This window comes from Lycium barbarum, chromosome 11, assembly GCF_019175385.1.
Source record: "Lycium barbarum isolate Lr01 chromosome 11, ASM1917538v2, whole genome shotgun sequence".
Taxonomy (NCBI): Eukaryota; Viridiplantae; Streptophyta; class Magnoliopsida; order Solanales; family Solanaceae; genus Lycium; species Lycium barbarum.
In genome coordinates, this window is record NC_083347.1 from 2,295,056 (window position 1) to 2,409,789 (window position 114,734).

The window sequence follows — 114,734 nt, forward strand, 5'->3', positions numbered from 1 at the left end:
TGTCTGATGTACACACTTGTTGTGTGAATGTTATTTTTGATTGCCTAAGATTTCAGCATGATATCTCAATCAATTATACGGTCCAGATATAGCGAAACGACTAGCGAGAATCCATACGCCTGCCCTAATTGACTTGGGATTAAGGCGTCGTGTTATTTGTTTTTGTTGCATCTTTATCAACCAGACGTCAGCCAAACATGCATTGCCAGAATATAATTTGTACAATTTCTTCAGATGTTAAATATTCCCTCCAGCAAGCTGAGAAATGTCAACAACAGAATAATTGAGCCTGTTGTTTGATAGTACTAGGAGGTCCTAGTGCTCTTGCCACAAATTGTGGCTAGAATTGGCTGTTTTGAGCATAGGAGCAAAGCATAGGTTTTCTAGTGTTCAGAATAACTAGGTACAGAATGAGTACTATCTTCTTGTATGTATACTAGTTATAAAACCCAGATGAAATTAAGGTTAAAAACAAATTTCACGATATTTCTTGACAAAATCAAATGTTATTGTTTAAAAAATAAATTAAGTATAATTAAGATGTTACATAATTTTTCAAAACATCTTTGGTTGTATATTGGACTGATTTTTGAATTGATTTTTTGAAGATGAGTCTCAAATTTGAGAAAAGATGAGTATCAAGTTGATCATTTTTTCACTTAAAATTCTTTTAACTCATTAAATACAACTTCAACTATTAAATACACTTTTTCAACTATTTTTGGAATACCACATTTTCATTCTTATCCTGATGAATTTCAAGAGCAATTTTAGTTTTACTCTATTTGTTTCGTGAGCTTCTGGCTTTTTTGGTCTCAACTCTTAAGTGCCTGGTCAATCCTGGCTAGTTGTGTCTTTGATTGAGTCCAAGTTCTCATCTTCTATCATTCTTTTTGTTCCCCCCCCCCCCCCCCCCCCCCTTAAAATATGGATTTGAATCGCTACCTGTCTGAGTAATTGCTTTGTTAGAACTGACTTTTGGAATTCTCGGAAATATTGCTCCTTTTCATTAAAGCTCTAGATAAAGAATTATTAGTTCTCTAATTACATCAATAGTCAAACTTTTAAATAAGATAATTGGATTTAATTGGATTTAAGTAATTAAGTGGTAAGTAAATGGAGAGTTGGACATGAAATAGTAAATTTCTGTGGAGCCCAATGTCATGATGGTATCAAAGGCGCAACGATTGAATAAGGGGTTTGTAGAAGAATTCCTCTCTGTCCGCTCAATTCTTCGATGGTACTGAAGCAACACATCATCACTATCATTTAGATTTTTATGCCCTCTTATTGTCAAATTACGCGTGAATGAAAGTTGGAGGGAGGCCCACGTGATAAGAAAGGATAAACTATCGAGGCAGACAGGCAGTATCTTTTTTTCCATAAGGGAAAAGGTACACACAATGTAACGTTTAGTACAACAGACGTAAAGCATAAAAATTTTGTAATACCAGAAATACCCCCTGACGGGCAGGCATGTTGACCCTGAGGAGCCTGCTAACTCCCTCTTATAGTATAGTCAGTAAAAATATTTTAACTGTTTTGCATTTTTATCCACTGTTCGAGTCGAATGCTATGAGTTCAATTGAATCTATTGAGTCCTCTGGTTGAGAGAGCGGCTTTTTAGTGTTAAGTTCCACATAGTAGCAGGGCGGATCTTGGTTGCGGGTTGAGGTGAACTCAGTAACGTTTGCCCAGACTCTGTATTTTTATATTAAGAAATTGCTAAAAAAATGTCTATAAATAAAATTCATAAGTGTATCTGAATGATCCATGTTCAACTGAGTGTCTAACTTTTTCCCTTTTTGTCATCTTCTTCCAAACCATTATAATTTGGCTCAATTTGTTGTAACAGAGTGTCATACACATACCATACCTAATAATGCCCATCTTGACAAAATTGCTAAAATGACTGATTTTGGTTCAAGTCTTGATTAGTTTTGCCTAATATTCTTATCTTTAGGTCTACGGCTACTTAAACCGATGATTCTTGTGCCATTTTTTACTCAACCAATTAGGTCAATTGTCTTATTGTGTAAGGAGGAAAACTAATGTTATGAATGAATGAATATCCACAAACTTTTCGAAGTTTGTCTTCTTTTTGTTGCTCTTAAGTTGCTAAATTCAGTAAGAAGAAAAAGACATTTCTAAAGGTCATAGTCTAGGCCACAATTATTAATCAGGTGAAGTCTTTCAATCTCATGAATGTCTTTTTCAATAGAAATCCTCAGGTCCTTTCTGGATCTTGCCCACCTTAATCAATGTGATACTCTTATTACTTATTGTAGACATGAAACTATGGATTCAAAAGGGGGATTTTCATGTAAGTTAATTTATAATAATTCAAAATTATTGCATAGATCAAGAACATCATAAAAGGTTGTTAAGCCTTTCTGTCAATTAATATGAAAGGAGAAGTGATATAGGTCCCACGTGAAATTCAATAAATAAGATGCATGGGGCAAGTGCACAAATAGTCGATTTTAGGACCCCAATTTTGTAAGTTTAGCTGCTTTAGAAACAACTTCCGACCTACGGGATTGATGTTGAAATAATCCAAGTCTGAAGGTTGACATATTGCTTGTGCAAGCAAACTTCAATTTTGCAGTCTTAAACTTTGAACTCGTATGTTTGAAATTTGGACTACCAAGCCTAACTTTTAGCGAGTAGATACTTGTTTTGGTTCTTTCGGGATCACACTGATATATTGTTGCTTGTGTTTATTTTGGTTGTGATGGTAAGCTAAAGCCCGTTGTTAGGTATTCTAATCAATAGTAAAAGAAGCAGGAGGAGGAGGAGCAGACATGAGTTTACCTTAATTCTATCAATACTAATAACTACAAGTTAAATATTTTGAAAAATGTGGAAATAGGTAAATTAAAATGGTATGGTGCAAACTGACCATTCCTCAAGTTTTTACAAGATGCACGTATCATGTCAACTTACTATATTTTTGCAGTCGGTTTAGCAAGACCGAAATAATTTCCAACATTTCACTCATTATGAGATTGACCAAACTTAGTTGAAAGAGGTCCCTTTTGGATAATAGCAAAAAGAACCCTTCCATCATAGCAAATCCACACATGTAGAATTGGGGTATTCTGGAAAATGAAAGGTAACAAGTCTAAAAAAACTAGAGCCACAAATATGCAAAGATCTAAACAAGTAACAATAAAAATCTCAGGCCACGTGTACAGCTAAAAAATCTTGAAGATGACAATACTAGTCACTTCCAATCAAAAGAATAATTAAATTTCTTTCATCCATTAGTGTCTCTTGTTGTAATAAAGCTGAAACAGGGTTCTTTTCCAAGGGCTTTACGTACACATCTCTGTCTTTTGATAAATGGATTTAGGAAACGACATCAGCCAGATTTTTATTTTGTTGTCCTTTAATATGTAATGGTTCATCTCTTTTTTTTTTTTTTTTTTGGCTTACATAGATGATAGAATCCACATGCAAACGAATGGCCAGCTCAAGTAATTTGTTAACTTAAAATGTGCATAGACAATGTTTAAATAGTGAATAGAGCTAACGATTTTTTTGATATAGGCGCAACTGTTCCCTAGTTTATAATGTTTGCATCGGCACCGAGCCGAAATTTTCATCGATTGAAAATATATAAAAAAATATACACGTAAAAGATAAGAATATTCAATATTTATTATAAATACATAAAACTATTTTTTATTTTTATACATACAATGTAGTTTTCTGACGGCACACCACTATCCATAAAAGGGGAGAGTAAACTTTCCCTTCTAGAATATTTGATAAATATGTTTTGTTTTTGTAAATTATTCTTTCTATACCTATGATAACCGTTAGGATTTAAGTTATATACAATAAATTTTAGTTTAAAATGTGATAATAGGTTAATTATTAGGAGTACTTTTTATGCTATCAATCAGTAATATTTATATCGTCATACATAGAGTAGAGCTTAAGCTCTTACTATTATATAAAGTTATTAATCTCGCAACATTGCATGTGGATTCTTAGTTAACACTTTACTACTTTATTAATAATAATAATAATAATAATAATAATAATAATAATAATAATAATAATAATAATAATAATAATAATAATATATTCCCATACTGAAATCTGTGATTGTAGAGTGTAGACACTTCAAGAATCAAAGCCTTCTCAATAAGGCAAATAATCTTTACGAATTGCTAATATCTCCTACTTTATTTCTTTCTTTGTATTTCATTTTTGTCAGTTATTGTGTATCGAGAAGAATAAATTAGGCCAAGAGTGTTGCTGTAGAAACTTTCCAAGTGTCAAAGGTTGAATTAAAAAACGAAAATCTTAAAATAAAACTTATTCTAGTCCATCAAAAACTCTCACTAGTCCCATTATTGATGATGATCTTCATATTAAAATTCTAGATTTGACCTAACTTTATTTAGGGCCTGTTTGGAAAGCCACACAGGTAATTGGAATTGGATGTAATTGGGTGTAATTACACAGTTTGGTCTGTTTGTTTGATCAGGTAATTACACAGTTAGGTGGGAATTGAGTGTAATTACACTCTCCAATTCTCAAGGGGGGCTGAGAATTGGGTGTAATTACACCCTGTAATTACAGTGTTACTTTTTAGTTCATTTCTTTTTTATTTTATTTTATTTCTTTTCTTTTTTATTTTATTTTAATTTCATTGCTTTTCTAATTTATTTTTTTATTTCTATTAATTAATTTATTTTTTATTTTTACTTTTTAATTATTTTTATTTTTAAAATATATTTTTATTTTTATATTATTTATATTTCATTTCCTTTCTTCTCATTTTCAACCTTTACTTCTTGTGGTTCCATGTAATTGCTCGTATTTTTTTTTATTCATTTAGCATAACAGTATTATTATTCTAATTTTTGAAACTACATCTCTTAATATTAGAAAGAATGAGTCATTAACAAACTTGACATATAATGAGTGACGTTATTCAAGTATAATTTTGTTGTGAATGTGGTTATAGACTTATATTTTACCTTTCTTTTGAATTATAGGAGTATTTACTTATGTTACGTTGGAACGTACTTACGTAATGTTGGAATTTGACATAAGAGTATTATGTTAAAAAAAATTCTTTTAGATTTTGAATTTAGGTTATATTTTTTACTCTAATTTATTTGTTTTAATACTATTGACTTGTTATTTCACATTGCTTGTTGTTTATTTTTCACTTGTAATTGATAGAATTTTTGTTAAACATTTGAATACTATTGTGGCATTATATTTATAAATATTCTTTTTTTTTTCTCAAACATCAAATCCCATGATTTTCTCACAAAAAAAGTATTTATAATCAATTAAAATAAAAATATTATTAATTTGAAAATATATATCAACTATTTTTTACAATATTAGTTACAAATATATGATTATTAATTAACATATTTTCAAGAAATAATGTGTTATTAAATAGTTAATTTAATATCATTATAAAGGCACATATTTTTTAACTATTAATTTTAATTTTTTTATAGTGAAGTTTTATTTTAAAATTAAACTAACTGTGTAATTACACTTGTGCAACCAAACAGCACGCTTGTAATTACACTGTAATTACATTATGACAAACAAACAGGTCATTGTAATTACAATACTGTGTAATTACTAGGCTGTGTAATTACTAGGGTAGTAATTACACCAATTCCAATTACCAGGTGGCTTTCCAAACAGACCCTTAAGTTAAATAGTTATTAATTTTAGGAGAACTAATCTCATATTAATTACTTGTAAATCATATCTTCCAAGCTAATCATTAAACATGTTTTTTCTTCCTTTTGTTGAGTAGGTCCCTTCGACATGTGGGGCCCACCAGAGTTGAATAGTAAATACGCGTGGTACTGTTCACGCGTATAAAACGCGGTTTAATGTTTGCTACTGTTCACGCGGTTTACTTTGCACGCGGTTTACTGTTTACGCGGTGTTGCTGTGCACGTGGTTTACTGTGCACGCGGTGTTACTGTTCACGCGTTTTTTCTGAAGCTTATAAATAGAGTTCTAAGCTTCATTTGGAAAACATCGCCAAAATAACTTAAGAACTCAAGTAGAGAAGAGTTAGAGAGAGATTCATTTGTGAGGTTGAGTGTTGTAAACACTTGTAATATTTCTTCTTTAATAAGATCTGCAACAGCTGGTATCAGAGCAACAGGTTGTGTTGTGATTTAGAAACGATGGGAGGCAAAGATGGTACGACGCACGGTATCGTTAAATTCGATGGTACAGATTTTGCGTTCTGAAGAATGCAAATTGAAGATTATTTATATGGCAGAAAGCTTCATGAACCTCTGAGTCCGAAACCAGAGGAGATGAAACAAGCAGATTGGGATCTCCTCGACAGACAAGTTCTGGGAGTCATTCGGCTGACGCTGTTGAAGAACGTTGCTCACAACGTGGCAAAGGAGAAGACCACCGCAGATATGATGAAGGTATTGTCTGACCTATATGAGAAACCTTCGGCAAATAATAAGGTATTTCTCATGAAGAAACTATTTCATCTAAAGATGATGGAAAATGCTCATGTTGCTGCACACATAAATGAATTCAATACCATTGTAAATCAACTGTCATCGGTAAAAATAGATTTCGATGATGAAGTACAAGCTCTAATTTTGTTGGCATCCCTACCAAATAGCTGGGAGCCAATGAGAGCAGCAGTTAGTAATTCTGTCGGCAGTGACAAACTAAAGTTCAACGATGTTAAGGATCGTATCCTTGCTGAGGAGGTGCGCAGGACAAATTCTGGAGAGGCATCGACGAGTTCTGCTTTTAATGTTGAAAACAGAAGCAGAAATTATGATAGAAACTACAACCGAAATAGGGGCGGATCGAAGTCAAGGAATGGCAGGGGTCAATCCAGACCAGGACGAACACTTGAGTGTTGGAACTGTGGAAAACCAGGTCACCTCAAGAAGAACTGCAGGGCGCCAAAGAAGGAGGACAACAAGGGGGCTGGAATCAACGCTGCTACGGAAGACATTGGCGATGCGTTGTTTCTATCGATTGACAACCCGATAGACTCTTGGGTGCTTGACTCAGGAGCGTCCTTTCATACCACCCCACATTATGATATAATGACAAACTACGTGGCTGGGAATCTCGGCAAAGTTTATTTAGCCAATGGAGAGCCGCTAGACGTTGTTGGCACGGGAGACATTAATTTGAAGATGTCCAATGGATCCTCCTGGAAGAAAAAAGTTAGACATGTTCCAAAGCTGATGCGAAACCTGATCTCAGTAGGTCAGCTTGATGATGAGGGATATGATCTCAACTTTGGTAATGGGTCTTGGAAGGTGGCGAAAGGTGCTATGGTAGTTGGCCGAGGAAAGAAGATTGGCACTCTCTACATGACGACTAGTTGTCGTGATACTGTTGCTATGGTTGACAACACAAAGAAGACAGATTTGTGACATTGTCGGCTGGGGCATATCAGCCAGAAGGGGATGAAGCTGTTGGTGACAAATGGCTTAATTCCGGAGCTGAAGACGGTGGACCTTCATACGTGTGAGAGCTGCATTCTCGGAAAACAAAAGCGAGTAAGCTTCTCAAATGCAGGCAGGGAGTTGAAGGTCGAGAAGCTGGAATTGGTGCACACAGACGTGTGGGGACCTACCACTGTCCCCTCTCTTGGAGGATCACACTACTACGTGACCTTCATTGATGATTCAACCAGGAAGGTATGGGTTTACTTTATGAAAAATAAATCCGATGTGTTTAGTGTATTCAAAAGATGGAAAGTCATGGTCGAGAATGAAACAAACCTCAAGTTGAAGTGTTTGAGGTCCGACAACGGCGGAGAATACACCGATGGTGATTTCAAACGGTACTGTGTCGATAATGGAATCAAGATGATAAAGACTATTCCTGGAACGCTGCAACAAAATGGAATAGCCGAAAGAATGAACCGAACGTTGAACGAGCGTGCTCAGAGTATGAGAATACACTCTGGACTGCCCAAGACATTCTGGGCAGATGCAGTCAATACCACGGCCTTCTTAATTAATCGAGGACCGTCAGTTCCCTTGGATTTCAGAATTCCAGAAGAAGTCTGGAGTGGCAAGAAGGAAAATCTTTCATTTCTGAAAGTGTTCGGCTGCTTATCATATGTTCATAATGATGATACGGCTAGAAGCAAGCTTGATCCAAAATCAAAGAAGTGTTACTTTATTGGCTATGGTGACACCGAGCTTGGTTACCGATTTTGGGATGAACAAAATCGGAAGATCATCCGAAGCAGGAATGTTATCTTCAACGAAGAGGTACTGTACAAAGACAAGTTGCAAAAAAATTTAGAATGTCAGGACAAGGAATCGGAAATAGTCGATTTGAGGGACTTCCCGACACCTGAACGGCAGCCAGGTACAGTCGAGGCAGAGGAACAAACAATCCGAGAAGGTACTGATGAAAGTGTTGATTCTGAAACAAATAAACAGACGCCAATCACAGAACTGCGTTGATCATCCAGATCAGGAAGCCGATTCACAGGTACTCTCCATCCCTCAACTACATTCTACTCACTGATAGAGGGGAGCCGGAATGTTATGAAGAAGCAATGCAAGTCGATGAATCGACTAAGTGGGAGCTGGAAATGAAAGATGAGATGGATTCACTATCGGCAAATCATACATGGGAGTTAGCTGAGTTGCCAAAGGATAAGAGGGCATTGCAAAACAAATGGGTTTATCGGATAAAGGAAGAACCCAATGGAAGCAAGTGTTATAAAGCAAGGCTGGTTGCAAAGGGATTTCAACATAAAGAAGGCATCGACTATGTCACGACCCAACCCCGTAGGCCGTGACTAGTGCCCGATCTGGGCACCCGAACCCATCTATCAAATATTATCTCAAATTCTATCAACCCATCCTAGTATATGGCGGAAGCCGACAAGGCTTTATTTCAAATTTAGGTAATTTCCAGAAAAATTTCGGCAGAGTTTCCTTTATTTTACGGACTATCCAATATACCCTGCACCCAGAAAATACCAACAAAAGCCACACAGGGCTAACCAAGCAATATATAAACATATGCGGACCGGCCGCCTCGGCGTATAGGATCGCCCAAACAACATATGCGGACCGGCCGCCTCGGCGTATGGGATCGCCCAAACGACATGTACATACATCCATACAGAAAGACCCTAACCCACAAACATGTCCACAGACCTCTAAACAGACCGACAGAATCATATGACGGGACAGGGCCCCCGCCGTACCCATGAACGAATATATACAAATGCACTAATAAAAATATATATACCAAAAGTATAAGCTCCGGAAAGAGAGGAGCACTCCGAATAGCAGAAAGGGTGTCCTAAACAGGTGGATCACCAGGCTGTGCGTCTGTACCTGCGGGCATGAAACGCAGCCCCCGGAGAAGGGGGTCAGTACGAAATATGTACTGAGTATGCAAAACAGAAGGTACAGAAATAAATCTGAATAATAATCGAATCAGATATATAGAAAATAATACATATCAAAATGTTTATTTCCAAAGTATAAATTATGCATAGGGCACTGGAAAATGTGGTCGCCCGCCTGTCGATGGCGCCACAACACAGCATAACACCAGAAAGTTTCAAATCTCCGAATCCCCGTCACACATCACAACACAGCATAACGCCAAACACAGCATAACGCCAAACATAAGTGGAACCCGGCCCTCGAGCGAGGAGCACGGTGAACCATAAACACAGCATAACACCGGAATGTATCAAAATGCGCACGACAACAGAACCGGCCCGGGAACCGGCGAACGATATCATAGTAGGCACGAGCGGAGTAGTGAGGAATCATATGCATAAAATCATTATTATAAATCCGAAGGATAAGTAAAATAGTCATATTCGAAATCGGAGTAATAATTATCACTTTTTGATTCAAAGTTGTCGAATTTACATAAAGGGCGTCGTGGGACCCACGGACGAGTATAGACCCGAACTGAGCCCGCCTATGAAAAACATACCCATTATACATCAAGCAAACTCCTATAAAAATTATTGGAGCGATCCGAGCCTCTATGCGAAAAATATGGCATTCAGAGATTACAAAATTTCTTAAAGTGAACATTTTCTATGCGAATTTCGGAAAGCGATTACTTCAAATACATCATGGTTCATATTTCATAAAAACATACATAAGAGTGTCAAAGAATATATATATGGATCATAACATGCTCGGATCTCGAATTTGGAATTCCCTTAAAGCTCTAATCTAGCCTATGTGAAACTAAGGCATGCCAAAAGAAGGAAGGTTGCTTTACATACCTCTTACGCACTTCCAAAATAGCCAATCTAAAGTAAATTTCCAATCTACGCCTCGGGCTCCCCAAGGTCTACAAATACGCCAACGAATACCAAACATTAGTTAAGGACACTTGAGCCATTCTTTCCAACTAATCATTAAATTCTACAGAAAATTCGGCAGCACTTCCCCTATAAATAGGCCATCCCGAGAATTTATCTCGCTCAAAATCAACAACCACAATAACCAACCTAGCAACATCAATAATCAATTCGAAAGGCAAAACAACATTAATAGCTCTCTTTTACATCTTTCAACAACTTTCCAAATATTCGTTTCAACGGCTTACTTTCAAGCCACAATATCGTTCGTACATTCGATTATTAACCCAAATCCATACTAACAACATTAGAGGACTTCTAAACCATTCACATAATTTTTTTCCAACAATCCAAAAATTTTCCCAAAGCTGGCCGAAACCAGTCCCCTAAACTGTGAGCAGCCCTCTCGTTGCTTTCCTTATTTTTAAGTCATGTTTTGTATCACAATCCACAATATAACGATATGATTTTCATAAAATATACAATTTACGTCAAACGCACAACTAGCCTCAAAACAGCCCCCTACACGGCTTCAACACAACTACGACAACTTCATGATTTTTTTTTATCCATTTATCCACACCACAACACATTCAATTTACTCCCAATACATGTACAAGAAGATTAAGCATGATTCCATCTAAACCTATCACTCACGGCTCACTTCAACTTCAACAACAACAATCCAATACCGACATGCAAAAAAAATTATATACATTCAATTCATCATCTATACATGTTCATAATGTATCCAAACTCATTATAAATGTAAAAGAAATAACCAATTCTTACCTTGAATACTTGGCTCCAATTTGTGTCTTAAATTCTTATACTTATTCTTGCTTCTCCACCTCCCTCTCCTTGTCTTCTCCTTAGAATTTTATTAAATCACAAAACTGATTTTTTTTTTTTCTCCACTCTAGCCGTGACCTCCTTCTCTTTCAACTCTTCTTTTTCTTGGTTTGTTTAGTTCTTGAAAGCTGATTTTTCAACAAGTGGAGTTGGAAAGTGTCATTTGCACTATGCCTTATTTTATATATTATTCCCCATATTGCTACACGTATTCCCTCTTTTGAGGACTCACTTTTGCACCTTGTTTCTTTAATTTTCAGATTTGATTCCCCCCTTTTTTTTTCTTTTTTTTTTTATTCGGGTGGGGCCCACATGGCCCCTTAGGCTTAATTAATTAATGAAGTGATTAAATTTTAATCCCACTTAATAATCTAATCATAGTTAATTTACCCCTAATCTCCAATAATATCTTTATACCAATAAAATTTATAAACAATTTATGTTTTAATTAAAATTAAAAAAAATTAAAGATTTCTATTTCGTGTCCGAAAATAATTCCGCCTTTAACTTGATTCGACTTGCTTGCGAATAATTTGACGTATAAATATACGGGGTATAACATTCTCCCCCCCTTTAGAACATTCGTCCTCGAATGTTACATTAGTCTTATAGGGTCTCACAACATTCCGGGTTAGTTTCCTTTTGAGTAGCATATATCAATTTCTTACCAATCAATGTAACGAATTTAGAAATTCAAATCACCTGTAAACACACCTGGTGGCGCCTCCTGGTCCTGTCGGCTGGCCAACGCATATATGCGGTTCGAAGGACTGCTAGAACCTGAAGCACCGCCACGGCCTCGACCGCGACCCGCCTGTACCGGCATACCTCGTCCCGCAGGGCGCATGGCTGAGGGAGTAGAAGATGAACCCGCGGCTGATCCCGTCGGCTGAACTGTACTACCAGAACCACTTGCCATTGGACAATCACGCATCATATGGCCCTGACGGCCGCAAGAAAAACAGGCTCCCGTAGCTCGGTAGCACTCTCCTGGATGAGATCTCCCACAATACGAACACCGAGGCATAGGTGGCCTCGCCTGGCTGGAACCTCGGCTCACCTGTGAACCTGGAACCCTGGAGCTCTGGCCTGCTCCTAAGTATCTGGCACTATCAAATCCCTCTCCGGTAGACTGCGGGGGCGCACTCTGCCCTGGCTGAGAAGACTGTCTAACATACTGTTGAGGTTGCCCGCCTTGAGGCTCCCCAGCGGACCTGGCCCTCTTGGGCGGCCTCCTGTCTCGATCTCTACCAGCATAATCGGCTCTATGTCGGTCCTCCATACCCAGAGCATAAGCCTGTAGTCGGGCAATATCCATGTCTGTCTGCAATGCCACCGCCATACAGCCATCAATCAAGTAGCGGTCTAACCCCATCACGTATCTGTGCATCCGATCGGCCATATCTGCTACTATGGCAGGTGCGTACCGGGCCAGAGAATCAAACTCCATATTATACTCACGAACACTCCGACCCCTCTGCTGCAGATGTAAAAATCGGTCAACCCGCGCCCGCCGTAACTCTGGGGGCAAAAAGTGGCGGGTAAAAGCAGCCACGAACTCGTCCCAAGTAGCTGGGGAAGCACCCTCACCCCTAGATAGCTCCCAGGACTCATACCAGTGAGCAGCGACATCCCGTAGTCTATGCGAAGCCAACTCAACAGACTCAGTCTCTGAAGCCCTGACCAAATCTAGTGAGCGCCGCATCCCCCGAATAAAGTCATGGGGGTCCTCATCGGGCTTAGACCCGTAAAACTCTGGAGGGCCACATAATAGAAACTCTCGAACCCTCAGGCTGTCACGCCTATCGTCATCATCATCATCTCTCCGCCCGCGTCTGCGAGCCTGTCCCGCTACCAGAGTGGTCAATAACTGCACAGCCTCTCTCAGTGTCCTGTCCTCCGCCCCTGGCTGAGGAGCTGGAGGCGCGGGAGCTGAAGCCCCTGGAGCTAATGGAGAAGCTGCTCCAGACTCCTCTGACGATGAAGACGTAGCAGAGTCGGCTGGCCGGGACGTAATATCACGCATCATCTGAGCAAGGGTCCGAGTACCCTTCTGAGCCCGGCTGGTCTCTCCTACTACGCCCTTTTTCTTCTGGGCGGCCGTCGCCTTTTTCGGAGGCATCACTGAAAGAAAAACAACAACAGATCAAAACAGAATCATCCTAATACCACAGTTCTATCGCACGATCTAAGATCAGAAGAAAAGACAACATCCTAAATGTCCTGTAGCCTCCTGTTTATAGATGTGGTGCACAACACACCGATAAACAAGACTCTACTAGACACGATCTGTGGACACTCCGAGGACAAACCGCTCTGATACCACTTCTGTCACGACCCAACCCCGTAGGCCGTGACTAGTGCCCGATCTGGGCACCCGAACCCATCTATCAAATATTATCTCAAATTCTATCAACCCATCCTAGTATATGGCGGAAGCCGACAAGGCTTTATTTCAAATTTAGGTAATTTCCAGAAAAATTTCGGCAGAGTTTCCTTTATTTTACGGACTATCCAATATACCCTGCACCCAGAAAATACCAACAAAAGCCACACAGGGCTAACCAAGCAATATATAAACATATGCGGACCGGCCGCCTCGGCGTATAGGATCGCCCAAACAACATATGCGGACCGGCCGCCTCGGCGTATGGGATCGCCCAAACGACATGTACATACATCCATACAGAAAGACCCTAACCCACAAACATGTCCACAGACCTCTAAACAGACCGACAGAATCATATGACGGGACAGGGCCCCCGCCGTACCCATGAACGAATATATACAAATGCACTAATAAAAATATATATACCAAAAGTATAAGCTCCGGAAAGAGAGGAGCACTCCGAATAGCAGAAAGGGTGTCCTAAACAGGTGGATCACCAGGCTGTGCGTCTGTACCTGCGGGCATGAAACGCAGCCCCCGGAGAAGGGGGTCAGTACGAAATATGTACTGAGTATGCAAAACAGAAGGTACAGAAATAAATCTGAATAATAATCGAATCAGATATATAGAAAATAATACATATCAAAATGTTTATTTCCAAAGTATAAATTATGCATAGGGCACTGGAAAATGTGGTCGCCCGCCTGTCGATGGCGCCACAACACAGCATAACACCAGAAAGTTTCAAATCTCCGAATCCCCGTCACACATCACAACACAGCATAACGCCAAACACAGCATAACGCCAAACATAAGTGGAACCCGGCCCTCGAGCGAGGAGCACGGTGAACCATAAACACAGCATAACACCGGAATGTATCAAAATGCGCACGACAACAGAACCGGCCCGGGAACCGGCGAACGATATCATAGTAGGCACGAGCGGAGTAGTGAGGAATCATATGCATAAAATCATTATTATAAATCCGAAGGATAAGTAAAATAGTCATATTCGAAATCGGAGTAATAATTATCACTTTTTGATTCAAAGTTGTCGAATTTACATAAAGGGCGTCGTGGGACCCACGGACGAGTATAGACCCGAACTGAGCCCGCCTATGAAAAACATACCCATTATACATCAAGCAAACTCCTATAAAAATTATTGGAGCGATCCGAGCCTCTATGCGAAAAATATGGCATTCAGAGATTACAAAATTTCTTAAAGTGAACATTTTCTATGCGAATTTCGGAAAGCGATTACTTCAAATACATCATGGTTCATATTTCATAAAAACATACATAAGAGTGTCAAAGAATATATATATGGATCATAACATGCTCGGATCTCGAATTTGGAATTCCCTTAAAGCTCTAATCTAGCCTATGTGAAACTAAGGCATGCCAAAAGAAGGAAGGTTGCTTTACATACCTCTTACGCACTTCCAAAATAGCCAATCTAAAGTAAATTTCCAATCTACGCCTCGGGCTCCCCAAGGTCTACAAATACGCCAACGAATACCAAACATTAGTTAAGGACACTTGAGCCATTCTTTCCAACTAATCATTAAATTCTACAGAAAATTCGGCAGCACTTCCCCTATAAATAGGCCATCCCGAGAATTTATCTCGCTCAAAATCAACAACCACAATAACCAACCTAGCAACATCAATAATCAATTCGAAAGGCAAAACAACATTAATAGCTCTCTTTTACATCTTTCAACAACTTTCCAAATATTCGTTTCAACGGCTTACTTTCAAGCCACAATATCGTTCGTACATTCGATTATTAACCCAAATCCATACTAACAACATTAGAGGACTTCTAAACCATTCACATAATTTTTTTCCAACAATCCAAAAATTTTCCCAAAGCTGGCCGAAACCAGTCCCCTAAACTGTGAGCAGCCCTCTCGTTGCTTTCCTTATTTTTAAGTCATGTTTTGTATCACAATCCACAATATAACGATATGATTTTCATAAAATATACAATTTACGTCAAACGCACAACTAGCCTCAAAACAGCCCCCTACACGGCTTCAACACAACTACGACAACTTCATGATTTTTTTTTATCCATTTATCCACACCACAACACATTCAATTTACTCCCAATACATGTACAAGAAGATTAAGCATGATTCCATCTAAACCTATCACTCACGGCTCACTTCAACTTCAACAACAACAATCCAATACCGACATGCAAAAAAAATTATATACATTCAATTCATCATCTATACATGTTCATAATGTATCCAAACTCATTATAAATGTAAAAGAAATAACCAATTCTTACCTTGAATACTTGGCTCCAATTTGTGTCTTAAATTCTTATACTTATTCTTGCTTCTCCACCTCCCTCTCCTTGTCTTCTCCTTAGAATTTTATTAAATCACAAAACTGATTTTTTTTTTTTCTCCACTCTAGCCGTGACCTCCTTCTCTTTCAACTCTTCTTTTTCTTGGTTTGTTTAGTTCTTGAAAGCTGATTTTTCAACAAGTGGAGTTGGAAAGTGTCATTTGCACTATGCCTTATTTTATATATTATTCCCCATATTGCTACACGTATTCCCTCTTTTGAGGACTCACTTTTGCACCTTGTTTCTTTAATTTTCAGATTTGATTCCCCCCTTTTTTTTTCTTTTTTTTTTTATTCGGGTGGGGCCCACATGGCCCCTTAGGCTTAATTAATTAATGAAGTGATTAAATTTTAATCCCACTTAATAATCTAATCATAGTTAATTTACCCCTAATCTCCAATAATATCTTTATACCAATAAAATTTATAAACAATTTATGTTTTAATTAAAATTAAAAAAAATTAAAGATTTCTATTTCGTGTCCGAAAATAATTCCGCCTTTAACTTGATTCGACTTGCTTGCGAATAATTTGACGTATAAATATACGGGGTATAACAGACTATACAGAGATCTTCTCTCCCGTAGTCAAGATGGTGACTATCAGAACTGTTCTTGGACTGGTAGCAAAGGAAAATCTATATGTGCAACAGATGGACGTGAAAACTGCATTTCTTCACGGTGATCTAGACGAGGAAATCTACATGCGACAGCCGGAGGGATTCAAAGTCAACGGAAAGGAGAATCTGGTGTGCAAACTTCAAAAGATTTTGTACGGACTAAAACAGGCTCCAAGACAGTGGTATTTAAAGTTTGACAGCTTTATGAAGAAAGCTGATTTTTTAAGGTGTGAGGCAGATCACTGTTGTTACTTCAAGAAATTTGAAGACTCGTACATGATACTGCTACTCTATGTCGACGACATGCTAATCGTAGGAGCAAACCTACAGGAGATTGATCGGTTGAAAAAAGGGTTATCGGAAGAGTTTGCAATGAAGGATTTGGGAGCTGCAAAGCAAATCCTTGGGATGAGAATCGACCGAAGCAAGGAGGGCATCAAACTCTCACAAGAAGAATATGTGAGGAAAGTTATCAAAAGGTTTAACATGCATGATGCCAAGCCAGTCAGCACTCCCTTGGCTGGACACTTTCGGTTGTCAAAAGATCAGTCGTCGACAACCGAGGATGAGACGAAGCAGATGGACAAGATACATTATGCATCTGCAATCGGTAGTCTTATGTATGCAATGATATATACAAGTCCAGACATTGCACATGCAGTGGGAGTTGTCAGCCGATTTATGAGCAATCCGGGAAAGCAACACTTGGAGGTTGTGAAGTGGATATTCAGATATCTGAAAGGCAGCTCGAGTTCAGCTCTGTATTTCCGAAAATCAGAAACAGGATTGCAAGGGTATGTTGATGCTGACAACGGTGGTGATGTTGATAGCAGAAAGAGCACATCCGGATATGTTTACACCTTCGGAGGTACTGCAATATCTTGGGTTTCCAAGTTGCAAAAGATAGTAGCTCTCTCTAGTTGTGAGGCTGAGTACGTTGCTGTGACGGAGGCCACAAAGGAAATGATGTGACTACAATCTTTTCTACGGGAATTGAATCAGGACCACGAGGGAAGTGTGCTATATTGTGATAGCCAAAGTGCCATTCATTTGGCAAAGAACCCGGTCTACCATGCTCGAACGAAGCACATACAACTCCGGTACCATTTCATTAGATCAGTTTTGGAAGATGGAGCGTTAGTGCTTGAGAAGATCGCAGGGAGTCAGAATCCAGCAGACATGCTGACAAAGGCAGTGACGATAGACAAACTGAAGCTATGTTCAGCTTCAGTTGGCCTGCACGAAGTATGAAACTAGGAAAGAGCTGCTGCATCGATCAAAGTGTGAAGACAAATTAAAATTAGCCTTCAAGTGGGAGAATTGTTGAGTAGGTCCCTCTGACATGTGGGGCCTACCAGAGTTGAATAGTAAATACACGTGGTACTGTTCACCCGTATAAAACGTGATTTATTGTTTGCTACTGTTCACGCGGTTTACTGTTCACGCGTTTTTTCTGAAGCTTATAAATAGAGTTCTAAGCTTCATTTGGAAAACATCGCCAAAATAACTCAAGAACTCAAGTAGAGAAGAGTTAGAGAGAGATTCATTTGTGAGGTTGAGTGTTGTAAACACTTGTAATATTTCTTCTTTAATAAGATCTGCAGCAGCAACGTGGACGTAGCTCTCACATTGAGGGTGAACCACTATAAATCTGTGTGTGCTATTTATTCTTCGCTTACATCACGGCGTAAGTAGGTTCTGTCTAAGGAGGTTGGTATTTAAGTGGTCCAGCTGTGACCCTCTAATCTTTCCTGGGAACCTGCTTACAAAGGTCGAATTTAGGATTAAAATCCTAACACCTTTAGACTACAAATTTTGTTTGTTTATTTCGTTCTTTTATTATGTCCAGAGGGTTTTAAAATTTTGAATTTATACATTCAGAATTTTAGTGGTGGAACCAGGATATATTAAGGGGTGTCAAGAAAATATAGATATATTGCTACCCAGGTTCGAACACACAACCTTAGGCAAGTTTTACAACCCCTTAATCACTGCGCTAAACCATCAGCCTGTGTCAATAGGTGTCAACACTAGTATACATACTTATAAAATCAAAATTTCACCAATATAAACAATGTAATTTTCTGGCGAATGAGTGTCGCTTGACACCCCTCGAGCAAGGGTAGATCCACCCTGGGTCCATATAGGAATCAAGTGTGAGCAGGTTAAATTTGCTCTCAATGATAAATTAATCATTGCACATTGTTTAATATGTTATGTGACAACATAATTAATCAAGTTTAATATCTGTGTGCTGTCAGTGTATAAATTTTATAAACCATCAAGCTGAGTGCACGTTCATTAATAGGTTTTTTTTCTATAGCAATAACAACAATAACATAATACCCATTATAATCCCACCATTGGGGGATCTGGGGAGGGTAGAGTGTATGCAAACCTTATCCCTACCTTTTGACGGGTAGGGAGGTTGTTTCCTATAGTACCCCGGCTCGAAGAGAGATGAAAAATCATCAGTAATAATAAACAGTAATAACTCAAGATAATATGACATCGTAGTAAAGACGAAGGTTTTTTTCTATAGCACGTTTGATATAGTAACTGAAAAATAAAAAACAAACCTGCTACAGCTGGTTCAATTGACCTGATAATATAACAATAGTTTATAATATAACAATAGTTTACACTGTGAGTGTACAACAACAACAACATACCCAGTGAAATCCCACAATGTGGGGTTCGGAGAGGGTAAAGTGTATGCAAACCTTATCCATATACACTGTGAGTGTATATAATTTAAATTTAATTCGTTATATTGAGCCTGTTTGGATGAGCTTATGCCTATGAGCTACAAACAGCTTATAAGCTAAAAAAAATAAATTGGGGTAGTCTAAATTATTATTTTTTGACTTATAGCTGCTTTAGATAAGCTAAGTCAAATGGGCCCAATTATTTTTTTAAGCTTATTTTAAGCACAAAATGACTTTATGTTGGCCAGTCAAACACTCAAAAAAGCTGAAAACAACTTATTATATGCTAATCCAAACGGGCTCATTATGTCTCAGCAGTCGGTACATTAATGACTAGGCTTTGAATTAATTGTGAATGTTGCTAACTGCGACAACTTTAATCTCATTACTTACTTACGTATGGTTCAATTAAAATAAAATGTCATCAATTTTCATGTACAGGGATGCAACGTGGAACAAACAAGAATTCCATTAGACATAAACTACTTTTTCCGTTCCATATTATTTGGCCACATTAAAAAAAATATATGTCCAAAATACTTGTTCATTTATAAAACCAAAATACAATTAATTAATTTTTTCCTATTTTATTCTTAAAATTAATTATTTTTTAAAGTAACCAATATTGATTAGAGTGCAATTTCTTTGAGAGAGATAAGAGTAATATAGTAAGATAAGAATAATATAGTAAAATACACTTTCATTTATGATTTTTTAAAGAATGTGTAAAGGAGAAAGTGATCAACTAATATGGGACACAGAGATAAAGTGTTCACACATTAACACTGAATTGATTACAACCTACTCCTCTACCTTATCATATCTAGGACCGAGCTAGTGGATCTAGAAGCTTAGATACGAATTCAGCCGATTTCAATAGTTTGATCAGTTTAAACTTTATATTTATATTAAGAAATTCACACTAAATATGTATAGAAATTAAACTCAAAACTTAGTAATTACTAATACCTAATGTTACTATTATACAATTTAAAACTCATAAACGGCAAATTCTAACTCAGCTCTGTGTCGGATGTGTAGCAAAACAAAGAAAAAAAAACTACTCAAAGGAAAAGAAATAACTCAACATGTACATTAAAACCGATATACATTACATAATTAAGGTGAATATTTTGATTAATTACTTCACTAGGACTAATTGTTGCCTAGCTTCAATCCTAATTTCTTCCTTCATTTTTCTTATGAATTCTTCAAATTTCTTGTTCAATTCCTCAGCACTCAACTTATTCAATGGCTCACCACTTTCTTCCGCTTCTTCTTCTTCTTCTTCTTCTTCTTCTTCTTCTTCCAATAGAAAATCATTTTCAGGTTCCATGTCATCATTTTCTTCACAATTATCTGCCTCTACTATATCGTAGGTTCTTGAACATTTTTCGCTTCCAACACCACCTTCTTCCTTTTCTTTGTCCAAAATTCGACCTTTTGACGTCGACTCATCTTGCTTATATTTCACAAGTGCCAAGTTTGAATTTTCAACGTTTAAAGACGGTCGATGACACTCACTGACTTTAATGCTCACTAATTCCACCTCTTCATGTCGTGCATGTACTTCTTCATTTGATGTTTCTAAATACGAGGTTTGAGCACCAATACATAGAGGTTCGGTTTCTTGAAATTCGTTCAAGAATCCATTTTTCGCTTCGTCTTCTTCTGCTTTTTCTTCTTCTTCTTCCTCTTCCTCCTCCTCACTAGAAGTACTCTTAATGAGGAGCACAAAGAATATTCCATTGCATATTAGAAATACATAGTTTTTGTGCATATCATGGCTTAGAAGTTGGCAAGGAAATACATAAAATGAGAAGTTTAATGAATATTGGATAAAGAAGGATGAGGAGTAGGAAAATAGGAATGAAAATAAAGAAATTGAAACAAGTAGTTGAATGAATTTCTTCATGGGCTGAGATGCCATAAATTTGGCCAAGTTTTGGTACTTCATTTCATTCGTATAGCTCTTTGTAACAAGAAGTTTCATTTTTATCTTTTTCTTGGCTTTTGTTTTGAAAGAGGCTGGAGGATAGGAGGTGGAGGACAAGATTATGTGCTTAGGAACTTGTTAGAAGTTGGTGCCCTTTTATAGGCATTTTGAAGATATCTGGTAATGCACTCGCTAGGTTATTGACAAATTTTGGGATAATATCTCATATATAATCATATATCTCGTTATTTCTTTATTGTATTATAGTCGCAAATTTTTTTTTTGAATTGCTTAATGTTGTGTACCAGAAAAATAATTAATGATGTCGGAAAATGCTGAATTTAGTCACAAAACACATGCAAATTGTCACGCATATATTGCAATGTTATATATAGCCACGTTAGCATCTCACATTAGATAATATTTACATGACACCACACTTAGAATTATGTTAAAAGAAAAATTCTATTTCTCGTTCCAATATAATATTCAATGTCTTTTGCCACGTGTCACATCATGGGATTTTGCAAGTTGGAAGACGAGCTTTTTTTTATTTTTTTTATTTCGAGTGTTACCACATGAATATTATGGTAGGTAATGAGTTTCTTAATTTAATGTAATCTATTTGTGTTTGAGATTAGATTTAGTATTTTCTCGATTTTCTTCTTCTGCCTATATAGATAAAATTGAATTTTTTTCTGTTACAAAACTAAATTTATGATTTTAGTGCAATACACTTAAAGTGATAGCGTGACCATCCAAGAAATTAAGCACAAAAAAAATAGTTCAAATTATATACTATATTATTTGTGTAAGAATTTTCTTAGACCATTAAATACTCGTTGTAGTAGGAAATATGTCTTACTTTTAAAATTATAAATTTATGTTTTAAGAAAATTAATTTGTAAATTATCATTTGAATGATTTAATAGTATAAAAAAAATAGTACTAATTTTCTCTAACGATATATCCATGTGCACTCGAGGGGTGGGGTAGTGTATTTGTGAATTTGTGGTGAACTAGGATTGCCATGTGGGGGAGTAGCTTCTTGATGTCATTAGCTTATAATTGAAATGAAAATTATTGAAATCTTTTGCTGTCCCACTTGACCAAAATGTGTTTGTATTGATGGACAGATTTACAATTTTTTGCCTCTATGATTGAATTGAGCTTCCGTACGTGTCAACTCAATCAAATGGAAGTGGAATTGAACAGTAAAATAAAATGATCCCTAATGTTTGGGATATTTTTAAAGTAATCCATTAAAAATACATGTGAATATTTTTTGTCATTTAAGTTTATCAAAAGTGAGCACTTTAGTTTTGATGGAATATTTTAACAAACTCTACATATTAGATTTGGGGGAATACGTAAATAAAAAGGATTTAACTTGAAACACAGAAAAAATTTCATCAAATCCAAAAAACTACAACACAATAACTGCACTAGACACCAAAATATAACAGAATAAGTTTATCAAAAGTGAGCACTTTTAATTTTTGTGGAATAGTACAACACAATTAACTGCACTAGACATCAAAATATAACAGAAGTTGCACCTCAAAAAGTTACACCACGCTCTAGAAATTAGATCAAAATAGTAAAAGTTGTAGAAACTGCATCTCCAAATGTGACTTCTAGACTTCTAATCAAATCTAACCGACAAAGTTTGTTTAATAGTGGAAATCAAAAGTACTTACTTTAGCAAACTTAAAAAGACAAAAGTTGTTCAAGAGTATATTCAATGGACTACTTTAAACTTACTCCAAAATATAGGGACCTTTTTTCTTATTTTCTCAAATTGAATACACCAAGCTATAACTTATCAACAAAATATAAAACACTTGTCGACCATGTTAATTACGAGGATAATTATTAATCATATAGTCTTTATTTGTTAATTGAGATATACATGAACTAGATTGCGCCATTGTTGTGTCACTACTTTTTCCAATGACGTTGGATTAATATATTGGGGTTGATAGATTTTCTCAAGTTTCTTTAGGTTTTCTTTAATAAGTTATTAGTAGGTATATAACTAGTATTCGTAACTTGAGTTAATTGGTTTGTTGAATAAAATTGACTTTAACTTTCTTAGCATGCAAAGTACGAAATTTCGACACAACATGACGTAATTTAAGAGTTTAAGTTAATCTTTTAGAAACATGAGAAAAAATTATCACCCCAACCATACTTTTTTTTCACAATAACTTATGACTATTATTGAGATTTATCTGTAATCCAACAATCCTTATGTATAATCTAATTATACCGAAAAAATTTACCTCGTTAATATATACTCCCTCCGTTTTAATTTATATGAACTCATTTGACTGGGCACGATATTTAAGAAAGAGGGAAGACTTTTGAAACTTATGGTTCAAAATAAGCCTTGAAAATTTGTGTGGTTGTAAATCATTCATAAAGTGAATTTGTTTCCAAATTAGGAAAGAGATCATTAATTTTGACACGGACTAAAAAGAAAATAGGTTCAAACAAATTGAAACAGAGGGAGTAAGATTTAAACTCTTAAAATTAATATAACTTTTGATGTAAGAAATACGTGTTACACTTTCTCCTTCTCCTATATAAGAAGAGAGGGTGGTACAGCTGAAGCAGACACCTGTTACGGAAGGTAGTTTCGAAAATTCACATTTATATGCTTTAAATGCATTGTACTTGATAGTTTTAAAGCTATTGTACTTTGACATCATATTGCTCGACTTTGTAATATCACCGCCTTAGTATGTGGTTTATCCATTCGCTTAATTAGCTTCTCCGTGTTTTCACTTTTCCTTTGTATTTCCTCCGCTTTTCTAGCTTGATTTTCCTATAGCTTTTTGTCAAATCTCAAATTTAGATATCTTTTCCTGCTCTATTTGGATTTGTGGAATCTCAATTGAACTAACAAAGGGTTAATTACTGTGTCACCTGCTTTGACTTCTCTAGTTGTGTTTCGCTTCAGCCAAGGTAATTGCATCGCTAATTCTTTCAAAAAATCTATGCTGGCAGATCTGTTAGTATGATTTTTGTCGACGCTTCCAAAACATTTGAAGACCAAATTCAATTCAAAGAGATTGGGTATTAAAATTTTCAAATGGTCGATGAGTTTGTTGAATTATTAAAGTGGGGTTTGTTAAGAACAAGAAATCTATGTATTGTACTATAGCTTCCTGATAAAATGCTTCAGTGGTTAAGCTCTTTTCCAAAGCATCAAAAACAAAATATTATTCACTCACTTATTTAAAGTGCAAATCACACGCATATTAATTGAGCAAAATTGATGTATATTAATAAATAAATTTGAAAACATTTGATCGGTAAATAAATTTGAAAACATTTGATAGGTAAAAGGTTGCTCGTGAAATAAGGACGTGTCAAAGGAATTTCGTTATAAGTTGAGGGACAATATGTATGAGCCCAAAGAAAACTAAAAATGTACAAACTACATCTAATTATAAGATCATGCATTTCATTTTTTTTTTCCAGACACAATTACGAAAAACATATGTTCGATTATATCCTCAATAGTCACAATCCGTTTTAATCTATAGGATTTTCTTGAGGAGAATTCTTGAAGGAACGATTAAATATATGTGGTTAGAAATTAAACTTGATGGGATGGCACTGGGATATGGCCCAATTAATTTCAATTTTCAAGTCATGACACATCAAGATGTGATTATATGGCTCCATTTGTTGACCCAATTTAATTCCACTGAACACTAGTATTTGTTACCGTCCACTCGTATTAGATCGGGAATTTTAAAATTAACTCTAACTATGTATAGAGAAAATAAAATATCTACTTGCAGTTAAGCTTATGAAAAAAAAAATATATAGTTTCACCCTCTTAAGACTATTTTTGAAAATAGTAAATTTTTGCTAGAACCAAAAAGGCTTCTAATTATACATATAGATTGGCATTTCATAATACAGTCTAGTGGTCAATAAAATGGATTGAAAATCATGAGTTTTAAGGTTCAAATTCTAGTGGAGGCAAGAACATTAAGCAATTTCTTTCATCGGTCCAAACCTTAATGAAGGTGAATGTTGAGCCCAACTCGATCACCCAATCAGTAGCAGAGTTAGGATTTCACCTAGGGGGTTCAAATATATAAAGAAATAACATCTACTATATACACGTAAAAATATAATTTTAACCTTATATATACAGTGTAATTTTTCACCGAGGGAGGTTCGGATGAACCCCGCAGGCTACCTTGTTAACAGATGAGATTCTTGATCGATTAATCGAATATCAAAAAGTTTTTAAAACCATTCAGAATAGTTGAGGTTTTGATCCAACAACTTGGACGCAGTGGCGGACCCAGGATTTTGAGTTCGGGGGTGCTGGACCCAGAAATTTTGAGTTCGGGGGTGCTCTATTAACTATTTATATCTGTTTTCTTTATATTTTCTATACAACTATACACTCCGTGACTGAATTTAATGGATGCCGGAGCACCCAAAAATTGTACATGGGTCCGCCACTGCTTGGACGGCATGTTCCCGTGAAGTCTTGTTAAAGGTGTAAACTATACAGCTGCTGCTGGTACAAGTCGCAAAAGAAATTAGAACAAAGACAAGAATAAAGCACACGAACTTTGTCTTCATTTTAATTAGTACTTCAACACTACAGAATAACAATAGCAGAGAATTAATTAATTAGTCTTTCCAAAAATAGAACAATTTTTTTGGGACGGACATTACAACATCAACAATAACAACAACAATAACCACACTGTTTCAATCTCAAACACATTGGATTCGACTATATATATAAGTAAAAACAGAGTATATATGACAACTAGGACAAAATTAAAGTTAATCCAGCAGTACAATTATTTATAACAACAACAATAACTATTCTGTCTCAATTTCAAACACGTTAGACTCGGACTATAATAAGAAAAGAAGAAAAAGAGCTTACATGACAATTAGGACAAACTTAAAGCTGATCTGGCCACAACAAGTGAGAACATCAGTAACAACAACAACAACAATAATTACTAAGTCTCAATATTAAGCACGTTAGGATTCGACATTTCAACTATTAATATTCGGAAAAAACACACTGAGCATAGATGACAATTATTAGGACAAAATTAAAGTTGATCAGGCCATAAAAATGCACCCATAGCAAATCTCCTCTTGTCATCAATAGTCCCCTGAAAATTAAGTCCATATTCTCTGAGAAGTGCATCAATCTTCCATTCCTCCATCTTGATGTAATCACCTTTTGTGTATCTAGGATAATGAAGTGGCATTTGAAACCCAAAATTTTGGTTTTTATTTGAAACAGAAATGCTTTGACTAGTTTGATTTTTGTTGGCTTCAGCTGAGTTTCCAAGAGAAATTGTGTGTGCAATATTAACAACCCAATTTAAAGCCATAGTTAGAAACACAAAATTAATATGTTCTAAGTTTGAAGATGGAGAGTAAGATGAGAGTTTTAATTTGTTTTGAGGTGTTGAAAGGTGAATTTTGTGGACATTTATATATAGGGAGGACTGAGGAGAGATAAGCAGAAATTCAGGGGCTTATTAAAAAAAATCCAGGAAAGAAACAAGTCGATTGCTTGGTGAACAAGCCTTCCGCAATAATGATATTTTTCAGCATAACCAACCATATTGAATCTGTTACTCAATGATTAATCAGATTTAATTTACATACGGTTCAATAAAAGGAAAAGTACTCTTTCACGAAATGTTTTGTTATTTTAGGGGCTAGATTCTGCTCGGTTGATTAATTTGGATTTGTGTCGATTAAGTAAAAGAAAAAGCATTTCATACTCGAAATTTTTATTTTGGGGCTCGAAGTGATTATAAAAAAAAGTACTTTTGGCAAAAAATAATTTGTATTTAGCCGATTAATTTAAAAATATTTTTGAGTAGCAATTTGTGTTTGGCTAAGCTTTTAAAAAGGTGTTTTTAAGTATATTTTCTCAAAAGTGCTTTTGGGCAAAAAAAAAATTAACTTTTGCAAAATTGTTTTTGCTACTCCCTAAAAACACTTATTTTCTTTTAAAAGTTTGGCCAAACAACTCTTCTTTTTACTTTTTTTTTTTTTTAAATAAGCACTTTTAGAGAAAAATAAACTTAGCCAAACAAACTATAATTGAAATTTGTGTCCCATAGGGTCAAGTGAAAGAAGAACCATTGTGTATCAAGGCTTTTTTAATTCTTAGAGTTCGAACCCGTCCGCATAAGATCTAGTAAAAGAAGCAGCAATCTGTATGACATATAACCTCTTATTAAAGTAAGAAATTATGTATCTCACCACATTCTTTAGTGATTTGCAATAATAAATTTAAGAAAGAAAAAATGAAAATAGTACTTAATGGTAACTAATTACTCTCTCCGTCTCATATTAGTTGACCACTTTCTCCTTTACATATTCTTTAAGAAATCATAAATGAAAGTATATTTTTACTATACTACTCTTATCTCTCTCCAATAAATTGCACTCTAATCAATATTTGTTACTTTGAAAAACAATTAATGTTAAGGATAAAATAAATTAATTGTATCTTAAGTTTGTAAATAAACAAGTATTTTGAGACATATATTTTTAATAATGTGGTCAATTAATATGAAACGGAGAGAGTAATTTGCGTGGCGTGTCTAAAATCAACCATACCCATAAATGCATGGGGCGGAGTAGTTAGTGGTCGCTTTTTCGTTCAATTAGCATGAGTTCATACGTCAATGCTAAAAAGGAAAAAAAAAAGAAAAAAAATGAATAATCAAACTACTACGTAAAAAGAACTGGTTGCTCCTTTCTACATTACTTGTTCAATATACTAAAAGAAATTGTTATTATTTATCTATTTCAATAAATCAATAAAAAGAATTATATATTTTTTTAATTTTGACATTTATTATTGAGTAACCTTTTTCAAATTTATTGGAGTATAATATAATTAAATTTACAAAATATAAAATACGAATTGGACTAATTGACGTACTTCTGAAAATATCTAGCAAGTCATGAGCTGGCTTCAGTTGGTACCTTCAGCGTGAGTGCAGTAAATGAACAGCAATAGTAAAACATGACAAGTGTTCTATAAAGTCCTGAGATTGATTTTGAAATTCGAACCAATGGTGATAAAAGGTTCTAGAAAGTCTATAATTCAATGTTCTTTCCATTTCCCAATTGGAGACTTCTAGACACTGTCACGACCCCCTCTTCAAGTTTTATTGATGTCCTCAAATTATCTCATTTAATGTTGACATACTATGACTTCATATGGTGATTTTAAATCGGTGTTTACTTATATAATTTATAGAAAAATTTAAATTCAATTTTATATCATGATATTGGATGATTTTAGATTTCAAATCATGATTTCAAAAATTTTAAATGTAAAATTTGACTCATGAGTTTATGTTTTGTAAAAAAATACATAAGTTTATATTTGTAAAAAAATACTCATAAGTTAGTAACTATATTCACCAATCATGTTTACTAACTATTTATATCAAATATTAAACGGAAAAGGGCCAAATATATCCATGTACTATCGGAAAAGGGTTAAATATACCCCTCACTATACTTTAGGTCCAAATATACCCCTCCACAGTTGAAGTTGACCAAGATGGAGTTAAATTCCACGTGACATTAATATTTTAATGAAATAAATGTCATGTGGCATGTCACCTCACTAACCAACCCAATTTTACCCCTGCCCTCCCTATCTTCTTCCACCACCACCACCTCCTCCTCTACTACCACCCTCCTTATGCCCACCGCCATTTTCACAAACTCAAACTTAAGGCTGGTGCACTGATTTCCCAGTAGCATAAATTTAGTACTTGAATATCAAATTCCTTTTTTTTTGTGTGTGTATGTGTGTGTAGAAATTGGCTATTTACGGAAGAATGATGAAATCTTCTAGCATATGTGTAAACGCACCTGTTTATGGTGGTGCAGTGAGCGGTACTATCCACACGAGATTTCTGACTCTCCTTTTTTTTTCCCCTTCTTATCAATTCAACATAACCGTTTACAATTTTAATAGAAAAAAATTATCTAACAAATTTTTCATTTCCAGATCTCTTAGGTTTAATTTTTACATAAAATAAAAAAAATCAAAATCAATGGACCATTTCGTTATTTACCTCCTTCGTCTACTATTACTAATGAACTGGTGTGGTGGTTTCTTTAATGAGTTGTAACTATTGCTTATTGTGAATTGGTCTCCCGTTAAGTTTAGGGACATAAAAAGAAATTGAATTGTTATTGGGTGAACCACTTGACTTTCTTATGATGGAATGGTTCAGTAAACGATGATACATATTCTTCTGCTATTAACAACATTTGCACTGAATAATAATTTTGGGTCGACAGAGTTAGGTTAGATGTAAAATAGATCAAATTTAATATGGAGGTATGTCGATTATGAAGGTAGAGATACCATTTTATTAACGGCTGAGGCATGTTTTATTTTATCATCATGGCAGTCCATGTTAACATAAATTTAGTACTTGAATATCAAATTTCTCAGTGCACCGGCTTTAAGTTTGAGTTTGTGAAAATGGTGGTGGGCATAAGGAGGGTGGTAGTAGAGAAGGAGGTGGTGGTGGAAGAAGATAGGGAGAGGAGGGGTAAAATTGAATTGGTTAGTGAGGTGGCATGTCACATGACATTTATTTCATTAAAATATTAATGCCATGTGAGATTTGACTCCATCTTGGTCAACTTTAACTATGGAGGGGTATATTTGAACCCAACGTATAATGACAGGGGTATATTTGGACCAAAAGTATAACGAGGAGTATATTTAATCATTTTCCGATAGTACAGGGGTATATTTGGCCCTTTTACGAATATTCAAAGATTTGTAAGTTGATGCTATATTTATAACAAATTTACTCTTACCAACCATGTGGGAGGATTATATTAAAAAGTAGTTACACTACAACTCATGTTCAATTTTTTAAATTATTGAATAAAAATTTGATCAATTGATGTTAGATTTTTTTTTAAAAGACCTTCTTGTAGTGTATTAATTTTGTTATGAATTATGATTTGCTCATTTGATAAGACTGTATAACAATTGGGAAAGTTTTGATGGTTTTCGTAACTTGTGGGTTTTTTATCTCTATGAGAAAAACACAACTAAAGAAATCCAAATTGCATGTCCAAACAAAACTTCAACTTCAAATCATCACGATTTCAAATTATGTCCAAACGGCTTCTAGCAAAATGAAGGCCAAGTAGATCGACAGGCTAATAAATTTGTCATTTATTTTATTTAAATATCGGAATTATGACTTGTTTTAATTGAACATTTGATACATGGTAAAATATTTGTATTAGACACTTTCGACTCTAATTTTAAAAAAACTTATGTGTGTGTTCTCAAACCCCATTATGTAGAATATGAGTTCGTAACATAAAATATGTCACATCTTTTAATTATACACATCAATCTCAATTGAACAGACATGTGAGTCTACAACTTATTAAGGCTAATCCGTCTAATAAAAGAGGTAATATATTTTAAGTGGTTAATCTACATAATTGATGTTTGAGAACATATGTATAAGTTTTCTCGAAATTTGAGTCAGAAGTGTGTAATAGAAATATTTTATCATGTGTTTAGATACTCAATTAGATCATGTCGTAGTTTGAATGTCTAAAAGAAATAAATATACCAGGAAGGTTCACAGGTCGTCAATGTATTCCACCAACTTTGTTAAAGCCTATGTTTTTTGGGTTAAATTGTCGGATATTTAAAGTTTATGGAAAAGATGATTAATTTGAATTGATGTTAAGTAAATTTAATATTAGGTTCAAGTAGGGTGTTTTTGTGAGAAGTGTGAGTTCGCATGTACTCACTTTTCCCTCCTACATCATATATACTCATCAAAAATAACGTTTAGCAATACTCCTCAACAACCTGAAGTATACAATTTACTCTAAAATTTTTATAGAAGAATAATGTGGTATTCCCTTATATTCTTAGGGGTCGTTTGGTGCATGGTATAAGCTGGGTTATCTCAGCACTATTTTTTTATACCATGCTTGGTAGAAGTTATAAATTTATCCTGGGATAAATTTATACCTTGTACCAAACAAAATATAAAATGCATCCCATGGTATAGGCTGGGATATAACTTCTTATACCACTTATCCTAAGACTATTTTATACCATTTAGAAGATGGTATAAAATAGTCTCAAGATATGAGATAAATTAGTCTCGAGATTATATTCCCGAGATAATTTTGGCCATGTACTAAACGACCACTTATAGCTTAGAGTCACCCCATGATAACCAACTATGTATGTATGTCAATTATAACCAACCATTTAATGACCTAAGAAACTCTATTCTTTTTAGATTGAATTACACTGGGCAAGGTTTTAAGCTATTCATTTATATTTCACGACAACATAAAGCTTAAACTCATTACCAAGAGTTGAGAGATTTCATTTTGATCAATCATTAATTTCACGAGCTTTTAATCATACGCAATATCTTTTCAACCATTGTCATGAGGCCATGAGCGGCAATATCAAGTCAAAGAAAATTCTTACACCATATTCTTTAAAAGGATATCCTATTGACAATTTATGATAGTTATATAACCATTTGTAATTATCCAATTAGTCGGTGCAACAATCATATCACTATATGCATTATATATTTATGTGATTTAGTTAATGAGATCGTCTCATCTTTATCCTATAACTATACAGACAATCACATAAATATTAATCTAGCTGAATCATTAATGTCCTAACTAATGCTGCTATGATTAAGAATAATTTCTAATTAAGTTATAAGGGACGTGACCATCATAATCATGATCTCCATCGTGATGACTAATCCCAAAACTTAATCAAAATCATCTTATTATATAATCAAACAATTGAAAACTAGTATGATAAAAGAATTTCAGATGACATGTATTTATCAAATAATATTCACAAATTTGTGCACAAATAATCATATGGAAACTGAATCCATGGTATGCCAAATACTCTCTCCCTCCACGTTACTTGTTCATGTTTGGCTTGAAGCAATAAATAAAATAATAATTTAACTATATTACACCTTATTATTACAAGTCATCTCAATTATTGAAAAGCCAATAAGAAATACTTAGCGCTTAATGATAAGGGCAAAATGGATACAAAATAATAAATTATCTCTTAACTCTTCAAACCGAGCAAGTAAAAGTGGATATTTATTTTCAGTACTATGGACAAGTAAAATTGAACGAGAGAGAGATAGAGAGAGTATATCCTATTCCCTTCGGTCTAAAATAAATAAATTTTTGAGACTTTATAGAAAGGGGACGATAGGGGCAGGAGAAGCTATTCATTTGGGCCAGCGTCTTTCTTTTTGTAGGTTGATGGACGATGATGTTCCAGTGTTTTCCTTTTATGAAATCTCACCCTTTCCTGTTGGTCCATGATAAATGAATTGTCTTAAATTCCAAAAATAAATCCAATATTTCCTTTCAGAATTACCCTTGACTTTTCAACTATTTTATACACTTTCTAGGAGTATAGTAAAGTATTAAATAAAGAGAGTATATTTCGAGGCATAAATTAGACTAATTGTAAAAAAGTAATATTGTCAAATGAGCCTTTAATTGTTGTAATGAGCAGGGACTTAGTAGCTCAGTTGGTTGGCTATATGAAATTTCACCTTATTGATGAGGGTTCAATCCCCACATTGTAATCCCCTCCCCTATTTTTTCTTCCCCTTCCCCCATGTAATAAAAATCATTTAAAAAAAAATAAAAAATTGCTGTAATGAATTAACTTTGTTACGAACTTGTCACGCTACAAAAATTCATTTAGGCTTAATACCTAGATGGACCCTTAAACTTGGCATGTTTTGTAAGATAGACATATAAACTTATAAGGTGACCAGATAGACACTTAAACTTACTCAAAGTGTATTTTTCAAGTTTTTCAGTTGTTTTGAAAACAAAAATTATATTTTTCAAACACTCACAATTTTCATGGCCAAACAAGCCCTAAATATATCACAAAATATTTTTTTTTAAAATGCAAAAATAAGGCAAACGCATATACATGAGACTATAAATGTGCACTTAAACCAATAAATACTCGCTAATCGCAATTTTGCAGCTTTCAATTAACTCGGATTTTTTTTTACACTTGAATAATTAAAAAACAATAACTTTAACCAATAAAAATCCTTAAAAAAAGAAATTTCAAATTAAGAAATTTCTAAGTTCAGTATTTCAAGTGTAAAAGAAATTTCAAATTAAGAAAACTGTAAAGCCGAGAAGAAAATCCTTAAAAAAAAGAAATTTCTTAATTTGAAATTTCTTTTTTTAAGGATTTTTATTGGTTAAAGTTATTGTTTTTTAATTATTCAAGTGTAAAAAAAAACCGAGTTACTTGAAAGCTGCAAAATTGCGATTAGCGAGTATTTATTGGTTTAAGTGCACATTTATAGTCTCATGTATATGCGTTTGCCTTATTTTTACATTTTAAAAAATATATTTTGTGATATATTTAGGGCTTGTTTGGCCATGAAAATTGTGAGTGTTTGAAAAATATAGTTTTTGTTTTCAAAACAACTGAAAAACTTGAAAAATACACTTTGAGTAAGTTTAAGTGTCTATCTGGTCACCTTATAAGTTTATATGCTTATCTTATAAAATATGCCAAGTTTAAGGGTCCATCTGGATATTAAGCCATTCATTTATTTTGAGAGGAGGTAACAATTAGTACAAAGTACGCATCGATTATTAATTAGTACAAGGGCAGAGGTTTTAAAGCATTTAGCAGCGGTTTGTTCAACTAAAAGAACAGCAGTAAAAAAAACATCGAAAGTACATCCAAACCCCTTGCTTCACTTTTGTCTCTGATATTTCCTTCTTCTTCCTCCTATATGCATAAACCCTAAATCCCTCACATAATAATAATGTACTCTATTATAGCCCGATCACGATTTCGAATTCCTTCGTCAGTTTCGAGAACTAATCGAAATCGATTATCATCGACCGCCGCTCTCCTCCAAGACCAGCCACCACCTCCTCCACAACCGTCGGCCACCGAGAACAAGTCATGGAATATTCTAAAGTACAGTCTTGTTGCTGCCCTCACTGGTGGTGTTGCCACTGCCGGTTACGCTACTTACGGTACTCTTGTCATTTAATAATTGTCTTCCATTTCAGTATTATTATTGATAGAGCATATCATTGTAGTACTCAATTTTGGATGTGGGATTTGGACTTCATTATGCACCTCTCAAGATAAGATATTATCTGAGAGCTTGTTTGGATTGGCTTATTTTAGGTGCTTTAAAGCTGAAATAGCTTTTAAACACTTTTGTAGGGTTTGGGTCAAGATAAAAAAGTGCTTTTGCCAAAAGCCATAACCTATGGCTTTTGCTTATAAACCATAAGTTATAAGACCATCCAAACAGGCTATAAGATTAGCAAAGTAGCTATGATCTATCCTTGTGTTACCTGATCAGAAAATGTCGAAGGATATTTGTGTATGAAAACACTGCTAACCGGATAGTATACTCGGGTCTATTACACTTTTGATACTGCCATTTAAACCTGTCTTACATTTCAGTTGTATTACTTGGATTGATTGATGAAGGAAAAATGTTCTATTTAGAACATCATAAATCTTTGAATGCTGTCTACAATCTCCATTATATGAAAATAGCTAGCAGCACCACTATTTATAATAGTACGAAACCTACTTTTTTTTTTTCCTTCTTTTGATGTCAAGGGAGCCCGCAGCTGCTACCCTTTGGGTGTGCACAGGGTAAACCCGGTTTCTGTGCAGTAGCTCGCAAACCACACAAATAACCCGCACTAGGCAAGCCTTGTGCGACGAGATCGACCCAGAAGGAAAATCCCCTGCTTTTTGTAGAAAGGGGGTTTCGAACCTGAGACCTCCATTATGGAAGCCCCCATGCTCAACCAACTGAGCCACCCTTGATTTTGCCATTTAAAATTGTCTTCCATTTCAGTATTATTATTACTTTGCATTGATAGAGGATTTTGTGGCTATCATTTGTACTAAACTTAAACGTGGGATTGATAGGATTTGAAGAACAAAGGAAAGGAATTTGCAAAAAGAAGTTAGCCAGCTAGGAAGAAAGTAAAAATTAGGGAATTTCAAGCCTTCTCAACAGTTCATATACTCAGTCTGCTTACCAAAAGCATGACTAGTAAGATTGAACCCCAAGTGCTGAATAGAGAAATACAAATAGGCAAATCCAATACACATCAGGAAGGTGTACACGCATTAAGCAATAATTATTTGGATAAAATAATTAGTACATTGTTAGTTAATATGTCCAATGGCGGGCTTAGGTACTGGTGCTCATAATGGACTTGATATGGAATAGTTTCTGTGAAAAATGCAAAGAGGTCAAGGACTGGTGGGTTTTTCTTTATCATTAATATTCTGTTGGTATTATGTGCATATCATTTCATGAAAACTGACATATCCTTGATCTACAGCATATTCGTTGGATGAAGTTGAGGAGAAGACCAAGGCTTTGCGTGCATCTGCAAACTATACTGCTGGTGATAATGCGGCTGGTTTTGATGTTAGTCTGGATTACTCTAATTTATTTTCACTGCACAAGTTTGTGTTATCCTGAGCTTTTTAAACTAATGTCAAAGTAATTGTTTATTTGGCACAAGGAGTAATGCACAATTACATCTAAAAGGAAAGAAAATAAAGAAGATTATATGCATATAAGCAACATTTAGCTCGAGTCAGTGGTGGATAGATTATGCACATCTTAGCTGCAACCATCTACTTAAATCATTTGTTTGGTTTGTGCTTACTTTATTTTACCTTGTCGGTAAATGTGTACTCTTCAAAAGTTGAAAAGGAATATGAGTGAGATGATAGGATATATTAATGCCGCCATCATAACCATGTACTGCTCAAACAATGCACAGATATTGGCAGGAATTGGTTGAAACTTTTATAGGGCTCATGAACGCACTCCTTCCGCCAATTTGATTCGAGGGAGAGATAAACTAGTTGCCCTTTTGTAATTAAAATCTCATGTGCATGAGTCAGAATCTCATTTTCTAAGAGCAAATGCGTCAACCAACTTTATAATTGTTTGTTTGTCTATAGAGTAATCTGCACAGACTCAATGGATTGGAGAAGTTTTATTCTGTTACCGGTTCTTGTTGAAGAAATTTCATGATATTCAGTTGCCTATTCTTTTTGCAGAAATTTCAAGCTTTGCTATACTCCTCTGCAATGACAGGTTGGTTTTAATTTCGAGTTCTCTCCATCTAATCCAAGGACATGAACTTATGCTTGTTGCGCGCTCTCAGTTGTGTGCAATATATAGATATAATACACATTGTTGTCTTCAAACTTTTTATTTTCTATTTGTTGCATGATATCTTTGGCAACTAGTCAAGGAGGTGTCCATAAACTTGTGTTCCCTTTAGTCATGAATTATGCCGTTGTTGGCGCATCAAAAGCTTCTGCTGCACTAACCCGCAAGGGTGGCTCAGTTGGTTGAGCATGGGGCTTTCATAATGAAGGTCTCAAGTTCGAAACCCCCTGCCTACAATAGCAGGGGATTTGCCTTCTGGGTCAAGCTCGTCGCACAGGGCTTGTCTTGTGCGGGTTACCTCTCATGTGTGGTTTGCGAGCTATTGCATAGGAGCTGGGTTTACCCTGTGCGCACCCGAAGGGTAGCGGCTGCGGGTTCCAATTTCATTAAAAAAAAAAAAAGCCTCTGCTGCGCTGCGGGGGATGGGGATTGTCTGTCTTGTACTAGCTTGTCATGGAATGTGAATGATATGTGGGACTGTCGCAATGCCTAATGTTCGGGCATATAACATGATCCACGGGTTTCACACGGTTTACTACACGTCTCATTGATATGATTTATGAGTTTAACTATGTCCATTCTGGAACTACTGATTAAAAGTAGGAAATAAAAAAATTGTGTTCAATGCTTGGTTTTTTCCTGGGTTTTGGTGTTAATGGAAGCAAGTATAAGGAAGGATGAAAATACTCATTCTAGGACGTAATAATATATTTTTAATTATGTTGATCATATTTCTTGGTAAATGATTTATTGTAATGGTGTAATTATATTTTCTTAATTATTTTGATAACATTTATTTGAAAATGATTTCCTATAATGGTATAATTATATTTTATTATTTTTGTTGATAATGATCTTTTGTAGTGCATTCTTTGGTAGTTTTCTTGGGTTAATCTTACTCCTGTTCTCTATTTTTATTTTGATATGTTGATTCTCTTCTTCTGAAAATTCCAGTGCCTGCCAAGTTAGTTGAGCTTTACATAGATCTCAGGCGCATGACTGAAGAACAAGTTCGAGTTGAGTAATTATGCACCTTTTTATTTTTATTGTTGTTGTTGTGTAGCTTTTATAAGCCTTGTTCTTCTTGCATATCAGCTACATCCAATTACATCTAAGATCTTTTTGACTGCTGTAGGGTTTTAGTGAACCAACATCAGACAAGCTCCTGCCAGATTTGCATCCATTGGAGCAGCATGTCTTTACGCTCGTTCTTGATGTGAGTGAGACATTGGTCTACTCTGACTGGAAGGTAAAATTTCTAGTAGTGAACTAGCTGGATTTTTCATTTTAATCGCGTGGTTTGAACTTGCTGTAATTGCTTTTTTCGGATCATGTTGAGTATGGAGGATAAGTCGTACCGTTAGATTCTTCCTACTGGTAGAGCTTTTCCCTCCTCAAAGTATTCAGATTGTTCTATCATTTCATTTTTCTGTCACTAATGTGAATTTTTCTGTCCCCTAAAAGCGTGAGAGAGGCTGGAGAACATTTAAAAGACCCGGGGTTGAGGATTTTCTGGAACACTTGGCTCAATTTTTTGAGATCATTGTATACTCTGACCAACAGAATATGGTATTTTTCTCTTCCTTCGTAGCTTCTTCTAGACTTTGTACCAGTTATGTATTTTAAACTTCTGCCTGTGGCTTTTGCAGTATGTTGATCCCATTATTGATAGGTTGGACCCAAAGCAGTGTATTCGGTATAGGCTATCAAGGGGTGCAACTAAATATGTGGGTGGCAAGCATTACAGAGTAGGTGATTTTGCTCATTCTCTAAATTTGGCATTCACCATCGTGTTCTTTATGTATCTTAGATTCATTTAGTTGGTCAATGTCCTTTGTAACTAAAATTCTCTTTTCTTCTCTGTGTCTGCATGGCCGGAATTAACCAAGAAAAAATCCCATTGCAGACGTTGAATCATAGTTGGAAGAATGGAACTTGTTAATCATGTAGAATACTCTTACAGTCTTACTCCCATATATGTGTTATTCTTCAATCTTTGTAGCAGAAAGTTCCCTCGAATAGGAGCAGACTTGCTGTTTAGGCTGTACCATATTCATTATGACACATTTAGATTCCAAAGTGTGCTATTCATAGCTGATAGCTTTCTCTGGAGTTCAGTAAGAGCCTACCCTTTTATTGAGTTATTGAACTTTTGCTTAGAGGCTTGAGCATCCAGCTTAGTTGTCAATATATAGAGCTACTTCCTTGATGCATGAATGATGCCTTCCTCCCAGAAACTTGTTCTAGTCTTACTATTAGTTTCTGAACAAGTTCTTATGATTTATCATCCTTCGTGATGTGCATCTTTTGGATTAATAGAAATGTTAGACCACATACTTTCTTTTTGCTCAATCTCCAAGATATGCTTCAGCTTCTATGCAAAAATTCTATCAACCTTACCTTTCTTTTTCTCCTTTTTTTCATTTGTTTTTATATTACTTGATGTTCAACTCCTTGCAAATGGTGATAATCAGGATTTCCATTTATGTTTCCTGTCTTTCTATGGTGGGATCCCTCGATTCTTTTCACCTTTCATCTGTTTTATGTTTGACCCCCCTTGTCCTTATTTTCTAACTCCTAACAGACGGTAATGGTTAAGATGTCCATGTTATCTGTGTCTGTTTCTTTTGCAGGACCTCTCCATGCTGAATAGGGATCCATCAAGGATTATATATATTAGTGGTAATGCATTAGAGAGTAGCCTTCAGAAAGAGAATTGCATAGAAATAAAACCATGGAAGGGAGATGTTGAAGATACCTCACTTTTGGATCTTATCCCATTTCTTGAATGTAAGTGTGTCAATAACAAATGAAATACAGAATCAGGTGCTCACCATGTAACTCTCACTTTTAATGACTCCATAACTTGTGCATGCAGACGTTGGGAAGCATAGACCAGGTGATATCCGAACTGTATTAGCTTCATACCAAGGACGTGATATTCCGAAGGAGTTTATTGAACGAACCAAAGAGTACCAGAGGTAAAGTTACTTGTTGATTCTTTTATTAGACATGGCTGTGCTGTTGAATATTATTTTAAATCCTTGATGACTTGGAGCTTAAGATGCTGCTGATTTTATTTATTTATTATTTTAGTTTGTTTGTGTGTGTGTGTGTGTGGGGGGGGGGGGGGTTGAGGGGTGTACGGAGGTTTATTTGCCCGGGCCAGTCTTACAAAAAATGCATTGGTATTTTTTTTATCCAGGGCCCTTGTAGGGGGGAAAACTGCGTGTTGGAGAGTTAACTGGAAAAAATAACGAGTGGATAGATTAGCTCCAAGTTTGACTTACTTTCCTTTTGTTTCTTAGTGGGCGTTTGGACATGCGATTTCATCTCTGATTTCATCTTATGAGATGAAATCCCAAATCATCCAAAAAGGCATGATTTGGGATTTGAAATCATGATTTCAAAAAATATAAATGTAAATTTGATCCATACTTTTATATTTTGTGGGAAAAGACCCATAAGTTGGTAGATATATTTACCAATCATGTTTACCAACCATAAGTTGGTAGATATATTGTTCGTACCATGCGGGAGAGGATTATATTAAAGAGTAGTTACATTACTATTCATGTTAAATTTTCCTTTTTATTGAACTAACGTTTGATCAATTGATGTTGTATTTTTTAGAAAGGCCTTCTAGTAGCGTATTAATTTTATTATGAACTATGATTTACTTATTTGGTAAGATTGTATAAGACTTGGGAAATTTTTTATGGTTTTCACAACTTGTAAGGTTTTTATGTTTATAAAAAAAACTGCAATTTAGGAAATCCAAATTGCATGTCTAAACATGATTTCATCTCATGAGATGAAATCATGTCCAAACGGCTCCTTATACAACTTAAATGTAATGTTATTAGTTAGGCAATCTTATAACATTTGGAAATTTCTTATTTTACCTTTTGAACGGTGATAGCTTGTTTTATGTTTTATTTATCTAAAAAAAAAAAAGGTCATCTAAAAAAAATGTCAGTATCTTTATTCTGTGTTTTTCTTTAAAAGAGATCATTGAGTAGAGAGTATTGGTATTTTTTTCTTAACTGTATTTTGGCTTTTACTTCTAAAAATCTTAACTATATGTATTTAGCGGAGAAACAATTTTCAATCAATTATGTATTGGAATTATCGTCAATTATCAACCAATTATAGTGTAAGAATTATATTTTTAGAGAATTTTTAAGTTATAAAAAAGTTTGTAGTTATAAATGTACAAGGATGGCATTTGAGTTTCTAAGCAGTGGTTAGGTAACTTGAGCGTAAATGTCAAACTGACATTGGATTTTCAGAAGGGAGGTTTCTGTAGTTATGTCTTTTATGTTTATGTAGTTGGAGTAATCTTATTCCTGTAAAACTCCCCTGATACTTTCAAAAAATTTCTTGAGGCGGCAGAGTCTCGTGCTGATAACGTGTTATAAAACTATATAATTGGAAATAAACAAGAGAAGCAAACTAAAATAACTTTGTAGAGAGAAAGGAGATATTGTATTATCACTTGTTGATGGTATTCCAAATGAGAAGGCAAAGGTCTCTATTTATAGAAGAGTTTTGCCCCTCAATCTTCAACATACAACTTGTGCAAATTGATTTACAATTTGCTACAACTAAAAAATACAACTACGGTATAACTTGCTACAACTAAAATACATCTTGCAAGTGCAAGTTGTATTTTATCACTTAATGTGCAAGTGCCAAGTAGTATAATTTACACTTAATAATACATCCAAATATCTTGTAATATAGTTCATAACAGTGAAATCAGAAGAGAGAGTTTGTGGAATAATCCATCATTGTCTCATCTTGATCCACGTGCTTCTATTTGTGAGCAAGAGGTTCAAAAGATTATTCACTTGCAGAAAATAGCAAATCAAATGCCAGACGCATTTACAAATTTGAAAAGAATTACCAAATCACATATCCCTGCAGAGAATGTCCCAGTTCGGATTGATGTCCCTAGAGGACCATCTACTAGTGTCGTAGCTAATGAGTCCAAAGCACGCCTGAAGCGTGGTAGACCATTGGGTTCTAAGGATTGAAATCCTAGAAAACGAAAAACCAATGAACAAGATGACACTACGAAAGAATCTCGTAAAGGAATTCAAGATTTGAGCAATCCTATGATCCTTGAAGAGATCAATGAGCCCGAGACTCAAGAAAATGAGGAACTATCAATAAATCCAATTGATGATGGAAATAATTTGAATCGATTAGAAATAGTGGTGGATTATGTCTTTGCATATAATGTTGCAACAAGAATTATGCAAGATAGTGAGGATCTTGAACCTCAATCTATTGGAGAATGTTGACAAAGATGCGATTGGCCAAAGTGGCAAGAAGCAATTAGATCAGTGTTGAATTCACTTGCCAAACGCGAAGTTTTTAGACCTGTAGTCCAAACACCTAAGGGCATTAAACCTGTTGGTTATAAATGGGTCTTTGTGCGTAAAAGAAATGAGAAAAATGAAATACAAAGATACAAAGCACGCCTTGTTGCACAAGGATTTTCACAAAGACCTGGTGTCGATTATGAAGAGACATACTCACCGGTTATGGATGCGATAACATTACGTTATCTTATTAGTTTCGCTGTCTATGAGAGAGTTGAGATGCATTTGATGGATGTGGTTACAACCTATCTTTATGGGTCACTTGATAGTGAGATATATATGAAAATCCCTGAAGGATTTAAGATGCCTGAAGCATATAGTTCAAAGTCTCGGGAAATATACTCAATTAGATTGCAAAGATCATTGTATGGCTTGAAGCAATCAGGACGCATATGGTATAACCGCCTAAGTGAGTTTTTATCGAAGGAAGGTTATATAAAGGATGCCATTTGCCCATGTGTTTTTATAAAGAAAACAACATCGGGGTTCGTTGTACTTGCTGTTTATGTTGACGTCATAAACCTTATTAGTACTCCAGCAGAGCTTCAAAAAGCAATTGATTATTTAAAGAAAGAATTTGAGATGAAAGATCTTGGAAAGACAAAATTATGTCTTGGTTTGCAAATTGAACATTTGACAAATGGTATCTTTTTCCATCAATCTGCCTATACAGAAAAGGTGTTAAAACGATTTTACATGAATGAAGCACATCCATTAAGTACTCCGATGGTTGTCCGATCATTTGATGTGAATAAGGATCCGTTCCGACCTTAAGAAAAGAATGAAGAGATTCTTGGTCCTGAAGTACCATATCGTAGTGCGATTGGTGCACTAATATATCTTGCTAATATTGCAAGGCGTGACATAGCATTTTCAGTTAATCTGCTAGCAAGATATAGCTCTGCTCCAACCAGGAGACACTGGAACGGAATCAAACACATACTGCGGTATCTAAAAGGGACTACTGATATGGGCTTGTTTTATTCCAATAATTGCAGTCCTGATCTTGTTGGTTATGCCGATGCAGGGTATTTATCTGACCCACACAAAACTCGATCTCAAACAGGCTATATGTTTACATGTGGGGGTACTGCTATATCTTGGCGATCTACAAAACAATCTATTATGGCTACTTCATCAAATCATACCGAAATAATAGCTATACATGAAACAAGCCGAGAATGTGTGTGGCTGAGGTCAATGATACATCTCATTCGAGAAAAATGTGATTTAAAATGTGACAAAGTACCCACGATCTTATTTGAAGATAATGCAGCGTGCATAGCCCAATTAAGGGGAAGATTCATAAAAGGAGATAGAATCAAGCATATTTCACCAAAATTATTCTTCACACATGATCTCCATAAGAATGGTGATATCAACGTACAACAGATTCGGTCAAGTGATAATTTAGCGGATTTGTTCACTAAGGCATTGCCAACCTCAACATTTAAGAAGTTGATATACAAGATTGGAATGCGTCATCTCCAAGACATCACTTGATGTTTCCATCAGGGGGAGTAAAATACGTGCTGTACTCTTTTTTCCTTAATCAAGGTTTTATCCCAATGGATTTTCCTGGTAAGGTTTTTAACGAGACAGCTAGCAATACGTATTACTAGATATGTGTACTCTTTTTCCTTCACTAGAATTTTTCTCACAGGTTTTTTTTTCTTAGTAAGGTTTTAACGAGGCATATATCTATTAATAAAACATCCAAGGGGGAGTGTTATGAACTATATTACAAGATATTTGGATGTATTATAAGTGTAAATTATACCACTTGCACATTAAGTGATAAAATACAACTTGCACTTGCAAGATGTATCTTAGTTGTAGCAAGTTATACCGTAGTTGTATTTTTTAGTTGTAGATTAGTTGTATCTTAGTTGTAGCAAATTGTAAATCAATTTGCACAAGTTGTATGTTGAAGATTGAGGGGCAAAACTCTTCTATAAATAGAGACCTTTGCCTTCTCATTTGGAATACCATCAACAAGTGATAATACAGTATCTCCCAATGGATTTTCGTGGTAAGGTTTTTAACGAGACAGCTAGCAATACGTATTACTAGATATGCGTACTCTTTTTCCTTCACTAGAATTTTTCTCACAGGGTTTTTTTTCTTAGTAAGGTTTTAACGAGGCATATATCTATTAATAAAACATCCAAGGGGGAGTGTTATGAACTATATTACAAGATATTTGGATGTATTATTAAGTGTAAATTATACCACTTGCACATTAAGTGATAAAATACAACTTGCACTTGCAAGATGTATCTTAGTTGTAGCAAGTTATACCGTAGTTGTATTTTTTAGTTGTAGATTAGTTGTATCTTAGTTGTAGCAAATTGTAAATCAATTTGCACAAGTTGTATGTTGAAGATTGAGGGGCAAAACTCTTCTATAAATAGAGACCTTTGCCTTCTCATTTGGAATACCATCAACCCTTTGCCTTCTCATTTGGAATACCATCAACAAGTGATAATACAATATTTCCTTTCTTTCTACAAAGTTATTTTAGTTTGCTTCTTGTTTATTTCCAATTATATAGTTTTATAACAGTATTGGAATTATCGTCAATTATCAACCAATTATAGTGTAAGAATTATATTTTTAGAGAATTTTTAAGTTATAAAAAAGTTTGTAGTTATAAATGAACAAGGATGGCATTTGAGTTTCTAAGCAGTGGTTAGGTAACTTGAGCGTAAATGTCAACCTGACATTGGATTTTCAGGAGGGAGGTTTCTGTAGTTATGTCTTTTATGTTTATATAGTTGGAGTAATCTTTTTCCTGTAAAACTCCCCTGATACCTTTTTGTTAGTTCCTTATCTTTAGTATAAGTCACAATGTAATGGAACTAACAAACTCTCTTTTGTACTTGCTATCTTTTGTGCTGTTTTCATCTACTTGCTGTACTTGATGTGTTTAATGAAATCACTTTCTTCATAAAAAAGGGAGGTTTTGTAGTGCAACATTGAAAGTAAAGGGGAGGCTATCTAGAAATGTTTCATTTCTTCGTTCATTTTGGCGACTATGTGTAGTTGGTCTCAAGATACCGTTTCTTGTTTGATCGGGGAACACTTCAGGTTTCACACACTCCGCATATCAATCTTCAATTCAGTGTCGTACGTGATTGTTTCTTGGTCAAACATCTCTTCCTTCAACCTGGAAAATGTGTCGTTATGTGCCTTCTAGTTGTTCGTCTCTTGCGAGCCCCCCTTTCTTGTTATCTTTGGCGGCTTGGTTGGTTATTTTAGCAATGAAATTGTTACCAGAGTGATTACTGGTTAGCTTATGTGAAAATTTCTTATATGATAAGTGTTGACTTAATGATTTGTTGATGCAGGCGAATGCAAGAGCAAAAACAGCATGGTCGTTTTTGGCGTCGCTAGTGATGAGTGTGGATTATTGGAAATTTGAGTTAAAAAAGGCGTCCCTCGGCTTCGGAAGATAAAAGCAATTGACATAGAACATTAAACTGTGATCAATTATTTGTATAACAAAAGAATTCAATTTGAGAATGTTACTCCTAACAACATGCTTGTATTCTTTTTGCCCAAGCAATGACACTTGTGTCATTAGCTCCTCTGTAATAATGGATTATGTAAAAGATTTGCCAATTTTGCATTTTGCTTGGTAACGGGAAAGGAAGAGTAGTTAACTGGTTTTTACTTCCTTTAAATTTACGGTAGATACACTTTTCACTTGTTTAGTGCAATTAGTAGGCATCTTGTCTATTTGTCCAATTTTGGAAGGATTACAACGTGCAAGAATTAACATATGATGATTGGAGTATAGTCCTTAATTACCTTTTTTTCCCCTTCCTGAGATAACAAAATGAGGAATAACCCTTACCCCTCTATATTAAGAAGATGCAGTTCTGGAATTTCTCTATTGGAACACGTCCGAGGTTACCGCTTATTGAAGCATTTGTAAAATTAAAAGAGGTGAGATAATTGAGTGATTAACATAGTGCTTTTGAACACGCTACCACTTATTGAAGCTAATGCGTATAATTAAAAGTGATGAGATATATTAAGTGATTAAAATATTTGTGTAATGAATGCTTGAGAACACGCACGGAAGATTATTTAAAATTTGAGCCGAAAGTGTCATATAAGAACTCTTCATTATGTGTTCAAATGCTCAATTGAGACGTGCCGTAGTTGACTATCTAAATAAAATTTACTGATAAGTTTAAGAGGTTGTCGATGTATTCATTTAATCCAGTATCACGAGATTGCAGTATGTGATTGACTAATCTACGGGATTATGAGAAAAATGACAAAGTCTTTGGTCGTCGCCCCAGTTGACCGGCAGTAAAGTTTGTGGCCTCATCTTCTTAATTCTTGAAGTTCACACTTGAGTCTTGTTTGGTACCAAACCTCATATGCATTACAAAATTCCAGCTTTTGAAAAGGACAGCTTTTTGAACATTTCCTTTTTTTTTAAAGGAAAAAAAGTTGATTTTCTTTCAAATTTTGTTTATACGCCTTTGGGATGTAAGTTATCGCGAGCCATTAAAAACACAACCACTTTTATTCATGTTAAGTAGGAGTACCAGTATTGTACTTTACATGTTCCGTTTTCACTCACTTATACGATAATTTCAAATAAATCTTTATACAGTAAACGTTAATTGTGAACTATGTAAAAATGTTAACTAAACATGCTATTACTAGTTAAACTGACATAGTTAGCTTATATAACTTGAATCTTTATTTACTTCAATCTAATGAACAGAAAATTCAAATTAACTTGAAAGCTTCACCCTCGATGCTTGCAGTTGAAGTTGAATATATATTTCAAAATTATTGTTTCTAAAAGTGAAAAACTATAATTAATTTTTTCTTTTTGTGGAGAAAAAATCGCTGTTAATGCTGTTTTTTTCTTTCAAAAAACTTTTTGCCTAGATATTTTGGAAAAGTCACCCAAAGTCTTACTCCCTCCGTCCCATAATAAGTGTCACTTTAGTCAAAAACACGCATATTAAGAAACTAATAATGCAATGTGAAGTTTATCAAATTAACCTTATATAATAAAAATAAATTATTTTTATCTTTTGATTAGAGCATGCACAAGAATTAAACCTTTTGATATTGAGAATCAAATAATATCAAGTTATTATGTGGCTTTTTTAATCATCATTTAGATATTACTTTATTATCTAAGGATAGAATTGAAAAAACTAATCAATTTATATCTTAATTTTCTAAGATAACACTTATTATAAAATAAAAAAATTTGATTAAGGTGACATTTATTAGAGCACCGTGAGGTATGTGCATGTGTATTATCACTGAGCCATTAAAAACCTCAACCAATTATATCTATGGTAGGTTGTAGTACCGTACTTTCACATTTCCACTTTCCATTTTACTCTCAAAAACAAACAAAATTCTCCATTGCAGTACGCTATTTCCTATCTCTCTTGTCTTAAGTCTCTTTGTCGTGCAGTACTACATCAACTTCTCCAAAAAAAAATAAAAATTACTTTCTATAAAAAAGAAAAAAAGCATATAAACTCCAAATCATCAATGATTTTCACTAAACAACCCAAATGGCACGTTTATTACAACCCCTTCTTTTCCTCAGTCTTTTTCTTCTAGTCATCATCTCACGCGCCGCCGCACACGGCGGCGCCGGCGATGCTGACGTGGATGCCGACTCATCTGTACTCTCAGATAAACCCCACTTAAGATCTCGATCGTTGGTTCTTGTTAAGATATGGTGTTTGATAATAGTATTCATTGGGACTTTTCTTGGTGGGATATCACCTTATTTTATGAAATGGAATGAAGGTTTTTTAGTTCTTGGTACACAATTTGCTGGTGGTGTTTTTTTAGGGACTGCAATTATGCATTTTTTAAGTGATTCTAATGAGACGTTTGGTGAATTAACAAGTAAAGAGTATCCTTTTGCGTTTATGTTGGCATGTGCTGGTTATTTGCTTACTATGTTGGCTGATTCTGTTATCTGTTTTGTTTATGCCAAACAGAGCAATAACAATGATAATATTCAGCTTCAAGGTTAGTGCTTTTATTAGTTTTATTTAATGGAGCAGTAACTAATGTTTTACAGTTTGTTTTAGCACTTAGATTGATAGGACAAAATTTGAGCTTTTTACTTTTTGTGCAGCTTTTCTGTATGTACAGTTTAGTTTTTGGAAAAAGGAATTATTCTGATCTAATATTAGTCAGACTAACAGTTAATAAGCAAAAAATTAAAAAATTGTATTGTGTTGTTTATGCCAAACAGAGCAATAACTATGATAATGTTCAGCTCCAAGGTTTGTGCTTTTATTAGTTTTATTAATTGAAATGTTATAGTGTATTGTTTTAGCACCTCGATTGATAAGACAAAATTGGAGCTTTATACTTTTTATGCAGCTTATTCTGTATATAGATTTTAATTTTTGGAAAATAGAATTGGTCTGATCTAATTTTGCTTGGGAAATTGGTCAGATTAACACTTAATAAGCAAATAATTGTCAAACACAAGTATAAATATTAGTTATTAGTTTTAATAACTAATGTTTTACAGTGTGTTGTTTTAGCACTTTGATATGTGATATGGCAAAATTTGAACTTTATACTTTTTGTGCAGTTTTTCTGTATGTAAAGGTTAATTTTTTGAAGAAAGAATTGGTCTGATCTAATTTAGCTTCAGAAACTGGTTAGATTTACACTTAAGGGCTAAGGTCGCGTTCTGACATGAATATTTTTCCTTTTTTTTTTTTGGTAAAAAAAAAAGAAATTTTAAACAGCTTTTTGTTATACATTGGACTGAATCAAGTTTGAAAAGTGGCGTTGACCAAATTTTCAAATGAATTCTTTTTTCCAGTCACAAAATTTCTACCTTTTAAAAGTTAAATGTGTGTCCAAACACTTTTTTTTTTTTTTTCAAATATCACATTTTTATGTCCAAATGCCTACTTAATAAGCAATTTTTGTCAAATACATTGGCATGAACAAAGTACTGGTGTCCTTTTGGTTGATTGTTCTATGTGCTTGTGATTTGGAACTTGAATTTATCCATCTTTGCTTTATGAGTTAACACCATTTTAGTTGCTTGGAATTGTCTTGCAGTTGTGTTAAGTGGAATTTTTGATAAGTTATGTTGTTTGTTTGCTGCTGAAGCATTGTAAAGGAAAGAAGAAACATGTATAAAACTTTAGCATAGTGCTCACAAAAATTTGTTAATTGGAGCTTTGCTTAAAATTTGATAGTTTTGTTTCTAAAGCATCATGCACCTAATTTTGAGGTTGACTATAGAAGTTTTACTAGTTTCTAAGTTACGTCTAATCTGGAATAGCAGGAGAGATTCATGGTCCATGACAGAGTATTATTTCTTTTCTTTTTTTCTTCTCTTTTGACGGCAAGAATTGCGGGTGAATTGTAGATTGATTGCTTTTTCAACGTTTTTTTTACTAATTAATCATCATGGTAGCTTTCTCTTTGAACATATTCCATTGTTTTTCATAATAAAAGTACTCTATGCCTGTGATAGATCAATGGTACAACAACATACCCAGTGTAATCCCACAAGTGGAGTCTGGGAAGGGCAGAGTGTAAGCAGACCTTACCCCTACCTTGGGAGGTAGAGAGGCTGTTTCCGATAGACCCAACAATGGTGTTCACTAGAAATTAGAGATCTCACAAACCATTGTGCAACATAATCCGTTTTGCAATACGATTTTAAATTATATCCATAGACAATGTGATGAGGATTTACAAATTTCACTTATTATGAGTAGTTACCTTTTAAAATACTTGACGGTGTAAAAAGCTTTTACGATAGAGCAATCCTTTCTGATGCTTCAAATCCCGTGTTGTTTTCCAGGTGATACTGAAAATGGAAAAAACAATAGGACGGTCACACAAGGGCAGTCACAGGTTAAATAAGATCTTGATATTTAAGAAAATTTCCCTCTAAGAAGCCTCTTGTCTGCTCAGATTCCTTTTATTCTGTAAAGCTAATTTGTAAAGTTCAGTCCTTTGGAGAAATTCTCTTCTTGTTTGAGTGGCTAAATTAAAGGGCTTTTTTTCCTTTTTAGCCCGTCTGCTGAAATTAATTTCGGGCGCTAGCCAAAATATACAAAACCTATACATTAATTATACATATTATATGTATATCTGTGTGTATTGTATATATATTTTGTGTATACGATATGAATACTATATGTATATTTATATGTATACATTGTATATTTATACATATACATTTGCTAGCTATTTTTCTTTTGAGGGCTCCAGAAATGTGATTCTCACAATTGCTTTCACAGGTCTGTGATGGCAGAGAAGATTACTTTTCAAAAGTACCTCTTGCAACAAAAGCTTCTTCACTTGGCGATAGCATCTTGTTGATCGTCGCGCTATGTTTCCATTCTGTCTTTGAGGGAATAGCCATCGGTGTTGCAGATTCACAAGCTGATGCTTGGAGAGCTCTATGGACTGTCTGTTTACACAAAATATTTGCTGCTATTGCAATGGGAATAGCTCTACTTAGGATGATCCCAAATCGCCCACTATTATCCTGTGCAGCATATGCTTTTGCCTTCGCCATTTCTAGTCCGATTGGTGTTGCCATCGGAATCATAATCGATGCGACGACTCAAGGGGTTGTAGCAGACTGGATCTTTGCAATATCAATGGGATTGGCTTGTGGGGTTTTTATTTATGTGTCCATTAATCATTTGCTTTCCAAGGGATACAAGCCTCAGAAAATGGTGTTTGTTGACAAGCCGTTTTTCAAGTTTTTGGCTGTTTCGTTAGGTGTTGGAGTGATTGCTGTAGTGATGATATGGGATACTTGAGTTTCTGTTTTGGATTTTTTTGGGAGCAGTAGCAGAATAGTTGCCATTTTATTTTGAGAATACGTTATTGTTTCAAAAAGTTGGTATCCATGACACTGAGAGTGAATGTACAGTACTAAAAAGTTGTGATATTTTCAGGATTGTGTTTATTCCCTGTTATTTAAATGGAGTAATTTTCAAGAATACAAAAGAATTTTGTTGATCATTGCTAAGTTTCATACTGGTTATCATAAAAAAGAATTCACTTTGCCCAATAAGGTGAGTTTGACATTTTAAAATGTACATTACCAAAATAGACTTTTTATTTTAAATTGGGCATAAAGTAATAATATGTGATGGTAGTGTAGTGTTGGGTAAGAGTGGAACATCTAGGTGGTGCTTGGTGGGACTATATTAAGTAGTAGCAAATATTTAAGATTATCTTTACATATTGAAGGTATAAGTAATTAGGTACTAGTTACCTGAAGTAAGAAGGTAAATGTAAATGACTTGACAACCGTAAGGGAAAATTCAATTGTTCTTTGTGATAAATGCAATTTAACTATCACACTCTTGGTGAATTGACCATCATTGAAACCTATATAGACAACATATGCATGAATTAAAATAATGTCCTAAATAATGGATGAATTATCTACTTTACTCATCTATAAAATTAAATGGTAGGTAGGCTTTTGGACATATTTGGTTGCAGCTGAAAAAAGTTGGTATAATATTTCACCAATATTTGCCTCAACACTCCTCAAGTAGTGGTTGGTCATACACATTTTGCGTACTAAACTTCAATATTTGTAAATACTGAAATACTCAATCATTTATGGCTAAGGGCGTTGAGATCACAGCATTAGCAATACATAAAAGAAAAGATAGCAGTGGATCTTTTTAAATGTTTGCGCCCAATATTTACACCAATTAATGGAGAATTCAAAATTTAAACACGGGTAGATTCAACCTTTATGTTTTTACTACTGAATTCATTGCACTTTTACAATTATAAATTCAAAATTTAATATTTGTTGAAATTATAGTAGTTTTTATGCGCACACATACTATGTGTAAAACTATTAGATTCAGTTGAATATGTTGAACTTATATTGCATCCAGCCCTGACTCAAAACTATATCAATTTATTGTGCGATTAAGTAGTTTAATGAGGTGAGTATATATTAGTTATCATAGTTAAGTTATACAAGTCTATGTTCATACACATACCATCTTATAATCATTTCCCATAAATATTTTTTGTGCAGATTGCCTTTCAAAGGCAATGGTCTTTAATTTTTATCCCTCAAATTGGTGGTTTTTAATTCTTGCTCTTCGTCTGTCCCGAGATTCTGGGTTTGAACCCCAGCTCATAAAAAAAAAATAAAAAATCGCAAGATAGAGTTTTGAATGCAAAACTCTAACTCAGGCAGACTTTTGCATACAAAATTTTACCTTAAGGTAGAGATTTGAAACTCTGCCTGAGGTGCATGCAAAACACTGTCTTGCGAATCCAAACTCTACCTTGTGATTTTCTTTTTTTAATTTTTGACTGAGCAAAAATTCAAATTCGAAACTAATTTTTTTTTAGCGAAGGACAAAATTTAAAAATCAGTGCCTTTAAAGGGCAATCGTGCAAATGACCCAATATCAAGTGCAAATAAATTTTTATCATGGATACAATTCAAACGAGGTCCTTTTCCTTTACAGAAAGTCAAACTATGTTGGGGCATAAGTGTACATTTTAAGTCCTCAAGGGTCAAAGTGACTCCTAAATTGACTCACAAGTCCCAACCACCTCCATCAGAATCTAACCCCACGACTCACGATCCACTTATACGTCATTCAAATCCTATAAGCGCCTACACAATAAAAAACCCCAAAATAAAAGATCAATGCTTTTATGAAGGTTTTCTCCACAGCTACCACCATTTGACTTCATAGAATGTGAACTCTGCAACTCTTTCTTCCCATTTTAACTATTTCTAAGGTACCAAAGTCTTGTCTTTTTCACTTATACTTCATATTTTCACCATTTTACTTTCTTGGGGTTTCCTTATATAGGCCAAAGTTAAAGCAAAATCTTTTATTTTCTTGTATATGACCAACATCACATGTTTCTTGAAAACCCTTCAAGGAGTTTGGACCCAAGTTCAAGAATTGATGATTATGATGACTATTTCACTTGTTGGGTTGTTATTTTCTTGCTTTAGCAAAAACCCCTTTAAGTCAAATGTAGTTTTTTTGACTCCTAACCTTTAAAGTTTTTGACTTTTATGTGTAATTTATCATAGATCTTTGTAGTGGGGTGTTGGTTCAGAGTTTTGTGAAATACCCATTATTTGTTTGAGTTCCTAGAAGCAAATTTATGGTCCCTATTTCACTTGTTAGGTTGTTTCTTCTTGCTTCAGCAAAAACTCCATTAAGTCATATGATATTTTTTTTTGACTCCTGACCCTTAAATTTTTTTGACTTTGATGTGTAATTTATGACAGATCTTTGTAGTGGGGAGTTTGGTTCAGAGTTTTGTCATATACCATTATTTGTTTGAGTTCTCAGAAACAAAAATTTATCAAGATTGTGCCTTTTCTAAACTGATCAGCCTTTTGAGGTAGTAGTTGAGGGTTGTCAAGATTGTTGTGGGCTATTTTGGGGGTTTAGTTTAGGCAAGTGGCACACTGGTTCAAGCTTACAAATCAGGGTTAGGGTTTCAAATATGGTGCTTAAGAGTTAAAAAGATCTGATTTTGGGTTATTATTTAAAAGATGGGTAGCAATGATCACTGCTTTGTGGAATGGAAGGAGCAATTTGTTTCGAAAGAGAGGGGGCACCGTGTGGTTCATTATTTCTTGAAGGATATATCAGGGGAATCTATTCTTGCTGTTGTGGGAACTGAAAGAAGTGTTAGGCATATGTTCTATGTCGTATCCGAAGAGTTTTTGAAAGCTTCTGACTCGGGTGAGGATTCTGTCTATGCTGGTTTCAGATGGAGGTCGAGGAGAGAAGTCGTGAATTGGCTCACATCTATGCTATCAAAACAGCACTTACAAAGTGATTTTTCAAGTATGTTTACTGTTTAAATTCCATTTTGATTAATGAAGTACGTATGCCGATTAGCTATATGCAGTCAGACCTCTCTATAACAACCATCCTTTATAACAACACTTCAATACAACAGCCATGTTTTCCGTTTAACCGATCTTTCATGTTATGTTGTAGTATTATTTTTCTATGTAACAGCATTTAGTTATAGCAGCTAAAAAATATAGGAACAAACAATGCTGTTATAGATAGGTTTGACCATATCTGCTAATTAGCTTTATATATGTCATGTCATAAGGTCTATTTTGGTTTCCCTGAAGTTGGCCTTCTTTATCTTTTTTGTGATGAAGTTACACTTTACCTTTACAAGTCTGTTTTAAGTGATTTCTTATAAAAAAGTTTGTCTAGGAGGTAGAGATCATTCTAAATTCAGGAGTTTAGGACCGAAAAATGTTCTCTTTACAAGAATCTCATAAGTCCCATCAAAAGTGACAAGTGGGAGTTCTTATGATATTTGTTGTTATGCAACAAAGCATTTGGATATCTATTTTCTATAATGTTTGCCTTCTCTGATGAACTTTTTCTATCAGTCGCGAGCTTTATACTACTGTTTTTTTAGTTTTCTGATTCCCAGCAACAATGGTTTTTACCCTCCCCATGTAGTCTAAAGTCTAAACAATAATGGTGTTTTTGCTTTTCATTTGATCATCTATGACTTCTAAGTTACTGAATTTTTAGAGAACAATATACATTTGTATACAAAAGTCTTGAATATGGGTTATAAAGGAAAAACAAAAGCTTGACATACTCTCCATGTAATGGCAGAATCACCAAAAGATGATCATATGTCTCCATTCAGTGATGTGGCAAGTAACAAGGTACGGACCTTCTTGTAGCACTAACATGTCATTGATCTCCTTCCTGTTTCACATGTCTGACTGATCTTCTATGACAGGGTTCTATAACAAGAAACTTAAGAGTTCATTCTTCCGACATAGTTTGGTCAGGTGAACCATGGGTATGTAGTAAACAGCTCAAACACTACCCAATATTTTGCCGGAATGGGATCACAATTGCAGTAAGTTTCCTGGACTGACAATAAGAGGAATGACTTATAATGAGTTTTTCACTTGAAATGCTTATGATGTTACATTTGAATTTTCATAGTTGTGGAATGGAGAATTAGTTTCCTTATATGGTTTTGAGCAATGCTCACCTCAAGAGCTATGTTTTGGGGTTGAGTTAAGCCCAATATTCTTATTCTTTACAACATCCAAACCTATCTCAAGTCTTGGTTTACGTGATGTGGGGTCCCCATGGTATATCATCCGCGCTCTAGATGTTCAATTTTGGGCGTGCGAGGTGTTAGAGTCCGACATCGGATGTGGGATAGAAAATTAGTTGCCTTTTATGGTTTTGGGGTTGAGTTCGACCCAGTGTGCATTCCAACCAAAGTGTTTGTCTTTTATGGCCTAAGTATGGAATTTGTTGAGAACATTGGCAGTTCCCAAAAGAGAGATTTTTTTATTTGTTCCCTCTAATTTTAGTAATGACAAATTGCAAACTCTACGCCCAAATGTATGGAGATGATGCAGGGTTTATCACTAACACATAGATTTGTCATTTCGCTCTAAGTTTTGATACAAGTGAAATTATCAAATACTAGTTAGTTAACTCTCTGTGTTTGTGCTCCTCAAAATGTCCTCTTAATTGCCATAAATTGAAGCATTGCTTCGTCTTCGTTGTACCTCCCTTTTCCTTCTCATGCCTATTTGGCTTGAACCTTTTAAATAGATTACCATCTAAGCTCTTGAAACAAGTAATCCCTCCGTCCCAATTTATGTGACAATCTTTCCTTTTTAGTCAGTCTCAAAAAGAATGACACCATTCTATATGCAGTAACAGTTTGATTTAAACTTCCTGTTTTACCCTAAATGAGACGATTTATAGCCACACAAATATCTATGGTTTATTTCCACAAGTTTCAAAAGTCTTCCTTTTATTCTTAAACTGCGTGCTAATCAAACACCTTCACATCAATTGGGACGGACGGAGTAAAAAGTAGCAAATGAACATTTTCAAGTGTATGCCATTTAAAATGTTTCCTCCTTGACCACCTTTAGAAAGTTGACCTGACTTTCTTTAATGCTGCACCTCTATACCACATGCATGCATATTTGCTAGTTTACAGCTGTTAATCTGTTTTCTTTTTTTGTGTTCCAGGTACATGCATTTGTCTTTGTAATGGCTGAAAAGGAAAATCATTACCTTGCCTATCTTGAAGATATGTACGAGGATCGGAAGGGCCAGAAAAAGGTCAAAGTGAGATGGTTCCACTTTAATAGGGAAGTCAGAGGGGTTGTCTCTTTAAGAAACCCTCACCCTAGAGAGGTTTTCATCACTCCTTATGCTCAGGTCATTAGCGCAGAGTGTGTAGATGGTCCCGCCATTGTCTTAACTCGGGAACATTATGAGAAATGTGTAGCTGTTTTCCCAAATGACTTGCTAACCAGAGTACATTTTTGCTTCAGACAATTCAAGGGCAACAGAGTAAAACCTTTTGAATTAGGTAAATTGCGCGGCTACCTTGAACAATCAATTTTCTCATGTTTCAGTCCAGATTTCTTTGAAGACGAGGAATTTAGTGCTAAGGATGATGTAATAAAAGTTGGAGCTAAAAGGGCAAGAAAGAAATATAAGGAGCATCAGAATATGACAACATATGAGGAGTCCTACAAGAAGGTTAAAAATGGGTTTTTAAGTAGGAGATTTAACTCCAATAAGCATGTTGGAGCCGATCTCTGGTATACTCCTAAGTTTATGGTTAATGAGAAGATAGAATGTCTGAGCCAAGATAGTGGGATCCGAGGCTGCTGGTTCAGATGCACGGTTATGGAAATATCCCGCAGACAGATGAAGATAAGGTATGATGATATTAAGGATGAAGATGGATGCGGAAACCTTGAGGTATGCCCCAGCATTTTTTCACACGACTTCATTACATGTTAAAAACTTTAACTAGGAAAGAAAATATTTATTACTCCCTCCATCCCAATTTGTGAGGAGTTTGACTGGACACGGTGTTTAAGAAAGTAAAGAAGACTTTTGAAACTTTTGGTTCAAAATAAGCAATAGATATTTGTATGGTTATAAATCATCTCATTAAGGGTTAAGTAGATATTTTAAAGTTAAATTGTTACTCAATATTGTAAGGTGTCATTCTTTTTGGGACTGACTAAAAAGGAAAGAGAGTGACATTAATTGGGACAGAAATAGTATATCATTCCGGACCAAGATGAACTAGAAATTTTATTAATGTTGTTATGTTTTGGAAACGAATATCAGTTTTACACTTTTATCAACTTTATAGGAATGGATTCCCACATTTAGACTAGCCAGGCCTGATAAACTTGGAATGAGAAACTCAAACCGTCCAACAATCAGGCCTTCCCGTTTTTGTGACCTGGGAGATCTTGCCTTCGATGTGGGAGCACCTGTTGATGCTTGGTGGAGTGATGGTTGGTGGGAAGGCATAATTGTTGACACAGACAAATCGGGAAATGAAATCTATCGAGTTTATGTTCCCGGTGAGTTTTGCTTTTGTTTTTCAAGATTGTTGCTAGTGTTAAACAATTTAAACAATACTTCTCTTTATTTACTTGTTTTTTCCTTTTTTGATATCAGGTGAGAGGATGTTCTTGAGTATAGATAGAAAGAATCTAAGAATCTCAAGGGATTGGGTGGGAGATCGATGGGTAGATATTGAGACAAATAGGGATATTCTTTCAATAATCTCTTTGATCCAAGAAACCAAGGTTTCTCATAAAATTCATGCAAGTAGTGTGGATGAAGAAGCCGCCCCAAGACCAAGTGATGACCATTCAAAAGATTTGATGTGTGTCAACGATGATAATCAAGAAGATGACATTGCAGAAAATAGACTAACTGATAACTCCACTAGAGGTGAGAAGCACGCAACTGAAAATAAAGTCAATGAGAATGATTGTAATAACAGCAGCAGCAGCAGCGACAAGCATGACCTTAGCGATGATAATGATTCTTACAACACGGACATTGACAACGAAATTAACAAGGACAGCAATGGCGAAAGATCATCAGAACCTGAGGTTGATGGGAAAAAATGCGAAACAGAAGTAGCGGATATGGTGGCGTGATGTATTATTACCTGCTGAAACAGATGCCACTTTGTTTCAAGTGTACCTGATGCTGTTTAATTGTACATAGAGATGGAGATCGAATGAGGTTTGCTCGTAATGTTAGGAATTGAGGTGTCTTAGGTGTACAGCTTGTCTTTAGTTTTCCGTAACTTTGTTAGAATCTGGAGGTTAGAATCTGGAGATGCTCTTAGAAACTCTCTAATGACTAGTATCTTCAATGATTAGTCGAATTATGTTGCAAGTGTGTTGCACACGATGTAATACACACTGACATACTGTGAACCTTGCATGTTGGAAATGCAATGTTTTAAGGTAAAATCATTGTTGACAATATGGTCTTTTTCAAAATTGGGAGTGGGAGGATCATCAGCCACATTAGTTCTGTTTGGCATTTGCATAACAGGAGAAAGAAAATTAAGTGTGAAGTTCAAAGTCTGAGCCATTGCTGTCCACCTATGAATTTTACATCCAAAAAAGGCTCTGCTTCAGATTCATTGAGAGTCTTGGACCATGCCACTCTACCTGCTCTATTTGATCCGTTGCCTCTACACTGGTATTCTCCAAATACTGCATGCCTGCAAACACAATAAACAATATAATAAATACAAAAGTTCATTTCCGCTGAAGTTAACCAATTGAATAGTAAGTTAAAAGGGGTGTGATCAGAAAATGTTTTCAAGAAATTAAGTTGTTTTTAAGGCTGATGAATCTTAAGAAGATCATTGTTTACTCCTAGTATTTGGTTGTGACTTGTCAGAAAATATTTTCCACCAAAAGGGAGGAGTGATTTCTCACTTTTGGGTGGAAAGTCGTTTTCTTTCACAATTATCCCAACTACTAGCTTCATGTCACTGTGTTAATCAACCTTAGATATTACTATCAGTCTTTATACTCAACATTTTCATTAAATCACTCTCCGGTGAGTTATTTTTCGAAAAAGAATTTCTGAAAAATGATTTCCGTCATTCCAGACACACCCTTAGTGGAGAAAGAATAACCTAAGTTAAAGATTTAATTGTGATGTGATGGATAAGATCTCTCCATCCTTAATTCGAGGTTTCGAGTTCGAGGCCTGAGTATGGCAAATGTTTTTGGTAGGGAGCGTTTCCCTCTTAAATGGGCTGCGTGAATCTAAATTAATCAGGGCCACAATGCGGATACCAAATACCGAGCGGGAAACAAAAGAAAACAAACATAAGTTAAAAGATTGAATTGTCTTACTGGCGCCTAGATGGTTGGTTCCAATCAGTCCAACCTTTGGGATCAATAATACCATCAATATCACATTTGGAATATATAACTCTTGAATATTCTCCCCAAGCCCTGCCCAAAAATACTCTGCCACTTCCACTGATTTTACAGTTAACAAAAGAGAAACCAGTGTCTTGATTTGCTGAGTTTCTGTGCTGAGCTGCAATTGCTCCATATCCCTTGGCTACTGAATGAAGAGTACAATTCTGTTGACATATTCAAGGAAAGTAACTCAGTTTTGAAGAAAGAAAGTAGAGAAAAATGACAAAATGATCCCTAATGTTTGGGGGTAGGTTCAAAGTTGTACCTAAACGATAGTCCTTATCAGTTTTGGTCCTTTATGTTTTCAAAAAATGAGCACTTCTGGTCTTGGTAAAATATTTAACAACTTCTGATTTGTTAGGTTTAGCGCGAACTGTGAAAAAATTAGAATTTAGAGGAACTCATATTTGGAGTTGCAGTTTTTGCTATTTTCAGTTTATTTCCAAAATACGGTGCAGCTTATTGAGGTGCACCTTTTTTCTAATTTTTAATCTATTTCTAGTGCCTAGTTGTATTTGGTTTCACTATTCCTATGATTTGACATGATTTTCTTGGAGTTTCTGGATAAATCCTTTTCTTTATGGTTCCCTTTAAATCTAACAACTAAAATTTGTAAAAATATTTAATGGAGATTAGAAGTGCTCACGCTTGGCAATGTTAGATGATCAAAACTGCTCGGGATTGTATTTAAGGAATCACTTTAAACATACCCCAACCATACGGGACCATTCTTTATCATTTTCTCAAATACTTAATAACTTCTCCTTGCAAAGCAGAATATAGTAAAGTGTACCTTATAGAGTGATCTACCATTGCCACAAATGAAATCAACTGATCCTTGAATATAACACTGGTAAAAATAGTGAGATCCAGCATCATCTAAAAGTGTATCCTGTGAACCTAAGATCCTTACTCTATATAACACTGCTCTATCACCAGTTAATCTCAATGCCACTGCCTGCATTCCAACGCCTTTAGGATCTGAAATTATGGTGTTCTGAAATTGAAAAACCACATTATAATAAGTCTGTAGTTAGAGGTGGCAAAATCAATACATTGTCACTAACTTGCATAATCTGCTCAAGTTTAAATGGGTCGGATTATGATCTGTTTGTTGGCTTGAGATAAGGGGGTAAATCAAGAATGGCCCGTCAAATTATGTAGTAATAGTGCAAGGTAGCCACTCTTCAGCCATTTAGCGAAAAATAACCACTGTCATAGAGTTCGAAATTTCATAGTTTAGACTCCATGACAATGTCTTGAAATTCCATCTATGAAATTTAAAACTCTATGACGGTGATCGTTTCTCAATTACAAGAGCCGAAAAGTGACTACTTTGCATTGTAAATTTTATCCTCAAATTATCGAGTCAAAATAGTGTGACCTGATTGGTCAAAATGTAAGCCAAACATACAATATTAATTTTGAAGATCAGGAATTATGTAAAGTTGATAAGTTAAGAAAAATAAAAAATGCCTTACCTTTGAGAGCAGTTTAAACTATTGATTACGTAATTAAATTTAACTTTCACATTTTTTTGATAAAGTAAAAATAAAGAGAGGTTGAACCATTGTTTGACCCTGAAATCAATTCACTTTGATACTAGTAGTAGTAAACTTTGAGTTTAAGTGAATTAAGATTAATGACGAAATCAGGATTTTCATTAAGAGAATCAAAATATAAAAAAGTAAATATACAAGAAGTCAAGGAATCTAACATACAACAACAACAACAACCCAGTGAAATCCCACAACGTGGGGTCTGGGGAGGGTAGAGTGTACGCAGACCTTACTCCTACCAAGGTAGGATGGCTGTTTCCGAGAGACCCTCGACTCAATAAAAACATAAAAAGAGGTCAGATACGGCTAAGAGATACGGCTAAGAGATTCAAAGCGATATGGAAATGAAGTAACGCAAGCGACACATATAACATAGAATAATCAAAGCACAGGAAATAACAGATAATAGCATAATAGCATAAATTAGAGCACAAGAAATTATACTACGATAATGCGACTATTAATAAGGCAGGGTAATGAGACTATCTACTAGCCTTCTACCCTAATACGGGTCCTCCAAACCCTCCTATCTAAGGTCATGTCCTCGGTAAGCTGTAACTGCGCCATGTCGTGTCTAATTACCTCTCCCCAATACTTCTTTGGCCTACCCCTACCTCGTCTGAAACCATCCATGGCCAACCTCTCACACCTCCGCACTGGGGCATCCGTGTCTCTCCTCTTCAAGGAATCTAACATCTTATATATATATACATAAAAATAATTTTGATTTAGTGTATATAGTGTAATTTTCTGGTGACAATACCCTTGCACGGCTGCACCCCTATTATTCGTAAGTCCTGTAAAGTGAGTATCAGTTCCTTTTTTCCCATGTCATTTTCTAATCATTATAAGTTCGTACATACCTCGATGGTGATCCCAGTGGCACAAAAGTAATCTGATTCTACTGTGACAGTGGCAGTTCGAGAAGTGCCTAAAATAGAACCATATTGGTCCAAGTCAGAGGCTTTGTCATTCCCAGTTATAATGGTTCTAGCTGTTTGGTTCTGATCACCAACTAATGATATGAATGGCTTTGATGCTGCTATATGCACCTTTTCTCTGCATATCAAATTTTTTACATATTAGACATCTAACAAGAACTAGACATCACACGTAAAATAAGTTTTTAACAGAACAGAAACCACAATGATTATTATTACATTATGAGCAGAGTGAAGCTACACGTACGCATGTTCGGTAGAACTCAATAGATTTGACCTAAATTTTAACTTTATATTTAAAAGTTCACTTAATATATATAAATAATTAATTCATAACTAATTAAGCTATCTTTTTAAGAATACAAAACTCATAAATTCAAAATCTTAACTCCACCTCTTAAGTTATTTATGGGCTGACAAGAAAAAGGAGTACTCTGTCCATTGAAATTGGGTTGTTTCTTCTCTCTTTTTTTGATTTAGCTAGTTGATATTGTAATTTGAGTTTAAGTTATATACATAATACTGTAAATAATTATCACTGTATAATTTAAGTTCTTGTAGCTTTAGTTAATGATGTATGTAAAATTATAAGACAGTTCACAAAATTTAATTTTCTATTTTGGGATTCTGTGAGGGGTTTGGTGGGGTGACCCACATACATTCTGTTAACTGTCAACCTTCTCTACTGTACCCCACGTCCTTAAGCTTAGTTTTAGCTTCAGACCATGCCAAAGAAAAATATGCAAAAATTATTATAAATTTGAACTTTATGGATTCTAAATTCTAAAACAATGATCCAAAGTGCTAGTAACTGGTCTTGAATGAACCCGTATAATCAAGCCTACATTTGGCCCTTTTCACTGGAATTAATCACACAATAAGAAGTTGATAAAAAGTAATACTAGGAACAAATTAATTACCTGTAGGTTCCAGGATGAATGTAAATGATAACTCTCTGTAAATTATGTGAAGGGACTTTATCAACTGCACCTTGAATAGTAACTGAATCTCCTTTACCATTCTGATCAACAACTATCACTCTTTGTGAAGAAGAAGAAGAAGTACGTGATCGATATCGTATAAATTCCTCCTTATTCAAATCCAATGAACTAAAATCCACCTTCATATCATCCCACGTAATAATGTAACAAGAATATTGATCAGCACAAACCAAGAAAAAAATCATAACCCAAGGGATAAAATCACTTAAATTCATCACTGAATTAAGCAAAAAAAAAAAAAAAAAAAAATCGTAGGAAAAAATGGAAAGAAATGAAGATGGTAACAAGAGGTGTGGGCAAAGCAAGCAAGAAGTGAAGGCAATAAATATAAGAGCGCAGTACGTGGTATGGCTTTATACAACTTCTTTTATAGTACAAATTTTTCTATCATTGTGAACGTTAGAATTTGCATGGTACATAAGTTAAAAAAAAAAAAAAAAAAAAAGCAAGAGGAGAGGAGAGTGATGAAGTTAATTAAAATAGTTTTAAGAATTGATTAAGTAAAAATATAATGAGAGATGTGTAAAGATTGAGGGGGTAGTTTTTGTTAAGGAGTAGTTATGAAATTTCAAGAAGATACCAAGAGGTGTGTTTTTTCTTCCTTTTTTTGTTTTTGCAGAGTTGCATATAACCGCTATGCTTTTTTCTAAATTAAGCTAAAAGCAGCATTTTTTTTCTCTTGATTTTTAATTCACAGTGTTTTAACTATAACTGGAAAAAAAGGGCATGTAGTGTTACGTAGTGGAGGATTTGGCCTTGATTAGAATCACGTGTTTTGTTTATAACCGGCGCTTCTTTTCGCATTTTGCCTATTCTGAAACAAAATACATGGTCGAAAAGGTGTGTTTATTTACTTTTATTATGTTAATAATTTCCAGTTTATTAAAGTCTAGGTTATATATCAGTTAAACATTTAGACATTGGTAGTGTAAAAATTATACTATAGAATATCAATTATAGTAGGTTGTTTAACCGATTATAGAAATTTCTCTAACCTTTATATTTTGCAAGTTAGTGATTCCCTTATTATGATGCATATTACTTGTAATTTATCTCTTAAATCATGACCTCATAATGTAAAGACATTTTGTTTGTTCCGATTTATGTGACATAGTTTGATGAATAGAGCTTAAGAAGGACAGAATGATGTTTGAACCTTGTAATTTTAAACATATCATAATATCTGTGCGGGTGTAATATATACCTTTGAGGCTATGCCATTTTGCGCGGCTATAAAAACTTCTCATTAAAGATAAAATGAAAATTTTAAAATTAAACATTTTTAGATATAGAATGTACTATTATATTATATACGAACTAATAAAGGAATGGTGTCATATAGATCGGAAATACAGAGAGTACATGTTATTGCATGTAACTTAACCTGATGATGTAAGAATACTACACGTTGTCAGTGTACAAAATTAAACTCAGCGAGTTAAGGCAACAAAAGAAATTAAGTTTGAGGATATTCCAATGGATTTAAGTTATATATCTACCAATAATATAAAGATTTTTTATACTAGCAGAATTCTTACTTTAATTAGCAGAAAATTTAGTTTTATTCAAAGTTTGTCCCCAACCAAAGTGCTTATTAAACGCTTTGTTCCCAAAGATCATACCCGTGGCTAACTGATAGGTAGCTAGCTCCTCTGCTTTAACGGTTATCTGGAGCTATTTATCCTAAAGATTTTGAGATGAGATCACGTGATGTCCTTAGGATTTTTTTTCTTGGGCTGTTCTTTCTTTTTCATTTTGTATTAGAGTCGGATTAATTCAGATTTGTGTCGGAAAATTTTAATTGATAATAAAGTGCTACCTACCAAAGGGATGGAATCCCCACAACTCAAACTCGAAATCTCTAATTATGAATGAAAAAATACCCATCGCTTCATTACAATCTTTAAAGATTCTCTTAGGCTGTTAGGTGAACAAATGTAGTGTTCAGTTCTTTGCTTTCTAGAGGGACGGAGAGGCTCATGCAACTTGTACTTTCTTATAAAATGGATATTTCTATAAAAGGCACTATTATGGAATTTGACTTATTTTTCGTAAAGTTGATTTTCATGTCCTACAACGCCTTTTTGGTGTTACATGACTGTAAAACCTTATCGAGCGGTTAGTAAGACAAGTAACAAGAAAAACAAGACAGGTAACCTTCAATAATCGGTTAATATACACTCAAAAGGCGGAGGTAGAGTAGAAGATACGGGGATGGCTCAATAGATTTTATCCAGATCATGTACTTTTCTTAAAAAAATCATTTAATATTTACAAGTTATTGATTTAGAATCTTGTAACTCAAAAGTGCTAGAATCCTGAATCAATAAACTTTCAATCATGGTTTCGCCTCTGAATATATTGACACTGTATAACTTTTGTTTTATAGTCAGTATATATAACTTAAATCATTTGTATAAATATAGCACATAACGTTCTCGTGAATGGATACAGACATAAGAAAAACCTCACTTTTTTCCAGTGTTTTAAAAGGCGTTTTCGGGGCGAGCCTCGATGCGAGGCGTACCTAAATTGCCCCGAGGCTATGGTGGGAGGCGAAAGTATCGAAAGGCGTACGCCCAGCAATTCGGGGCGTACGCCTGGGCGTTTGGGGCGTACGCCCGGGCGTACGCCCGGGCGTTTAGGGCGTAAGCCCAGAATTTTTTTTCAAACTAAAACGAAATTTGTTAAATAAGTCCTTAGTATAATGCCCAAATTCTCAAAAGTCAACATGTAATTACTCAAATGTTTTAAAAAGGAACTGAAATATTAAATTTAAAAGTCAAGACTTTTTTTTATTGCTAGAATGCCTAATATATGTTCTTTTCCAACTATTTATCTTGTCTTCTACTATCTCAAAAAAGTAACGAGCAGTCACTTGTACTTGTAAGTAGCGTATAATAGATTGTTCTAATTAGTTTTTTTTGTGGGGGTAGAGCATATATATATATATATATATATATATATATATAGACGTATAATATATTGTTCTAATTATTATTTTTTTTGTGGTGGAGCATATATATATATCTCTTGAGTTCAGCCGGTGCTCTTTGGGCCCCATCGTCACGTGAACTTTTATATATATATATATATATATATATATATATATATATATATATATATCACTTATTTATAGTTTTCTTCATTTTTTACGCTATTTCACCTATTTAAAAGTATTGATTATAATTATATTATTTTATAAAATATTAAAAATTAAAACCCCATGGGGCTTACGCCCCGTGCCTCGGGGCTTACGCCTCACTGAGGCAGACGTAAAACGCCCCGCCTTACGCCTTCGCCTTTTAAAACACTGAGTTTTTTCACATGCAAAGTTTTAAAAAAATTCTCTACACTATCGGTGTATATGTTGGGATCGAAATAACATGGCGTCATGCGGAAGCTAATAATTGCAAACTTTGAATGACGATAAATCAAACAATAATGAAAAACTGTAAAAATGACTTTGATAATATGATATGGGTTTGGTCAATTGATCTACATATGAAAACTAATATAAAAGAAAATCATAAAAACTATTGAGAGAAAAATCTCCCCCTAAGCAAGACTTCGTTTGAGGACTACATTGTGGATGCTACTGTGTTGTGAATGAGAAGAACAAATCTTCTTTTTATAAAAGTCCGAAACTTCTCCTCCAAGAAATATGATAGATATAGTAGAATCCTTTTCCACAAAGAAAACCTTTTCTATTAATAAATCACTTTTGAAGTAAAACACAATTATGATAGAATTCAGATAAGGTAAGAAATTCAGGGCAAACCCTAACAGTATATAGGATCATATTTTCTTGTATTAATGTAAGCACACAATGGTCTAAGATACTTACATGAACCAAGCCTATCATTTGAAAAGAAAGAACAAAAATATGCTAAACAACAACAAAATGGTATTCACAAAATGTTTGATCAAAATTAAAGGGCAATGGGCTCTTATCCTGCCTATAAAAATGGAAATTCACAAAGCAATTTTGGCCCAAATTTTTGCAATTTGCAGAGTCATTATGAAACTAAACTCTAAGCCAGTGCTCTCCACCAATGAATTTTCTATTCAAGAAGGGCTTGACTTGAGCTTTACTGAAAGATTTAGCCCATGGCACTCGACCGTATCTATTGGCTCCTTTGCCTCTGCACTTGTATTCCCCAAACACTGCATGTCTAAAAACAAAAACAAAAATAAAAAATCAAGAAAAGATTAAAATTGCTGATTAACTCTTTTAAATATAATATTTTGTATAAGGAGTTAAGATATATACATTGACAATGTAAATGCTTTTTATACCAACAGGGTAATGTAACCTAATGTAGGTAGAGGCAGAACTTTATTTCACTAAGAGGTGTCTATCATCTACTATACATACATAAAAAAAACTTAATCTTGTATATAGAGTATAATTTTCTGTAGAAAGATGTTTGAAAGAACCCCTTCATACAATGACGGAATAAGAATTTTCATTGGATGAAGCCCCTAGCTCCAAGCTGTGTAGCAGGTTGCATGCTTTATTTTCTAGGTAACTAGTTCTACTTATTATAGCCAGTTATCTGTTACTTGTATTATCTTTTAAGTGATTTAATAATATTTTTTTTTAACTATGTCAGTGTAATGAGGTTAAAACAATAACAAAAAAAAAAAAATGCATCTTACTTTTCTCTAGATAATTGGTCCCAGTCGTACCATCCTTCAGGAGCTATAAGACCATCAAAAGAGCAATGTGAGTATATAATCCTTGAATACTCTCCCCATGCTCTGCCTAAAAGGACACTGCCACTTCCACTGACTTTACAGTTAACAAATGAGAATCCTGTATCTTCATCAGCAGAGTTTCTTTGGTGAGCTGCAATCGCTCCTGATATTCCCATGTTATCCTCGGCTATTGAATGAAGAATACAACCCTGTTGCAAAAAAAGAAAAAAAAAATCGCGATTATATCAGGAAAAATGTGGACGAGTGACGCTTGCTCTAGTGGTAGAATGTCTCAAATCAATAGGTTGGAGTTTCAAGTCATAACAAGGGTCGTGTTGTGTATCAATTATCCTTTATTGATTAAAAAAATAAAATATTAATGAGTTCATTGACTGAATAAGCTCTGATATGACTAGTCTTTTGGGTTGGGATCTTTCTTCAGTCTATAACAATTGGTATCAGAACATTTTGATAAAGGCTTGAGGCTGCGACTCAAAGTGGTGGCCTGGATCTAGCAAACAGTGGCGGAATCAGAAATTTTACTAAGGGTGTCAAAATATAAAAAAATAGATGCATGTAAAGAATAAGGGGAGTCAACATATATCATATTTACATAAAAGTAAAATTTTAACCTAGCTAAACTGTGTAACTTTCTGGCGAACAGGTGTCATTTGACACCACTTAGCATAAGGTGGCTCTGCCACTGCTAGCAAGAGTGCCAGTTGTGACCAACTAGTAGGGCATCACGAGTGATGGCTTAGATCTAAGAGGGATGCTAGCCGTAAACAATGGACCCAAAAAAATAAATATGAGATGTCAGTCCTGACTAACTGGGTCAAAGGGGTGCAAGGAATGGTAGCCTAGATCAAAGACATGATGTCAGCCATGACCAACGAGGTTGTTGGTCATCAAGCGGAGGCGATTGTTGTGTATGCGACAATTGTCCTTTATTGCTCAAAAAAAATATTAATGGGTTTATAGGCCAAAAGAGCCTCACCCAATAGACTAGTCTTTTGGATAAGGGTCTCTTGTATAATCTAAAGCAAGTCGGGTTAAAAAAAAAAAAGAACAATTTCGCATTGCAAAAGACCACGAAATAACGATTCAAATCACAATAGAGACAATAACAAATACTAATGAAATAGTCGGGTGTTAGCAAGCTGGCATGAACATCATTGGTATTAAGAAAAAAAAAAAAAAAAAAAGAGGAAAGAAAAGGACATAGAGTCAAGAACCTGATATAGTGATCTAGCATTGCCACAAATGAAATCAACAGTGCCTTGAATGACACACTTGTAAAAATAGTGTGATCCAGACTCATCATAAAGTGTGTCCTGTGATCCCAATATCCTAACTTTGTACAACATTGCCCTGTCGCCTGATAATCTTAATGCCACAGCTTGCATGTCATTGTACTGAGGCAATGCAAACACCGTATTCTGAAAAGAAAAAGAAACATGTTTTGTGAGTTCAACTGAATTCATTACTCTCTGCTCGAATTATATATACATACAATAAAATCACACTCATTCCGTATTGGCTGAGTACCTCAATGGTGATGCCACTTGCACAGAAGTAATCTGATTCTACTGCAACTGTGGCTGTGTTGGAAGTGCCTAACACATTGCCATATTGGTCCTTGTCAGAGGCCTTGTTATTCCAAGTAATTGTGGTTCTTCTAGCTTGATGTTCATCACCAATTAATGAAATAAATGGCTTTGAAGCTGGAATAATCACTTTTTCTCTGCATATCAAAATTTTCGGGTAAATTCCATAAATGGTCATTAAATTATCTCTTATCTTTTATCACACAACTTTCACCAATATAATTGAATCGTTACAGTGGTTGAAAATAACCTTAGTTAATTTGTCACATCAGCACTTCTTATTTTGACCTTTTTAAAAACATTGAATGAAGATCAGATGTTACAAAACTCAGAATCCACCACGTAATCTATAGCTAAATCTTTTCACATAAATGGGACCAAGCTATTACACTAAAAAAGTGAAAAACTAAGAGCCAAATTATAGGCTCTAAAGAAAATCAACATGGGAAGAAGAGTAATTCAGGGCATCAGAGTTAATGTAATTTTTTTTTATATAATGTCAGTGTATATAAGTACCTGTATGTCCCCGGACGAATGAGAATTTTGACTCGCTTAGAATTATGGACAGGAACCATGTCAATTGCACCTTGTACTGTAACGGAGTCCCCGTTACCGTTCTGATCAACAGCGATGACACCTTGACACTTGCGTGATTTTTCGTCTGTTAAATCTAAATTATTAGATTTCACTTTAATATCATCCCATGTTATGTAACTTTGAACGAAAACCACTCTCGTAGATGCCAAAAATATGAAAAAAATCAAAGTATATATGTTGATGAAATTTCTTAAGTTCATAATGCTGAAATTAAGCAAGGATTTGTTCGTATGTATATGAGAAAAATTAGAAAAGCAAAGGATAAAAAGAGGAGTGGGCAAGTAAGAAAAAGGTGATGGTAATAAATACCAAGAGTGTGGTGTGTTTTTATTTTGTTGTATAGTATTATTACGAGTTCTATTGAGACTGAGATTAAGTAGTAATTTGCACGTTAATGGAGCTTTTATTGAAGTTTGATATAAGTGCAGGGACTTTTTTTCATGTAGAAATGGAAAAGGAGTGAAGTGAAGAATTCTAATGGTAGAAGAAGAAGGATGACGAAATCTACTAGGATTATGTAAATATTTTTATATGGTTAGTTCATAAAAGAAGAATTATAATGGTAGAAGAAGAAGGATATGAAATCACTAAAAGGATTATGCAAATATTTTTTATATGGTTAGTGCATAAATGTCAACTCAAAAAGTAATCTGAAAGGCAATAGCTTAAAAATTTTACGGGCTAGCCACTTTTCCGACCCATATTTGAAAAATAGCCAGCGTCTAAAATTTGTTGGAAAGGTGCCACTTTTTATTTGAACAAGTGAAAATTCTAGGATATTCTCATAGTTATTGAAAATTGGCCATGTTTCAATTTTTTTGAATTGCTACTATTTTTCAGTTACAATTCCGCAGAATGGCTACTACATATGTTTGCTTTGCTTAAAATTTTCAGCGATTATATATACGTTTAATATGTTTTGGCACTTTGGTCTAACGCTTTAAATTTCATAAATAAATAAAAAGTATTGATTACACTGCGTTGCCATCTTAATTAATCAAAGCGTTAACTAACCTTTAATTTGCAGCATTAGGATGTTAATGGAATTGGACAACTTAGGCTATTTTTACATACTCGACGAGGTATCACAAACCTGAGTCCGTAGCATTTTGCACCCCTAACATTTGTCCTCTTTTGCAATTTGCACCCTGTCCTATTTATTTTTATGATTCGCACCCTAACCTGTTTATTTTCTTGCAAAATAATGAAACCACTCATTTTTCAAATTTCCCACGAGAAAAAAAATGGAATACAAATAATAAGAAGGAGAATGATCATAATAAAATTGCATCACTGCCATCCTCCCTCAAGATCAGATAATTTCTTCACCACCCAAATCCACAAAAAAGGTTATGTCTCCTTCTTCAGTGGCTTCCTCATCAACCATCCCTAACCGTACCATAAGCAAGTCCATGGTAGCTTGCATTTGATGAGATGGAGCCACTGGAAGTGCTTGATGTGTGTGTGCCATGTCCATCTCTATCCCTTGGTCATGCAAACTCATTTTTATAATCAAATTTCTCTCTCTGCGATACTTCATAACCCTCCATAAAAGTATTTTGCTCCAATTACTCAATTAGTTTCTTGTTACATGCTTGACCAGGATCATTTTTTTTTACCGGCTTGCCAATGGCCCTTCCATCTGGAAGGCCTTCGTCATTGATGCTTCACTCTTTGGCCATATTTCTGACTTTTCCGTTAGTTGGTGTTTAGAGCACGCTGTAATGAATAACAACTTGATTTCTTGCTGTATTTGGTGCTTTTACCAAGATTGGAAGTATCACTCATGCAATATTCTACTAGAACTTCCAGTATTGCTATAATATTATAGTATTGATTTTCATTTGACACAAATAGTTAACTATCAGATTTCTTTAACTTGTTCAGAACAGTTTATTTTCTTGTTTCATTCCAAAATTCTATGGATGGGGATCATGCATGCAAGGTGGAATACTTGGGAAAGAAATTCCAAAATTCCAACTTCTTATGTGGAGCTAGTAGACGTGATTTTGTGGAAGATTTAATTTTGTGCCATTTCTTTTCTTATTATTTGTATTCCAATTTTGCCCTCATGGAAAATTTAAAAAATGAGTGGTTTCATTATTTTGCAAGAAAATAAAAAGGTTAGGGTACAAATCATAAAAATAAATAAGACAGAGTGTAAATTGCAAAAGAGGACATACGTTAGAGGTGCAAAACGCAACGGACTCCACAAACTCACTTGTTCTTAAACTCTTTCAAGCATAAGTTTATTAATAACCGCAACACTTCCCTTTTGTAACTGATATGTGCCCAAAATTTTAAACTATCAGAATTGTAGCTATTAAATCGCAATGAATTTACGATTGATGAATCTACTGAAACTCAAATTTAAAAAAGAATTAACAAAACTACATGACATCAATTTTGAGGTTGACTACCCAACGTCCAACAAATTAAGTATTATTTACTAAATGCAGTTTAAGTGGCAAAGCAATAAAATAAGGAAACAATTTAGAAAAAACCCTAAAAGTAAATTATCTTCATTGAATTGTACATATCATGCATTAAAAGAAGAAATGCACGGTTGATCCTTCAGATGGACTGGTTTTTAATTTTTGTCCTCCAAACAGGTCAATTTTCACTTTCGCTTCTGACAACGGAACTTATGTCTAGTGAGGTATAAGTTCTTTTAGAAACTATAATCATGTGTGTCATAGCTTGTGGGATACTATGATGCAAATTTATAAACATATGTTCCCGCAAAAAAAGTTATTCGTTACGAGGGACAAAAATTAAAAACCAACACAAAATGGGAGACAAAAGTGCAAATGACCTCCATTAAAGCCAATAGTTGAAATTAGGGAAAAGGACACTGTGTGTCCACTCAGCCAAACTAATCCCACATTTACTACTGTTTGGGCTTAATCCCACTAGGTGTCCGGTCAGCCCAAATTAATGCCAAAAAATGGCCGGTCGGCCTATAATAATGCCAAGGCTGGCCGGCCCAACAGCCTAGGCGTTTAAAAAAAAAAGACTTTTTGTGGCGACGTCGCCACTAAAGGGCTGCTACAGCATTATACCTATGTTGGAATTATATATACACTTTATATACAAGAATTATATAGTTTATATACATATGCTGGAATTAATCATACATTTATTATACATAAATTATACGTTAGTTATACATTTATTATACACATATTATACAATAATGATATGATATTTATTTTTAACATATACAATAGTGATACATATTATATACCACAATGATACGGTTTCTATAATACATTTTTATACGTATGGTACACTTTCTATACAACATTGATACAGATACATATGCTGGAATTATATATACACTTTCTATATAAAAATGATACATATTATATATAAAAATGATACAATTTTCTATTCTATACAAAGCAGTTGCACTGTGCTGATACACATTATATACACAAATGATACATACCTTAGTGATTCATATTTTAAACAATTTCTATACATTACAGATAGGTATCGATACATATTTTATACACAAATGACACATATTATATATAAAAATCGCCTCAAACATTTTTGTGTTTGAGTTTTTATTTGAAAATTGTCTTATTTAAGTTTTGACTAATGGATGAGATTTGTTTAATTGCTACATTTTGGGTTTGGAAAAAATTGGGCTAGAGGATGGAATTATTTATAGCCGAGCGGCCATAGATGTCCTTTTCCCTTGAAATTAACAACAGTTTGAGGGCTCATAAAATGGGCTTTATCTTTTATCTTAACAAGTGGCGAAATTTACAGCCCAACACAAACAAAACTGCACAAAGGTATGGCCCGATTTAAGTTTTAGCCCATTGTAACACACGAGTAATCAATATGGGAGTACTTGCTCTCACCGACACTTTCCCATTTGGTCATAAACAAACTTTATATATTTGCAAATATTACCTTTTGTCGAGGGTCTATAAAAAACAATCTTTCTACCTCCCAAAGTAGGGGTAAGGTCTGCGTACATCCTGCCTTCCCCAGCCTTCACTTTGTGGAATTCAGTGGGTATGTTGTTGTTGTTGTTGTTATATTTGCAAATATTAATTGTCTCTTCGTATTTTATTAAGGAGCGCTTTACCCTCTAATATGAAATTTCCTGGCGCAATTCCAAATTTAGTCCTGCCGAATACTGAGTAGGAAACTAAAATATTTATGAATCCGATTTGGCCCAGTGTGAGATGCTAAGATAAGATGAAAAAATCTTGAGAATTCATGTTGTATGTAAACGACAGAAAAGCAAATAAGTATGCGGTGACCCTTAAGAAATTGAAAAGGCAAATGCTATTAACTACCCATCTCCAATGGTTTAAACTTCATATTCATGAAGCACCTGCAACCATAGATAGTGTGCTTTTAAGATTTCACCATCATAAATGATCTTCAAGAATTATAGACCTACCAATATTCCGTCTTTTTTGACTCTGCTTGACATTGTGCTATGTGTTCAATTTCTGATGACAAATTTGAAGGTCCTTTTATCCACTCATTCTCTTCCGGAGTAAGGGGTGAATGTATCCTTTACCATATAAATTTCGGTAACATTTAGTAATTTTGGTCCAAATTCGAAGATCTTTGTATCCGCTCATCCTTTTCTGGAACGAGGGATGAATGTATCGTTTACGATATAATTCAATAAAATTCAATAATTTTAGTCTAAATTCAAAGGTCCCTTTATCCACTTGTCCTCTCCTAAAGCTACTGACCTATCATTTATAGTATAAATTCGATAAAATTCAATAATTTTGATCTAAATTTGAAGGTACCTTTATATATTCACTTGTCATCTTTTGGAGCCATAGGGCATACGATATGAATTTGATAAAAATTCAACATTTTTTATCCAACCTCGAAGATCCTTTATCCCCTTGTCCTCTTCGGAACCACGGGCAGATATATCATTTACGGTATGAATTCGATAAATTCAGTAATTTTGGTCAAATGCAACTCATATTCGCATTCGATAAATGCGACTTATCTGCACGACTTATAAATCAACATTCGGCATTTACAAATCGTAATACAAGCAATCAACTCTAAAGTCTGTAATTAGTCCTTTTCAATTTTCATCCCCCAAATGGTAGACACTCATTTAGATTTATCTAGTCTACTAACTATGTACTCCTTCCGGTCCAAAATAATTGATGATTTAGTCTCTAAAAACTGGTCTAAAATAATTGAGGTTTTTTCGTTTATCAAGAAGATATCTCATTTTTTTTTTCTTTTTGTACCCTTGACACGTTCTTAATTCAATGAATAAATTTGATACTTATTATAGTTTCAAAGTCCCACTTAATTAAAGATATTTTAGTCAATACACCTCTTAATTTTTAAAATTTAGTGAATTTCTTAATTCATGTGCTCAAGTCTTTAAACCTCAATCATTTTGGATAGGAGATGGTAGTTGCCACTTGACTACTCTCCTCAGAAATTGTACTACGAAGTTAAGGGCACATAATAATATCACCTCTCACTATCAATACCCAATCTATTCAATGAATCTCCCACGTAAAAAATCCAAACGTTCATGCTTGCATGTGACTTCCAAAATGTTAATAAAGTTTGTCGTCGTAGTTGTTCTCGCAATACAAAAAGATGTACTTAGGTACTATATTATATTAATTAAATTAAATCAAGAGTATAATTAAGTTTTATAATACAATAATGTCACTTAACAGTTACCTATACAATAAATATTTACATTAAATATGAATAAATCATTGGAGTTAGTTCAATTACACAAAAGATAAAAGAAAAGATGAATAATATGATTAGAATATAGTCAAATTATGTTGAAAATATACTATCCCATTTATCGTCCGTAAATAAAACGTAAAATTTAAATAATTATGGTTGACGGGGGAAATCTTTTTCCTTCTCTCTCTCTTTTTTTCTTCTTTTAAGTTGAGGGAATCAAATATTTTCATTTTTTATAAGAGAAGTGGACCCTAGTGAAGTTGCCGGTCCCTGTAAGGTCCTTGACCGAAGAAGAGGAGCACTTGTTAGTCTTGAATTACTACAAAGAAAACTTCCAGAAGAATGCATGTCATCGCAAACGTCACATTATCAGCCAAATCAACTCGCCTTTTTTCCGAATGTGATTGACATTTTAAAGAAAAACATATTAACATAAGATTTTGTTTTATTGACTAATAATAAGTGTTCAATTTACTTTTTGTCAAGTTGGACTGGATTTCTTAGAGCCTGTTTGGATAGGCTTTTGGGTTGTAAGTCAAAAAACATAAGTTAGAAATTTTATTTTATAATTTTTGATTTATTTTTATTGTTTTGACTTAAAAATATATTTTTATTTTACTCAAACATTATAAAAGTGATTAAAAGTTATTTTGGTTTAAAAGCATATAAAATTAGTCAATCCAAACAGGCTCTAGTTTAGCTAATAAAGCAATGAGCTTTCCTTCTTGAAGGAGTGAAAGGCGTTCTGCTATTCTTTTTTGTTAAATGCGTAATATTAAATTCAAACAGTAAATTATTTGGGTCAAAATATCTTCATTTGAGATTTTTATGGTGCATACGAAATAATTTGAGCATCTAATTTAAAAGTGTAATATAATAGGTAAGGCAGTTCGGGATCATTAAGTTCCATTAGAAATTTTTATAAAAACGACGAGAGTGTAAGTATAGGATTCTCTAACACCTTTTTTAACGTGTAACCCATAAATTTATATATAGATTTGGTTCACTCTTTTATTTTTCCTTTTCTAAAGTTGAGAGAGGAGGCTCAACAAGTGTGACCATGGAGTAGAAGGAGACAAAGTAGGCTCAACACGGTAATAAATAGACTTTGAGCAATTTTAGCTGCTTAATTGGCTAATTTAAGATAGAGAAATAAATAGGGGGCATAGAAGATAAAAAGAGAAAAGTCATAACGTAAACAAGCTCATCAAATATTTTACTATTATTGATACATATGAAATAATTTGATCGTCAAACCAAAAAGTGTAAGTTAATAAGTGAAGCCATTCATGATCATTAAACCCTTTACATACCCAAAAAAATTCAAAGTAGAAAAATTATACTCCACTATGACATTACCGTTTGAAACCTCAATTCGAACGTTCATAAATTGTCTCACAATTGTTACTGCTACCAGTCACTTTCTGAACTCGTTTAGGACATCGAATTATTTGGTTCCACAAATGAATCTTACCTAGGTGTCATCTCCTCCTCTTATTGGTCCCAACTATATTAATTACGATGGAATTCACGGCTTTGCGTGTACGTTTCCCAAACCAACTCCGACATGTGTTTCGTCACTACCTGCGTTTCTTCAATTGCCATGTGATTTTTAAGTAATACTCCAATTATTTCCTCTTAAATATCGTGTATTCTTTTTTAATATTAAGAGTAAAATATAATCTAATTTTAATTTTAAATTCTTAAAGCGATATGAAATAGTAATTATTTTGAGCTGAAGTGACAATTAAATTGGGACGGAAAGAGTATATACATTGTTAGCGCAAATAATCTTTATACCGATAGATTGTCTTTATCTATTGTTGGTGAAATTGCTACTGAAAGTACAATTACAATTAGAAATAAAATGAAGAAATAAAGGTATCTCAGGTTGAGGCGCGAATTTCTCGCGCTCTTTAAGGAAATTTAAGCTTATGCAGCAAATCTTTGCCGGTCCAACAGTAATCTTCATAACTTGTCCCTTTCAGTATGCAACAACACGACAATGTCGTAAAACTCAACAAACTCTGGACAAGATGTTGAGGCCAAAGCTCCACCAACAGAACGTCTTCCTTCAATTCTAAATAAAACTCTCTTTTTTAACTCACCTTTTCATGCACTCTATAATATTATCTTTGTCTCAATTTATATGGTACAATTCAAATTACGTGTGTAAAAAGTTATTTTGATCGTGAATTTAGACATAATTTTTTTTATGTTTTTTGGATTACAATTTATATATTTAGAAATTACGTAAGAAGTATTATTAGTCACAAAAATTATATAAAGTAATAGACCTTTGGCCTAATTCAATATCAAAAGCTAGTTCATGAGGTGAAAATTTCCCAATACCATATATAGAGGCCAAATTTCTTTTAGCCCGCCAATGTGGGACTCAACGCCCCCGCCCCCTTCCCCGCTCCCAGCACTCTCAAGACCAGATATTTTGAGCGTGAACAATATAAGATGGAGGCCAACACTGGATAAAATAATGAATTGGGATGATATTGACTCTAATACAAAAGCTAAATCATGAGGTAAAGACTGCGCAAGAACATATAAAGAGATCAAGTTCGCTTTAACCAACTGATGTGTAACTTAACAAATAAATAAAATAAAAATGATATAAAAAAATTACAGTCAAAGAATAAATTATTTAATTCTGTCCAACGACGCCGTATAATAGGGGCAGAAGGAGTATATCTTATTTGTAAGATTTCACAACATTGAAGGAGACTTATCTGTAATAGATTATTTAAATTAGCGATGTACTATAAAAACTTAAACTCTTTTTACCATATAGAAGTATATTTACTGTCTATCAGATTAAGAAACTAATTTTTAAACCACCCTGGCGGCCTAGCGTTGAAACTTATAAAGTTTTGTGTTTATCAAGTGGTGTGTGATTGTCAGTGAAGTAATTTTTTGCACCGACGGCTGTTATAAAATTATAATAAATTGCCAAGTATCCTACATTCAAGCTAGATTACTTGAATCAATTAAATACTTATCCTTTTAATAAAGATTCCGCTAGACTTTTAGTCATCAAAATAGTAATATTTGAATTTACATGATTACACGTACAATAATTGCTTCCAACCTATGTAGATTTCTCGAAATGGTCAAATTTCATTTTTCTTTTGTTTAGGTTAATGAGTTATGTGAACTAAAAGTAAAAGTAGACAAATAATGTATTTCGTATTGTGGCTGCGCTTCTAAGACGTAGACATAGATTGTGTCCCCACGTGGCATTTTAAAGAATATCATCTTCCCTTTCTAAAAATCTCCAAAGAAATATTGTTTTCCGACATCTTCAACTTTTTCACATTAGAACAATAATAATTATTATTATATAGTTAAATTATATAATATACTGAAGTAGGAATTTTAGTAACTCAGTTAGTTGACTACCTAAACTTTCATTTTGCTAGTGAGGATTCGAATCCCCTACCCCTGTGATAAAAAATATAATATACTGACAATATAAAACTTTATGCACAATAATATGTAAGGACAAATTGAGAACTATTTTTTGAATACTAAGAGTTCGAGATATAGATATATAGTTTGGAACATTAGTGAATTCTGTCGAACCAAGAACTTAATTTCAGCATGTTACACTTTTAAATAAAACAATGCTCTCCGAAAGTAATGTCATTCCCAAAATCTAATACTCCCTCTATTTCATTTTGGTTGACACTATATTTTTTATCATTCTAAAAAATACACATTTTTATATTCTTTAATAAGAATTTTTCATAGCAATATAAATATTAGCGTACTAATATTTAACATCAATTTAAAATCATTATTCATAAAATTCGTATCGAATCAAATTATAACAAACAAAACAAATTAAATCAGAAAAAATATTAGTCAAATAAATATATTATTTCTCAAAAATAGTCAAACTTTATAGTTTAATGATATGATGGAAGTCCTTACGAATTACGATTCCCCAATACTCTGTGAGAAAAAAAAAAAGATAAAAAGGGTAATATCATAATAGTTCACTCAATTCAATGGCCATAGGCATATCCACAATTTTCGCACCTATATATAATTTGCATACCTTTCTCAACGCCACATATTCTCATCATTCCTCCATATCTATGTCCACAAATTTTCTTGGATCACAGTTCCCTTTTATACAACAAATTTCTTCTCACAATAACAAGCTTTCAACATTCAACATGGCTGCTTGTATTCATACTTCAAGAACCAAAACTCCACCAAAAAACAACCCTCAAATAGACAACGACGTTTACAATTACGTTAAATATTGTCGACCAAATTTTCCTAACCTTAATTCCCACAAACCCATTATCGAAAAAAACTCAAAAATCAATGAAGGGGGTGATGATGATTTGTGGCTAAAAATGAAAGATGAAGCAAGGTCAGATATTGATCAAGAACCAATATTGTCTAATTATTACATATCTTCAATTTTGGCTCATGAATCAATGGAAAATGCTTTGGCTAATCATCTTTCAATGAAATTAAGTAATTCTAATCTTCCTAGCAGTACTTTATATGATCTTTTTTTAGGTGTGTTAACAGAGGGAAAAGAAATAATTAAATCAGTTAAAGCTGATTTGAAAGCTGTTAAAGAAAGAGATCCTGCTTGTATTAGTTATGTACACTGTTTCTTGAATTTCAAAGGTTTTTTAGCATGTCAAGCACATAGAATTGCACACAAGTTATGGTCAAATGGGAGACAAATTTTAGCTTTGTTGATACAAAACAGAGTATCTGAAGTTTTTGCTGTTGATATTCATCCTGGTGCTAAAATTGGGAAAGGGATTTTACTTGATCATGCAACTGGTGTTGTTGTTGGTGAAACAGCTGTTATTGGAAACAATGTTTCAATTTTACATAATGTAACATTAGGTGGGACAGGAAAAGTGTGTGGTGACAGACATCCTAAGATTGGTGATGGTGTTTTAATTGGTGCTGGTACTTGTGTTCTTGGAAATGTTGTTATTGAAGATGGGGCAAAAATCGGGGCCGGTTCGGTTGTGTTGAAACGGGTTCCGGCTAGGACTACTGCTGTTGGGAACCCAGCGAAGTTGCTCGGAGGGAAAGAGAATCCAGAGAGGCTTGATAAAATTCCCAGTTTAACCATGGACCATACATATGAGTGGTCTGATTATGTAATATAAAGTTAACAATTCCGTTCAGAGGCGTTCAAAATACCTGTTTTGAACAGGTTTTGGGGTCTGGATGAAACCCTGTGGAGCACAGGGAACCGAATGATAATCCAGGAACAAGTTACAAGGGTCTCCCAGGCCATTCCATCTTTTTATTTTTCTTCATTACTACCATTGTTATAGCTTTTTTTTAGATTAGTGAAAAGCTCCTCGAGGAATTTTTAGTTTTCAGGGAGAATTTAAGTTCTCTTAAAAGCATAGAGATATTTCCTTGAGTGGAGGAGATGTAACAGCCATTTACCTTTTTATGGTAACTGGTTTAAGAGACTATTGTACTATTTTTCATGATATAGTAAAAAGTTCCATCTTGCAATCTAACAAAGATTTGAGTTACATTCAATGTTGGACGAAAATATGGGATCATCATTTTGGTATGTGCCTCAAGGAGTAATTGATTAAGTTCAGATGTGAAAGGAGGGCTTCTGTGAGTTCAATTGCACCTATTGCTTTCGACTCAAAGTCTCGAACTACGTGTATGTATGAAATAAATTGAAATGTACTATACAGAGGTAAGTTGTGGTTACTTGGTAACCAGCTTCCTTCTTTGTTCTTTCCCCTTCCAAATTTAGGCGTGGCAGTGTGGTATTGCTTGCAGAAAAATGTATTGTCCTGTTCCTAAAATGAAATTCGTAACACAATAATTTAATACTTCTGCTGGAAATCCAATGAAAGATTTGTTGCATATTTGCTGGTGCTTACAACCTGTGGCAGATCTAACAATGGGTTCGCAGGTTCTGCATAACCTAGTGTTTCAGGAAACTCTTATATATATCTGTGAAAATACAAGTTACTTGCTACAACAAGATGTACATAACTTAAACTCATTAATTATATGTTATATGTAATACTTAGTACTTTGGCGGGCCTAAAGCCATGCTTCTGTGGTCTTACCATTGAGCCGGCTCTGTGACAGTTGGTCATGGCACACGGCACACCCTATTTGGATGGTTGTTATCTATTGTCTTATATCATATTGTTCCTTTATATATAATGCTTGTTTTGGTTGTTACTTATTGCATTGTATTGTTAAATTTATTGTTAATGAAAAATGTCATTTTATGTAACGACCGATTTGGTGTGATTGTGTCATTACCTTTTGTTTTCCTTCTCATTTTGCCCTCACTTATTGTTTAATAATTCAATTTTATCTTGTACTCTACTTTTTTTTATAGTAACTCTACCCGTCCCCTACTTTTGCTAAGTAGCATCATGCAACGATGAGAAACAATACAGTTTGTCCAAACATTGTATTTCATCAAAACAATGCAGCACCATACAATACGATACATTATGAAATAATACGTAACAACTATCCAAACAAGCTGTTAATGCATATTTGAAAGCTAAGGATCATAAGGAACTGGGATCAACTGCAGATGATTCTTGGGCCTAACTGTCAAAGCAAATTTCTCAGTCATGTGTAGTTCTTCTTCACCTGGCAGTTTCCAATCAAAATGGTATAGCAATTGTGCAAGTGGAAGTTCAATACCAGCTAGACCAAATAATATGCCTGGGCATATCCTTCTTCCTGCACCAAATGGCAAAAAGTGAAAGTCATGTCCCATGTAGTCCACAGTTGAATCCAGAAATCTCTCAGGATGAAATTTCTCAGGTTCAGACCATTGCTTTGGATCTCTGCCAATTGCCCATGCGTTAACGATGACTCTCGTCTTGGCTGGAATTTTATATCCATTGATTTCACAAGGCTCCCTGCTTTCCCTTGGAAGTAATAAGGGAAGAGGAGGGTGCAGCCTCATGGTTTCTTTGATAACTGACTGAAAGTATTTTAGTTTGCAAATGCCTGATTCTTCAACATTTCCTTTATCTCGAAATGCCTCTCTGATTTCAATTTGTGCCCTTTACATCACAAGTGGATTTTTAAGCAATTCAGCCATTACCCACTCTGCTGCAGTTGCTGCTGTATCGCTCCCCGCTGCAAAAATGTCCTGAAAGAGAGAGAACAGCCATAAAGATCCAATCTTGGATGCTGCAAAACCAGTAAGAATATTTTGCAAGCTGTTTCTTTCAATGAAAAGCCAGTACAGGCAGACCTCCTAAAACAATCATTCTCTATTACAACATTTCACTATACAGCCATGTTTTCTTTGGAGCTGATCTTTCATGGTAAGTTATATTATATGTTCTCTATAACGACATTTCGCTATAACAACCAACATAAATTATCAGAACAGAGGACACTGTTATACAGAGGTTTGACTGCAGTACTATTTTGAAACTCCACTAGAACAAAAACAAACAACTTTTGATTTTGGATTCACCTATGGATGAGAACACATACCATGAGGACAGCTTTGATATTGTCACGAGTCAGTGGAACTTCAAGATCGCCATCTTTCTGAATTTTTAGAAGAACATCGACTGCGTCCTCATTTTCTTCTTTCTTGATTTGTTTTGGTGTAGGGTTTTTCTCTGTATGCTCATTAATAATATGTTCAAGTATTGCATCAATTCTTTTATGAACTTTCTCAACCTTAGCTCTTATGCCACTGATTGTTTCCAGTAATTTGATTGAAGGGTATACATCTGGTATATACTAAAACCTGCATAAACCTTCACAACATCCTCCACACACTTGATGAAATCTTCTTGGTATTTGCTCTCTTTTCCAAAAGCTGCACGCGCGGTGATCGCATATGTCATTGAGAAAATTCGGGCGCTAAGATTGATAATGGATCCCTTATTGATAGAGAGCGAGCTTATTAGATTATGTACCTCTTCTTCTCTAATTGATCGAAATGATTGAACGCGCTTTGAAGTTAAAAGCTCGGTGGCACAAATTTTACGCAGTTGTCTCCAGTAAGTTCCACAAGGTGAAAAACCAATATTACAGTTGTAACTGATAACACTGGGTGCAAGGAGGTAAGGTCTTTAAGCAAATATCACATCATGTGTTTGCATAATTTCCTTGGCGATATCTGGCGATGAGACGATAATTGTGGAGATTTGGCCGAGCTGAAGATGCATTAATGGTCCATATTTCATGGCTAAATCTCTTAGTTTGTGGTGTATTTGTGAACCTAGAAGTTGATGCATGTTCCCTATGATAGGCAACTTTTTTGGCCCTGGAGGCAGTTTCATCGTAGAGTTTTTGGCCTCATATTTCTTCAAGATTTTAACAAGTACAATGAAAAAGAGGATAGAAGCAGAAAGAACAGTGAATGTATCCATGGTAGTAAAGAAAAATCAGTGGAAAATAATAGAGATTTCTGTGATTGAAGCTATTACTACACCTCAATGGAAAAGATCAGCAGATAAACTTCCAATAGTCAAAGAAAACGACCTTGTCATGGTTATCCTTTTGCTAGGTTGGCACATGTTTCATTTAATTGACAGCACAAACATTTCTACGGTCAAAACAACAATCTGCTTTAATCCAAAACAAGTAGGATCGGCAATAAGACTGTTCATTGTCCATATCACTTAATTAAAACATATCTCAGTTAATGTATAGTGCGGATTCATCTTATTAACCTGTTTTACGCTTAACTTACCACAACTTTAATTTCTTATCTCGATTTAAAACTAGGAATGTGAGCAAGTTTACATAGAAGGTGACCTTGAACCGACGTTAAAGTTGTTCTGCGTGACCTAAAGGTCACGGTGTCCAAGCTGTTGAATCAGTCGCCGACCCTTGCGTCAGGGTAGGCTGCCACATCTTCCCCGTACCCTGTGTGAATACCGAGCTACCTTTCTAATGTGAGCTAGTTCACACAGACAGTTACAAGCATTTCCACTGTTAGCACGATATTTATTGGATTATGGCACATGATTGAGGCTGGAAACTTTGCTTTTGACAGGTCTTTACTCACCACTCATTTTCCTCAGGATGATCCCACTTGGTTAAAAGGATTTGATAGGCTCTTGTATTATCAGTCACGAGGAGAAATCAACCTTTTGTTCTTAGCTACGTTTTACATCAAGACTCTCTCACTACGAGGGTATGTTCAAAATAGTCCCTTAACTATGTACTTAACAGGTTTGGTAATTTAAGTTTGCCACAAGTCTGGTGGCTTTTCCTCATTTTTTTTTCCTATAACCGATGGACGTCCGTCGGTTTTGTCCCCAGCTATTTGACCCTTTTTCAGTAGTGTGCACCTTTAAGTGTGAGTTCTAGCTAATTTTTTTTTTTCATAATTCCCGTCAAATCTAAGAAACAAAGTTTGATTAATATTTTGCCAGAGACTAAAAGTGTTAACTATTGGTGAACTTAAAGGACCAAAATTGCCAAGTGAATACTTAAGACACTATTTTTAGACTACCCTCATAGTTAAGGAACCATTTTTGTTAACTTTTAGCAAACTTAAAGGACCAAAACTGTTTATTGCATAGGTAAGGGTATATTTTGAACCAACCCTCATAGTTAAGGGACCTTTTTTGTCAGTTTTCTCTCAGTTTAATCTTGACATTGCGAGCCCATGACGGTGATTTCGTAATTTGGTTTATCTAAACATAACTCAATCCGTTTATTTTTTTAGCCAAAACAGTATTAAGAGTCTAGGGGTGTACAAAGTAAACCAACAAACCGCACCAAACCGATAAACCGAGTCAAACCGAAAAAAAAACCCGACTAGTGGTTTGGTTTGACTTGGTGTAGTGTTGGAAAAAAAAATCCGACCATAATTGGTTTGGTTTGGTTTTAACTAAAAAAAGTCAAACCGAACCAAACCAACTTGACACTACATGTATTCAATTTTTATAATATTTTATACATAAAAATATTTATTTGTAATGTAATTTATAATTTTTTTTTTAAAAAAAATTTCGTAGTTTTTTTATCTATTATCATATTATCCAAGCTTGTACTTAGAATTTGAATATTAATAAGTTTTATATCCTATGGATGTTAGTAACTCAAATAAAGTCCAAACCAAAATCAACTCAACACTAATGCTAACAAAAGAAATTTAATTTACCACTAGAAATGACAATAATGTTGGATATCTATTCTTTAGTTTTGCATAATTGATTTGAGAGTGAAAATAGATAACTTCAGTTTTTTTTTCTTTGTCATATAATTAATACTTATTAGTCGTACTTATTTTAGCATGATTTAGTATTTTTAGATTACGGTCATTTTCTTTATGGCTGGTTAATTAGCAATATTTATTTTAACCGATTTTATTAGCTTTTGGTGAATATTTTAACTTTAAGTTTTTTTTCTTTGTCATGTAATTAATACTTATTTAGCATCACTTAGTATTTTTAGATTACGGTCATTTTCTTTATGGCTAACATTAGCAATATTTATTTTAACCGATTTTATTAGCTTTTGTTGAATATTTTAGTATGTCATCACTCTTCTTAAATTTTGTGTGTTTTTTGTTAAGAAACACCTTAATTATATACTTGTATCTTACTAGGGCTAAAGAAATATTTAAAGTAAAAGTTATGTTTTGTATCAAGACTATTCCGGAAAAAAACCCAAAAAATCCGAGAAAACCGAATAACCCAGGAAAACCCGAGGTTAGAAAAACCCAAGTTTTATTGGTTTTTGGTTTGGTGTATAATTTAGAAACCCGACGCAAATTAGTTTGATTTGGTGTTTAAAAAATTCGAACCAACCCGGTCCATGTACACCTCTAATTAAGACAACTGAAAAGGACATAAACTGATGAAACAGTTGAAAGTGGGGCCAACATTGTCAAAGGTGGACCAAGGGCGAGTTCTATGAGTTCAATTATCACGTCCCGAACCATGGCCTGGGCGTAACACGACACTCGGTGTCTTGCTGCATGTGACCGAGCGAACCACATGACTTGCTGAGTCTACATGGGGCATGAACTGATGCGGAATATAAAGTAAATATGCATGAATTGTGAAAACACGGAGTTCAATATTCATAAGTCTGAAATTATTATTATTATTATATCATGAATGCAGAATTATGGTAATGTAGCCATTAAGGCCAACTCAACTGAACATGACAACTGACTAGTCTATGAAACCTCTGACACGAATCTGTCTGCTAAACTGTTCACCGGGACAAGACCCTCGGCATACCTTAAATGCATAACTGACATAAATAGAAGTAAAGACACAACCCCGAATGAGATGGGGCTCACCAAAAGCTGATACGAGCAATGTTTTAACGAGCAAATCTGCTGTCCTGTCAATCAATACCTGCATCGTGAAATGCAGGCCCCCGGGAAATAGAAAGGGGATGTCAGCACATTGAATGTACTAGTATGTAAAGAAACTGAAAGAAATAACACGGGACATGGAATAACATGATAAGAAGTGAAATTGAAAACCTGGACATGAACATGAACATGAATACATATAAGTAAAGTCTGAAAACAGTAAATCAATGGAAATACATGTAAATATAACTGTTTGTAACGTGGGGAGAGCTATAGTATAGCCGACAACATGATCTGGTACTTGCGTTCTACCAGCAAAACACTCACACCTTGCCAGTGATATGAGATTTAAGTAATAATAAGCATGTAAGGATCCAAACTGCATAATGAAAGTGTTACCTCCTTGTTGACAACCCTTATCCTACGGTGGCAACGTAGTTTCAAGCTATCTGAGCCTTCTCGGTTAACTAAGCAATTCCCAAAAACATGAACATGATATAGTTGGCTAAGAAGCCTATGATTGTCGTGAAATAACTTGTAATCATGATTTTACGAAATAACTTGTAACATGGTTTCATGAAATATCTTGTAATATGGTTTCTTGAGATAAGTTGTCAAAGTCTTGCAAACATGTTCTTGATTCATGAGTAATAACAATAGTTCATAATTATATATATAATTGACTTGAAAACATGCTTGTAACTTGCTAGATAAAATCATAAAGTTTCATATAAACATAATGAGAACACATGAGGAAGAATTCATGATTCATGGGTTAAGCTAGGGTTCCTATTAACCGTAATGGAAGATTAGGAATACAATAAAGAATACAGATACAAAATTCATGTACATAAATACATAAATACGGGCTACCAATATGTTGGGTTTAATGCCCTAGGATTTGAACTTCATGAGTATCAAGAAACGGAGCATGGGGAAGAACGTAGAGATTCCCACATGTGGATGGAAGTTCTACATACCTTAATTGCTCCAAAACTTGAATTAAAGACTTGGGTTTTGGAGAGGATTTCTTAAATCTTGATTCTTGAACCTTGAGATGAGTTTTCTTGAAAACCCTAGATTAGGAACAATAATTTCTTGCTTAGATTATTAGAATATATGTTAGAATTGAGTTGGAAGGGTTTGGATTGACTTACCTTGATGTTTTTGGATTGTTGCTAGGGCTTAGGAATTGTGAATAATGAAATAAAAGAACTTAAGGCTTGAATTTATACAAAAGTGAGGCGGAAGTTATATGGACGTATTATACGGTCCGTATAAAGTTATACGGTCCGTATAATATGACCATATTTCATCATGGATGAACAGAACATCGATTTGGAGCGTCATGCAGTACGGACGACTTATACGGTCCGTATAAAATTATATGGGCTGTATAAGTAGTTCGTATAACATGACCAGTGAACGGACTGCTCTGTACTCCTTCAGTAAAATGTTCATAACTTTTTGTACAGATGTCCTCTTGACCCCTATAATATACCGTTGGAAAGATATTTCAAAGGGCTACAACTTTCATTCAGGAAGTTTTCCCAAATTCCAAATTAATAAAGGGGTTATGGTCGTAGGAAGTAAGACCTTCTACAAACTCACTTGCAAACATGCCCCGTAGAGTGGCTTCCAACTTTGCTTTGCCCAAAGACATTTCTTATGACTTGATTAGTTTTCAAAACACTTCCTATAACCCTCATATTGGTTCCATTATATTATCATCTTATGAGTCAAACCTTCGCCCGAAGCTACGAGGTGTTACAATTGAATACATTGCTTTTGACTCGAACCATGTGTACACATACAAAAAAAAATGAAATGTATACACACGTAAGTTATTGTTACTTGGCACCCAACCTCTTTTTTTCTTTTGCCTTAAAATTTAGGTTTGGTAATGTGGTAATACTTGGGACCTATTGCCTACACATCTCCTTAAGGTAGAGTAGAGCTTATTCATGAGGATGATTCGTAGTTCTCATAAGAAAAGAGATTACTTATGCAATTACCCTTTAAGACTCAATTACATCGAGCAATGTAATCGAACCAGGAAATTACATCGCACCTTTTCTAGGGGTAAAGACGATGCTCTCATTTGGGGATGTGCGGGGGGTAATAATTTCTCTATATTGCTGGGGTAAATAGCCTTTTTCCCAACACGAACTTGGTTTATCTAATGCTTGGCTGTAGCTTACTTGCAAGCACAACATCTGTCTCTTAGTCCTCTTTGGACAACCTTTAATCAGAGAAAGAAAACGTATATTTGTTGAAGTATTGAGATATTTACGGCTGTTATTTCTATTTAATTTAGTATTATATTTATGAAATTTAGTTGTTTAGTTGAGGTAAAATAGGAGTTTATTTAGTACCCTAGTTGAGATAGAATAGGAGTCTTTCGGGTATTTATTTCTTTAATGTGAATGAATAAAGAAATATAATTTTTCTGGTTCTGTATTTTTTTCTCTTCTCAGTAAAAGCAGCAAATGGTATCAGTAGCTTTTTGATCCTAAGGGCATGTGAGTTAGAGAAGACCAAAAACAGAAAACCTAAATCCCAATACTGTTATGGCTTCAAGCAGTTTTTCAATTCCTTCACCCCCTATTTTTTCAGGAGAGAATTATCCAATTTGGGCTGTGAAGATGAGAACCTGTTTTCGAGCATATGATTTGTGGGAAGTGGTAGAGGTTGGTGGAGAGACAAATCCTTTGTCAAATAACCCAACAATGGTGCAAATTAAGAATCACAGAAAACAGGTTTCAAAAAAATTCAAAGCTTTCTCTTGCATTCAGTCAGCACTTTTTGATGTGATTTTCACAAGAGTTATGGCCTGTGAGATTGCAAAGGAGGCTTGGGACAAGTTAAAAGAAGAATTTCAAGGAAGTAACAAGACCAGGCAAATAAGAGTGATAAATCCGAGAAGAAAGTTTGAAACTCTCAAAATGAAGGACTCAAAAACCATTGAAGAATTCTCCAACAAGTTGATGAAGGTTATGAACCAGATCAGACATCTAGGAGAAGAACTTTCAGACACAAGAATAGTTGAAAAAGTTCTTGTGAGTTTGCCGGAAAGATTTGAAGCAAAGATATCTTCACTCGAAGATTCGAAGGATCTCACAAAAATGTCACCTTCAGAACTTGTACATGCTCTTCAAGCTCAAGAGCAGAGACGATCCATGAGGCTAGAAGAAGCTGTTGAAACTGCTCTTCAAGCCAACTTCAAAGGGAAGATGCAGATGCAAAATGAAGGTAAAAAATCAAATAATTATACTAATTTTGGTAGAAAAAACCAAGGTGATTCTCGAAATAGAGCCAAGAACAAAGAAAATTTTCCACCATGTAAGTTTTGCAAGAAAACCAATCATAAAGAGGATGATTGTTGGTTTCAAAGGAAGAAACAACCTCTTCAATGTAGATATTGCAACAGGCTCAGCCATGTTGAAAAGTTTTGCAGAGTGAAGAAAGAGCACAACAAACAAAGTAAAAAAGCCAACGTTTCGGAAGTTGAAGACTAGAAGGAGCTTGTGTTTACAGCAATGGTAGCAACTAGATTGGTTGAACAAAGCACATGGTTTCTGGACAGTGGTTGCACCAACCACATGACCAGTAAATAAGAATATTTTACGAAGTTGGAATCTACCAAAGGCCTTGTTAAGTTGGCGGATAACAGCAAGTTGACAATTACTAGTAAAGAAACTGTGGCAATTGAAGCTTCCAAAGGTACTAAATTAATTCAAGACGTTTTGTTGGTGCCTGATCTTTGATCAAAATCTGTTGAGTGTTGGTCAAATGCTAGAACAAGATTATGGTTTGTGGTTCAAAAATAAAAAATGTGTTGTTACTGATCCTAGTGGCCAAGAAGTGATTACTGTTGAAATGATAAAAAGAAGTTTTCCTTTGGATTTGAACTCAAATTCTGAGCAAGCTTGTCGAAGTAGTAGATGTGAGCAGGATTCAAAATTATGGCACAAATGACCTGGCCATTATAATTTGAAATCAATTCAATATGCTCAAAAGCATGATTTAGTGAAGGACTTTCCTGAAATTGAGCTATGTTCTGGTGTGTGTGAAAGTTGTCAACTAGGAAAGCAACACAGATTGTCCTTTTCAAAGTCAACAACATGGAGAGCAAGTACGAAGTTGTAACTGGTCCATTCCGACATTTGTGGACCAATGAAAACTCCTTCTCTCAATAACATCAAGTATTTTATTCTGTTTGCTATTTTTAAGAATTTTAAAGCTTTTCTGAAGCTCAAAGTAGGTGTGTGTTGAAAACTATCAGAACAAACAATGGGAAGGAGTGAATTCCATTTATTTTGTGATGATATAGGAATTGAGCATCAACTTACAGTCCCTTACTCAACCCAGCAAAATGGAGTTTCTGAAAGGAAAAATCGGTTGGCTCTTGAGATGGCCAGGTGTATGATTTTTGAGAAAAAGTTGCCGAAGTTCTTTTGGGCAGAAGTGGTGAACACATCGATTTATTTGCAAAATAGAATGCCAACAAGGGTTGTGGATGGGATGACACCAATTGAAGCTTGGAATGGTATAAAACCATCAATAAGGCATCTAAAGGTGTTTGGTTCGTTGTGCTATACTCATGTACCAGCTGTCAAACGGAGTAAGCTTGATGAAAAAGCTGAAAAAGGAATTTTGGTCAGTTATAGCTTTATCTCTAAGGGCTATAGAATTTACAATATTGAATTTGGAAAAGTTCTTATTATAGAGATGTGAAGGTGGATGAAGATGCTTATTGGGATTGGAATATCTCTCAAGTCAGAAAGATGACTGTTGAACCTGCTTTTCAAGATTCAACTGAAGACTTGGAAGTTGAAAATGATGAAGATTTTTCTATTAAAGGCACTAAACCGTTGGCTGAAATTTATGAAAGATGTAATCTTGTTGTCATGGAACCTTTAAATTTTCAAGATGCCAACGAGGTTGAAGAATGGAAGCAAAAGATGAAGGAGGAAATAGCCATGATTGAGAAGAACGAGACATGGAAACTCGTTGACAAGCCTGAAAATAAGCAAGTTATTGGAGTTAAATGGGTGTATAGAGTGAATTTAAATGCAGACGGATCTATCAACAAGCATAAAGCAAGGCTGGTTGTTAAAGGTTATTCTCAACAACCTGGAGTTAATTACTCTAATACTTTTGCACCTGTTGCAAGGATGGACACCATTAGAATTTTGATTGCATTGGCGACACAAATGAAATGGAAAATCTGGCATTTAGATGTCAAATCTGCCTTCTTGAATGGTTTTCTAGAAGAGGAGATTTATGTAGCTCAAACTGAAGGTTTTGTGGTTCAAGGAAGTGAAGGTAAGGTGTATAAGCTTCAAAAGGCTTTATTGTCACACCTTTATTAGGAGTATGACGGGCTCCGACCCGTAGGCCGGGAACCACCTGACTTATCCGTTACTTTGAACATTATAAACCATAACTCAAAGAACACCTGCACGCAGAAAAGACCTAACATAGAAATATCCGATCATTCAGCACATATATTCATATGCGGACCGACAAGGTCGCCACAACATAACGTATATCATAAAGCCGGCAAGGCTAACAGTAAAGTATCAAGAGCTCAAAATAAGGCCGACAAGGCCACCAAAATATTATACAACAATATGAACCGGTGGAGCTATAAAACATCTAACTGTACACACACGTCTACGAGCCTCTACATAGAATACAAATGATCATAAGGACAATACCAAATAGACTGCAGCTCCGAAGTAAGTGGAGTGCTTCTGAGAATCTGCTGATAGAACACCTACGGGTCTGATCCGTCTCCCTGCCTACCTGCGGGCATGAGCGCAGCGTCCACAAGAAGGGACGTCAGTACAAAAAATGTACTGAGTATGTAAGGCATGAATAACAACATAATATAGATATGAAAGGTAACATGGAATAAAAGAGATAACATGTACATCTGAATGCCTCATAAGGCGGATGTTATGCATGCTTAGCCTTTTAAAAAAATATTTCTATACATATACATAGTACCATGCCCGGCCATTAAGGCTCGGTGTCATATATATATATATAGTATCATGCCCGGCCATTAAGGCTCGGTGTCATATATATAGTATCATGCCCGGCTATTAAGGCTCGGTGTTATCATCATTAGCCCGCGTCCGGGGCAATATCATAACATGCCCACTGCAGTAGTGTGCACATCTACGTGCCATGCCTGGCCGACTATAGCGCGGCGAGGTGTGAGAAAATACATACATATATATAAAGCATGCATGAGAGCCAAATAAAAGCTACGACTCTATCGGAGTGACGTAAGGTCGGTAACCTCCGATTTATGTTATGGAGCAATCATCATCGCTATATCTCACCTTGAAGGAATTATTATTATAAGGCGAGATCAACAATAATGAATAAAAATCAAGAAAATCACGAAAATAACTCAACATTCTCATATTCACATTGAAATCATAAGCTTGGGACTTTTAAACATGAAATCATCATCATCGTCGTAACCATCATAGAAACATTCTCATCTTTAACATCATCATTCATATTGTAAAAACATGTCCGTTTTTGTTGTCATAAAAGCTTATAGAATCATAATTCTTTGACTCGGAAAATAGGGACATTTTGGAAAACATTTATGGATTGTCCAGGAAAAAGTCATGCCTTTGAATCATGAACTCTAACTTTTGGAAGTAAGGAGGTTATGAAACATATGTAGGGAATTATAACATAGGAGTTTCTAGAAATAGGATCATCGTCAACATAAAACATACTTATCTTTAGCCTCATAAAAACTCTAAGAATCATGAATCTCTAGCTTTTGAGAATAAGGACATTTTAGGAAACATGTATGGGTTCACAAGAAAGGAATCATGCCTTTGGAAAGAAAGGGTCTAGCCTTAACATACCTGTTCAACCTTCAGTCATCCACACTTATTCGTCCGAATTCGTGAGTCTACATTTAAGAGCATTCACACAATCGTTAGACTCATCGTTATACGCTTGTCTTAGTCCTTCAAATAAATCCATTTATAATCTACCGAAATTTGGGCAGCACCTCCCCTGTTTATATGAATAGCCCGTAATCACAATACAAACAAAACAACAACTACAATAGCACCAACATCAACAACATCATCATCAATACCAAAATATTCCATAACCATCCCACGCGATGTTTGTCCAATTTCTCAACCAACAACTTTATTATACAACCATTTCATCACTTTATCTTCGTAAATAAACCAAAAGTAATATTAATAAGGAGATATTCATACCTTATTTTTGTTAAAACAGCGATATTTTCACTATCCACCTTGAATCCGCCGCAAAACCATACTAGAATCACCTCTATGCGTTTATCCGAGCTTCGATTAATACTCCATCACTTGAAAATTGCTTACTTTTGATTCCTTCACTCCCTCTTCAAATTTTCTAGAATTTTCTAGGCAAATCAGGGCTAAAATCTGGTGAAAAAAGAGGGTTCTTAACCTTTTTATAAGGGTCAAATTCGGGTCGGGTTCACTGTAGCAGGTCGGTTACTGTAGAAGTACTGTAGCACGCGTTTCTACTCTGTCAGCCTGACTTGTAACATCCATAATTCTCTACTCCGATGTCGTATCGATGAGCGGTTTATTGCATTGAAAACTAGACTCGACAAACTTCATTTTAGGATTTTGAAACACCTTAAAACTCCTAATATACTAGGAGATATGCCCCTCAAAAGTTGACTAAAAATCTGCCCAAAATCCTGCCAACATTTCTCAAATTTTCGTCAAACTTATTTTCTTCAATTTGCTTGATCTCGAAATCTTCCGAAACTCTCCATACTTGATATTTATCATATATTATACTTGATAATGGCCATCTTCTTGTGTTTCAAAATAGTCTTTCCGATTACGACTTACGAGATCGTAATTCATCCTTTACTTCATTGTTATATACTTCCCATGGCTTGTACCTTCCAAAGCACCATGGGACGTCTCCGATACTCCACTACTACGGTGATGTACGTGGCATGCTCATGCTCTGAAAGTGCGGGGTGTAACATTTATATGGGTTGAAGCAGGCTCCATGGGCTTGGTACAACAGAATCGATGCTCATTTGTGCAATCAAGGTTTCCAAAAGAGTGACAATGATGCTACGCTCTATGTGAAGACTCTCCCTAAAGATGGCTCATTAATTGTTTCTTTATATGTTGATGATTTGCTTGTCACAAGCAGTGATGAGAAAGAGCTGCAAAAATTTAAAGTGAAAATGGAGAAAGAATTTGAAATGTCAAATTTGGGAGAAATAAAGTATTTTTTGGGGCTGGAAGTATACCAATCAGAGGGTGGAATTTTTCTCAATCAGCAAATGTATGCTTTGGAGATTCTGAAAAAATTCTGAATGCAAAATTGTAAACCAGTCCCTACACCATTGGTTTTGAATACCAAATTTTCTAAGGAAGATGGAGCCCAAAAGTGTGATGCTTTCTTTTATAGAAGTTTGATTGGAAGTCTCTTGTACTTGACGGCTTCAAGACCTGATTTAATGTATGCTGCTAGTTTGCTTTCAAGATTTATGCAAAATCCCAGCGACATTCATTTTGCAGCTGCGAAAAGAGTGCTTAGGTACTGTACAACTTGGAATATGGTTTAAACCGGTTGAAGATGGTGCTTTGCTTAGCTTTGTTGGTAGTGATTGGGCTGGAAATATTGACGATATGAAGAGCACTACTGGCTATGCTTTTTCCTTGGGTTCTGGTGTGTTTTCATGGAATTCAAAGAAGCAAGAAATAGTGGCACAAGCCACCGCAGAGGCAGAGTATGTAGCAGCATCTACAGCAACAAATCAGGCTATTTGGTTGAGGAAAATTCTGAAGGATCTTGGAATGGTATTGCAAGTCACAACTAAGATCAAGTGTGATTACAAATCAGCAATTGCAATTGCAGAAAATCCAGTGCAGCATGGTAAAACAAAGCATATCCTTGCCAAGTTTCTGCCATTCGCGAAGCCGAGAAAAACAAGGAAATCAAGCTTGTTCATTGTTGTTCTGAGGATCAACTTGCTGATATGTTTACCAAAGCTCTTCCCAAATTAAGATTTGAAACTCTTCGTGGACAGCTTGGAGTTACCAGCAAACATCTCAAGGAGGAGTGTTGAAGTATTGAGATATTTACGGCTGTTATTTCTATTTAATTTGGTATTATATTTCTGAAATTTAGTTGTTTAGTTGAGGTAAAATAGGAGTTTATTTAGTACCCTAGTTGAGATAGAATAGGAGTCTTTCAGCTATTTATTTCTTTAACGTGAATGAATAAAGAAGTAGAATTTTTCTGGTTCTGTATTTTTTTCTCTTCTCAGTAAAAGCAACAATATTCTATCGATCTCAGAAAAATTAATAAACTTCTTCATGCATTATTTTTCTCCTTCTCTTAATTAATATGAAATTTGTAACACATTGGTGTGTTACAACATCTGGCGGAGGATCTAACAATGGGTGCGCAGGAGTAGAAATAGAGTGCAAAAAACAACTACAAATAGAGTTAGACATATAGTTTAGAATTCACTCTCTCAGGAGTAGGAATTTTGTAACTGAAAAATTATAGCATTCATCTAAGCTCTCTGCCGATGAGTGGTTAAATATCACGAGCCCCATCTGATATATGGGTATACATCAAAATTTGAACTCTCCCTTTTCTTTCTATTATCCTCGAATCCAATTTCCCAATCAAGAAAGATTTTGTCGAAATTCAGCATCGCTCAATGACAGAAGCAATCAAGGATCTAGAGTAAGAAGCTAACTAAAGATTTAGAGTTTGTGTGTTCATAATGAATGTGATATTCTTATATATTTAAACATTTTTTTGCTTATGTATATGTCGTTCAAGTGGAAAACAATATAATGAGTTCATTTGAACAATACGCTCAAGATTCACCGGTATGTTTAAATTGGAAAAGAAATATATGAAAACTTGTGCCTTTTCACTTCTACAGAGCTCTTGAAATCTTGAAAAGGCATCCTTAAACCAGACACAATCAAATTTTGGACCAAGAGATGTAGACATCTTAACATTTTATTCAGAAATAGCAACAGTGTAGATCTCTTGATTTAACCATTTCACTGTATCTCCAGACTGTTTACAGGTGTAGTAGTAGTTTCATTATTCTAGCTTAAGTAGCTTAACTATATTATGCTATTGAATTCAGGACTAAATTACTAACAAAGGAAAGGATTAACTCAGATTTATCCATTCAGACTAAAAGTACCATGCTGTTCTTTGGGAGAGTGACATTTAACCTTCCTGATAATTATTGGACATCTTTTCTTAAAGCACTATGCTTCTTTCAACAAAAGATACTTGGAATTTAGTGAATTGAACTCCAAGTTTTGGTTATTACTTCACATGGATGCAATCAAGGACTAACTAGCACACACGCAAACATATATATATGCAATATTCAGCAAAGAGATAACAACATGCATTAACAGTAACAAAGATCATGAGGATCAGTTTCATATTAGCATTTCCAATTTACATGTGTCTTTGCATGGCAAAAGACACTGATAATCTCTATGATGTTTGTCCTACCGATATTACGCGCAAAAACATCTTCATAAATGGCTATCCATGCAAGAATCCAGCAGAAATAACTGCTTCTGATTTCAAAAACTCTGTTTTGAGCAAGGAAGGCGACACAGATAACTTTCCGCGTTCATCAACAACAATAGTCACCGCTGCGGAGTTTGCGGGGCTCAACACTCTCGGGTTATCTGTTGCCAGGACTGATCTGGATATAGATGGCGTGGTAATGTTGGATTTTGTGAACCATCTCATCTAAACGCTTAAACTATTAGAGAAGATACATCTTAAATTACTTAATTATTTTATGTCTCCACGTGCCCCTCTTGCCTGCTTTGATACCATATTGTTGAATTGTGTAAATCATCTCATCTAAAGTTTAAGTTGTTGGAGAGAATGCTCTTTTAGTTGCTTAATTGTATTATGTCTCCACATGCCCCTCGTGTCTGCTCTATCATCTCATCTGAAAGTTTTAAGTTGTTAGAGACAACACTCTTTTAGTTGCTTAATTATATTATACCTCCATGTGTTCCTCTTGTCTACTCTGACACCATGTTGAATTATGTGAAATGACTCATCTAAAAGCTTAAGTTGTTAGACAATAAGTTTTCTTAGTTGCTTAATTATATTATGTCTCGACAGGTAGCGCCACATGCTCATCCAAGAGCTTCCGAGATGATGTTTGTTGGCAAAGGAATAGTAATTGCTGGATTTATCGATACCAAAAGCCAAGTATTCCAAAAGACTCTTAAAGAAGGCGATGTTTTTATTGTCCCTAGAGGACTTCTACATTACAACTTGAATTCCGGGTTCGAATTAGCCACTGTGTACTCAGTGCTAAGCAGCCAGAATCCTGGTTTAGTGAGTATAACAGATGCAATATTTGCACCAATTGTTTCGGAACCCATGAATGAGCTGATGAAGAAGCTATTTTTGCGTCCAACGTTGGGGATGGATCTGATTAAAAACGCGACATTATATCGTTAATAGGCTTATTTAGAAGCTGATGGATTCTGCAATTTTAATGCTTCAAAGTCAACTCGGGTTTGTTTGAATGGAGTATCTTAATTAACTTATCATTTACCTAATTTGTATCTGCTTCATGGTATTTGAGACAAAATCTGTGTTAGATTCTGCAATGACTCTCAAGAATGTGCAAATCCTAATTTCCAGTCAATCTACTTTGCTGCTAAATGTCTCAATGACTTCACATATTATATCCTTACATTTTATTAGGCCACCCAAGTCCTCAGAGATTTCCTATCCAAACAGGGACTTTCCTTTGTTCCTTTTTTGCTTTTTATAGTATATTTTCATCTCCAACCTATAGAAGGGGTCATTAGACCACTGCTTACTAAACACTGGTTCTATCCCGACCAAGCAACCGAAGTCGGGGATCTAGGTGAGAATACTGAAAGGAAGAGGAAGGGAAGCAGTGGGGTAAAAGAATCAGTCGATTCATTACACTCATGATTTTTCTCCGCGTAATCGAGATGCCTTTTTTGTATCTGTTTTTGTCTTAATTATTTGTGGTCATGTTTGGCCTTGACTAATTCACATGATACTTCTTACCTCATTTCCCCATAAGTACTACTTAGGTAACTTACTTTGCCTCCATTCTAAATAGGATAAATGAATACTGGTTTCGTTCACTTTTACTTATCCACTATACTAAGTAAGCGTTTGGCCATAGAAACCAAAAAAATACATTTTTTTTTTGGAATTCTTGAAGTTGGAGTTGAAGTTGTGTTTGTCCATAATTTTTGCAAATATTATTTGGTTGTTGAAATGTACTTTTTCTAAACAACATGAAGTATGATTTATTCCCTCAATTTCTAAGAACTAATAAAGCCACTCAAAACAATTAATAAATATAACTGGCGCGTAAACACTTGCCCATGAACCCCACCTTGCACTTGTACTCCATGCAAAACCCAACAAGAACTAACTAAATCAAGTAGCTGTACAAATAAACACTTTGAATAACTTTTATAAAAATAGCTATAAAACTAACACTTGGAGGGTCCATTTTACAAAAATTAAAAATTTTAGGGTAAAAATTGAAAACAGAAAACAAAAGTAACGGTCCAAAACAGAAAATGGAAAAGGTGAAAAATAAGATTTTGGTATTTCTATGACCAAACACCATTTTTTGAAAAAAGTGAAGAAAAAAAGTCGGAAAAAAGTGAATAATTCCCATGGCCAAACGGGTCCTAAAAATACATTCTCACTATTACTTGTCACATTTAGCATATCAAGAGATTTTTTTTTTTTCATGTTATGCCCTTAGCATTAATTACTTATTCTCTATATCATTTCCCAAGACATAAGACTAAACATCAATTAATATGGGTATTGTGGTAAACTACTCATATCAATTACTCCCTCCAGATCAAACAGAGTGTCCACTTATTTTTTTTTTATTTTTTTTTCTTTTTTCAAAAGGAGTGTCCACTTACCAAATCAAGAAACAATTAACCTTATTCTTCCAAAATTGTCTTTATTAAGTGTTAAGTGATCAAATCACAATACCTATTTAATTAGAGATAATTTAGTCAAATTACCAATTTTTGCCTTGAAGTTAGTATTTTTTCTTAAGAGGTATGCAAATGACTAAGTGAACACTCTTTTTTATCTGGAGGGAGTATTCTTTCTTAAAGGATGTGCCTAGTACAAACTGGACAAACAAAAGTGAACAGAGGGATTAATTACAAACTAAAATTTCAATTTACAATGTTATCCCCACAGAATATATGGATGAGTGCACAAAATATTGTTATCATTTCATTGGACAGAACCATAGAAGCAACTCCAGGGAAGTGCTAAATTTTGGGAAAATGATTTCTGGTTTATTAAACTGGCTAGTTCGGTCTACGAGTTATTGTTACCAACCACATCCCAATACCCTATTGACGTTAACATCTCATTTCCCCAATAAAAGAATCTTCAGACATGAGCGACTTATTCTTTCCAGTTCAAAATAATTGAGGTTTTAAATTTGGACACATAAATTAAAAGATTCACTTACTTCTAAAAAACTAAGTTCATGTTGACACTTTGCACGAATATATCTTTCATCAAATAATGATCAAGTATTCCAAGGCAAGTAATTTATATAAATCAAATTTTACTGCAATTTTAAATTACTAAATATTAGGAGTTCTTACCTTGTTAAAATAAGAAACTAATGTCAAAAGTAACATTTAGCCAAAAATAAATAAATTACCGCATGTCATTTGAAAACAAAATATGTTGTGAATATTGACATGATTTTATTCATCTAATGTTGAGTTATGGAGTAGAAAAAGGTACCGCTTAGTATTTGAAATTAGAATTGTATTCAACATTAATATTATTTTATTGAAGATGGTAACTAAATGATTTTTTTTAAACATAAACAGAAAGCTCTATTTACGCAGCTCTACCTTGCTTCAGCTAATGATGACTCGGACATGAACGTCGTTTTTACTCTCTTGAACTAAAAATCAGTGTGTATATCTTAAACAAAAGAACATATACAATCTAATGGATGTGAATATTAACATAATATACTTACAAGAGTCTAATGCATACGAGAGAATGCCAACTGCAACAAATTAAGTCTCCTGGCCATAAAAACTAGAGTCCGGAGCCTAAAGGGTATAAAAATATACGGTATAAACCAAAAGGGGATGGCCAAAAATTTATATACCAAAACGGGTATAAAGTGGACTGATCCATGTTATACCCCAATTTTTTTTTCATCTGTCAGACAATCACCGAAAAATTAAAAAAAAATTAAAATGTATAACGTGGACTGATTCACGTTATACAATATATTTTGTATAACGTGGATCAATCCACGTTTTACAAATATATTTTTAATGGAGAGGTTCTGTAAGTTTTTAATGGAGGAAGAGGCGGAGGCTTTAGCTGAAAATTTTAGGGCAACAAATGTGAGTGAGTCGTGGACAGTACACTTTACAAATATATATTGTATAACGTGGATCAATCCACATTATACATTTTAATTTTTTAATTTTTTATTTTTCGGTGATTGTCTGACAGATGAAAAAAACTTTGGGGTATAACATGGATCAGTCCACGTTATACCCGTTTTGGTATATACATTTTTTATCATCCCCTTTTGGTTTATACCGTGTATTTTTATATCCTTTAGGCTCCGGACTCATAAAAACTACATCTTCCTCTCTTTGGCTTGCAATTGTTTGCCTGGAAAACACAAAAGAAAACCAAAATCATTCAATATTAAAATAGCTGCACTAAGTTTAAAATTATTCTATAAAACTAAATAGAAAAACAGAACATGAATGCAATAAACAATATTTAAAATACTTCAAAAGTGGTTCCTAAAATCAAGTAGATACGTATGGTGGTATCAGCTTTTAATATTGGACATGGACTTTGAGTCCTTTACAAACTTGTACATGTCTGTGGCGGTAGTGAATTATCAAAATTCTAAGTTAACAAAATTTATTAAATTATAAATGAAAATTAAAATTAGATTCCTTCACAATCTCTTGCAATAAAGCAATTCGTGTCCATTCATAATTCTAGTCTTTGCCAATTGCCATGGTTGAGTTCACTACTCCTGCAAACTCTTTATTTCTAATGTGTATTTTCAATTGTGTCCTTTTTTATTAGTTCTTGTTAAAATTAATATAAATAATTAGGGATATAAAAGTCGTTCAATAGTTGAAGGATATTTTGATCGTTCAACATTTAGCGAAAATTATTTATGCTTTTATTATATGTAGATAAATAGATATATATAAGAAGGTGTATTGACTAAAGTATCCTTAATTAAGAGAGGTTTTGAAGCTATAACAAGCATTAGATTTGTTCATTGAATTAAGAATGTGTCAAGGATAAATTTAGAAAAAGACTAAAATACTTTTTTGATAAACTAAAATCTCAATTATTTTTGACCAACTTTTAGAGACTAAATACTCAATTATTTTGGACTGGAGGGAGTTTAGTCTAAAATGTGCAGACTAAACGAGACTAAACGTAACTAGAAACTTGATGAGTGAATTAAAAAAATTAAAAAATGAGAATTCTGAAATTTGAACTTGTATTTCTCTTATGTTATGTTAATGGGATACAAAGTTTTATATAAATATAATTTTTTTTTTAATTATATAGTATAACATTCTGAGAAAAAGGATTCAATTAATTGTATGATCTCTACCCTATTGGACTGGAATCTTAGTTTTGGTACATTTTCTGAGTTGTGACAACAACCATACCTCGTTAGTGGCTTCCTCGGATTATAATATTTATAGTCTCAAATCAAGCTCAGCTGGCCTTTTTGTCATTTTTCCTTTTTGGTCCTTAGTCAAGATTTTATCTTCAGAAGAAAAGGATAAAATAGGAGTTCATTAATTTCTTGGTCGACACTCACATCCCAATGCTGACTTTTCCACTCCCATTAACAAGATGCTTGTTCACATGATCTGAAAATGTCATTTTTCAAGGAGAAAATCAGGGGCACCATCATATGTAGAGTTAAATAAACAACTAGGATTTCATAGATTGAAGAATTTTACACTATTTGTATATTTCATTATGTTGTTATAACAAATTATCACACTTTAAAGTCTCGGGATTCGAGTCATGGAAATGAAAAAACTCATTCGCAAAATTATAAATTTCGTTAAAAGTGTTCAAGATTTAATATATGAAAAAAAAAAAAATTGACCGATATTATAATTTTTTATCTACTCAGGGCTTTCTCCATCTCAATTTATGTGATGGTGTTTAACTAGGCACAAAGTTTAAGAATAGACTGAAGACTTTTGAAACTTGTAGTCTAAAGCAAGCCGTAGATATTTGTGATATATTTTACCTCCCAGAGGGGCTATAATTGGAGATACCATTGTTTCTGGTACAGAAGTTCCTATAAAAATGGGAAATGCCCTACCTTTGAGTACGGTTTGAACTATTCATTTACGTAATTGGAAATAACCAATTACATAAATCGCAAAATGAAGAGCTTAAAGTTAAATAAGTTGAACTAAATATAGAAATGTGTCATTCTTTTTTGGAGAAACAAAAATAAGTGTTTTAATTAAGACAGAAAGAACATAATTTTTTGATAAAGGATGCTCAACTGACCACTCTTCACTCTGTATGACTATCCCACTGGAAAAACTTCTGGATCCTTTTTTTTTTCTATTTTCTTTTTTGCATTTTTAATAAAAATTTATGCGAATCTAAATTAATTTGATCACGTAGTATCGAAATTGTTAAAAAGAAAAAGAATGCATCATACACTATTGATTTCCTTCAATTTATAGCCACACTAGTCAAACACGCATGGACTTTTTTTGTTTTGTTGGTGCATCGTCATTTTTGAACTAGGCCGATCATTTCACTTTCATTTGTCGGATATTGACCAAGATGCTTCCTTTTTATATGTAGACAAAGCTTTTTGTTATAATGGTTCATTTTGATTTTGAGTTTTGATGAAAAAACTACCTTACTTTTTAAAATTATTGAGGCAATAGGGGGCCACTTCACTAGTTTGGCCGTGGGCCGCGATGTCCAACCCCACACACCCTCTCACTGATCTTTATGTTGTAATTTACTTGATGGTCAAGAAAAATTAATAGTAGTACAAATTAATCAACAACAATAATATATTCACTGTAATCTTATAGGTGGGAGTCTAGGAAGGGTACCTCTACCTTGTACAAGTGGAGAGATTGTTTCCGATAGATCTTCGGTTCAAATAAAGCATAAACACAACAATTATGGAAATGCACATAGTAACAACAAGAAGATCATAAAGTACTGATAAATTAATCACAAACGAAAATTTCTCTTGATCAGGTCTTCTTGTGTTTGTCAATCTATAATGTGATGAAGTAAGAAGTTTAAAATATTATTGGTAGCTATAATTCTGATTGGTTATTTATAACTCGTGTCCGACAGAATATATTTATAGAGAGCACTTCTCTCTGTATTAAGTTCGATACGATGCAAATTTGAACGGATCGAAACATTGAATTTCTAATAGCGCATGATAATAAGGACTTACATTATAATTGTGAGAAATTATAAGTACTATAAGATGTTTTAAAACACGGAGGATTTAAGAAAAAGCAGAATAAAGAGTAGTTGTTTACCAAAAAAGTAAGCAAAAGTAGTTTCAATGTTTCAAAGGAGCTGAGAAATGCCCATTGGGAAGATTCCTCCCTGATTCATGCATCTTGTGGAATTACACCTGTATAGTTTTTGTTTTATTTTATTATTATTTTTGAGTCTCAAGCTATTTGATCTTAATACGTTTAAATTATTCAAATTTTGAAAAAATTTAGTGATTTATGTGCGTGTTTTTTTTTTTTTGCACCATGGCTTTTTTTTTTGTCATATGTTATATGCATAACCACTATTATTAATCACCACTACTAAATGCCTATCAATTTTAACTGCACATTGACCACTACTCTCCGCTATTACTAACCATCAATCACCTCTACTGTTTCTCGACATAACCAACCATCTCCACCACCATCACTAATTCTCCACTCCCAATTAGTCAACCGCTAGCCTCTACAACCAGCCTTTACCATTTCCGCCAACCACCATCACCAATCCCCTTCGACACAAGCTATTATTCCTATACTTCACTGTACAAACATCATCTCTAGTCACCATCAAATAATCACGAGTTATCACTGCACCTAAATTCAAACATCTTAATCTGAAAAACAAACGGGACTTATAAGTTGTAGCTCATTGTCCATAAATTAGATTATTTGGAAAATTAAATAATTTATAAAATTTTGAGTACTCCTTAAAACTGTTCATATATTTGGAAATTTAATAATATATCATACTAGTTAAGGCTATCTTATCCTTATAAACTTTTAAAATACTTAGGTTAGGACCATCTTTCCACTAAGCTCAAAGTGTCAAGGAATTAAAGATATGTGAGCAGAAAAGTTGTGGCTGCAAGACTGCACTATGATATTGCTGGTCCTTGTTGAATTAATTCGCTTGTATGGACAAAAGAAAAACACATTAATTAATCTATAAGAATCTAAAATCCAAAACTCAAATGAAAAAGGAAAGGTGCATGAGGTTATCTAAAAAAGGAAATTTAGATACAAGGGTCCTGTTAGGTGACAGAGGATACTGCTGCAAATTGCATGAATATATAAGTTTAAAAAGAGAGTCTCCAATATGTAGTCCGTGATTCCTCCCTATTTCCAACACCATTTTTTCTTTTTCCCACTAAATATTCAATAATTAATCAATCAAATCAAACTTGAAAAAAATAATTTAATCAAAAATCCAAACACAAACCAGTATATATACCAGTCCCACAATGAGAGCGCACTCATAAGCTACAACCCATAATTCATCTCAGACGAAACCAGACGTGTCCCTAAAAAACATAACCCTGAACCTCAAAAACTCCAAAAAAATAATCATGGAATTTGCTAATACTATGAAGGGCATGTCTGTTTTTAAATCTTTGAGGTATGTGGGTGTTGATGAATCCCTCTTAAACCCAATTTTCTTACGAGTCATTAGTTGTTCTTTTCACCTAGGATTATTCCTTGTAATTCTTGGATTATGGGTTTGGAAAAAAACAAGAAAAGACAATGATGTTGGCAACAAACATAGTACTAGAAGGAATGTTAGGTTCATGTACTATAAACCAACCTTGTTTTGTTCTATTGGTCTTGCCATATTTAGTTTTTTGTTATGTTTGTTAACTCATTTTTATTGGTATAGAACTGGTTGGTCAGATGAAAAGATTATAACCCTTTCAGATTTTACATTAAAGGTTCTAGCTTGGTTGTCTATATCTGTTTTCTTGAACACACAGTTGATTAATTCAGGTGAAAAGAAATACCCTTTTGTTTTAAGAGCTTGGTGGGGGATTTTCTTTTCTATTTCTTGTTATAGCCTAGTTATAGACCTTTTTTATGGTAAAAAGACTCAATTTTGGGTACCTGATGTTGTTTTCACCATTATGGGGTTATTCTTTTGCTTTGTGGGGTTTATTGTTAAAAAAGAAAGTGAGGAAAATATGCTTGAGGAACCTCTATTGAATGGTATAGACTCAAAAAAGTCTACTGGGGATCAAACTGTGACTCCTTATGCCAATGCTAACATTTTTAGTCTGTTTACTTTCTCTTGGATGTGTCCCCTTATTTCTGTTGGCTACAAGAAAATACTAGACCTTGAGGATGTTCCTCAGCTTGATGTTAACGATAGTGTTAGAGGGACTTTTCCAATTTTTAGAGAAAAACTAGAATCCGTAGGTGGGGCCCGCGGCGATTGTAACCTTGTGACTACCCTTATGCTGGTGAAGGCTTTGATTTTCACCGCGTGGAAGGAAATAGTGTTATCAGCATTCTTTGTGCTGATTTACTCTTTGGCTTCTTTCGTTGGCCCGTACCTCATTGATACCTTAGTTCAGTATCTAAACGGAAAACGAGACTTTGATAACGAAGGTTATGTCTTGGTTGCTGCATTCTTTGTTGCAAAGTTGGTTGAGTGTTTGGCACAAAGGCATTGGTTTTTTAAGGTGCAGCAGGGAGGGTATCGGGCTCGGGCAGCACTTGTTGCCAAAATCTACAACAAGGGTTTAACCCTTTCTTGTCAGTCGAAGCAAAGCCACACTAGTGGAGAGATTATCAATTTTATGACGGTTGATGCGGAGAGGATCGGTGATTTCGGTTGGTATATGCATGATCCCTGGATGGTGATAATAGAAGTCGGTCTTGCCTTAGTGATACTCTATAAAAATCTCGGCCTTGCTGCAATTGCGGCGTTTGTTGCTACAATACTAGTAATGTTGCTAAACATTCCTTTAGGAAGTTTGCAGGAGAAGTTTCAGGAGAAACTCATGGAATCGAAAGATAAAAGAATGAAGGCTACATCTGAAGTCTTAAGGAATATGAGAATACTTAAACTTCAAGCTTGGGAGATGAAGTTTTTGTCTAGGATTTTAGACCTCAGAAGTACCGAGGCGGGATGGTTGAAGAAGTATGTGTACACATCAGCTATGACTACTTTTGTCTTTTGGGTTTCTCCTACATTTATTTCCGTGACGACTTTCGGTGCTGCAATGCTTATGGGAATCCCGCTTGAATCCGGGAAGATATTGTCTGCACTCGCGACATTTAGAATTCTTCAAGAGCCAATCTACAGTCTCCCGGATACGATTTCAATGATTGCTCAAACCAAAGTTTCTCTTGATCGTATTGCTTCTTTCCTTTCTCTTGATGACTTGCAGCCTGATGTCATTGAGAAGCTTCCGAAAGGTAGTTCTGATATAGCAGTTGAGATTGTTGATGGGAACTTCGCGTGGGACCCGTCCTCCTCCACTCCACTTCTGAAGGATGTAAATCTTAAAGTGCTTAATGGCATGAGAGTTGCCGTTTGTGGTACTGTTGGTTCAGGAAAATCAAGCTTACTCTCTAGCATTTTAGGGGAGATGCCGAAGTTATCGGGGAATATTAAACTCGGTGGAACGAAAGCTTACGTTGCGCAATCACCCTGGATACAGAGTGGAAAGATAGAGGAGAATATATTATTTGGTAAAGAGATGCAGAGGGAGAAGTATGATAACGTTCTTGAAGCGTGCTCCTTAACGAAAGACCTGGAAATTCTTTCCTTTGGTGATCAAACAGTCATAGGTGAGAGAGGCATAAATTTGAGCGGTGGACAGAAGCAGAGAATACAGATTGCACGTGCTCTGTACCAGGATGCTGATGTTTACCTGTTCGATGATCCGTTCAGTGCTGTGGATGCTCATACCGGAACCCATCTCTTCAATGTAAGTTCTTTCATATGCTTTAATTTTGCACTTGATACATTTTAGCCTTTGCTCTCTGAATATATGTATGAACCATGGCTGAAACCCTTGATTGACCCATCGTTTAATTGCAGGAATGTATAATGGGGCTATTGAATTCAAAAACAGTTTTATATGTTACTCATCAAGTGGAGTTTTTGCCTGCTGCGGATTTGATCTTGGTACTCTTTCCTTTTAGTTCCTCAAGTAATTAGTGTTTGTTCAATGTTCATAGACTTAACTCATTTGATATGATATTTCTCTTCAGGTCATGAAAGATGGGAAGATCAGTCAAGCAGGGAAATACAATGATCTTCTCAAATTAGGTAGTGATTTCATGGAACTTGTGGGTGCTCACCAAGATGCTTTAACAACAATTGACACAGTTAAGGGAGAAGCATTGAGGAAGAGTGAGGAAAGTAGTGGAATGATTGGTGATAATACAAATGTGCAGGATAAAAAGGTGGCTTCAGATGGCCAAAATGGTAAAGTTGATGATATTGTTGGACCAAAGGGACAAATTGTTCAGGAGGAAGAAAGAGAGAAGGGCAGTGTCGGTATTTCAGTTTACTGGAAATATATAACAACTGCATATGGAGGTGCTCTTGTGCCAGTGGTACTGTTGGCACAAACTGGTTTTCAGATCCTTCAAATTGGAAGCAATTATTGGATGGCTTGGGCAACCCCCGTCTCGAAGAGTGACCCACCACCTGTTGGTAGTTCTGTTCTCATCATCGTATATGTTGCTTTAGGAATTGCAAGTGCTTTGTGCATCTTCGCTAGATCCATGCTTCTTGTTACCGCTGGATATAAGACAGCGTCATTGCTTTTCCATAAAATGCATCTTTGCATTTTCCGTGCTCCAATGTCATTCTTCGATGCCACACCAAGTGGACGGATTCTAAATAGAGTTAGTCAATGATTACATTTCTTTACTTATCCCTTCTTTCTTATTAATATCAATCTTTCTTTACATGACCAATGAATATTATCGAAATTAACTAGTAAGTAACTTCGAAATTTGCTCAAATGTGCTTTGGTATGACAACAGGCATCGACAGATCAAAGTGCTATTGATCTGAACATTCCGGTTCAAGTTGGATCCTTTGCCTTCACAATAATACAGCTTATAGGAATTATTGCAGTAATGTCACAAGTCGCATGGCAGGTCTTCATCGTCTTTATTCCGGTCATTGCAATTTGCGTCTGGTTGGAGGTTGCTACTTTGCCTTTTTTTTTTTTTCCTCATTTTCTTTATGCTCTTTCACAAAGTGAATTTATAACTTTAGCGACGTTTATAAACATGAATTATATTCAAGTGGTGGAAGGGTTTTGTTTAATTGCAGCAATATTACATACCTTCGGCACGAGAACTGGCACGTCTAAATGGAACATGCAAAGCTCCAGTAATACAGCACTTTGCTGAGACAATTTCAGGATCAAGCACAATTAGAAGTTTCGATCAGGAATCTAGATTCCAGGATGCAAGTATGAAATTGATAGACAATTATTCTCGGCCTAAGTTTCACACAGCTGCTGCGATGGAGTGGCTTTGCATGCGTTTGGATATGTTATCTCTCATCACTTTTGCTTTCTCCCTGATTTTCCTGATCTCTCTTCCTGTTGGAACAATTGATCCGAGTGAGTACTCTATCTTCATCAGGTTTTCCTTCCTTGAAATTGGTTAAATAGTTCTAAGGGATTTTAGCACTTTTAGCCCCTCAGATATCGATAAGTTCTAACTTTGGTCCTTGCGATTTCTTGTTAAGCATGTTTCACTTAATTGATGTGTGCACTTTTGATCCCTCTGGATCTTCACAAATTAAGTGCTAAACCATTCTATTATCCATGTATTATGTTAAATTTGTTCTGTTACTCCATATTTGAGGGTTATATAGTTCTAAAAATATGCTAAATATCACATACTTCTTATATGAAGGGATCAAAAACACATATTTTAGTTAATTGAAGGTTAAATGTGCTTACCAAAATATTACAAGGACCAAAACCGGAATTCATGGAGGGACCAAAGTGCAATTATCCCTCGTTCTAAAGAGTACATCTCCACAAGTATTTTCTCCTTGTTTCTACTTTACAGGTGTTGCTGGCTTAGCTGTTATATACGGACTTAATCTGAACGTACTTCAAGCTCGGGTTGTATGGAATCTTTGTATGATGGAAAATAGAATTATTTCTGTTGAAAGAATACTTCAGTATACTGCGCTTCCAAGTGAACCTCCTCTTATCATAGAGTCTAACAGACCAGATCCTAATTGGCCATCTTGTGGAGAGGTCGATTTTAGCAATCTTCAGGTAAATTGAGTTATTCTCTGGTTTTATTGTTAATTTGTTGTATGTGTTGATAATATATCTGAAAACTTTTATAGGTCCGTTATGCTCCGCACATGCCTCTCGTGTTGCGAGGCCTTACATGCACTTTCTTTGGTGGGAAAAAGACTGGAATTGTTGGTAGGACAGGCAGTGGTAAATCGACTCTGATACAGACCCTCTTCCGCATAGTTGATCCTGTTGCTGGACAAATAAAAATAGATGGTACCAACATTTCCTCAATTGGTCTGCACGATCTACGGTCTAGATTGAGTATAATTCCACAGGATCCAACTATGTTTGATGGGACTGTACGCAGCAACCTAGATCCACTTGAAGAGCATTCAGATGAACAAATTTGGGAGGTAACAACTTGGTCTTGCCTATTTCTAGAATTTTTGTTTCACATATGTAAATGAAAATGATAACTTTTATTTACTGAGAAACTTTATTTAATTTATGCTTCAGGCGCTTGACAAGTGTCAGCTAGGAGATGAAGTTAGGAAGAAGGACGGCAAATTATATTCTGCAGGTTAGAACCGCATGATGTTCCGATGATTTCCATTTTTAAAACTGTGATATTTATATTCTTTTGGATTGCCGCAGTATCCGAGAATGGAGAAAACTGGAGCGTTGGCCAAAGGCAGCTGGTCTGTCTTGGCCGTGTGCTACTCAAAAAAAGCAAAGTCCTTGTCCTAGACGAGGCTACAGCATCTGTCGACACTGCAACTGATAATCTAATTCAGCAAACTCTAAGACTACATTTTACTGATTCCACGGTTATAACTATTGCTCATAGGATTACGTCCGTGCTTGATAGTGACATGGTCCTGCTATTAGAACATGGTAAGAATTAACATTTGCATTTTTGGAGCAAACGGAGGTGGAAATTCTTGGTATTTACATTTTTTTTTTTTTTTTTTGCTATACTTGCAGGGCTCATTGCTGAATATGACACTCCAGGCAGGTTGTTAGAGAACGAATCCTCGTTATTTGCCAAGCTCGTGGCTGAGTATAGTATGAGATCAAATTCAAGTTTTGAGAACCTTTCAGACACATGAGACTTCAACACTAGTCTTCATTAACCATGTTAACTCAACGATGATGATGATGACAACTAAATGACATAGCTTGAACAAGAACATGCGAAATGCAGCTCATGCCTGTGGCTTGAGGGAAACTGCAACAATTTATGGCAGGGAAAGTTCATCTATAGGTGCAATATTGAATTTTTGATAGTGAAGTGGCATTTGTTTTTGTTAAGACTTTTTGATGTGGAAGATGTCTACGTAACCTGTGTTTACAATAATTTGAATGTATGTTAGTCAAGTGATTAGTTAGTTAAGAGTGTACGCATTTTGCTCTTTCTGGATAAAAGAATTAACCTTTTTTATGTAAAGTTGAAAGTGAAATTACGAGTGTGGAACTTTTCTATACAAGCTAAATGAAACACCTTTACAATAAACTCCTTGGACTCAACTCTCAAGTGAGTTGATTTTCATTCATAATTTATTCCTAATTAGCTGTTAGGATGAGAGACGAGGTAACTCCTCGACGCAAATCTAGATTTAATCGAATTCCAAGCACCAGGCGGGAAAAAAAGGGAGACAACTACTCACTACTGGTTATATCAAATGAATACATGCATAATATTTTAGCCACCTTTTGTATTTGACTCTCTTTGGTGCTTTTCTCATTTGTATCAAAGAAAAATTCATTGATCTTAAGACTAGTTGTTAATGTATCATTATCCATAGTGAACAAAAAAAATTCCTATCTTTTTGTAATAGAGATAGAATATAACATAAAATGAGAAAAATATTTATGAGTTCAAAATTTATACTGTATTATTTATTACCACGTTAATAAAATAGCACGATGTACTAGAAACGAGTCAAAATATCCTTTTGAGGAAATGTAAGGTAAGGCTGCATGCAATAAATCCGTATGGTCCAGGTCTTTCCTGGACCCTGCGCATAGCGGGAGCTTAGTGCACCGGACTGTCTTTTTTTATTACTCCTATCTAGACTACATGTAGAGTTTTTGTAACAATAGTGACCAAGTAAAAATTGCCAGTGATATTATAATAGTGCAAAAATGCTCAATTGAACTATTTAGATGATTGTCCTCCCTGTTTAAAAAAATAAAAATAAATAGTGCAGTCCACATAAAAATTGTTTTTCTATTGACTTAAATTAATGAATATTTTAAGTGCAAATTTTTGGTTGTATCAATTAGCTGTCTCAGTTGCTGCATATGAATTCTCGAAGGAATTGTAATGAACGTCTTTTTTGTGAGTGGATTAGTAATGGGTGAGAAAATTCTTAAACACCCTTTGGAGCATAGATTTGATTCTTGCAAAAAGTTTTTACATACTATCTCCTTTTGGTATGAGTTTGCGTTGTTGTAATATTATTTTAAGTAGCTCCTAATAATTTTCTGATCATTTGAGTATTTGTGGATAGTTGTATTTGAGGTGTTAATCAAGCTGAATGTAGATGCATATGTTTTAATATATAGCTATTGTGATGAAATTCTTGAAAAATATTTTGAGTGTGGCAAACTAAGTCATCATACACCTGGATGTGAAGAAGATTCAGAGAATGATAATTCCGCTAAACAAAAAATAAATGTGATTGAGCGGATGAAAATTATTGTGATCATTTTTAAAGTGAATCTTGTGGCTAATTGAGAGAATGGTTTTTAGATGACTTTGGTGCTGCTAAGCATATTCGTGCGAGTAAAGTTAATTTTGTGTTTACACCTAAGTTGAAGAAGAATATTTTATATATCTCGGTGATTCAAGAACTTGAGTAGTCCTTGAAAAGAGAAAAGTTCTCTTAAACTCACATCTGAAAATTATTGAATGATCCATGTTTCTAGCTAATATTCTGACCAATTTGGTTAATGAAGAATATACTTTTTTAACGAAAAAGAAAAGTTGGAGTGAAGTTTTAAAACTTATGAGCAATGAGTTTGCAATCATGGTGTATTTGTGTGTGCTTATTAAAAAAAATAATGTTATAAATGCTAGTATATGTACTTCTTTTATTTTTCATATTTTTTTTCCACTTATGTATGTCATATCAACTGTCCATATTCTTATTTTTTACGAGATCTCTCACTAAGATTTATTCATTTCATTCTTTCATAAAAATGGTACTTTCTTAAATATTAGTTGATGATGACATAAGTGATTATTAGTTGAATACAATATTTTGGGTGAAGCTATATTATTAGCTTATTTTTATTTTTGTTGATTACCGTATCTCCGTGCTACATTATTGTTCCTCTGTTAATACCGTAAATATTATTTCTATGGGCGGATTTATTCCCAACAAACATCTCATTTTCCCAATAAAAGAATCTTCAAACACACATAACTTACTGTTTCTGGTCTTTCCAGTTCAAAATTATTGAGATTTTAGATTTGGACATAGGAATTAAAACATTCACTATCTTCTGAAAAACTAGTCTCTATGTTGTTGTTTTGCACGAATATATCTTTCATCAAATAATGATCAAGTAATTTATAAAAATCAATATTTTACTAATATTGTAAATTACTAAATATTAGAAGTTCTTACCTAGTTCAAATAGGATGTCAAAAGTAACATTTAGAGAAAAAGAAAAAAAAAACTGCCGCGTGTCATTTGAAAACAAAATATGTTGTGAATATTGACATTATTTTATTCATCTAATGTTGAGTTCTGGAGTAGAAAAAGGCACCGCTTAGTATTTGAAATTAGAATTGTATTCAACATTAATATTCCTATTATTTTATTGAAGATGATAACTAAATGAATTTTTTAAACAGAAAACAGAAAGCTCTATTTACGTAGCTCTACCTTGATTCAACTAATGATGACTCGGACATGAAAGTAGTTTTTACTCTCTTGAATTAAAAATCAGTGTGTATATCTTAAACAAAGGAACATATAGAATCTAATGGATGTGAATGTTAACATAATATACTTACGCCTCATTTGTTTGCACTTAATGGAGGCCTGAATCTGAAGGGTTCAGACCTTATACCCTTAAGTGCATTTGTTTACATTAAGATCTAACAACTTATTTGATCTGAATAGGTCTTAATCATTAAGATCTTGAACAAAGTCTGAATATCATTAAGAGGTATTTTTTTATGAATAATTTTTACCACCGGCTCCACCCCACCACCCAACCTTACACCCCCACTCACCAGCAACACCACCCCAACCCCCAACCCCACCTACCCACCCCCACCCCCAACAACCCACCCACCATCACCACCCAAAACCCCACCCCCACCCCAACGACCCATCAACCATCACCACCCACCTATCTTACCCCCA

The 114,734-nt window shown here is 34.7% G+C and overlaps 9 protein-coding genes, 2 long non-coding RNA genes, 1 other non-coding gene and 1 pseudogene across 13 annotated transcripts; 7 read left to right on the forward strand and 6 right to left on the reverse strand.

The window, feature by feature from the left end:
• Positions 1-9,010: 9,010 nt before the first annotated feature.
• LOC132620126 (uncharacterized) lies at positions 9,011-12,480 on the reverse strand. The gene is made up of 2 exons (XR_009574736.1): positions 10,277-12,480; positions 9,011-9,359 (listed from the first exon to the last, which is right to left on the reverse strand). It is a non-coding gene; the product is annotated as an uncharacterized LOC132620126 (long non-coding RNA).
• Positions 12,481-13,761: 1,281 nt separating this feature from the next.
• Positions 13,762-16,514, reverse strand: LOC132617747 (uncharacterized). Its single transcript, XR_009573821.1, has 2 exons — positions 15,028-16,514; positions 13,762-14,110 (listed from the first exon to the last, which is right to left on the reverse strand). It is a non-coding gene; the product is annotated as an uncharacterized LOC132617747 (long non-coding RNA).
• A 3,842-nt stretch (positions 16,515-20,356) lies between these two features.
• On the reverse strand, positions 20,357-21,366 carry LOC132617671 (uncharacterized). Its single transcript, XM_060332729.1, has one exon. It carries the CDS (start codon positions 21,277-21,279, stop codon positions 20,428-20,430), a length of 852 nt encoding a protein of 283 aa, XP_060188712.1. The 5' UTR covers positions 21,280-21,366; the 3' UTR covers positions 20,357-20,427.
• An 8,030-nt stretch (positions 21,367-29,396) lies between these two features.
• LOC132620711 (small nucleolar RNA snoR74) lies at positions 29,397-29,524 on the forward strand. Its single transcript, XR_009575143.1, has one exon. It is a non-coding gene; the product is annotated as a small nucleolar RNA snoR74 (small nucleolar RNA).
• Positions 29,525-33,999: 4,475 nt separating this feature from the next.
• On the forward strand, positions 34,000-45,616 carry LOC132617349 (mitochondrial import inner membrane translocase subunit TIM50-like). The gene is made up of 10 exons (XM_060332342.1): positions 34,000-34,359; positions 35,704-35,792; positions 36,437-36,473; positions 37,506-37,567; positions 37,687-37,800; positions 38,016-38,120; positions 38,201-38,299; positions 39,185-39,341; positions 39,430-39,532; positions 45,292-45,616. Exons 1-10 carry the CDS (start codon positions 34,143-34,145, stop codon positions 45,335-45,337), a joined length of 1,029 nt encoding a protein of 342 aa, XP_060188325.1. The 5' UTR covers positions 34,000-34,142; the 3' UTR covers positions 45,338-45,616.
• A 1,749-nt stretch (positions 45,617-47,365) lies between these two features.
• LOC132617401 (zinc transporter 11) lies at positions 47,366-50,919 on the forward strand. The gene is made up of 3 exons (XM_060332392.1): positions 47,366-47,974; positions 49,788-49,840; positions 50,230-50,919. The coding sequence occupies exons 1-3, from the start codon at positions 47,506-47,508 to the stop codon at positions 50,758-50,760; spliced, it is 1,053 nt and encodes a 350-aa protein (XP_060188375.1). The 5' UTR covers positions 47,366-47,505; the 3' UTR covers positions 50,761-50,919.
• Positions 50,920-52,601: 1,682 nt separating this feature from the next.
• Positions 52,602-58,293, forward strand: LOC132616502 (uncharacterized). Its single transcript, XM_060330938.1, has 7 exons — positions 52,602-52,732; positions 53,238-53,805; positions 54,610-54,662; positions 54,740-54,862; positions 56,008-56,751; positions 57,155-57,371; positions 57,469-58,293. Exons 2-7 carry the CDS (start codon positions 53,508-53,510, stop codon positions 57,957-57,959), a joined length of 1,926 nt encoding a protein of 641 aa, XP_060186921.1. The 5' UTR covers positions 52,602-52,732; positions 53,238-53,507; the 3' UTR covers positions 57,960-58,293.
• LOC132616503 (pectinesterase QRT1) lies at positions 58,273-63,096 on the reverse strand. Its single transcript, XM_060330939.1, has 5 exons — positions 62,676-63,096; positions 61,678-61,873; positions 60,049-60,252; positions 59,184-59,419; positions 58,273-58,537 (listed from the first exon to the last, which is right to left on the reverse strand). The coding sequence occupies exons 1-5, from the start codon at positions 62,969-62,971 to the stop codon at positions 58,390-58,392; spliced, it is 1,080 nt and encodes a 359-aa protein (XP_060186922.1). The 5' UTR covers positions 62,972-63,096; the 3' UTR covers positions 58,273-58,389.
• Positions 63,097-66,607: 3,511 nt separating this feature from the next.
• On the reverse strand, positions 66,608-69,861 carry LOC132618797 (pectinesterase QRT1-like). Its single transcript, XM_060333803.1, has 5 exons — positions 69,581-69,861; positions 69,006-69,201; positions 68,693-68,896; positions 67,419-67,666; positions 66,608-66,931 (listed from the first exon to the last, which is right to left on the reverse strand). Exons 1-5 carry the CDS (start codon positions 69,859-69,861, stop codon positions 66,784-66,786), a joined length of 1,077 nt encoding a protein of 358 aa, XP_060189786.1. The 3' UTR covers positions 66,608-66,783.
• Positions 69,862-79,429: 9,568 nt separating this feature from the next.
• On the forward strand, positions 79,430-80,914 carry LOC132616866 (serine acetyltransferase 1, chloroplastic). Its single transcript, XM_060331613.1, has one exon. The coding sequence runs from the start codon at positions 79,495-79,497 to the stop codon at positions 80,542-80,544; it is 1,050 nt and encodes a 349-aa protein (XP_060187596.1). The 5' UTR covers positions 79,430-79,494; the 3' UTR covers positions 80,545-80,914.
• Positions 80,915-81,812: 898 nt separating this feature from the next.
• On the reverse strand, positions 81,813-84,061 carry LOC132616865 (cytochrome P450 71D10-like; annotated as a pseudogene).
• A 13,088-nt stretch (positions 84,062-97,149) lies between these two features.
• Positions 97,150-98,392, forward strand: LOC132617507 (germin-like protein subfamily 3 member 4; the record flags this gene model as incomplete). The annotated part of the gene is made up of 2 exons (XM_060332514.1): positions 97,150-97,479; positions 97,896-98,392. Coding segments are annotated over 2 exons (675 nt in total), but the record flags the coding sequence as incomplete, so codon positions are not given.
• A 7,062-nt stretch (positions 98,393-105,454) lies between these two features.
• Positions 105,455-111,799, forward strand: LOC132616633 (ABC transporter C family member 3-like). 2 transcript variants are annotated; one of them, XM_060331183.1, is made up of 10 exons: positions 105,455-108,054; positions 108,168-108,254; positions 108,341-108,982; positions 109,124-109,288; positions 109,419-109,713; positions 110,171-110,385; positions 110,460-110,765; positions 110,869-110,932; positions 111,007-111,246; positions 111,337-111,799. In XM_060331183.1, the coding sequence occupies exons 1-10, from the start codon at positions 105,694-105,696 to the stop codon at positions 111,459-111,461; spliced, it is 4,500 nt and encodes a 1,499-aa protein (XP_060187166.1). In that variant the 5' UTR covers positions 105,455-105,693; the 3' UTR covers positions 111,462-111,799. The 2 variants fall into 2 exon arrangements, with proteins under 2 accessions (XP_060187166.1, XP_060187164.1); XM_060331181.1 differs by having other exon boundaries at positions 105,456-108,054; positions 110,144-110,385.
• The last annotated feature ends 2,935 nt before the right edge of the window (positions 111,800-114,734 follow it).

Coding starts and splice junctions, on each gene's coding strand:
- LOC132617671 (XM_060332729.1), bottom strand. CDS start 21,279: ATGAAACTTCTTGTTACAAAGAGCTATACGAATGAAATGAAGTACCAA.
- LOC132617349 (XM_060332342.1), top strand. CDS start 34,143: ATGTACTCTATTATAGCCCGATCACGATTTCGAATTCCTTCGTCAGTT. Junction 38,300..39,184: donor TGGGTGGCAAGCATTACAGA/GTAGGTGATTTT, acceptor TTTCTTTTGCAG/GACCTCTCCATGCTGAATAG. Junction 39,342..39,429: donor TCTTATCCCATTTCTTGAAT/GTAAGTGTGTCA, acceptor TTGTGCATGCAG/ACGTTGGGAAGCATAGACCA.
- LOC132617401 (XM_060332392.1), top strand. CDS start 47,506: ATGGCACGTTTATTACAACCCCTTCTTTTCCTCAGTCTTTTTCTTCTA. Junction 47,975..49,787: donor TGATAATATTCAGCTTCAAG/GTTAGTGCTTTT, acceptor GTTGTTTTCCAG/GTGATACTGAAAATGGAAAA. Junction 49,841..50,229: donor TCACACAAGGGCAGTCACAG/GTTAAATAAGAT, acceptor TTGCTTTCACAG/GTCTGTGATGGCAGAGAAGA.
- LOC132616502 (XM_060330938.1), top strand. CDS start 53,508: ATGGGTAGCAATGATCACTGCTTTGTGGAATGGAAGGAGCAATTTGTT. Junction 54,663..54,739: donor GTGATGTGGCAAGTAACAAG/GTACGGACCTTC, acceptor CTTCTATGACAG/GGTTCTATAACAAGAAACTT. Junction 54,863..56,007: donor GGAATGGGATCACAATTGCA/GTAAGTTTCCTG, acceptor TTTGTGTTCCAG/GTACATGCATTTGTCTTTGT.
- LOC132616503 (XM_060330939.1), bottom strand. CDS start 62,971: ATGAATTTAAGTGATTTTATCCCTTGGGTTATGATTTTTTTCTTGGTT. Junction 61,874..62,675: donor ATTCATCCTGGAACCTACAG/GTAATTAATTTG, acceptor TTTGATATGCAG/AGAAAAGGTGCATATAGCAG. Junction 59,420..60,048: donor ATGGTAGATCACTCTATAAG/GTACACTTTACT, acceptor ATATGTCAACAG/AATTGTACTCTTCATTCAGT.
- LOC132618797 (XM_060333803.1), bottom strand. CDS start 69,861: ATGAACTTAAGAAATTTCATCAACATATATACTTTGATTTTTTTCATA. Junction 69,202..69,580: donor ATTCGTCCGGGGACATACAG/GTACTTATATAC, acceptor TTTGATATGCAG/AGAAAAAGTGATTATTCCAG. Junction 66,932..67,418: donor GACCAATTATCTAGAGAAAA/GTAAGATGCATT, acceptor TTTTGTTTTTAG/ACATGCAGTGTTTGGGGAAT.
- LOC132616866 (XM_060331613.1), top strand. CDS start 79,495: ATGTCCACAAATTTTCTTGGATCACAGTTCCCTTTTATACAACAAATT.
- LOC132616633 (XM_060331181.1), top strand. CDS start 105,694: ATGGAATTTGCTAATACTATGAAGGGCATGTCTGTTTTTAAATCTTTG. Junction 108,983..109,123: donor GTGGACGGATTCTAAATAGA/GTTAGTCAATGA, acceptor GTATGACAACAG/GCATCGACAGATCAAAGTGC. Junction 110,386..110,459: donor TCGATTTTAGCAATCTTCAG/GTAAATTGAGTT, acceptor AAACTTTTATAG/GTCCGTTATGCTCCGCACAT.